The 144,179-nt window shown below is 44.3% G+C and overlaps 1 protein-coding gene across 2 annotated transcripts; it reads left to right on the forward strand.

Annotated features, from left to right (window-relative positions):
- Positions 1–1,427: 1,427 nt before the first annotated feature.
- Positions 1,428–83,751, forward strand: TRANK1 (tetratricopeptide repeat and ankyrin repeat containing 1). Of its 2 annotated transcripts, XM_028107037.2 has the most exons (23): positions 1,429–1,650; positions 6,100–6,226; positions 9,530–9,680; positions 12,383–12,501; positions 15,010–15,093; positions 15,333–15,471; positions 17,347–17,481; positions 28,894–29,064; positions 42,040–42,201; positions 44,018–44,272; positions 46,056–46,232; positions 46,662–49,562; positions 54,840–55,039; positions 55,348–55,485; positions 59,794–59,940; positions 62,276–62,432; positions 65,180–65,268; positions 68,608–68,711; positions 68,822–68,954; positions 73,922–74,067; positions 77,190–80,239; positions 81,100–81,195; positions 82,404–83,751. In XM_028107037.2, exons 1-23 carry the CDS (start codon positions 1,520–1,522, stop codon positions 82,502–82,504), a joined length of 8,913 nt encoding a protein of 2,970 aa, XP_027962838.2. In that variant the 5' UTR covers positions 1,429–1,519; the 3' UTR covers positions 82,505–83,751. The 2 variants fall into 2 exon arrangements, with proteins under 2 accessions (XP_087882896.1, XP_027962838.2); XM_088026770.1 differs by lacking the exon at positions 81,100–81,195 and having other exon boundaries at positions 1,428–1,650.
- The last annotated feature ends 60,428 nt before the right edge of the window (positions 83,752–144,179 follow it).

A 144,179-nucleotide genomic window follows, 5' to 3' on the forward strand; every position in this document is an offset into this window, starting at 1 on the left:
AGATAGCTGACAATACTCAGAAGAGAAACATGTTTATATCTGTAGTCAATCAACTCTTGAACATTTTTTCATGTTCAACTCAGTCATCTCTGTGTAAATTTGAGTCAGGGCATTGAGAGATTATTTAACGGAAAGTATAGGTGCAATTTTGTACTCTCACTTGTTTAGGAACCATGAGCCTCATTCAGATTCAGCTCTGGCTGAGGAATGCAGCGCTGTTCCAAAACCCCATCCTTGGTAAGCTCATATGGGTTTAAAATAGGCCACCACTTATATCTGCTTGGATCTGCTTCCCCTGTCCCAAAACCCCTCACCAAGATTTGAAATGATAAAAATAATATGACTCATTAGCTAAGATCAATAATACCCCCCCCATAGATTGTGTGACCCCCCCCCCCCCAGGTACATGGCCTATGCAAACACCTGAATTGTCCTCGCTTGTATTTCAGACTCCCCTTCCTACTGCCACCCTGAGAGGAGGAGATCCTAAGGGACATCTCTTCTGAGCCCCACCTTTTCTCTCTCCTTGGTGGCTGCTTCTCCAGGCTTCCCTAGACGCTCTCCTTTCTATTACCTTTGTACAGCAAACACTCCTGGGCTCCACCGGCAGGTAGGGCTCCAGTCACTTGTCTCCGACTCCCCAGGCCACCCCAGACAGAATCAGTAACAGGTAACCGTCTGGGTCCAGCCTTCACATCTGTTACACCACAAATATTTATGCACCGGTTATATGCTAGTCTGTGGGCTACAAAAAGAGTAAGACAAAAGTCGTGACCTGCAAGAAGTAATCTGAGGGACAAGTACTCTGAGGCTTACTTTAATAAGTGTTTTAGGCAGGGAGGAGGGCGGGAGAGGCGGTGGTTGTGGCCCTGTGACCTAGCCCCTTGTGTATGGAGGCCTTTGGAACTGCCCTTCCGCTCCCTTTTCCCCCTCCCAAGAGAATGAGAGGACTGCCCACTGAGTTTTGCTTGTACCGATAGGTGGTGTGGTGCAGTGGTCAAGAGCAGAAACTTGGACGTGATGTCAGAACCGGGAAATGCCATTAGCAGATGCTTGGGCAAAGTGACTTGAACCTCCGTGAGCCTCAGTTTCTTCATCTGAACAGTGGGGACAGTGCCTCCTTATGGGCCGTAGCGGTGGGTAAATGAGAAAGGAACACTAGTGCCCGTTTGGGGAATAGCTGCCACTTCACGGGCGCACGCTACCCGCGAGGTTGTGAGTTGTCTCGTGCTTGGCAGCAGCCTCCTCCCTCAGTGCTTGGCTGATCATTGCCACGGAGTACATGGAATCGCTCTGGCCGCTGCCGCCCAGGTCAGACGAGAACTGAGGAAGAAATGGGCTCAGCAGACGCCCCGTCTGGTCCCCGGGGCTTGAGGGGCGTGGTCAGGATGTGCTCTCTGCGGGTGGGCGGGGCCAGAATGAACAAAGTGCGTCTGCAGACTCCCAGCAATGCAGACGGGAAGGGAGACGGGTTTTGTGCGGGGCCGGGCGGCGAGCCCTAAGTTCGTCTCCTCACAGGATGGACCCCACAGCTTACGCCGAGGAGCTCAAAGAGGCTGGCAACCACGTCCTGAAGAACGGGAACTTCTCTCTGGCCATCAGAAAGTACGACGAAGCCATCCAGATCCTCCTGCAGTTATACCAGTGGGGGTAAGTGCTGGGGTTTACCCCGCACCTTTGGTTTTTGTTTTTGTTTTTTTCAGTAAATGGAAACTCCCTCTGTCACTTATGTTTTCTTCCCGTTTCTTACCACACCGCCTAGTTTCTGTTTTCTTTCTCCGCCCCCTTCCTAAGTATCCTCCCAGTACTGTGAGCTCAGAAACTGCACAGAGAATACTAAGTGATAGGGAAATGGAAAGTGAAACACAGGGGACTGTTGCACAACTTCCCCCTTCGTCTGGTGATGGGAATCAGAGTTCCTGGGATGATCCAAGGCCCCAACGTCTCCGCTGTCATTTATTTCGTTTTCCTGGTTCTCTGTGCCCTTTCCCGCCCTGGCTACAGTGCGTTCCCCGGGGAGCTCAGGCTCATCTCTTTCCCTGCCCCTTCAAGTCGACCTGTACCCAAGCATTTAAGTACCATGACATGCTTAACGATTATGGAGGACCCCTAAGAGCCTTTTGTTTATGTAAGCTGTAGCTATCACTATAGCCTGGATTCGAACTTAAAACTAAGATAAATTTAAAATATGTATTCATCACCTCCTTAAAATTTCAGTAATAAACTCATTCCATGTCAACCTCGGGAACATATTTTAATGAAAAATAAGTGTATTTTCCAAAACCAGAAGCTTCGTGAGAAGAGTGGCACATTTTTCATTTTTGCAGAGCTCTTTCTCAATAGAAGACATCTGACTTCTCATATCTGCTTCTACATTCAGTCCTTTGGGATATCACACATCATGTAGCCTGGAAGATTCCTCGAGTACATGTGAGAGAATGTGTGAAAAAGGCACATAATATCTTAGTTCCTTGTGACCACTGTAACCAATTGCCACAATTTAGTGGCTTAACACAATACATGTTTATTATCTTTCAGTTTTGGAGGTCAGAAATCTGAAATGTGAGTCTCACGAAGCTAAAATTGAGGTGTCGGTGGGGCTGATCTTTTGCGGAGGCGAATCCATTTCCTTGCCTTTTTCTGCTTTGAGTGGCTGCCTGCACACCTTGGCTTGTGGCCCCTTCCTTTGTCTTCAAAGTGCATCCTTCCAGTGTGCTGTTGCACTGTCTCACTGTCTCCTGTTCTGTATCACGTCTCCCCCGTCTCTCTCTCACAAGGACCCTTGTGATTGAATCCTAACCCAGGATAATCTCCCCCCAAGATCTAGAAATTGATCACATCTGCAAAGGTGGTTTTTTTTTTTGCCAATAAAAGGTAATATTATTTAGGGACCATTATTCAGCCTGCTACCATTGTGAAAATATTTGACCTTGTGGACCACCTGAAATGGTCTTAGGGACCCCAGAGGTTCCCGCACCATGCTTTGGGAACAGCTGCAATAGAGGTTGTCATTTGTGGGGTGCATGCAGCCTAAACTTGTGCTGGGAAATGCCACTGAATGAAATTACTGAACCATGCCTCCCACTTCCTACCTTCTAGCACCTTGGTGTCTACACTCTAGCTGGATGTGAGTTGAGTGTAATTGGTTTGGGTCTGTAATTCTGCCACTCCTGGCTCAGATCAGAACTGTGTCAAAGCTGGGCCTGGAGTGCAAGGCATCTTTCTTTCTTTCTTTTTCTTTCTTTCTCTCTTTCTTTTTCTTTCTTTCTTTCTTTCTTTCTTTCTTTCTTTCTTTCTTTCTTTCTTTCTTTCTTTTTCTTCTTTTTTAAAGATTTTATTTATTTATTTGACACGGAGAGAGAGAGCACAAGCAGGGGGAGCAGCAAGCAGAGGGAGAGGGAGAAACAGGCTCCCTGCTGAACAGGGAGCCCGATGCAGGGCTCGATCCCGGGACCCTGGGATCATGACCTGAGCCAAAGGCAGATGCCTAACCAACTGAGCCACTCAGGTGCCCACAGCATCTGACTTTCTTAAAGAGGAAGTGTTGTGTAGTGGTTATGACTGTAGACCGACCCCACACTGTGGGGCCACTAATGGGACTTCTGCCTGGACCCTCACATATTGTCTTTCATGGCTTTCCTGACACTGCTGCCCTTGCTCATCACCTGCAGCCTGCCTTCCGGCCACTGCCAGCTGACATAGGGATTTAGTGCTTGTGGTTTACTGAGCATATGTTCTCAGGAGGAGGGGGCCAAGGGAAGCAGGATGGGTCAGGGGAAGGTTCCAGGCAGGGATGGTGTGTCAACCAGAGGCAGCTTCAGCCTGACCCTCTGGGGGAGCTCCGGAGCATGAGCTCTACTGCAGAGCTGGTCCCACTTTGGGGCAAGGGAGCTGACCTTTTGATTCTCACTTCAGCCAGCCATCTATTGATGGCTGTCTGGCCCCTAGGAGTTGTCCTAAGGAGTGGGGTTGTACTAGTCAGCTTGGGCTGCCGTAACAAAATACCATTGACTGGGTGGAGTCAACAACAGGAACTTACTTCTCTCAGTTCTGGAGGCTGGTAAGTCCGAGATCAAGGTGCTGGCCAGTTGAGTTTCTGGTGAGAGCTCTCTTCCTGGCTTCCAGATGGCTACCTTCTCACGGTGTCCTCACAGGGTGGAGAGAGAAAGAGGAAGAGAGAGAAAGGAAGCTCTCTGGTGTCTCTTCATATCATGAGGGCTCCACCTCATGACCTCAGCTAAACCTAATTACCTCCCCAAAGGCCCCGTCTCCAAATACCATCACAGTGGTGGGCAGGCCTTCAACATATGGATGGAAGGGCACAATTTAGTTCACAGCAGGAGCATAACTTCCTGGGGAGAGGGCAGATCCCATTAGGCTGAGGGCAAATCTGGAGAACAGGGCACTGGGAGCCCCTAGCGGCAGCCAGTGTTCACTGCAGCTGGGGATGACTGCCCTGGCCAGGGTATCTGGGCTGGACACCTGCAGTAACAACTTCCTTGCCAGTCACCCCTTGGCTGTCCCACTGCCCCTTCTGTGCTTCTCGGGCCCTCGTCCCTTCACCTAGCGGGAACGATGGGCAGTGACAGAAGCCGGAAACATAAAGCACTGAGGATGGGGCAGTAGTAGAGATGCTTTTTACTTTGCTTTTTATTTGTGCTTATCTGCATCACCTAACTTTTCTATAATGATTTTGTAGTACTTTTGCAATTAAAATATTCAGTAAAAAAGAGGTATAAGCCTGGCTTTTTTTTTGCTCATGTGTTTTGAATCCAATGGCACCTGGGCTTTAACATATTGTGGTACACTTTGCATTTGTCTTCAAATTCTGTTGTGGTTTGGCACCAACCTGGTAGTGTTATGCCTAGACCCAGGCAAGAGGGACCCGCCCTGACATGCTTTAGAGGGCCCTCCTGTGGCTTCCCTCCAGCTGGGCCCACCACCCAGGCAGGAGTCTGTGGGGCCACAGGCTTTACCCACCCAGAGTCTTTTCCTCCCCTTTGGTTCATTCCATAGGTACCAAGACCCTGGAATTCTTGCCCATGGACTCTGCTTCCAGGGTCTTCACATACCTCCTACCCACAGCCCATTCTTCCCAGGGCTGACCAAGTTCAGGGGTGTGGACAGCACTTGGAATCGTTCCTCCTGCAGTGCAGGATGAAGGCTGAGGTGGAGGGAGTGGGCAGGGGTGCAGTCCTGGATCACTCTGCCCTGACACATTTCCTACCGTTCTAAATTTGAACCAGTTATTGTAAAGTAGGAAGATAGAACGTATTTTATGGAACACTTTGTGAACTTGATTTATGATCTTCAAATACTTAGGCTAGCACTGTCCAATAGGATTTTCTATGATGATGAAGATGTCCTATAATACAAAATGTGGGTATCGAGTACTTGAAATGTGGCTAATACATTTAAGGAACTGAATTTTAAATTTTATTTAAATTAAATAAAATATGAATAGTTACACATAGCCAGTGGCTACCATATTGGACAGTGCGGATTAGCCCCAGGGTATGTGAGCCCCATTTGCACTCTGGCCCTGGGTCCTGCAAATGTTAGGGCTGCCCTGTCTCTACACTACAACGGTGCTCATCCTGCACCTGTCATGGTAGTTCCGTGGGGATGTTGTGGTCACATGTTCTGAAAGGCCCTTCCTGTGATACGCTTGCATCCATCCAGCGTGGACATGCACGTGGAGGGGCTCACCCCACACTGCACCAGTCAGTGGTCTCTGCTGAGGCTCAGTGGGAACTCCCATCCTTCCTGTCCTTAGGACCGATCAGCACCTTCACAGCATCTTCACCAAGGTGGTCTCTAAAAAATGAAAAGATCCATGGAGATGAGTCAGAGGTAGAACTGAGGTGTTGAGAACATTTGTCATGAAAAGGAGGAGACGATTTGGGATTGAGGAGGGACAGACTTGTCCCGGGTTTTCTGGGGCAGTGGGGGCTGGAGGGCCAGACGTGATAGGTGTAACTGGGACGTTAACTGGTGATGGTGGCAGCCAGGCCCAGCATTGTGGCCTTCAAGGGTGGTTTCTGTATTTGCAGAAAGACAGCTCTACTGACCGCCGGTCCGGTCTGTTCTTTCTGACAGGGTCCCCCCCAGGGAGCTGGCTGTGTTGCTGTGCAACAAATCCAGTGCGTTTTATAGCCTTGGGAAATGGAATGAGGCCTTCGTGGCAGCCAAGGAATGTCTCCAGTGGGATCCAACCTACGTGAAGGTACGGTGACAGCCGGGGACCCTGCCTGTCTTTTCCTCACCTGCTGCCTCTCCTCCCTTTCTTTTTTTTTAAAAGATTTTATTTATTTATTTGCCAGAGAGAACACAAGTAGGCAGACAGGCAGAGGGAGAAGCAGGCTCCCTGCCGAGCAGGGAGCCCGATGCAGGGGTTCGATCCCCAGGACCCTGGGATCATGACCTGAGCCGAGGGCAGACGCCCCAGCGACTGAGCCACCCAGGCGACCCTCCTCCCTTCTTTTTAAAAATGGAAATATGAGGAGAGCTTTGCATTCAACTCTTTGCACTTCAGACAGATGCCCCTAGGGCATGCGAGCCCCTCGGGAGAAGACTAACGACAATGATGGTGGCTCAGTGTGGAAATGCCCGTGTGTGTGTGTGTGTGTGTGTGTGTGTGTGTGTGTGTGCGCGCGCGCGCGCGCGCGCGGGGAGCTCTTGTGTTCTGATGTAGTTACCTCCCCGCTGGGAGTCTAAAGTGTTCTTTGGTGCTTTCAAGTTTCATCGTAGCAAAGTTTCACTTCACATCATTGTTTCACTTGCTAGCTGCGGGGACACATGACACGGATTCTTCAGAAAGAACTTCTTACGTGGAGATCAGGGGAGGTTTGGGAGGCCAGTCAGCCAGCCGCTCTCTGGTGTTAGCCAAGGTCAATAAACGACCATTTGATTGTTTTTCTCAGCTGAAATGCTGTCAGTGCCCATTCTGCAAGGCACCTCAACGTTCTTCATGCCTGAGGCAAACAAACGGACAGGCAGACACCATCCCAGCTTTTGAGTAACTCACTATCGGTTTGGAGGAGGACGGAAAGCAGAATCAGAGACCATAATGGAGTTGCCATTCAGGAGCCACCTGAGGCACATACAGTGACGTGTCCCGTTAGTGATATAGACCACTGAGAGCGAGGCGCGGAGGTGGGAAAAGCGCAGGCCTTGTTGCGGACTGGTTTCAGCAGCCCGGAGGAGCGCCTTTTCCCTCCTTAAGCCTTCCTTTCCCCCCCGACTGTAGAGGGAGATGCTACCAGGATCCTAGAGTTGCTTCAAGGATTCAGAGACCTTAGTTCAAGTTGTTGGCACTCGGTAAACAGGAGTTTGCACGATTTCCTCAGGGGTCTGCATTTTGTGTATGACTGCTAGAAGTGGAACAGTGGGAAGTGGCCAGGGGCTTTGACCTACGGATTCTACATCCCTGAGGGAGCGATTTGTCTGTTTTACCTTAGGCCTCTTCTATTGGAGGATGGATACTTTAGGAATTATTGAATAGTTTTAAAAATGGGAAAGCACTCCTGAGGAAATCTCCTCAGAGGCATTTTAGGATTTTCCCCATCCCCCAACTGGATTGGGGGCGGGGAGGGAAGGAGTTGGGGGCATACGCACATTCCTCAGGCGGTGGCCGGACTTCCTTGAGGGGCCAGGCCTGCCTCAGTCTGTGGCAGCACAGCGACCAGGACCCGCCCGCATTCTTACTCCTGGGTGTCTTCCTCTTTCCCCATTCTTTCCCACCTCCGGTTCTCTCCCAAATGTCCTCTGTAGGGGAAGAAGAACGCTTTCTGTCTTCCTTCTTTTGGTTCAATGGCTGGGGCCCTGCAAATTTGACTGACAAGAGACAAATTAACAAGAGAAAAACATACAAATTTTATTTTGTGATAATTTTTACATGACACAGGGGCCTTCCTAGGAAAGACCCCAAGAAAATCAGATAGGCTTGAGAGCTCATATACATTTAGGCTTGAGAGCTCATATACATTCAAAAAAATATTTTATTTATTTTAGAGAGAGAGAGAGAGTAGGAGGAGCAGAGAGAGAGGGACAAGCAGACTTGGCACTGAGAGCAGATCCCTACGAGGGGCTTGATGCCGTGACCCTGAGATCATGATCTGAGCCAAAATCAAGAGTCAGAAGCTTAAAACCGACTGAGCCCCGCCCCTAGAGCTCATATACATTTTTAACAGAGAGCAATAAACTGTGGAGACAGGTCAGACAAAGGAAAGGGGTTTAGACATCTGGGGCCCTGGACTGTGGGAACACACGTACATGGGGGAAACTAATGGGAGGGAAAGCAAGGCTGTCTTAGCAATGCTTAGCAGTGTTGGTCCCACAGTGCCGATTTCTGTCTTCTTCATGGCCATAAGAATTCCCTGGGAGAGGGGATTTATGGCAGTCCTCGTTTTTTAGACTTTCTGCTTTTAGTCAGATAAGGGAAGCTCCAGGAAGGCTTCTTTCTACATCTGTTGAATCTCAAATGCCTTGGGCTCAAGATAACCCTTATGCCAAAGTGTCATATTTTGGGGTGGCATATTCTGATCCTCTTCATTCCCCTGCCAAAGTAAAAGATGAAAGAAACTTAAATCTGAGTAGGGCAAGGAAGTGGGGAATTCTGTATCCAGCTTACCGAGTTGGGGGAAAAAAAAAAACCCACCTTCTCCCACCCCTTTTTTCTGATTGTTATCTGAGGTTCTAGACTTTCAAATGAAGGTGAAAACAAATCGATAAATAACCAGAGATTTGGTGTCAAGTGGAATTTTTAAGTGCTTGCTTTTTTTTTTATTAAGCTGGTTGGTGAACACTTTTTATTTATTATCTTAGAATGCTGTCTTGGTAGGTCCTGGTGTGGATTCCCTTAGAGAATCAAAGAGGAGAAAAGCAGTATCATTTTGTTCCTACTCAACGTACGCAGTTTGTATATAGGCAAAACTAAACCATTTTCCTCTGTTACTCATTGTAATTTTCCTCTACAGAAAGAAAAAAAATTTTGCCTCTGGTGTACATGGCCCACAATGTGGAGCTCAATACATCTCAATGCTTATCATTACCATTTTCATTTTTTTTTTCCCTCGGCTACATACCCAGTGGAAATTGTGTTTACTTTGATTGAAAGGAACAGGGAACAACTTCTGTGTTTACATGACAATCTCATTCTTTTCTGGAACTCTGTCATCATAGGATTTTTTCATTCTCTTCTTGCCCGGGCTGTGACTGGAGGCATGAATAAATAAGCCACACATATAATTGGAACCAGTCCTGCTTCCTCGCTCCGTGTCATGTGTTAGATGCTGTATCAGTCATGGATTTGAAACTGATTATTTTCTTCGCGGTTAAAAAATGACAGGAAAAATGTGGCACACAACGTGATGTGGGAATGCTGTCTCCAGTGCTTGTTAGAAATCTGTGTTTTCATAGAAGTGAAACCTCTACGGTCCATTTCCCCAGCTCATCAATCTTGCCTTTCCTTTTAGCAGCTGGTTGGAAGAGATGGGCGAGTTACGGTTTTGCTTTTCTTCTGTCCCAGGGATACTACCAAGCTGGCTATTCCTTACTGCGGTTGCTCCAACCTTATGAAGCGGCTCGCATGTTTTTTGAGGGTCTGCGACTTCTGCAAGGCACTCCAGACCAGATCCAGGTTGCTGATTTCCTCGTGGGAGTCTTCACCACTATGGGCAGTAAGTTGGAAGGGGGAGGGGGAAGCCTTTGTTCATTCTTTCTTTCCTTTTTTTTTTTTTAAATCCTTGTTATTTTATTCGAACGGCTCCTGGGGAGATAATTTCAGGGTGTTTCTTTGTGGCTTATTTATGTCGTTAGACTGGAACTGATTTTCACATTAGAAAGCATTTTGGAAGGTTTGGTGGCTCATGTCCTTGTAAAAACAAGAAAATCCTTTCGCAGAAACCACTTAAAGCTCTGCCAATCAGACTTCAGTTTTCTCTGTTGCTACTTAGAGATCTTTCCCCCTCTATGCTACTGATTTTATGTGATTTGTGCTCTTTCCTGTGATGTTTGCATGTGTTTCTCCAATATGCCGAGAAATAGTCCTGTTTGCTATCAAAATACCCTGGCAGGGCTGATGGAGGTGTCTCAGGATTTCTCTGCCTTAAATGCCCGTGGTTCTTGGTCATGCCGCTTGGAAAAAAGAAGAGGTAGGTCAGACGAAGAGTGGTGGTCAGCAGAGCAAAGTCTACTGAGGGATAGTACAAAGCTCCCGGAGAGGGAGGGGGGCCCGAGTGGGTTGCCCCTGGAGTTTCTAAGTTTAGCGGTTTTTAATGAGTTCTTCTGTGGAACTATCTTAAGCAGCCAGGTTGTGCTGAGTTGTGCCAATCAGGGCTTTGGTCACATTATCTACCTATTAGGTTAATGTCAACATGCTGATGGTCTTTTTTGCTGACATCTGGGGGCTTATGTCTTAACTGCCCCTTGCCTGTGATAATGACAAGTGCTTTGTGGTTAATTGTCTTATTTTAGGACGTTTTGCAGAAGTCAATTCTGCAAAGGCTGCAAAGCAGAATGCTAGTGTGCTCCTGTCTAAGCTGTGAAACAGGATGTTAGTGCTGTTTTATCTTAGCTGTCCTGACTCCGTATTTTCTTGTTGGGGACCCTGGCCAGGACTACTTCACTGTCCAACTAACTGCTCACAGAGGGTGCTGTGGAAGCTGACGCGGTGCTCAGGGCCTCACTGGCTCTGCTCACTGCAGCGGAGGACCCAGCCACTCCGTGTAGGAGTGACGCATGGAGGACTTTTTGCATCACTGCCTTGAGTTATTACTCTAACGACCTGGCTGTGAGCTGGCTTTGTCAGTGGCCTGGATTAGGCAAAAACTGAAAACCATAAAACACGATGTAACATATCCTTGCCAGTGACAAAGGAGCTCTCTTGTGCTTATCTTGGCATGGACTAAAGTTCTGCCAATGACCAGGCCATTGTTTTCAAATATTGCGTTTGATCGCATTTAAGATTGTACCGACTTAAGATGTGCCGTTGGAAAATGTTTTGCCACTGAGAGTCAAAATCAGTTGTCACACATGTCCCGATTGTAGAGATGTTAGAATGTGAAAAATGGCACATGTCAGAATTGCGGGGAAAAAGGTCTTTGGCTTTCAGAGGTGGGGAAATTGATTCAACTGTTGCAGATCCACCTGTTCCCACTGCGATTGTGGGAGAGCAACTCTTGTGGTCTGTGGCCGACATTCTACAAATTTGGGCAAGTTTGGCAGATGGGGGAGTGGGGGGCGTGAGAGCCATATCAGGCAGGCAGTGGGAAGGGGTTGGAGGTCGGCACAGCCGAGTCCCTTGGACAGAGAGGTGGAAGATCCCCAGATAAATGCTGACGGGTCCCAGGTTTCCAGTCAGCCTTTTGCTGGCAGTGACCGAGCCTGTTTCCCTTTCCTCTGAGTGTGATGGCTTGGCGTGTTCCCTACCATCCCTCATGTCGTCTCTGCATCTTTGTGAAGTCACTGTTTATTTCTGGGGGACTGCTCCCTTAAGAAATCTGGATGGTTTCCCTTCTGCCACCATCCTGAGAGGGGGCACTTCTTAGAACTTCATAGGGCAATGCATCCCATACTTGTATACCAAAGTATTTCTATTTGTAGGGTGAATGTATGTCCACGGTCCAATTTCTAAAATTTGAAAAATGTATTTGTGGAAATTTTGTATCCTTTTGTGCAATACTGTTTATTTTGATATTTACTTATTTTTGGAAGTTGACAATCCTGAAGGAGGTGCCGTGTTATTCTGGCACCTGCCCTTGCTCCTTGGATGATCTCATCCATGAGTTTGAGAAATGTGGTTTGGAGGATCATGAGATGCAATGGACCACTAGGTTAGAAGAATGTGTATTGACTAAGAGAGTTGGTAGATCTGGGTCCCCGTCTTTGTTTTTGTTGTTAACTAGCTGCATGATATGCCGTGAAGCCTGACCTCATTTGTCATCATTTCTCATCAGTTGGGTGACAATAATATTTGTCAACATCTTTCTTAAAGGATGTGAGGTGCTATTTTTTAAATTTTTTTTTAACTTCTTTTGAGTTTCTATTTCCTCCTCTATAAGTGGAGATAATAGGGCAGTGCCTTATTGGTCTGTTTGAGGGGTTAAATATTAGCGCATATTGCGGGGCTTGGCATATGGAAGAGCTAAATCCCCCTGCCTAACTCTTGGGGCATTGAGTTTATAGATGAACCTAAAGTGTTTCCACTTCGTTCCATTATAGAGTACTTTTACTTTGAAAATGCCTTTGACTTTACTTTTACTTTGAAAATGCCTCTCTTTCTGATATCTTTAATTTTCCATTTGTCTATCTGTGGACCTTTTCCCAAATGTTCTAGACTCTGCCCGGGTTAAAATTTCTAAACTATGGAACTTTCTTTCAGGTGACCCCATTGTTTTGCAAAGTTTCTTGCCCTGTTTTGATCATATTTTTACTACCGGATTCTCAACAGAAGTGTGGCAATCTGTAATAGAAAAGTTGGCAAAAAAAGGATTATGGCATGTAAGTAAAAGAAGATGGCTCTCTTGTGGGGAAAGTACATTCTTGGCTAAATGGATTTTTTCTGCCTGCACTGGGGAAGGGATTGTAATTTATTATCTGTTTATTTTGATGCCAAAATAACTTTTTAACTGCACCATCATTAAAGATAGAAAGTCACTGAGAGTTATTAATTAGTCAGTTTCTGTTTTTTTTAAAGATAGGAAACATATTCAGAACACCTAATATTAGCTAATGTTTATCACCCTCAGATTATCACATTATATATACTATATATATTATATAATGTATTATATATCACATTATATATAATGTATTATCTCCCTTATTGCTCTGTGTCTTCATTGTCATCACAGAATTGTCAAGTTCAAGTGCTAATGATAATGTGGAATGAGGAAAATAAACGATTGCATGTTCATCTTCATCATCTTTTTTTTATTGCATTTGCTAGTGTGGGCTCAAAAGACCTGCCTGTGTTGCTCTGAGCAATTCTGTGCTGCTTTTTTTTTTAATTAAAAAATTTTTTTAAAAGATTTTATTTATTTATTTGAGAGAGGGTGCGTGTGTGCGAGAGCACGAGAGAGCAAGAGAGAGAGAGAGCGAGAGCGTGAACATGGGGGTTGGCGGGGGAGGAGCAGAAGGAGAAGCAGACTCCCGGCTGAGCAGGGAGCCTGGGATCATGACCTGAGCCAAAGGCAGGCGCTTAACTGACTGAGCCAGCCAGGCGCACTGCATCTGTGTAGCTTTAAGGGACTGCTGCCCACAGATCATAGTGAGGCTGCAGGAACCAAACCCAGGGCTGGGAATCCAGAGAATGGAGGAACAGAGTGGACTGTGAGCCTGGGCTTCAGTGTCACACAGATGCCTCCTCAAATCATAGTCTTCCACTTTCTATTTTGGGCTAATTACTTCCCCTCTGAGCCTCATTTCCTCATTTGTAAGATGCAGGATATAAACTTACTCTTCAGGGTTTTGGTGAGGATGAGAAATAAAGGACCAAGAACACCTACTAATAATATTAGCTAATGTTTATCACGGGCTTACAGTATGCCAAGCACCGAGCTAACAGAGCTTTATGATACCTGGCGTGCGCCGAATGCCCAGTGAATAGTAGTTGTCATTGATGGTGGGCTCTCAGTCAGCATGGAAAGGGCTGGTCAAGGCTGGCAGTTAGATCAGGAAGGGCCTGCTGGGCTTTCTAAAGCTGGGCAGTGCAGAAAAGTCACCAAAAGCAAGGACAACCCAAAAGCTCTCTAGAGCCAGGCAGGGCAAATGACTTTAGAATACAGAATTCTTCAATTTTTAAAAAGCTCATGGATTCCATTGGAAATCTAATGAAATCGATGGGGTTCTCTTTGCATACACACACAGTTATGGGTATAGTTTCAGGTGGTTCATGGGAAATCCCCTAAAGTCCAGCAATGAGTTCCCTGAAGCTCACTTCCATATTAAAAGTTCTTGAGAAAGCAGGCAGGCAAGGGAAGGCCCGAGAATGCAGCCCAGTGGTAGGTCTACTTGGTCCAATAGTCCAGCTGTGGGGCCCCAGTCATTTTTTTCACCTACTGGAAATAGAGACATCTTGTTAAAAAAAAAAAAAAAGGCCAGGTCAGCAATCAGGATTGGCAGAATCCTGAGCATGTCATTTGAGATTGGGGTCTGTTCAGGGCGAGCAGCAAAGAGTGGGCATCAGGCTGAAAACCCGGAAGCAAGATGTGGTCATTGGCTCAGTCCCTGGGGTCCCACGTCCACTAGCAGGTGCATACATGACAGAGGTTGAGGCTGAGCCTGGGTCTCCAGTTGTGGCCATGCCAGAGCCTGGAGCCCTTAGACCTGTTGGCACACCTGGATGATTTCAGTAGGGACCTCTTAGGACATGCTGTCTGTGTGACCTAGGAAAAATTGCTTAACCTTTCCAGGATTCAGTTTCTTCAGTGACTTTAGATGGCGTCAGTGGTTTAACAACTGGCTCTCTGAGAAAAAAAATGTTTGTCAATTTCTGTAGTGTCAATACTCTCACCATGGCCCAATCTGAATTCATTAATAGGGCTACAGGATGTGGCATTGGGAATTCTGAACTGCAGTTGGTGCTCATTAGCTGCCTCGACAGGGTCTAGCAGACCCCAAACACTTGGGGCTTATGAAACACTAAAGTGCTAAGGAATGAATTGGAAGGAGCTACTTGTAAAGGATTGGATTCTTCTGCTTGCTAAGTAAGCCTCAAAACTTTGCACAGAATCACTTTTTTACCCACTGGTGCTGCTATCCTCAGCAGGCTTTGAGGAAAGGTGGAGAGAGCTTAGCTCTCAGCAGGAACAGGACATTGGCTGGACAGAGGGACTTCGATTATAGCTCAGGCTGTAAAGGTTGGCAGGTAGCTTAAAAAGAGAGGGCTGGAGGGTATTTTGTTTTTTGTTTTTTTGCTTGTTTTAACCCTGAAGATAACTTTTGCTCTAATAATCTATGTGGAGAACTTGATTATTCCAGCTTTTTCTTTTTCTCCCTTCTCATCAGTCATTCCTACTTCTGTCGGCGAGAAAAGACCGGCTACCGAGAAATATCCATGTCCCAGGGTTAACACTGAAGAGTCTCTTTGAGGTAAGGTGGCTTCTTAAAACATACGGTTTCAAGTCAGGCCACTCAGGCTTATATTTGGGACCTCAGCTTGTATAAGGGGACTTCAGCTGTCTCACTGCAAATTTATTATTTATAATCATCTCAGGCTTGGGCCACAGCTATCCAGGTTTTACTGAACCCCAACGTTATGAATGAAGGAGTTTGAAGTTTCATATTGACGGAGTGACTTCCATGATTCTTCCTGTGTGTTTTTTCCCCAGCAATACGTCTTCATTGGACTTTATGAGAAGATGGAACAGGTGCCCAAATTAGTTCAGTGGCTCATCTGCCTTGGTGCAAGTATTGAGACTATAGGACCATACCCTCTTCATGCCCTCATGCAACTCTGTATCCGAGCAAGTGAGTGTTCTTCCAGTTACACGCTGTCCGAGCTGCCCTCCCAGCCCTGAGCTCCCACGTGCTCTGCTGAGCTCAAGAGAAACCAGAATTTAGCCACCTGAAGGTGGAATATTCAAATGATCTGAATATGCAAATAGTTTGATTATTCAAATGCATGCAGGCAGCGGGGTAAACAGCATTGTTTTTATTTCACCTGGGACCTGGTAGCTACGGGGCCCAAGTTGAAAGGATTCTGTGTTCCTAGACAGATGCTAGGGGTAGAGGAGTCCTGAGACCCATGCAGGGGACTTGGGACAGACAGCCTTTGCTGGGCAGAGCTCCCTGAGGCTGTGGAGTTTCTTCCAGCTGGCCAAGGCACAGGTGGTCTTTCCCCCTTGTTCAAGTTCATTTTCTCTCTAGCCAGAGGGCTGACTGCCATGGTGGTGGTGGTGCGGGGGGCTGATACCAAGGGAAACACTGGTTCTGGCTGAGACAGAATGCTTGTGGTTCATCTAAAGAACGCTGATGTTCGTAAAATTCTTTTTTTCTTTTTTTAAGTCTTCACCACTTGGCGATAGGATTTAAATTTTAAAATATTTAAATTTTTTCATTATCACATACACACGTTAGATAAAAAAGCTTGTTTTTCTTCTTTTCCAAGCGTGTATGGCATCAGCGTTCGACATGTACCCATACTGTTTTAGAGCCAGAAAGGGCCAAGAGAATTTTCTAGACAGTCTTCCTCTTCTAGGCTGGGTTGCCTTCCCAGGAATGAAGGAGTGAGGGGGTTGGCCAGGGGCTTCAAGACCTGGGCCGCTGCTTTGCTTTAGCCACATTTGCCTTGCTGTTATCCATTTCCTACTGGGGAGTCCATGAGATGTTTTATTCTCACACAGGAATTGGCGGATCAAAGGTTTAAAAGTAAAGTCTGATTAAAAGCAATCTGATCCAGTCCTACCAGTTTTCAAGTAGGAATCTGGAGCCCAGAGAAGTGTGTCTCTGGTTGTGAGAGTCACGATTCCCCACTGTGTCTGCTCTTTACGTTAGCTCCTGGGGGGACAGGCAGGAATCAGTAAGATCAGCTGTTTAACTTTATCCCTGATTTGTTTCTCAGAGGAAAACTCTGACATGGTGACAAATGGTGTTTGCAGAGTTGGCAGAAGCATGTGGCATTCCTTGAGCCCAGGAGCTACAAGGAAGGAGCCTGGGAAAATAATTTTTAAATATATGTCCTATCGATAGTAATGAGTAGGGTAGTCTTTTCAGATATTGACCTGATTCCTGACATGGGTGCTGTTGATGCCCTGCCTGGAGCCTCTTTACCACCAGGGCCCCCATCACACCCTGCCGGTTCACAGCTGCCTCCTTCCCCAGAGGCTGCTTTTTGCCAATATGCACCATGTCCTACAGAGGTTCTCCCTCAACCTCACCCCCTCCTTAGAGGTGTTTTGTAGCTCTTGACTAACTGACATGCGGTACAAAATGTTAGCCCCCGCCTCATGGTGGGTCAACACTGGTGCTGTTCATGCTCCAGAGCTCCCTGTGGGATCGGGCTGAGGCTGAATCAGCTGAGACCACATCTCTGCTTGCCTCCTTCCCCTGCCTTGTCCTGCTTCCCTCAGTCTCTTTCCTGAGCTCCTGTCAATAACTCACATGTACAGGAATCCTTGTCTCAGGCTCTGCTTCTAGGGAAACTGGCTGAGTTTATTATGAATAACATTCTAGAATTCATCCTTTTAATTTACAGACTCTGTGTCTCCCGGGCCTATTTGTGTTGAGTGTCAAATGTGTGTGGGATTCCCCATTTGGTTCCCTCATGGCGCTACACACTGATGTGCATTATTGATTTTCTGTCTGTAGAAAATAACATCAGTCACTCATTTTAATTCCCTTCAGAGGAAAACCATCTTTTCAGGTGGTTAATGGACCACAAGCCCGAGTGGAAAGGCCGCATCAACCAGAAGGACGAGGATGGCTGCACTGTCCTCCACGTCGTCGCCGCGGCCCCCTACCCAGGATACCTCATCAAGCGTAAGTAGGCTGGAGGGTGCGCTATGGGCTGGAGGGTGCGCTATGGGCTGGATGACCTCAGGCATTAGAGAGCCCACACAACCGACCGCACGTATTTCCCATCCATCCTGGGACAGGCTCAGGACTAAACCTCACCTTGAATTAAGCATGACGGGGAGGGCAGGCTGTACGCAGAAAAGACGGGTGGGGGGGTGGCGAGAGAAGGAAGAATGGCGGGGTTCCACGTGCTCTTTCCGCTTCAGTGGCTTCCGTGGGATTGAATGTCTCAAGGACAGGGGCTTCTGGCTGCACTTGTTCTCTCCCTCATCACGCGGTACTAAGTGCTTTATTTCATGTCAAATCTGCACTTGTTACCAGAGATACGCTGTGAACCAGACCACAGACATGGTCCTGCTTCTTGGCCACTGTAGAATCTAACACAGGGATTTCATCCACCATACTCACCAGGGCCAGACAGACTACGACGAAGAGTGAGGCTGATGCATGCAAGGATAAGCTGCTTCTTTTGATGCAGACATACCTTGTTAGCCTGTGAAACAGGAAGGCTCTCTGATGCCTCTCGCCTTTCTGGAAACCCATGGAGACAGCACATTTTGTTCTATAATAATGTTACAGCTGTGATGATGAATGGTAATGGACTCCTAGCCCCCGTGGAAGGGAGGTGACAGGGAGGGCTGGGGAGTTTGGCTCGGTGTGGCCACAGCCTCCTGCCGATCATGGGAACTAGGCCATCTTCTGATGGCAGGAGACGTTGGAAAGATGTTTTTTTTTTTTAAAAATAAGACAACTCATGATTATAAAATGTCTGCTCAAAATTAAACATGCCTATGGACTAGACAGAGCCCAGAGGCGTCCGGTTGGGGACCCCTAGCCTGCTGGGTCCTCCTGGGAACTTAGAGTTTTGTGTCTTCAGCGTGTCCTGGAGGAGCACAGTGAGGGGTATTTCTCTAATGTTATTCCCCACTGGACTGTGTCCCAGGAACCCACATCTGGGCAAATGGAGAAAGGGTGAGCTGTAGATACTGTTTTGAGCTTTATTGAAATATAATCCATATACCATATAATTCACCTGTTTAAAGCATCCACATCCATGTTTTTAGTACATTCACAGTTATGCAACCATTACCACAATCAACCTTTAAAACGTTTTCATCATTTTCAAAAGAAACCTCGTCTCCATTAACAGTCACTCCCCATTTCCCCCTCCCTCTCCAGCCCTAAGCAACCACTAATCTACCTTCTGTGTCCGGGGACTTGCCTATTCTGGGTATTTCATAGAAATGGAATCATACAGTCTTGTGACTGGCTTCCTTCACCGAGCATGCTTTCAAACCAAATAATATCCCATTGTATAGATGAAGCACATCTTATTTGTCCATTCATCAGCAGATGGACATTTGTTCAGCTCTTATGAATAATGCTGCTGTGAATTTTTATATATATGTCTTTGCTTTTGGAATATATTTTCATTTTTCTCAGGTAGATACCTAGGAATGGTATTGCTGGATCACTTGGTAACTCTATATTTAATCTCTTGAAGAACTGCCAGACCAGTTTCCAAAGTGGCTGAACCATTTTATGCTCCCACCAGCAATGCACAAAGATTCTAATTTTTCTAAGTCTTTGCCAGCTCTTGGTACTGTCTGTCTTTTTGGTGTCCTTTGAATTTTAGTACCCTCTGAGAGACCATGGTTTTCTGGCAAATGTTTGACAACTGGGTCTTCAAAAAGAAAAGCCCTGAATTGTGGTGTTTGCCAATTTCCTTGGTATAAATACTCCCACCATGGTTGATTTCAAGCTATTAATGTGATGTCTTTGAACATGGGGCTGGGACATGTGCAGTAGCATACCATCATACTGTATTTTTACCACACAGATCAATTTTTTAAAGATTTTATTTATTTATTTGACAGAGAGAGACACAGTGAGAGAGGGAACACAAGCAGGGGGAGTGGCAGAGGGGGAGGCAGTCTCCCTGCTGAGCAGGGAGCCCGATGCGGGGCTCTATCCCAGGACCCTGGGATCATGACCTGAGCCGAAGGCAGCCGCTTAACAACTGAGCCACCCAGGTGCCCCCACACAGATCCATGTTAAGATAGATGTAAAGAAACCTCATCATAGACAATAGCAAAGCATAGTAAAATAATTGGGAAGTGATGAGTTTTGTTTTTAATATAATTTATTTATTGTAAGTTTAAATAAGTTAGTTGTTAATAATGGCCATGTTTACCAACCATCTTGTAGCATTTCTAGATATTCGACAGTTGGCGCTTGTGGACTGGTGTGAGCTGGTTCCAGCACACCTCTGTGCTAAAGCTCTCGTTAGCCTGGTAATTTACGGTTAAAATCTGTGCCTCCAATCACTGTGCTCTCCTTACACTTCCCCAGCCAGAAAATGCCCAAGAAAAAGGATTTCCAGACAAGACTCTTTGGTTTGCAAAGAAACACAACTCCAAGTCTCCTGAAATCCAGGTGGTTTGAGCAGTGTTTGGGTAGTTTATATGCATGCAGAGCCTTAGATTCCTACTGTATGCATCGATAACTTGGCAAGCATTCCATTTCCTGGGACTTAAACGAGTGCTTTCCAGTACAAGCATAATGAGAGCCACATACAAAATTCTAGAAATTTCTGGTAGTCTTATGAAAAAGTAAAGCAAAATAGGTGAAATTAATTTTAGTGATATATTTTATTTTATTTTTAATATTTTATTTATTTATTTGAGAGAGAGAGAGAGAGAGAGAGAGAGAGCATGAGAGGAGAGAGGGCCAGAGGGAGAAGCAGACTCCCCGCTGAGCGGGGAGCCCGATGTGGGACTCAATCCTGGGGACTCCAGGATCATGACCCGAGCCGAAGGCAGTCGCTTAACCAACTGAGCCACCCAGGTGCCCTGGTGATATATTTTAACCCATCTATCCAACCCATCTATCCAACATATGTGTAATTAGTATAAAAAGTATGGAGACATTTTACATTCTGTGTTTCAGTTTTGTGCTAAGTCTTTGAAATCCAGCATATATTTTGCTCTGCTAGCCCATCTCCTTGTTGGCTAGCCACAGGTGCTCAGTAGCCACCTCTGTGCCTCGTGGCTGCCATATTGGACAGCACAACTTAATACTATTTCTTACAAATGCTGAAACCTTCCTGACTTTCTGAAACATGGGAGAATAAACATAAGAAGTCAAGAGATGGCCCTTTCTTCATGCAGGTGTAACATGGCCTGCCCCCCCGGCCGCTACCGAATGAGCCTTCACGACTCTTAATAGGCTGCTTCTCCTCTTAATTCTACCTCTCTCTCACTACCCACGTCCCCTTTCTCTCTTTCGGGAGAGCTCACCTTTTTTTTTTTTTAAATCTTCAATTTGAACTAATTTTAGACATACAGAGAAGATGCAAAAATAGTTCCAAGAGTTTCTGTATATCCTCACCCAGCTTCCCTTAATCTTAGCATGTTATATGTCAGGGTTTAGTTATCAAAATCAAGAAGTTAACATTGACAGAGTGCTGTCAACTAATACACAGATCTCGTGCGAATTTCACCCTTTTTTCACTAATGTCCTTTGTCCATTTGGAGACCCACACTGCATTTACTTGTCAGGGCTCCTTAGTCTCCTCCAGTCTTTGACAGTTCCTCAGTTTTCCATGCCCTTGACCCTTTTGAAGAAGATTGGTCAGTTGTTTGGTAGATGGTCTATCAATTTGAGTTTGTTTGATGTTTTTCTCATGATTGGAATAAAGTTATGCATTTTTGCTAAGAATACAACAGAAATGAGTTTGTGGTCTTCTCCGTATTATATTACGGAGTTCATCATGCCAATATGTCTTGTGATGTTAACCTCGATTAGTTGGTTGAGGTGGGATCCATGGGATTTCTCCCTTGTAAAGTTACCATCTTTCCCTTTGTAGTTGTTAAATATCTCGGAGGAGATACTTTGAGGCTATGCAAATACGCTGCTTCTCTTTAAATTTTTGCACACTAATTTTATTTTCGTTGGTGGATCTTGTCAGCATCAGTTATCACTGTGATCTTCAATTAATGTTGATTTTTTATTTTCTTCTTTCCTTCTACATTTATTACTTGGAATTCTGTTGCAATGAAGAGCTGTCCCTTCTCTGTATGTATGTATGTATGTATGTATGTATGGACTCATGGATATTTATTCTATGGGATAAAATCCATAGTTGCTCAAATTGTTCCAGCTTTGGCCATTAGGCACTCCTTTCTCCTGGTTGGCTCCCGTGTTCCTTTGACAAGGCCCATCCTTTTCTGAGCACTTCCTTACTTTCAGATACCACAAGTTGCTTCAGGCTCACCTTGAATTTTCTGTGTCTCCCATTCCTCCAAGGATCCCCAGTTCCTTTTGTTAAAGAATGGTGTAGAAAACAAGGTCTGCTACTTGGTGTGATCATTGCTACTGAAGTGTCATTATTTCTAGGCCTTCTCAGCAGACAGAGGGAGGAAGCATATGGTCATGTACTAACCCATGAATACACACATCTGTATTACTGTGTCTCTGTATTAAAAACCATGAGTTTATGCTGATACCTCTGATTCTGGTCCAACACCATGGTCATTTAGCTTTTTAAAATTTGTAACATCTCTCATCTATAATATATTTATTTTTTCAGTTTTAGGAGTTTCAGACTTGCTAACCCATGTCCCTTTGAGAAACACATCTAAATAGATGTATGTTTGTTTTATGTTCATTTTATGTTTGTGTTCAGTTCTTTTTGTCTTCAGTTTTATAGCATCTAGTCAAGATACTAAGTTATTTTCCTCCCCACCCTATTTACTATGGTTATTTTGCTCATTTGTAGTACACTTAGGTATATTTTTCAGTGTTTGCATTCTGTTTTAGGGTTCTCCTCACATCCTGATTGGTTTTGTTTATATTTTGGTATGTGGAAGGCACATATGTGAAAAGTTACTATGGTTCTAGATGTCTGAACTTCGCAGAAAGATATACTCAGAGAAGTGTCACTTCTTCCTCGTCCCTTGACCCCCCCTAAGTTTCCACTTACCCCCTTTTTCTGCCCCTTTCCCATTCACCCCCTGTAGGTGATCAGTTTCTTTTTCTTTCCTTCTTTCTTTTTTTTTTTTTTTTTAGGCTCATTCTTTCTGGATTCCTTTTGCAGTAATGAGCAGACATATGTGTATTTTCTTACACCTCCTTTTTTACATGGAGGGCCCCATTCTATAGATTCTGCCTGGCACCTGGCTTTTTTTTCATTAACAGTATGTCCTGAAAATCACTCCATATTCGTTCATATGCATGAATGCATATGTAGGTCTGTTAGATATTGTCAAATCTCCATTCGGAAGGATGGTACCAATTTGCACAACCACCCGTAATGGAGGAGAATGCCTCTTTCCCCACAGTCTCACCAACAGAATTTTGTTGTTATATTTCTAAGTTTTTTCTGGTCTTGAGAGGTGTGAATTGGTATCTCAAGTTTGTTTTAATTTGCATTTCTTTGTTTATGTGTGGGTTTGGATTTTTTAAAATACAGTTGAGAACCATTTTTTAATCTTTTTTTGCCAAGTTATATGTTCATGTCTGTTTCCCATTTTTCTACAGAGATTTTGGTCCTTTGTCCTCAATTTTTAAGAATTCTTTGTTCATTAGCTCTTTGTCTGTGGTATAAGTTATGAATTCCCCCCCTCCCAGTTTGTCACTTGTCTTCTGACTTTGGGCTTTTTTGTCATGGAGATGTTTTCTTTTTATGTAGTCAAATTTATCAATCTATTGATTTATTGTTCTTGTATTTGGAGTCAGAGTTAAAAAAACCTTCTGAACATCCAAGTTAAAGAGTTATTATTTTTTTCTGGTGCCTCTATGGTTTCCTTTTTAATTAGATCCCTGATCCATTGGAGTTTCATGTAAGGATCTAGTTTTACCATTTTCCAGGTGGCTACCTATTTGTCTCAGCATCATTTGTTTATAAGTGTTCTCATGACCTCAGGAATTTGAGATGCCACTAATTCTGGACTTTCTGTTCTATTCTACTGGTCTCATTGTTCATATAGACTTCTCTTTTTTAAAGATTTTATTTACTTGACAGAGAGAGAGAGAAGGAGCACAAGCAGGGGGAGTGGGAGAGGGAGAAGCAGGCTTCCCGCTGAGCAGGGAGCCGAACGCGGGGCTCGATCCCAGGACCCTGGGATCATGACCTGAGCCAAAGGCAGACGCTTAACCAACTGAGTTACCCAGGCACCCCTTCATATAGGCTTCTTTGAATCACCTTTCAAAAACTAGTTTAAAAATCAGAAGTAGACTCCACACCAAGATGGCTGAAATAAAAAAAGGTGGACAGCAACAAGTACTGACAAGGATGTGGAAAATTTGGGACCCATTGCTAGTGGGAATGAAAAATTGTGTATCTGCTTTGGAAAAAAGTCTGGCACTTACTCAAATAGTTACCATATGATTCAGCAACGTTACTCCTAGGTATTTGCCTCACAGAAATGAAAACATATTCAAACATTTGTACATGAATGCTCATAGCAGTATTACTCATAACAACCAAAATCATGCAGACAACCCAAATCTCCAACTGCTGAATGGACAAACAAAATGCGGTACATCCAGACAATGCAATATTATTCAGCCATAAAAAAGAACAAAATACTGATACACGCTATAATAAGGATGCACCTTAAAATGTTATGCTGAAGGAAAGAAACCAGACACAAAAGGTCACATATTGCATGATCTCTTTTATATGAAATGTCCAGAATAAGGAAATCCCTAGAGACAGAATCAGATTACTGGTTGCCCTGGGGGTGGGGCAGGAGGAAATGTGGAGTGACTGCTAATGCATATAAGGTTTCTTTTTGGGGTGATGAAATGTTCTGGAATTGGATAGTGGTGATTACACAACTTCCTAAATATACTGAAACCCACTAAATTGTATACTTTCAAAGGATGAATTTTATTCAATCAAAAAAAATTTAAAAGTAAAAAAATAAAAAGAAATTGAAAGGCACGCTCTTGGTAAAAAAAAAAGAATTCAAACACGTTAAAAAGATATGTGATAAAAAGTAAATTCTCTTTCACAAAGTCTACCAAGCATTTTTTTGGTGAGTCTTGCCAATTTTTCTTTTCCTCTTTTAAATATGAATGTGCACATACTCTACATTCTGTTCAGCAACTTGCTTTTTCCCTGAACAATAATCTTGGCCATCTGTCCCTAACTGTACCTGCATAACTATTTCATTTCTTTTTAACAGCTCACAGTGTTCTCTGACATGACTATACTGTGCTGATGGATGATTAAATGGTTTTCAAGTTATTTTGCTACCAGAAACAATGCTCAGAGAATATTTTCCTATATATATCTTTGTGAACTGGTGGGAATATATCTGTAGGATTATTTCCTAGTTGAGAGATTGCTTGTTCAAAGAACTGTACATTTTATTTATTTGGATAAACTCACTTTATTTAAATTTTAAATAGATTACATTCACAAATCAAAAGATACAAAAAGTATACATTGAGAGTTTCTGTCCTTTAACCTGAGAAACCAATGTTAGCAATATCTTATGATTTTTCCCCACAAATATTCTTTTTATTTATTTATTTGAGAGAGAGAGAGAGAGAAAGTGAATGAGAAGGGGTAGGGTCAGAGGGAGAAGCAGGCTCCCTACTGAGCAGGGAGCCTGAAGCGGGACTTGATCCCGGGACTCCAGGATCATGACCTGAGCCGAAGGCAGTTGCTTAACCAGCTGAGCCACTCAGGCGCCCCCCACAAATATTCTATAGTGTATAAGTAAAAACATATGTGCAGTTTGAGGATGTTGTTAGCATGGTGGGATGTATTTGGCTTTTGAAAACTATTGTTAACTTGAACCCTGGAAAGGTTGCCCCAAAAGTGTATGAGATTATCTCCATCTTTTTTTTTTTTTTTAATTTTATTTATTTATTTGACAGAGAGAGAGATAGCAAGAGCAGGAACACAAGCAGGGGGAGTGGGTGAGGGAGAAGCAGGCTCCCTGCGGAGCAGGGAGCCCGATGCGGAACTCGATCCCAGGACCCCGGGATCATGACCTGAGCTGAAGGCAGACGCTTAACGACTGAGTCACCCAGGCGCCCCAGAGATTATCTCCATCTTAAATACTTTTCTGATACATGGAGAGTCAGGAACTTTCCAGATACTTTAATGTGGCCCAAATTCCAAATTCACCGCTTAAAATAATTGTAGCATCACAGAGCCTCTGAAATCATCAGTTCTGTTGGCATTTTGGTGGGTGGACGTTGTTATGATGGTCCTCCTGGCTCCTGATCCATGTGGTTTGGGAGGCCCAGGGGTTCAGGCTCAGGGAATTACCAGGACCTAAAGCTTAGAAATGATCACCTTCTGGAACTGCCATGAGGCCAGATCAGTAGTTGTGTCTGACTTGGTTATAGGTTACAGACACTCAAACTGGTTTAGGCAAGAAAGGGAATTTATTGGCTCAGGGGACTCAGTCGTCCAGAGTTTGCTCCAGGTGCTCCAGAGACATCTTCAAGAATCTGCCCTGTCTCCCAGCTCTGCTTTCTTCTGCGTTAGGGTTATTCTTAGGCAGGCTCTCTTTCCGTTGAAGCCACCTGATAATAGGTTTATATTATGCCTATTTGTCAGTCTCAGCCAAAGAGGTTATTTCTACTCGGTATTTCAGTTAAAGTCCTAGGAATGCGCCTCCGTGACTTGACTTTGGTCACATGCCTCCAGGAACCAATCAGTAGAGCCAGAAGGATGGAATGATCTGATTGGCTAGATCCTGATCAGGTGTTCACCCCTGGATCTGGGGCTGGGGGCAGAGCCAGAGAATGGAATGATCTGGTTGGTCAGATTCTGATCAAATGTTTATCCCCCCCCCCCCCGCCCCCCGAGCTTGGGCTGGGGCAGTGGTTGAGTATGTCGTCGTGACTGAATGTGTTTACTCGCGTCAGATCAGGTAGGCTAAAAATGGGGGGGAAAGGTGCTTTTCCAAAGGAAAACTGAGGTGGTGTTATCAGGAAAAGGGCTAATGGATGCAGTCAATTAAAAAAAAAAGTCTAGTATGTTTTCAAATTTTGCTTCCTTATCCTCAAGAATTTTGAAAACCTATGTACCTCTTTACATGTTTTTATATTGATGCGTAGACTTTTTTGTCTGTGAGTCAAAAATATGTAAGAAAAGGTAATTTTCAGAATTGTGTACACAGATATTTTAAAATAAGACTATTATCTCACTCCTTTAGTTGCATATAATAGAATATAAATACTACAGCAACTTTATACCCTCAAACATGTATTTAAAAAATTGTGGACCAGCTCTTTAATAGTCAAAAATATCAAATTGTACCTTCCTTTTTTTGGGATCATATCTCTAGTTTACTTTTCAGAAAGAAGTTTACCCTCATATAGTTTATGCTTGAAAATCTTATTAGTCATCCAGTGATCTTCTTCTGGAATAGAAGTACTTGTATAGCTTTAAATTAGAAAAAAATTTCTGTGATTTAAGACTCTAGGGGTTAATTTTTTTTCTAGATTTAATTATTACAAAATTATTACTACAGATATCAAAGCAACAGAAATACATTAAAATCTTCTGTAATTAATTATTAAAGAAGAAAATAATAATTTTGGAGGGCAGTAAGAGGAGGGTAGATTATAGTACCTTTTATTTTTTTATTTCATTAATTTTTTAGAGCTTTACTTAGAGAGAGAAAGAGGGAGAGCACTAGAGCAGGGGGAAGGGCGAAGGGAGAGGGGGAGAGGGAGAGAATCTCAGACTCCCTGCTGAGCATGGAGCCTAATTTCAGGGCCTGATCCATGACCAGAGCCTAAATCAAGAGTCAGATGCTTAACCGACTGAGCCACCCAGGTGCCCTGTAGCGCCTTTTAAAAGGGGCTTGGCAGGCACCTAATTTTCCCTCCAGTGGACACTCTGGAAGTCAGGAATTTTCACTGCCTTTGGGGCAATACATTAATTAGTAACTAGTTCTCTGTAACAAATCACCATAAACTTGGTGGCTCAAAATCATTACCAGCTCACAGTTCTGTAGGTCAGTAGTCTGAAATGATGTGACTGAGTTTTCTGCTCAGTGTCTCCCGAGGCTGAAATCAAGGTACTGACAGAGGCTGTGTTCTCATCTGGAATTGTGGGCTTTCTTTCATGGTCACATGGTTGTGGCAGAATCTAGTTCCCTCTGGTTGTAGGAATGAGGTCCTTGTTCCCTCGTTGGCTGTCAGCCGGAGGCTGCTCTCAGCTTCTGCAGGCCACACACAGTCCTTGTCATGTAGCCCCCTCTCTCTTCAAAGCCAGCAGGGGAGAATTTTTTATGCAGTCACTTCCCTCTCATATTTTATTTATTTTTTATTTTTTTTATTCCCTCTCATGTTTTAAATCTTTGCCCTCTTTCTGACCTCTGGACCTTTGACCTTTATGGCTCATGTGATTAGATCAGGGTAATCTCCCTATCTTAAGGTCAGCTGCTTTGGGGCCTTGATTACATTTGCAAAGTCTCATCACGTTTAGATTCATATTTGATTGAGTAACTGGGGGAGAAGGTGTGTGTGCACCAGGGGTTGGGAATCCTGGGGACTGTCTTCGAATTCTGCCTGCCTCAGTGAGATACTCCGAGGGTAAAACGTTTGACTTTTTAATTTTGTCTCATTTTTGTAAATGCGAGAAGGGCAGTTGTGACTGGGGTGATGGAAAAGGAGAGCGCCCTGAACAGGACGATACCTGGAGTACAGGTGCCTTGTCCAGGCAGTGGATTTTAGGAAAGCATGGGGATCAGGCATTGATTTGCTGAACTCTTTGTGCCCCTGTCAGTCTTTGTACCCCCAGGGATACACCCGTTCCATTCAGAAAACTGTTGCATCTGTGATCATGGAGACACCTTGATGCTTGGCAAATAGATATGTCAAAGCAGCAAATGGAGCTGGCAGCCAGAGGGTTGGGGCTGGGAGGGTGGAAACGGTGACAACAAAAAGACCCCGATGCAAAGGCAATTGCCACTTTCTTTTCCAATCCCCAGACAGGCTTTTTTTTTTTTTTTTCTGGAAGAATATTCTGTTTCCTCTCTAGGGAATAAAGAAATCTGAAGTCACGGCTTGCTGTTATCCTTACAGCTGTAACTGTTGCCTAGTAACCAGATTCCCCCTCTCCTTGCTCGTTGCCAGGGAGAGGGCAGAAAGGTAGAGAGGAGCGCACTTCTGAACCTCTTCAGAGCTATTGTCCTGCTCACTCCACACAGGACTCCTTGCTTCGGGGAGTTGGGTGGATTGCCCAAGGCCAGCAGTTTAGATTCTATGAGCAGAGTGACACTGGTCCCCTTGCCCCAGGCTGCTTGGGCAGGGAACTGGGAGGAAGAGCACTCATGGGGACGTCTCCTTATGGAAGGGACCATGACAGCCCCCCTTTCTCCTTTTGGCCCGGTCTAGGGCAAACAGAGGATGTGCAGATGCTCCTGAGCTTTGGGGCAGACCCTACCCTGCTGGATCGACAGTCCCGTTCTGCCATGGATGTCCTGAAGAGGAATAAGAACTTCAAAGCCATTGAGAAAATCAACAGTCACTTGGCAAAGCTGGCTGCATGTTCTAAGGACCTATCAGGTACAGCTTCTAGTGAAATAACTTTTTGGGAGATGGGTGGTAAAACGGGTCCTGTGACATTAGATACAAATCAGTTTATACTTTCTTAGTATATGAAGATGGAAGTGAGACCCCCAGTCTTGGAAAACTTGTTTGCTTTTTTTTGAAAGACAGAGACAACTCTTTTTTTTTTTTTAAAGATTTTATTTATTTATTTGACAGAGAGAGACACAGTGAGAGAGGGAACACAAGCAGGGGGAGTGGGAGAGGGAGAAGCAGGCTTCCCGCCGAGCAGGGAGCCCGATGCGGGGCTCAATTCCAGGACCTGGAATCATGACCTGAGCAGATGCTTAACGACTGAGCCACCCAGGCACCCCTGTGAGACAACTCTTATTTAGAGAGTGTCTGTGACATCCTGATCACTTTGCCAGGTCCACCTTTGGGTAGTTTGGGTGATTTTTTTTTTTTCCCCATGCATGCACACAGTATAAAAAGGAAAAAAAGTCATACAGAAGAGGGGCTAACAAAAAATCAAGCCTACTCCTCAGAAGCAACTACAACCAACAATTTAAAATATGTTCATATCTCTGAAATAGATATGGTTTATCAGTTTGGGACAGCATTTATTGACTGGCTGCTGTATAGGATGAAATGTAACAAGTTCGTTCCAACTGATGAATTTTGCCCAGTAATGTCATTTGTGTCATTTACATTCTGTTCCTTAGCTCTTGGGTTTTCTGGGCTTCATCCATAGATGAACTGTAGAAATGAAAAACCAGTAAATGGCATTTACATGGTGGTAGTATGATTATGTAAATGGTTATGTAAACTACGTTCTACAACTGGTAGCATAACAGAACCCATAGAAAAGAACCACCAAACGTCCTGAAAACTTCGCTCTTTCAATGTGATACCATTGAAGCATCCCAGTTTAATGAACCCTATGTGTATACACGTATGTACGTATATATACTGTTTGGACCTTATTTAGACTTTTTATTTAGACTTCAGCCCCAGTGTGTGTGTGTGTGTGTGTGTGTGTGTGTGTGTGTGTGTGTATAAATGCTTCCTTTAGTTCTTGCACTCATATATGACTTTGTGGCTCATGTTGTCTGTTTAGATTTCTCTCTTGATTTGTTAGTATACCTGCTCAAGTTTCTTCTGGAGGAGGCATGGACTTACGGAATTTTTGAAAATGTCTTTATGTTGTCTTTATATTGGTTGAATATGGGCATCGTGTTTTCGAATATAGGCATTGTATTTCATCGATTCTAAATTGCAATTTATCTCCACATCTTTAAAATTGGAATGTTTCACCATCAGTGATGGGTCAGTTTGATGCAGCTGTTGCTGCTGTGTAGGACAATGCACAGGATCTTAGGTTTATGAAATATGCTGTAAAACCTCATTCCTCCCAACTTTGAGGAAATTGTGTCATTGTATTCTAACCTCCATTTGCTACTGATTAGAAGTCTGATGTCAGTCTCATTTATTTTCCCTTCTAGGATTTTCTCTGTCCTTCGAGTTTTGAAATGTCCCTGGGAAGTTTCTTGGTGTGGGTCCTTATACATTCTTCTCACTTGGCTCTTGTTGACCCCTCTCAATCTAACTTTTTTAGCTCAGGGAAATTTATCTTCTATCATTTTATTCCCTTCTGATGTCTCTTTGCTGCAAGTATTAAATGGCTGAGCTTCCTGAATTTATAACAAGTCTCTCTACTTTTCCCTACTGTTTTCTAGGTATTTTTTCTTCCCAGACCTTTAACTTGGTCTACAGCTTTCCCTTTTATAACTCAGCTTGCCCATTGCATTTGTCTTAATTTGGAAACTCAGTTTTAATTTCTAAGAACTCTTGCTCTCTGATTTTTTCTAATCTATGGCAGCTTTTGCTTGTTTTATATGTGCCGCCTCTTCTTGAGTGGCATTTAAGAATATTGAATTTTTTTTTTCCTAAAAGAACATCTTCCTCTTCTCTGAATTATTTGTTTCTTTTGGGGTGAGTAGATTCACTTTCTTGTTTCTCTTTTGTGCTATTGCTTTTCTTTAATTATCTTCTGCCCTTTGGATGGTCTGTGTGCATGAATGAAGGACTGGACTGATTAATACTTAATAGATGGTTAGTGTGTTTACTGAAGTTATGTGGATGTGTTTCCCTAGAAACACTCCCCCACCCCTGCAGTGGGTAAGTAGGTGGCAAGTTGAAGGCAGCCCGTTGGGGTGTATGTGTTGGAGTGGGATGCAGTTGGACAGGTGGGGGTCATCGCAATTGCCAGGGTCAGGAAATTTTCACATGGGGGAGAAGCTGTTTTTCATTTAACGTCCCTGCCCCACATTGCCCCATCTATGTTTTCATTTTCATTTACTTATTTAAAATATCGTTTGTTGTTTCTGTGACATCACAGGAATGAGGGGAAAGAAGTGTATTTGCAGAGTTCTCTATTTTTCGTGGATTTTTTTAAAAAGTGACATATATTTATGTTTTAAAAGACCCCCGTGTTAAGGACTTGTGATTTCTTCTGTGAAGTAGTATAATTAATAAGTCACTGTGAAATGCTTTCTGAGAGTTTATGCCTGTAATCTCAACTCCAGGATGGGTTCTACTGTTTGAGAAATTGAAACTAACCGAACAGATTTCTTTACCAGCAAATTTCCAGTTTTAGTGTAACAACAAAAAAGGACCGCCAGTTAATGGTAGAAAATGGCTGATTTGTTTGCAGATTTTTTGCTTGCATTTAATTTTTTTGTTTGCAATTATTTCTAACCTTAATTCTTAGAATACTGTATATGTGTATGTGTATGCTATATCTAGTGGTATGGGCTTTAGCATAAGCCATGATATTCTGTTTAGTTTTTTTTTTTTTTAAGGATCACTTCCTTTTTTTTTTTAAAGGTTTTATTTATTTATTTGAGAGAGAGAATGAAAGACAGAAAGCACGAGAGGGAAGAGGGTCAGAGGGAGAAGCAGACTGCCTGCTGAGCAGGGAACCCGATGTGGGACTCGATCCCGGGACTCCAGGATCATGACCTGAGCCGAAGGCAGTCGCTTAACCAACTGAGCCACCCAGGCGCCCTTCTGTTTAGTTTTTAAAGTTTTGATTTTTTTCAGTTTTTTTTTGGTGGGGAAGAGCATAATAGAGAATATCTGCTAATCCTAAAAACAGTTCAGTTTCTGAGATAGGGTCTAACCCTCCTTTCCTCTCTCTTTACCTTCACCAACTAGATTTGTGGCCCAGATTTGGAATCAGAAGAGACTCAGTAGAAAAGCAGCTGGTTCCCTTCCCTTTTTACTTATTAGAATTCAGTTATGCTCGCTTGGGAAGAAAAACACATTCAAGAGGAATGTGCCTCCTTCCAAGCCTGCCTTTTGGCTCACTGGGTAGTTTGTGATGACAGTGGATACAGCGAAGCCTACAGCCCCCGATACTCCTTGGTAAACTTATTGGATGTTTGGTTACTTTAAAATATTCTAGACCATCCACCATAAATTTTTCCTTGCCATGCTAGAAGAATATTGAAAGACTATAGGGAAACATGGAATCAAGAAAAGCAAAAGAAACTGATAAAAATCGGACAAGTGGAGGATGACCAGTTAGGAGGCAGGGCTAGTGAGTTGGAGTCTTCCGGGTAGCATACTTCCCAAAGACCCCTAGCGGTGGAACCCTTGTAGACGTCGGTATTGGAATCTGACGTCTGTACTGAGTAGCAGGTTACTTTGTGCATCCATACAGCTGTATAGAGTTGTATGCACACATTTTGTTTCAAAGATTTTGCCAGTGGCATAAACTTTAAAACCTGAGTGGGGCTGGGGAATCTTTGTAGATGAGGACCATGCAATATAACTTTTGGTACTGATGTAAATGTTCTATATCTGCTCTGTCTCATAGGATAGCCTTTGGCCACATATGGCTTTTGAGCACTTGAAATCTACATGACTCACGCAACAGAAGAATTGAAATTCTAATTTTATTTTAAATACAGTGCCACTGTAGTGGATAGTGTAGTTTTAGACTTTAGTCCCAGCATGGTCTTTTATTTATTTATTTTTTTAAAATAAATTTTTATTGTTATGTTAATCACCATACATTACATCATTAGTTTTTGATGTAGTGTTCCATGATTCATTGTTTGTGCATAACACCCAGTGCTCCATGCAGAATGTGCCCTCTTTAATACCCATCACCAGGCAAACCCATCCCCCCACCCCCCTCCCTTCTAGAACCCTCAGTTTGTTTTTCAGAGTCCATCGTCCCTCATGGTTCGTTTCCCCCTCCGACTTACTCCCCTTCATTCTTCCCCTCCTGCTATCTTCTTCTTTTTTTTTTCTTAACATATATTGCATTATTTGTTTCAGAGATACAGATCTGTGATTCAACAGTCTTGCAAAATTCACAGCACTCACCATAGCACATACGCTCCCCAATGTCTATCACCCAGCCACCCCATCCCTCCCACCCCCCACCACTCCAGCACCCTCAGTTTGTTTCCTGAGATTAAGAATTCCTCATATCAGTGAGGTCATATGATACATGTCTTTCTCTGATTGACTTATTTCACTCAGCATAACACCCTCCAGTTCCATCCACATCATTGCAAATGGCAAGATCTCATTCCTTTTGACGGCTGCATAATATTCCATAGTGTATATATCCCACATCTTTATCCATTCATCTGTCGATGGACATCTTGGCTCTTTCCACAGTTTGGCTATTGTGGACATTGCTGCTATAAACATTGGGGTGCACGTACCCCTTCGGGTCCCTACATTTGTATCTTTGGGGTAAATATGCAGTAGTGCAATTGCTGGATCGAATAGTAGCTCTAATTTCAACTGTTTGAGGAACCTCCATACTGTTTTCCAGAGGGGTTGCACCAGCTTGCATTCCCACCAACAGTGTAGGAGGGTTCCCCTTTCTCCACATCCCCGCCAACATCTGTCGTTCCCTGACTTGTTAATTTTAGCCATTCTGACGGGTGTGAGGTGGTATCTCATTGAGGTTTTGATTTGGATTTCCCTGATGCCGAGCGATGTTGAGCACTTTTTCATGTGTCTGTTGGCCATTTGGATGTCTTCTTTGGAAAAATGTCTGTTCATGTCTTCTGCCCATTTCTTGATTGGATTATTTGTTCTTTGGGTGTTGAGTTTGATAAGTTCTTTATAGATTTTGGATACTAGCCCTTTATCTGATATGTCATTTGCAAATATTTTCTCCCATTCTGTCGGTTGTCTTTTGGTTTTGTGGACTGTTTCTTTTGCTGTGCAAAAGCTTTTTATCTTGATGAAATCCCAATAGTTCATTTTTGCCCTGGCTTCCCTTGTCTTTGGCAATGTTTCTAGGAAGAAGTTGCTGCAGCTGAGGTGGAAGAGGTTGCTGCCTGTTCTCCTTTAGGATTTTGATGGACTCCTGTCTCACGTTTAGGTCTTTCAACCTTTTGGAGTCTATTTTTGTGTGTGGTGTAAGGAAATGGTCCAGTTTCATTCTTCTGCATGTGGCTGTCCAATTTTCCCAACACCGTTTGTTGAAGAGACTGTCTTTTTTCCATTGGACATTCTTTCCTGCTTTGTCAAAGATGAGTTGACCACAGAGTTGAGGGTCCATTTCTGGGCTCTCGATTCTGTTCCATTATCTATGTGTCTGTTTTTGTGCCAGTACCATACTGTCTTGATGATGACAGCTTTGTAATAGAGCTGGAAGTCCGGAATTGTGATGCCGCCAGCTTTGCTTTTCTTTTTCAAGATTCCTCTGGCTATTCAGGGTTTCTTCTGGTTCCATACAAATTTTAGGATTATTTGTTCCATTTCTTTGAAAAAGGTGGATGGTATTTTGATGGGGATTGCATTAGCACTGACATCTTCACAATGTTTGTTCTTCCAATCTGTGAGCATGGAACGTTTTTCCATTTCTTTGTGTCTTCTTCAATTTCTTTCATGAGTATTTTATAGTTTTCTGAGTACAGATCCTTTGCCTCTTTGGTTAAATTTATTCCTAGGTATCTTATGGTTTTGGGTGCAATTGTAAATGGGATCGACTCCTTGATTTGTCTCTCTTCTGTCTTGTTGTTGGTGTATAGGAATGCCACCGATTTGTGTGCATTGATTTTATATCCTGCTACTTTACTGAATTCCTATATGAGTTCTAGCAGTTTTGGGGTGGAGTCTTTTGGGTTTTCCACATACAGTATCATATCATCTGCAAAGAGTGAGAGTTTGACTTCCTCTTTGCCGATTTGGATGCCTTTGATTTCTTTTTGTTGTCTGATTGCTGTGGCTAGGACTTCTAATACTATGTTGAATAGCAGTGGTGAAAGTGGACATCCCTGACGCATTCCTGACCTTAGGGGAAAAGCTCTCAGTTTTTCCCCATTGAGAATGATATTTGCTGTAGGTTTTTCATAGATGGCTTTTATGATATTGAGGTATGTACCCTCTATCCCTATACTCTGAAGAGTTTTGATCAAGAAAGGATGCTGTACTTTGTCAAATGCTTTTTCTGCATCTGTTGAGAGGATCCTATGATTCTTGTTCTTTCTTTTGTTAATGTATTGTATCACGTTGATTGATTTGCGAATGTTGAACCAGCCTTGCAGCCCAGGGATAAATCCCACTTGGTCATGGTGAATAATCCTTTTAATGTACTGTTGGATCCTATTGGCTATTATTTTGGTGAGAATTTTTGCATCCATGTTCATCAAGGATATTGGTGTGTAATTCTCCTTTTTGATGGGGTCCTTGTCTGGTGTGGGGATCAAGGTAATGGTGGCCTCATAAAATGAGTTTGGAAGTTTTCCTTCCATTTCTATTTTTTGGAACAGTTTCAGGAGAATAGTTATTAATTCTTCTTTAAATGTCTGATAGAATTCCCCTGGGAAGCCATCTGGCCCTGGGCTTTTGTTTGTTGGGAGATTTTTGATGACTGCTTCAATTTCCTTAGTGGTTATAGGTCTGTTCAGGTTTTCTATTTCTTCCTGCTTCAATTTTGGTAGTTGATACATCTCTAGGAATGCACCCATTTCTTCCAGGTTATCTAATTTGCTGGCATAGAGTTGCTCATAATATGTTCTTATCATTGTTTGTATTTCTTTGGTGTTGGTTGTGATCTCTCCTCTTTCATTCATGATTTTGTTGATTTGGGTCATTTCTCTTTTCTTTTTGATAAGTCTGGCCAGGGGTTTATCAATTTTGTTAATTCTTTCAAAGAACTAGCTCCTAGTTTCGTTGATCTGTTCTACTGTTCTTTTGGTTTCTAGTTCATTGATTTCTGCTCTGATCTTTATTATTTCTCTTCTCCTGCTGGGTTTAGGCTTTATTTGCTGTTCTTTCTCCAGCTCCTTTAGGTGTCGGGTTAGGTTGTGTATTTGAGACCTTTCTTGTTTCTTGAGAAAGGCTTGTATTGCTATATACTTTCCTCTCAGGACTGCCTTTGCTGTATCCCAAAGATTTTGAACAGTTGTGTTTTCATTTTCATTGGTTTCCATGAATTTTTTTAATTCTTCTTTAACTTCTTGGTTGACCCATTCATTCTTTAGTAGGATGCTCTTTAGCCTCCATGTATTTGAGTTCTTTCTGACTTTCCTCTTGTGATTGAGTTCTAGTTTCAAAGCATTGTGGTCTGAAAATCTGCAGGAAATAATCCCAATCTTTTGGTACCAGTTGAGACCTGATTTGTGACCTAGGATGTGATCAATTCTGGAGAATGTTCCATGGCACTAGAGAGGAATGTGTATTCTGTTGCTTTGGGATGGAATGTTCTGAATATGTCTGTGAAGTCCATTTGTTCCACTGTGTCATTTAAAGTCTTTATTTCCTTGTTGATCTTTTGCTTAGATGATCTGTCCATTTCAGTGAGGGGGGTGTTAAAGTCCCCCACTCTTATTGTATTGTTGTCGATGTGTTTCTTTGCTTTTGTTTTTAATTGCCTTATATAATTGGTTGCTCCCACGTTAGGGGCATAGATATTTACAATTGTTAGATCTTCTTGTTGGATAGACCCTTTAAGTAGGATGTAGTGTCCTTCTTCATCTCTTATTACACTCTTTGTTTTTAAATCTAATTTGTCTGATATAAGGATTGCCACCTCAGCTTTCTTTTGGTGTCCATTAGCATGGTAAATGGTTTTCCACCCCCTCACTTTCCATGTGGGGGTGTCTTTGGGTCTAAAATGAGTCTCTTGCAGACAGCATATGGATGGGTCTTGTTTTTTAATCCAATCTGATAGCCTGTGTCCTTTGACTTGGGGCATTGAGCCCATTTACATTCAGGGTAACTATTGAAAGGTATGAATTTAGTGCCATTGTATTGCCTGTAAGGTGACTGTTACTGTATATTGTCTGTGCTCCTTTCTGATCTATGCTGCTTTTAGGCTCTCTTTGTGCTTAGTGGACCTCTTTCAATATTTCTTGTAGGGCTGGTTTGTGTTTGCAAATTCCTTTAGTTTTTGTTTGTCCTGGAAGTTTTTTATCTCTCCTTCTATTTTCAATGACAGCCTAGCTGGATATAGTATTCTTGGCTGCATATTTTTCTCATTTAGTGCTCTGAAGATGTCACCGGCATGGTCTTTTAAACCAGAGTAGTAGTTGAGAAGACAGGCAAAGGGAGGGCCTGGGGCCATGGGCATAAATGTAGATCTCCAGTCATAAAAATGAAGATATTATGGACTTTAATCCCTCCCCATCCTCACACATTAATAGGCTTGATGGACACCCACTGTCTTTGGGAAGAGCTTCTGCTGGGGAGTTGGGTACCCTGGTTCCTGACCTGAGTCCACGGACTTAATGATTTTTGTTTTTTTTACATCTGTGGCCCCAAGTAAAGCACCATCAAGGATGCTAGCCTTTTGTACCCAGACGAACAGCATTCTAACTTAGAGACTAGGATAAAAGATGTTCTCACCCTTTCCTTATCCTGAGCATTGCTGTACAACATTTTGATGATTATGGTGATGATGACTTTGGAGAGGGTGGCTTTTGCATCGAGGTGAGACATGAAGGGTCTTGCTGATGATTTCTGCTGTTCTCTAAACCAGAGCTTCCCATTGTTAACAGGAACCATTTGGGAGCCTGTTAAAATGCAGATTTTGATTTAGCAGATTCAGGGCAGGACCTGAGATTCTGTAGTTCTTGCAAAGTACCAGGGGAAGCCAGAGCCCACTTGTAGGAACAAGCCTTTACCTCTTAAGTAGTCAGGACTATATACCGCAGTCCCCCTTTATCTGCAGAGGATACTTCCAAGCCTCGCAGTGGATGCCTGAAACTGTGGATAGTACTGAACCTTGTATGTACTGTTTTTTCTTATACATACATCACATCAGGTTCGATTTATAAATTATGCCCAGTGGGAGATTAACAACTCATAATAAAATAGAACAATTATAACAATCTACAGTAATAAAAGTTACGTGAATGTTGTCTCTCTCTCTCTCTCTCTCAAAATACCTGACTATAGTACTCACCCTTCTTGTGATAATATGGGATGATAAAATGCCTGCCTGGTCAGGTGAAATGAGAATGATGCAGGCACTGTGACAGAGCATTAGGCTACTACTGACCTTTTCTTTTTTTTTCAGGTTTATTTATTTATTATTTGAGAGAGAGAGAGAGAGAGAGAGAGAGAGAGAGAGAGAATGGGGGGAGGGGCAGAGAGAGAAGGAGAGAGAGAATCTCAAGCAGATTCTGTGTTGAGTGCAGAGCCCGGCACAGGGCTCGATCCCACAACCTTGAGATCATGACCTGAGCCGAAACCAAGAGTCAGATGCTTAACCGACTGAGCCACTTTGGCCCCTGTACTACTGACCTTCTGACGATTTGATATAAGGAGGATCATCTGCTTCTGGACTGTGGTTGACTGGGTGACCTCGGTGGAAAGTGAAAACTAACTGCTTTTACCTGCCTCTCACGGCCACCACTAGGTGGCAGCACATCTACCTCTCTGGCCGCTGTCGATTCTCTTTTCTCAGGACCAAGAACAGGATTGGAACCTTCCTTCTCAGGGTTTGTAATCTGTGATTCACTTAGAGAACCATTCCAGGTGTCTGAGGCCTTCTCTCTGCTGCTCCAGTGGGAGCCGGCTGCTTTCTGCTCTGTGCTCATGCAGGCACCTCAGACACAGCGCTCAGAGGACCCTGGAACTTTCTCTCTCTGTTGGTTTTCCCCACTGACGGGGCCTGGGACTCAGAGGCCCTGGTTCGTCATCTTACCATCCCTCAGCACCAAAGACGGTGCCCTGTTTTCAGCAAATGCAGGCATCTGGAATCGACCTAAAGGATGCTCAGGATACTTTCTCCTTACTATAAATGCAATGTTTTCTTTAAAAAAATTACAAAATATAGAAAAGGAAAACAAGAAAATATGAATTCTCCATAAACTCACCTGCCCCCCCAAATTAATATATTTGTGATTTGGTCATTTAGTCTTATTCCATGCTTTCATAATTATACATTTTTCTTTTCTTTTATAAAAAATGAAATAGGGACATAAATTTGAATTGATAAAATGTGTGTACTAAAACTTAATCAGTTTTGCCTTTTTTAGCTTGAAAGAAAAATTTCAGGCTAGGGCAAAATCTCTTTTTGAAATGATTTATTTCTATTTTCTAAACTTCTGAGCACTATTGCAATTTCAGAAGATCTCTTTTTGTTTTAATTTTTAATTTCAAATCTTATATGTCTACTAAATATCACTGTAGAAAATTTGTAAAAACATAGTTTTATGTAAAAAGAAAAATTTATTGTGATTATACTTTGGCATAGTTTATCCAGCCTTTTTGTTGGTGTTGTTCAGCACTTATGTAATCATCTTTTAAAAAGCAATCTGTGACTATAATATATAAGCGACTTTATATTCTGATGTTTCTTTTGTCTCTAACTAAGCTTATAGAAAACTTAGAAAAAAACTAGACAAATTCAGAGTAATAAATAAGCCACCCACGTCTACCCAGGGGTACCATTGCCAGCACCTTTCCTTTTATGTGTCTTTACATTGTTAATATCATTCTCTGGTTTCTTTCCTGACACGTGGAACTTTCTCTGACCCATTGTTTACCTATTTTGAACCACACAACCATGCGTTTATTATACAACTGCATCTAATTGTACTGGCCATCTTAATCTATTTCTGTTCAGTGTCAAGTAACTTTTATACTAATTTCCCTAGTGGAAGAATGATGTTCTAGAAAAGATTTTAATGGCATGAGGCTGGGGGACAAGTAACACATGATAGTGAAGGAAGTTGCTCCTTTTCCAAGGATCCTATTTCTCTGTAATGTGAGCTTTTCACCATTTCTGTGTGTTCATAGGTATTTTAGAATGAAGGTGGGAGAGACGAGTCACTGTTGCAGCACATAGATGTTTTCTGGGCTTCCAGCTGAGGTGATGTAGGTCTTCCTTCGCTAAGTGGTTTCCATTTCTTTTTCTCTGGAGGATGGTGCTAAAGCGGGTCTTGCTTCTCTCTGGCACCTGAAGGTCTCTTGAGTAGAGGGCAATGAACCCTTGAAGTCAGTGTGTGTGTGTTTCTTGTGTTCTGACTTCATTTGTTGAAAGGTGACCCAGGTGTGCATCAGAAGGCACAGCAGGTAATGTTGGAGCTCTGCTTGGATCCCCTGGACCCCTTTCACCATTGTTATGTGCCCCTCGACATGGGGGTGCCTTCACTTTGGGAAGCCAGCATCTAAGGCTTCCTCTCAAGGAGAACAGTGTATGGAGCCAGTTTTGCTGGGGCTCCTTCAAACTAGAAGTGCCTGAGAACTTACATCCTCCCAGGGCAGCCTATAGCCAGTGATAGATCGAGGTGAGAATTTGAAAGCCTGTCTTCCTGGCCTTGGATGGGGATAGCTGTGAGGGGTACTCTCACTCCAGAACTCCCCTGTGGGATCAGGCAAGGCCACCTGGCTTCCTTCTGACCCCTAATCTGCTTCCCACCTGTCACCTCCTTTGTGAATTACTTGCACACAAATCCTTGACCCAGGGCCTACTGCTGGGAAACCTGATGAAGGTAGGATGTTTTTCATTTTTTTCTCATTTTCAAATAGTCCATCTCTTTTAAAGTGTTCCTACTTTGTTAGAACACGACATTGAATATTTGCTCATCTCTGCACAATGTGACAGCACCTAATGCTGTGGGCCAGGCCCTTTTCATTGGGTGTGAAAACACGTCCAGTTTTGCTCCCTTATGTGCTCAGTAATATTCTATTTTAAGCGAGAGTGCTTTTTGAGTGTATCATCTGATAGCAAATAAAACATTTGTGCATTTCAACATTCTGTCAGGGGGGGTTTTCTAATCCTGACTACTTTCTCAAATAAACTGAACCAAGGAGATACTGTCTTCCCTTCTTTGGCCAGAGAGGTGGCTCCTGCCTCTTGGGTTTTTCTGCTGGCCAGTGAGATGCATGGGCGGCTGGCATGTGGTGCTAAGCCCTCCTGTTGCTGTCACTTCCCTCAACTCTTATGTCAGTTATCTATTGCTGTGTAACACACTGCTCCCAAAATTTAGTCGCTTTAAACAACAAGCATTTATTTCATCCGTGACCCTGCAGGCCAGCAGTTTAGGCTGGGTTGTTCTCATAGCTTTAACTGAATTCCTCCAGGAGGCTGTGGTCTTGCTGATCTTGGCCAGGCTCTTTCACATCTATGGACCCCCAGTTTGGACATCTGGACTGATTACTCTTTGTTCTATGCTGTCTCCTGTCCCCCCGAAGTTGAGACTGGACCTGTTCACTTGGCAGAGGCCAGGGTCTCAAAAGAGTGAATAGAACTAAGCCAGGCCTCTTGAGGCCCCACCTCAGAACCAGGACAAAAATCACACTGCCTTCTATTGGTCATACCAAGTCCAGAAGCCAGGCTGGAATCCAGGGTGGGGAAGAGAATAGGCTCCACCTCTTGATGGAAGGAGACCCGAAGTCATGGGGCAAAGAAGGGGCTCCGTGGAGGGGTGGCAAACTGCGGTAACTTTTGCAATCTCCCACAGCTGTGATCTCTGTATTCGGAGGCATCATGTGCTTGTTTTGCAGGACTGAACAATGGTGACGGACCTGTTAGTGAGACTGACATTTTCAGGAACGCCTCTGAGCAGCTGGTGAAGTACATGAACTCAGGAAACCGGCTACTGCATAAAAACTTTCTGAAGCAAGAAGTCGTTCAGAGGTTCTTGCGCCTTCTTTCTTCTCTGCAAGGTAACTTTCCTGACAACATTCAGTTGTGCCAAAGATGATTTATGCCCATTAGAACTCTTTTCTGACATCTGTAAAACAATTAATTAAAAACATGAAAGTGATGAGCTATGTGTGAAACATTCAAATAGCACAGAACATTATTCAGCAGAAAGTTCGTATCATCCACCCTGAACATTAGTACCTAAGTCCCATCCCCAGCGTCAGTCTCTGTGTCTGGTTTTTCATGTATCCTGCTAGAAGTACTTTTGCCTATATGATCCCTTTTTATTTTATTTTATTTATTTATTTATTTATTTATTTATTTATTTATTTATTTATTTATAAGATTTTGTTTATTTGACAGAGAGACACAGCGAGAGAGGGAACACAAGCAGGGGGAGTGGGAGAGGGAGAAGCAGGCTTCCTGCGGAATGGGGAGCCCGACGCGGGGCTCGATCCCAGGACCCTGGGATCATGACCTGAGCTGAAGGCAGACACTTAATGACTGAGCCACCCAGGTGCCCCTATACGATCCCTTTTTAAATATCCCGAGGGTGACTGGGTGGCTCAGTCGTTAAGTGTCTGCCTTCAGCTCAGGTCATGATCCCAGGGTCCTGGGATCGAGCCCCGCGTCGGGCTCCCCATTCCGCAGGAAGCCTGCTTCTCCCTCTCCCACTCCCCCTGCTTGTGTTCCCTCTCTCGCTGTGTCTCTCTCTATCAAATAAATAAATAAAAATTAAAAAAAAATAGATACTGGCTAATGTTGGTATATAAGGTTATTGTGGAATTGAATGTTAATTTTTTTTCATTGGGAAATCAGGAAAGTTCTAGAAAAGAACTTTAGATGACACATTTTAGATACTAATTAGGGAAGATTCTAGAAACCCTAAGTGGGTGAAATTTAGTATTTTTTAGATTGGCAGTCAGCATGGACTGTAACACATTCATTCACATTCAAAGGGTTGAGATTTCTTAATTTTCTAGAGAATGTGGGAAGGGGTGGCCAGCGGAACAAAAGTGCTCTTCAGGGGATGCAGCAGATCTTAGTGTTTAAGGCTTGGAGTTTTACATTTTCATCTTAATTCTACCACTTAGCAGATCTGTGACCTCGGGCCAATTATTTAACTTCTTAAGCGTCAGTTCCTTCACTCCTCCATTAACCAGGGTACTAATCTGCTGAGATGATGGATGTCGAGCACTTGGTCCAGGGTCCTGCACACAGAATTGTTTTTCTTGTTTTCAAATTAAATATTAAATATTAAAATGAATATTCGTGTTAGAAATCCTGGAGAATGGTGGGAAGCAAAAACTAGCAAATGCAAATTAAATTGCTCTTATTTAGGTTAACTCTTGATTTCTTTCCTTCTCTTTCTTCCTGCTTTCTTACTGGTAGGGTTGCCAGACAAATTATAGAATGCTCTTAACTCTTAACTTTTTAATTATTCTACAGTGTCTCCCTGTATTTCAGTGCTCCTTAAGCAGAACACTCTTAATATTATGCAAAACTTAAGCTGGGCTCTTGCCCTTCTGATCTCAGTAGACTGCCCCGACTCACGTATTCTCCAAGACAGTCAGTTCTGCTCTCCTCCTGGCCCAGACTCTACTCCCCTTAAAATATTTCTGACCTTCCCAAGAAGGTCACACCTCCGGTGCTTATACCAACATTTACGAGTGGTTCAGTAGCTGCCCAAAGTAATTACTTGCTTATATTTTCCCCAGAGGTTAAAAATACCTACGGATAATTCTTGTTAATTATGCCTAAATGTGTTGGGTGGTATCTGGGGGCGGGAGTCACGTGAACCTTTTTGGGAGTGTGGTGTGTTCTTATTTTTGAAAGAAATTCCTCCTGACCTGGTCTGTGACATTAACCGTGACTGCGCCAACACCTTCATCAAGTTTTTACTGGAGAAACAGAAATGGCTGGAAGTGCTTCTGTTGCTGACCCGCAAAGTGAGTGGGGAGCCACCGCTGGGAGACTGTCTCATCAAGGACTGCAACTTCTCAGACCTTGACCTCTGTGCTGTCATCCCCCGCCTCAGCACCTGGGACACTCGGAGGATGCAGCTCCTGGGCTGCCTCATCGACAGTGGAGGTGAGAATGCTCATGATGGACACTGGGGACTTGTCCCTTGGGACGCCACTGGTCCCGGGTCTTTCACTTGACTTTGGAGACTCCTTTAAATTCTGGCCCATTCTCTTCCTCCGTAGCTTCTCATTTTGCAACAGTGACTGGGTTAATGCCCTGTTAGTGGGTTCTGGCCTTGTAGGAACCCTGCATCTTTGTGAATCCTAGTCACCTCTTGTCTTTTCTTCTGCCTTGTGTGAGAGACCTCAGGTGCGTGCAGGGGGCCCTTGGCCCCGGGTGTGGCACACAGGGTCCTTTCCTCCTGACTGCCGGCCGGACTTTTCCCTGCACTCAGTATGCTGTGTGAGTCCCTGTCAACTCTCCAGCATTCGTTTCTAATCGGCGGATTAGGATTTAAGGTGCTTCTTTGTAAAGAAACAGTCGAATAGCTGGTGGGTGGATACATCTACCGCTATACTCAGTGCAGTCACACTTGGCTGGGTGTACGTCTGGAGAGAGCCAGCGTCTTGCTGGATTGCGGGTTTTTTTTTTTTTTAATTTATTTTGTAAAGATTTAATTTATTTATTTGAGAGAGACAGAGAGAGAGCACGAGTGGAGGGAAGGGCAGAGGGAGAGGGAGAAGCAGACTCCAGCAGGGGAACCCAGTGTGGGACTCAGTCCCAGGATCATGAGATCATGGCCTGAGCCAAAGGCAGATGCCTAACTGACTGAGCCACCCAGGTGCTCTGGACTGGGTTTTATTTTAAAACTGATTGGAAACACCAGCCTACTCCTGCCCCCAATCCCCACCCCCCCCTACTACTGCCACTACTAGTTGTGTGGCCTTGGGCATGCTATATCTGCCTCCATCTCCTTGTTTATAAAATAGGAATGATAACAGTCCTCTTTCTCAGGGCTGTTTTGAATGTTAAATGAGCTCACGCATGCAGGTTCTTGGAAGAGCACTGCGGTCGTGTGGTTTTCTGCTTGCTCAGCTGTTTAAGAGGGAATGTCCTTTATTTGTCCTTCGCTCTCAAAGTGCCATACAAAGCCTTTGGGCATTGGCTGTCCCCACAGTTTCCAAAAGGTCGATGGCATGCCTCCTATAGTTTATTTCTTCAAAACCATTCCTCGAGTGGAATGTCACTACCTTTGCCTAGAAACTGCGGCGGTCATGGGCTTCCTGTTTTATTCCTGAGTCAGCCAGCGTTTATGAAGCGCCTCCCTGGAATTGGGTGCTGGGGACCAGGGACAAAGTGAAAGCGTGGCTGCTGCGTGGGGGTGTGCAGATCGCAGGGGTGCAGGTCACGGAGACTGCGGTGCAGAGGGGAGGCGTGGACCAAGCTAAAGGGAAGCTGATGTTGGGGGTGGAGAGGTGTCAGGGAAGATGCCATTTGAGGGTAGATGGGCATCCTCAGGAAGAAGCGTCATAGAAGCAATGGACGTAGGAAGTCATGCTCATATCCCCATCACTGACTGTGTATCAGGTAGGGTATTAGGCAGGCACTGGGGTTTCCGTTGTTCCCGGGTCCCGTCCACACTACCGGGCAGGGCTGAAGACGGGACCCTGGGACACGAAGGGGAGCAGGAGAGTGGGGAGAGGCACGGCCCATGAATGGGACACCAGAAGGAGTTGGGCTTTAACTCTGAGGGCTCTGGGAAGCCTTCGCCTCAGAAGTCAGGTCAGCATCAGCTCTTCCCTTGGAGTATAAGGCAGAAGCGGTCCCCTCCTCTTCAGGTGAGCCAGGCGGTCACTTGTCACAGGGTACATCCTTCATGGGGATGTGCCTTTCTCCTCTGCCTCCTCAGCCTTGCCCGAGGGTCTCCATGACAGCCAGGAGACGCCGCTTGTCATGTGCCTGAAACATGAGGACTTTGAGCTGGCGTTTCTTCTCTTGACCAAGGGTGCAGACCCCCGCGGTATCTCCCTCACGGAAGGTGATACTCCTTTGCATGCAGCACTCCACATCTTTTTAGACATCAAAGGTAGGCCTTTATTTTTTAAGCAGTCTTTTCTTTGAAGAGGAAGCTGGATATTAGAACTGATGCTATGCTTTTTCATCTTTCCTATTGGGAAAACCAATGATCTGAAAAAGGACTGTTTCTTGGTCAGGCCCACCCATTATCTCCTGGCCCCTCACCCATAGCTGGATGAGAAGGAGCAACCATCATGGTGAATGGTCAGGGTGGGTTGATTGAGGAGGATTCTTAAGTTTCAAAGTTGGCTGTCCTCCAGACGTGGCCAGATATCCCTTGGGAGCAAATTGTTCCTGGTTTTCAACCACTGGGTTATCAAGTGCTTGGGGAGGTGTGGCGTTCTGAGATGCCTCTGGCTGGCATCTCTCCAGATCCAGGGGTCTCTGTTCCCTGGGAAGGGCGGCTCAGCACTCAAAGCGTTTTGTTTATGTCTTTCAGCTGACACCGGTTTTAACTTCCTCAGCTACCTGTTGGATCTCTTCTGGTCCAAACCCACTGAATTTTTCTACCTCAACCCCAACAGCCAGGATAGCAATGGGAACACGCTGATGCACATCATCTTCCAGAAGGGCATGCTGAAGCGCATGAAGAAGCTGATAGACCTGCTGGTGAAGTTTGACATCAACTTGAACTTGAAGAACAAAGAAGGCAAAGACGCGAGGCACCGGATTAAGAAGAACGATGCTCTGCTCTTGGCCTGGAACAAAGCTCTGATGGAGAGCAAGCGGAGGAGCCGGCAGGACTCTACTGCCCACCCGGGGAAGCTCCTGAGGCCCACTGCCTCTGGTCACACGTCTCAGCTCAAGTCCCAGGGTTCATCCAAGTCACTGCCGTGCAGCGTTCCTGCCAGGACCCTGCCCGAAGGAACCATGGTCCCCGACAGCTGGGAGACTCTTCCGGATGCCCAGGCGATGAGGCAGGAGCCTGGAGCTGTCAGGCCCTGCTCTCTGAGAGACCGCCTCGTGCAGGACATCATGGGTTTAATTCAGCAGGTTGAATTGGATACGTCCCTCCCCGAGGACTGTCCTCAGGACTCTGAGCCTCTGGAGATAGGCGTTGGTACAGAAGCAAAGAAGGACGAGCTCCAGCGAGCCCTGGGGCCTCAAGGCTCTGACTCTAGTGGGAACAACCACAGCGTCCTTGAGGCAGGGGGTGGATGTGCTCAGGCAGGCCTCGGGGCCTCGCAGCTCATGCCTGCTGGCCACAGAGGGAGTGAGGGCAGCGATTATCCAGGCAGCCAGAACACGCAGGAGATCGAAGTCTGCCTCCAGGACTTCGAGAACATGACGTGGGAGATCGAGTGCACTTCGGAAATGCTGAAAAAGCTGTCCAGTAAGGTCATGACGAAGGTCATGAAGAAGAAAATCATCCTAGCTATCCAGCAGCTGGGGAATGGTGAGTGGACGCAGGGCCTGCAGAAACGGCTGAAGCACCTGCAGGGAAGCATCCGGCTCTTCGAGGCCAAGCTGGACAAGGGGTCTCGAATGCTGTGGGAGCTGGCCATTGACTTCTCCCCTCGATGCAGTGAGAACCCGGAGAAGATCATCGCTGCCACAGAGCGGAACCTGCACAGCCCGGAGAAGTCGGGTCGGGTCTACACAGAAATCATCCGGATCTGGGACATCGTCTTGGACCACTGCAAGCTGTCGGACTCCATCAGGGCCATCTGTAGCGCCTACAACCGGGGCCGGTCCTGTGTCCTGCGGAAGAAGCTGAAGGGCATCCACCAAGGCCAGGTGTCAGCCAACGTGAAAGTCCAAAAGCGCATACCCCGCTGCTACGTGGAGGACACGGAGGCCGAGAAGAGCCAGGAGCATGTGAACCCCGAGTATTTCCCGCCGGCCAGCGCTGTGGAGACGGAGTATAACATCATGAAGTTCCACAGCTTTAGCAACAGCATGGCCTCCAACATCCTCAATGACACAACAGCGACAGTGGAGTACCCCTTCAGGGTGGGTGAGCTGGAGTATGCCGTGATTGACCTCAACCCCAGGCCACTGGAGCCCATCATCCTCATTGGGCGGAGCGGCACTGGGAAGACAACTTGCTGCTTGTACAGGCTGTGGAAGAAATTCCACATTTACTGGGAGAAGGCTGAGCAGGCAGGAAGCCCGCTACTGACCAAGCAGTTGTGGGTGAAGAGAAGGTTGGAAGTGGAACCCGGAAAGGAAGGTCCCCGGACGGACGAAGAGGACAAGGAGGAGGACCAGGAAGGTTCCATGGAAGCGGAAACAGCGGACGGCATGGACGAGGAGCGGGATAGCGAAGCCTGTGCAGCGGGACCCAGCGGGGCGCCGGGCGAGCCTGGCCAGGTGGTGGAAGTGTGCGCCACAGAGCATCCCCACCAGCTGGAGCATTTACATCAGATCTTCGTGACCAAGAACCATGTCCTGTGCCAGGAGGTGCAGAGGAATTTCATTGAGCTTTCCAAGTCTACCAAGGCCACCAGTCACTACAAACCACTGGAATCCAGTGTCCACAAACTTCAGGACTTAAGGGACGAGAACTTTCCTCTCTTTGTCACTTCCAAGCAGCTGCTCCTCCTGCTTGATGCTTCCCTGCCCAAACCATTTTTTCTGAGAAATGAAGACGGCAGCTTGAAAAGAGCCATCGTGGGATGGTCCACCCAGGAAGAGCTGACCATCCCCAACTGGCAGGAGGATGAGGAGGAGGCTGAGGCAGATGGGGACAATGGCGAGGAGGATAAAGCTGCAGAAACACGTACGTGTGACAGTGACCCCCGGGTGTTTGTGACATTTGAGGTGTTCACCAATGAAATATGGCCCAAAATGATCAAAGGGAAAACCTCCTACAACCCCGCATTGATTTGGAAAGAAATAAAATCTTTTCTGAAGGGGTCTTTTGAAGCCCTCAGCTGCCCCCAGGGGAGGCTCACAGAAGAAATGTATAAGAAATTAGGGAGGAAGCGGTCCCCCAATTTCAAGGAAGATCGGAGCGAGATCTACAGTCTCTTCTGCCTGTACCAGCAGATCAGGTCTCAGAAAGGTTATTTTGACGAAGAAGATGTTCTGTATAACCTCTCCCGGAGGCTGTCGAAACTCAAGGTGCTCCCATGGTCCATCCATGAGCTCTATGGCGATGAGATTCAGGACTTCACCCAAGCCGAGCTGACACTGCTGATGAAATGCATCAATGACCCCAACGCCATGTTCCTCACGGGGGACACGGCCCAGAGCATCATGAAGGGCGTGGCCTTCCGCTTCAGTGACCTTCGCTCTCTGTTCCACTACGCCAGTAGAAACACCGTGGACAAGCAGTGTGCTGTCCGGAAGCCCAAGAAGATCCACCAGCTGTACCAGAATTACAGGTCCCATTCGGGTATGTCTGGGCTTTGTGCTTGCCTGCAGGGGAGGTGCTTGGGTATCATCTTGCGCTGCCTTGGTTAGGCTTTTGTAGCTGAAGTAAGGACAGTATCTTGGAGTTTGTTGGGAAATGCACCCATGAACAAGAAGTCTTATGGTTTCTGCCGCTCGTCATTTGTAGGTTGATAATTCAAGCTGTGGTGGAGTGGAAATTACATTTTAGGGACCTTGCCATGACATGAAAACATTACAGGGGAACATTTAAACTGCTTTTGTTAAAGCACTTTGGAAGCACATTCTTGTGCTAGTTATAAGTCATTGATTCCCAAAGCGGCTTTTCTCCCAAGAAGCCAAAAAAGAGGCCTATGGGGTGATGGGAGATAGCACACACTCAGATGCTTTTAACTCAAACCTCAGTTGTGCCCCTTCTCTGTGCCAGGCGTGATGCTAGGCAGCTGATGTAGACCACCTCTACTTCATCCTCACAACGACCCTGCCAGGTAGGCAGCCTTCCCATTTTACAAAGGACACCGAGGCATGCAGGGTTTGAAAAACACACCATCCATGTCAGAATCCTTCCTTTAGGTTTATAAAATGCTCACACAATTCACCTCCTGTGTCCTGCATGTCCATGAGCAATATAGAGTATCATTTTACTTTATTTAATGGGATCGTGCCAGACATATCTTCCTGCCACTTTGTATTTTTGCTTCATGTTACATTTTGGGATTCTGCATATTGATGATGCGAAGCTCTAGACCCTGCATTTCTAACTAGTTTTAGCATTCCATTTTAGGGCTGTACCACAGTTTGTTACTCATTTTCCAGTAATGAACATTAGGCTCCTGGCAGTTTTTCACTGTGACATACAATCCTGGAGCGAACCTTCCTGAGCAAATCTCTCTGGATCTATGTTATGTCCTCTTTCTTGCTTTACTCTTGGAATGGGTGTAAAAGGATATCTGGTATAGTTTGAATTTCCATTTTCTTGAGACGTGGCGTCTTTTTGTGTGTTTCCCGGCGATTCTGTATTCTGTGAATTGCCTGTTCTCCTTTGCCTATCCTTTTAATGAGTTGTTTTTCTTACTGATTTGTTAAGAATTCTCTATGAATTTTTGCCTTTGCATCCTTTGTTGATTATAAAAATTGCAGGGCTTATCTTTTTAACTTTGTTACAGTAAAGGGGCATATGAGTGATGGTGTTCTTTAGTAGGAAGATACTTTAAAATTACGAATGTTTTCTTTTACGATTTGCTTTTTGGTGTCTTAAGAAATTTTTCTGGTCTGGAGTTAGTAAGATATTCTCCTGTATAATTTTCTCATGGTTTTAAATTTTGCTTTTTATATGTAGGCAGGTATTTAAATTTGGGTAAATTTAAGTAACTAAATTTAGTCTATCTAAAATGTATGTGTGGTGTGACATTGTCTTTATTGAACTAACCCTTCTCTGATCCAATTTTACTTTTTTCCATATGGAGATTCTGTGTTGATGCCATTCACTGCGTGGTGCATCCTTGCCTCTGATTTGTAAGGCTGCTTTTCTTATGTATCTGGGACTCTGTTTCTGGGCTCACTGTTTTCTTTGATTTGTCTCATTTGTCTGTTCTTGTACTGTTAGCATGATATCACATTTGTCATAGTTATCAGATTCTCTGACTCTTTGTAATGTTGACTGGAATTTCACCGAATTTATGGCTCTCTGGGAAGAATTCACATCTTTACATCATTGGGATTTCTGAACCATGACCTTGGCATTTTTCTCTATTCAGGTCTTTTAGTGCCGAAATAATATTTTATAATTTTCCCCAGACATTTTACACAGCTGTTAGATTTATCCTAGGGATCTTATATCTTTTGTTACTATCATGGCTGCGTCTTTTTCTTTTTTTTTACATTTTCTATCAGTTATTACTGGTATAGAGGAATGCTGTCGGTTTTTATATGTTGATCCGGTCAATCTAACAATCATGCTGAACATTCTAACTTTTAGATTTTGTCATTTTACTGCAGGTAAGGGCAGTCTTTATCTTCTTTTCTATATTTATCATTTGTTTTTTCCTGCTATATTTCATTGGCTAGGGCCTTAAGCAGAAGCTTTAACAGGCATCTGTGTGTTATTTCTGAAGTTAATGGGAATATTTTTTTATTATGTTAATCACCATACATTACATCATTAGTTTTTGATGTAGTGTTCCATGATTCATTGTTTGCGTATAACACCCAGTGCTCCATGCAGAACGTGCCCTCTTTAATACCCATCACTGGGCTAACCCATCCCCCCACCCCCCTCCCCTCTAGAACCCTCAGTTTGTTTCTCAGAGTCCATAGTCTCTCATGGTTCATCTCCCCCTCCGATTTCCCCTGTTTCTTTTTCCCTTCCTACTATCTTTTTCTTTTCTTTCTTTTTTTTTTTTAAACATATACTGCATTATTTGTTTCAGAGGTACAGATCTGTGATTCAACAGTCTTGCACAATTCACAGTGCTCACCATAGCACATACCCTCCCCAATGTCTATCATCCAGCACCCCCATCCCTCCCACCCCACCCCCACTCCAGCAACCCGCCGTTTGTTTCCTGAGATTAAGAATTCCTCATACCAATGAGGTCATATGATACATGTCTTTCTCCGATTGACTTATTTCGCTCAGCATAATACCCTCCAGTTCCAACTATGTCGTTGCCAAATGGCAAGATCTCATTCCTTTTGATGGCTGCATAATGGGAATATTTTTAATATTTTACCATTTAAGTCTGATGTTTATTGTAGGGTTTGATAGATGCTCTTCCTCTAGATGCAGCTCAGGTAGGCTGTGGCTCGGTGGAAAGAGAAGATGCATACCACACACACACACACATTGTAAAATGAGATTAAAATTCTGATTTGTTTAGCCAAGAAGTCAGAAGGTTATTAGAAGGCAGGTGGCCTCCTAGAGTGCAGCTGCACCACACAAACTCAGCCCAGCTTACCAGGGCTCTGGAAGTCCTCCCTGAGGTCGCATTTGAAAAAAAAATCACAGGAGCTGGCTGGGTCTGGGCAGTTCAACACTTTGTTCTTCCGTGGTCTTATAACCTGGGACTCAGATTGTGTAGTAATTTAGTCTCTTAATAGGAAATGGAGCCCTGGCCCTCACGCCTCTGTTCAGGGAGACGTTTACTGAGTTCCTCCTCTGCCTGGCACTGTGTGCTGCACAGAACTCACTCTTTCTGTCCTCAGGAAGTGGCTCCAGTTTTCTGTGGTTGGACCCAGTAGAAGGATCTGGCATGAGTGGTTGAATGAGCCCCTCATTCTGATTGACCCTCTGGTTCAGTGCCACTGGTCTGGGGCCAACAACCTTTCTGATTGGCAAAACAGAGCATGGCAGAGGCGCTGTTCCTGGGAGCGATTTTGATGTTTTTGCTAAGTAACCTGTTAGGACAATGACTACATAAACCCCATCTTGGAATGGAGGGAAGAGTGTGTATATGTTTCTGTGTATAGAGGCAGAAAAAGCCCAAATCATATGTACTAGATTTTAAGGACTTTATAAAACACCTAAAATGTTAAAAAAAAATTACAAGCAACCTGTAAGGCCACTCACTGCAAACATTTTGTTTCATTTCCTTTTGATCTTTTTTCTTTATAGACATTAAATGTGTGTGTCACACACACTGTAATTATTGATCATGTAGTGGATATATACTCCGTTTAGTGAATATTTTCCCTTATGTTTTTTTTTTAATTGAGATTCACATACCATAACATTCACCCCTTAAAATATACAGTTTAGTGGTTTTAATTTACCCACAAGGCTGTGCGGCCATTACCACTATCTAATTCCAGAACATTTTCATCACCCCAAAAAGAAACCCTATACCATTAGCAGTCACTCCTCATCCCCCCTCCCCCCCTCCCCTCTGGGAATCACCAATCTACTTTCTGTCTCTATGGATTTGCCTATTCTGGACATTTCATGGAAGAGGAATCATACAATATGTGGCCTTTTGTGTCTGGCTAAGTTATTAGCATAATGTTTTCAAGGTTCCTCCATGGTGTAGGATGTGTCAGAGTTTCATTCCTTTTTATGGTGGAACCATCTTTTATTCTTTGGGTAGGCTCATTTAAAAATTATTTATCTAGTTTCTCTAGAAGGGCATTTCAGTGGATTCCCATTTGTCACTGCATTCAAAACTTCTGTGCCCTTTTCTAATTCTCCCATTAATGTACATCTCTGGCCTTTGCTAGCTTTTAAAGAGGAGGGAACCCCAGTAGCAGCTGATTTGCTTAGATTTGGCAGTTTCCACTTGTGCTCCCGACTGTATGCATCTAATAATATTACTACTGGGAAGTAAAGTTTCTCCTTATTATTTGGTAATAGCAGTGGGGACATGTATGCCTATTTCATGGTGTTCTACCAAGAACACGGTATTCTACCTGCTATCAGGCAGAGGGCACATGGCACAAAGTGAACCATGGAGAAGACCCAGGATGATCTGTGTTCAGTTCAGCTTCAAATCCTGTCACGTGGAGGTTTTACTAACTTCTTAGACCTTGGAGTCTTTGCTTGTAAGGGTGGGATTGTCTGGTCTATGTCACTGGGCAGTCTTAATGATTAAATGGGATATTTTTATAAAGGTGCCTGTCTTGTGGTAGTGTTCATTCATCATGACTGGCAACGTTACTCAGAGCTTAGATAAGCAAGGGGACCCAGGGAGAAAGCTCTTCACAAAATCCTTTCTCCAGTTCTACCTTTTTTCTTAGGATAGTCCTCTTGGCTGGGTATAAACCTGATGGGGAGGTGATGGAGGCCTTGGTTGCTGCCCCCACCTAACATTCAGCCCTGCTGTTACCATGACAACGTCTCTACGGCTCCAAGCTCCAATGAGAGGGTCCGAATAATTTTTGTTCCCTTACCATCCATGCCAGCTGCTTATATTAGCTTTCTAACAGCTCTAATTGTTTATATTTCTGTCTTGATTTTTCTTTATGAGGTAATTTTTTCTAATATGAGTATAGGTCAGGAACGAGAGCCAACAGAACCTTCTTAGCAACGCATCTCTGCCTTCGTCCCCTGTACTGGGAGTAATATCACGCAGGGGCAGAGTGATAATCTAATGGGAACTAGAAGCTGACTTGCAATTATCCATACTATCAGGACCAATATTGCTTCTCAAGAAAAAAAGCCAAAGCCCAAATTAAAAAACCAAACAAAGCACAAAAGCACAAAAAACAAAAACAAAAACAAAAAGAAACCCACAGCCATGTTATTGTCGTGTTGCTCCATATCTGACATGTGTTTTCTGTTCTACCTCAGGGATCCTCAATCTGGCATCTGGGGTAGTGGATTTACTTCAGTTCTATTTCCCGGAATCTTTTGATCGCCTCCCCAGGGATTCTGGCCTCTTTGATGGTCCCAAACCAACTGTCTTGGAGTCTTGTAGTGTGAGCGACTTGGCAATTTTGCTACGAGGGAACAAAAGGAAAACCCAGCCTATTGAATTCGGAGCCCACCAGGTGAGCTTTTTGGGATTTCATGTTGTGACATCAAAGGCAGTTTGCAGTTGGAAAAAGGTTTGGGAGAACGAATTATTCCACAGCATAGAGTGCAATAGCTCCTCTGCCAGAATGGGTCAATTTCAGATCTGGGTGAGGGAGCAATTGTTAATATTTCAGCTAGCCTGGTTTACCAAATCCAGGCAGGCCACTTCTTTTTAAAGATGTTACCTGCCTCCCACAGAAATGGACTGAGCTTTGCAAGATCCCTTTTTGTAGAATTTGATGTTTTCTCTTTCCTATCTCCTTCTTCTTTCCTTCTCCCCCAGGTAATCCTTGTAGCTAATGAAATGGCAAAGGAGAAAATTCCGGAAGAGCTGGGGTTAGCCCTTGTGCTAACCGTGTATGAAGCGAAAGGTTTAGAATTTGATGATGTCCTCCTTTACAACTTTTTTACTGACTCTGAGGTATGTTATGCCAAATGCTTTTCACGCTGTGCATGCATATATATATGTATGAGCTACACTTCCTCTCTGGGAAAGAGAACGTGGAGCTGAGTAGAAGTGAGTTTCTCACAGGTACCTCTTTCTGTTCTGGAGCATCATCCATTCAGTGTGGGCTTTGTGTGCTTGGATATGGGTTTTGTCAGTGGCTGTGCGTGGTTTCCCAGTATGTCATGGGCTGGTTCTCCCGTGCCCTGCCCTGCTCTCTCTTTCTTCTGAATGCCTGGTACCCGAGTGCCAGCTTCCAGTGTTCACTAGCTCTGTTATCCTTGACTCCCAAGGATGCTCCAGTTGGAGTGAGCTCTAAGGAGAGCCTTACAAATGAAGGCAAGGTTAGCAGTGTCCACCCTATGAGGACAGAACTGGGCAAGTTCAGTTCATAGAAAGAGAAAACTCCGGGAAGACAAATGAAGCCTGGTTCCTGGCCACTGGATCAGGTAATGTGGGGGTTGAGGAGAGCTGCCCTGCCTGGGAGCTCCCTTCTGGCATGGCTTCCCCACTGCTTGTGGCCCATGCAGACCATGGCAGTGAGAGAGTCTCTGGATCGACCCGCAGGACCTCCGTGCCAGCCCACCGCTTTGACTTGGCTCCCGAGTCCAAGAGCTTGGGATGGTCTTTCTTGCCGAGCTCAGTACATTATGGGTAGAGTCACCAACTCGAGCCACTGATTTCTTTTTCACCACTGTCTTTCGGTGGGTGCTCAGGCTGGCTGCTGACTGTGCTGGGGGCTCTGCTCTGGGCACGTAGCTGGCTGTGTCCTGGTCCCTGTTGCAGACTTCCCACTGCACATCGTGCATGCTTGAAGGGGCTGTTGTACTGTTAGCTTTGACACCTTAAATCTGCCCCAGAACTGACTGTTTTAAATGGAGTCCTGATTTTTTTTTTCCTGATCTTTTAAAAAATAGGATTGCCTTGATGATAGCTCTGACTACTATTGCTATGGGTACTTCGCGGTTTATAAAGCCCTTTTTCAATGCTTTGTTTCCCTTCATCCTCCACTAACCCTCTGAGGTTGTATGTCTTCTCATTACCCTCATTCTACAGATAAAGCTGAGGGTCATGGAAATTAAGTAAATTGCCCATAGTCACGGTGTAGGTGCCAGAGCCTGGAGACCAACTCAGATGCTTTGAGTTCTCAGTTTTGCAATCTTTCCTCTGTACTCCTTTCCTTTTAAAGCCCCGCATGCAAATTGGCTTCCAGAACCTTCCACGATGAGTATATCATTGCCATACCTTAAGTGCATTCCTTTTCTATTGACTTTTGTTAATGAAATCAGATGCACTCTCATTAACCCTGGAACCATTTTTAATCTCTGAGAACTAACTCTTTTTTCTCATAATACATCCATTGGTCATGGTTGGACCGAGGCTGTGCTGAAAGAGGAAGGGGTAAGACTTTGTTGTTCCTGTCCTATAACTGCCAGTTGTATGCTTGTGCCAGTAAGAAGCCCAAGGAGCTCTGGACTTATGGATCTGTAACTTGTGGTCACTTCTGTTTGCGAAAGAAAAATCCAGTTATTCTGTCTCACCCTGATCCTGGAAATGGCGAAGGCCCAGATGTCTTGACCCTGTGCTCCCAACCAATGGCTCAGTTTGTTGCATAAAATTAAAATAATCACAAATGGAATTTTTTGGTAACATCCACTTCATCCCATGTGCACAATAAGACTTCTAAAAAGACTCCAGATGTGGTGCTCCTTCTCAGTTCCTGAGGAATGTCATTATGCATTCCCCCGGCACAAAGCACACCCTCCATTTATCATCGACAGAGTTAAGACCAAAAAACATCTCATTTCTAAATGAGAGGAAATGCTCTAATCAAAGCAGAGGAAAGACAGGGATCACCTAAGTCTTCAATCACCTGGCTCCTCATGTGGGGTTTCCTTCGGGGTGACTGGCTGCAGGCTGCTGCATAGTAATTGTATTTGACACGGGGGACAGTGGAGAGCTCCTCTCTCCACCCCTGGCCTCTTCTTCCACCCCTGGTTTATGTTTCTGGCAAACACACTCTTTGTGCATGTGTGTGTGGGGGGGTGTTATTGTTGTCCTGGTGTGCGATTCTTCTCTTTAGAGGATTTGTTGCTCCCTGTTCAACCACATAGTTGCCAGGGCCATCTTCTGAGATGGGGAAGGGACCAAGGAATGGTTACGCCAAATCCTTCTCTTCTAGGATTTGGCCTCATTTCGGGGAGCAGCAGTCTTTCTCCCAGTCACCCCCAAACTCTCCTCCTGTGGGGACTTAGAAGGGTGCTTGGCATTTACACTCAGCCCCAATGTAAGGACTCCCGGGGGAGTCCTTTCCTTCATCCTCCTGTGTGAATAGGACAGGAGGGACTTTGAAAACCACAGCTTTTATGGTTTTCACTTAGAGAACAGGCCCCACCAAGGTGACCTTCACAATGATCAGTCCCAATAGAAGAAGCTGGAAGACTTACATGCTGCTTCTTTTATTGTCAGAGGTGCTGTAGGCCTGTATTCTTGCCACAAATACACGTACTCCTCAGAGGCTCAATCTTGAAAGTAAAGTATGTTTTATTCCTGGAAACAGGTTAGTCCTGCACCATACGAGTGGCTTCTCCTTCTCATTCAGCAGTTTTAAAATATGTTGTGCTTCACTAGCCCTTCCAAGATCGGCTGGTCTGCACCTCACGCTGTCTGCCAGGAGAGCCTCACAAATGTCAAAACGCTTGTGTCTTTTGCCTGCCTTCCTTGGCCAGCAATTCAGAGTGTGAATGGCTCTACAAAGAGGACAGTCATAAATGTGTCCTGAGGCTTTTTTTTTTTTAACTCCCAACTACTTCAATGATTACATAATTCACATCTCTTTTCAGAATATGGTGATTAATTCCATAATTGGTTAGTGCATAACCATCCTTACTTAATAGACAGTGTTTATTTTTTAATATCAAAATAATTTTAATGTAATAATAATTTGATTAATATTAAATAAATTAGACTGCTTAAAGCATTTAACCTGATACTTATTAGTTTAAGTTATGGGGTGACTTAAAGAAGGTCGTGAACTGTATCCACTCCATGTTTTCATTATTCTTGAGAAAATACATAGGTGGCAAGGAGCACCATTTTATACATGGAAAAGTAAAGGCTGAGGGGAGTTAACTAGCTACTCACAAGATTCAGTAAAGTATGAAATCTGAAATGTCATAGGAATTCTGCCCTCTAAATACTGCATGTATTCTGGGCACTTTAGCTTTACCAGGGTCTGTCGACCATGGTCCCCAGGGCCAAATCCAGCCCACTGTCTACTTTTGTATGGCCCGTGGGCTAACAGTGGTTTTTACATTTTTAAAAATGGTTAAAAAAATCAAAGGAAAATAATGTTACATGACACATGAAAATTATATTCAGTTTTAGTGTTGAAAAATAACGTTTTATTGGAACACACAAGCCCATTCATCTACATAATTGACAATGGCTGCTTTTGCATCACAATAACAGACTTGAGTGGTTGTGAGAGAGGTCACATGGCCCACAAAACCTGAAATTTTTATCCTCTGACCCTTCAGAGAAAAAAACTGGCCAACTTCTGATCTGTATAGTCACTATGGTTTTGTGGTTTGAGTTTGGATAAAGGGACACATGGCTAAAATCTCAACTATTTGTCAAGCATTGTGTTAGACACTCGACATTGATTATCTCCTTTTATTTCCCAATAAACTTGGGTAGTTCTGTCATCCCCATTTTACAGAGCAGGAAAAGGAGACATGGAGGAAATAAACAATTTTTCTGAGGTCACGTAGCTAATGAGTGAAAAAACTGAGATACAGATGTGTTGTCTGATCTCAGTGTCCTGTGCACACTTTACTTCACAGCTCCTGAATTTTGTTCCATCCTTAGGTGAATAATTTAGTTAGAGAATTTTGTCATATATGTCTTAACAGCTGACACTAAGTGGCATCTCTCACACATTGTGAAAAGGGCTGAAGGACACTGGGTTCCTCCCTCCATACTGCTTGTGGAAATTCTTTAAGCAAGAAACTTCCTGGATGCTTAGCATTCCTCTTGGAAGTGGGTATGTGTGCCTGGCTTCTCGGCCATCTTGGCCAAGTGTCTGGGGGAGTTTTCATGGTAGCTTCCCCTTTCCCTGCCTGTGCCACCTGAGGTCCCCCCAGCTGAGGCCATAGGATAGCCCCCTCCTTGCAGCTGGGCTGAGGGCCCCAAGCTAGGAAAAGGGGGTTTAATTCATCATGAGGCTGTGTGTACAGTTCAAGGGTATATTCTGTTGGTTTTTAATTTGTCATTGTTGTTCAGGCTTACAAGGAATGGAAGATCATTTCTTCATTTACGTCTTCATCATCTGACTCCAGAGAGGAAAACCAACCACTGATTGAAGTGCCCCTGGAGAAACCCAGCTCCTCCCAGGGTCGGTCTCTCATGGTGAATCCAGAAATGTACAAGGTGATTTTCTGCCATTTGTCCACATGCTTATTTGACACGGGGAGGGCAGTAAACAAGGTTTGAATGAGAAGATGAGGTTAAAAATAGAGCCCGGTACTTGACTGGTTTTCTTGTGCATCAGCACTGGGGAGTGGAGGATGGGAGTGGGCATGGCAGGGATCTCAGTGTTGGCAGACTCTCTTTTCTCAGCAGAGAGTGGGGCTTGATGGGTGGGGCACTGTCTGAAAGTGAAAGGGGGAGGGTTGTACCTTCTAGTCACCTCTGGAATTCAGCTCTCTTCAGAAATTTTGAAGTTGCTGACAGGGAACTCAGACGTGAAGTCCAGGACAATAATTCATGGATACTTGTATACCAGGCCTGACTATTGTTGGGGAGGAAAAAATGTTTCTCTGCCTTTTAAGATTCCTCTAGCTGGTCTAAAAATTAAATTGACATGAAACAGATTAACAGAAGAAAATAAAATTTAGGGGCACCTGGTTGGCTGAGTTGGTGAAGCCTCTGCCTTTGGCTCAGGTTATGATCCCAGGATCTTGGGATCAAGCCCTGCATCTAGCTCCCTGCTCGGCAGGGAGTCTGCTTCTCTCTGTCCCTCTGCTGCACCCACTGTTTCTGCTCTCTCGCTCGTACTCTCTCTCTCAAATACATACATAAAATCTTTAAAAAAATGTTAAGAAAATAAAATTTAGTTATGTATGTACAGGGAATCAACATAAACATGAGATTCCAAAAGTAGGCAAAATGAGGTGTATCTGTCCCAAGGAGAAAGGTGTAGGGTTCTAGAACTTCAAAGGGAAAGAAAGCAATTCACAAGAATATGAAAAACGTGAATGTTTGGTAAGCAGATGTTTGTTGGGCCATCCAGATCAATGGGACACAGAGGAGTTCACACAAACAGGCTTTGCTATGGAGCTCCCTGTTTAGCACCCCTAGTTCATATATACTACAGTTATCTATGGTGATTGCTCCCTTCCTGGAGCAGGTTCTCTGTCTAAATTCTTTTAGGAAGTCAGGGGGAAGGTCAAAGGTTCTTTGTGAACCTTTTGTTTCTTAAAAATAATCTGCCTAGGGCGCCTGGGTGGCTCAGATGGTTAAGCGTTTGCCTTCGGCTCAGGTCATGATCCCAGGGTCCTGGAATAGAGTCCCGCATTGGGTTCCCTGCTCCTTGGGAGCCTGCTTCTCCCTCTGCTTTTCTCTCTCTCTCTCTCCCTCTGTCTCTCATGAATAAATAAGTAAAATCTTAAAAAAAAAAAGTAAAAATAATCAGCCTAAAATAATCCACATGCCAAAGAGATGGAAGTACACATTTTGGGGTGGCAAATTTTTCTCCACTACGCCCTGAAGGGACCCAGCTTCCTTTTCCCTTCACATCGCAGCTGCCTCACTGAGAAGGAGGCTAAAGCTGAGCAGTTCTGCAGAGTTCTTGACTGAGGGAGGTTGATGGAGCCTCGGGAGAGTGAAAATTGAACGAGTAAAATGAAAAACTTTGGGGAGAAACTACCGCCCTAGTTTTATGTCTTGTACAAAGTATAAAACAAACAGAATAGCAATTATCAGGTTATTTCAGTAAATGCCTAGAAAGCTCTTCAGAAATAAAAGTTAAGGGGTGCCTGGGTGGCTCAGTTGTTAAGCGTTTGCCTTCGGCTCAGGTCGTGATCCTGGGGTGCTGGGATCGAGCCCCGCATCGGGCTCTCTGCTTGGTGGGAAGCCTGCTTCTCCTTCTCCCATTCCCCCTGCTTGCGTTCCCTCTCTCGCTGTGTCTCTCTCTTTCAAATAAATAAATAAAATCTTAAAAAAAAAAAGAAATAAAAGTTAAATCACTGCCAAGCTATGCAAACCTCTAGGTAGCCACAAATCCACTCTTGTTTGGAACTGTGCATTATTTAATCAAGTAGGCCCTCCCTGTGTTCAAGTCATAACCCCCTTATATCTGCGGCCCTCAATCATGGCATAGGTCATGAGTAATTTTGTACTAATGATAGTGGTCATAGAAGTGTAGGACTGGCTTAATTTGTAAAAATAAGGTATAGTACCTGTGTAAGATGTAGCCGTTGGGATAAATTGAGTGAAATGTACATGGGACCTCTCTGTTACTATCTTCGTGCCTTCCTATGAACCTATGATTATTTCAAAATATAAAATTACAGCCGATAAGGGCAGGCCTGTGCTAATGTTTCTCCCTTGCTACAGCTTCACTTATCTGTGCTGAGGCCACAGTGAGCCTCCTGTCCTGCTCACGCTTCTGCTATACTGAAATTTGTTTTTGTATTTCAACAAATTGAAGTGTATCACGTTGAAGCTCTAGACAAAAAGTTCTCCGTTTTTGTCCTCAATTTAGCTCCTCAATGGAGAGCTGAAGCAACTATATACTGCCATTACACGGGCCCGGGTGAACCTCTGGATCTTTGATGAAACCCCAGAGAAGCGGGCTCCTGCTTTCAGATATTTCATGACAAGAAGGTTTGTCCAAGTTGTGAAGACAGACGAAAATAAAGGTAAGATCTCATTAAGATATTCTGGCTGTTGGATACAAAACAAAACATGTTACTCTCATTTAAATAATAATTCCCCCCAAAACAAAACAAAACAGAACGTTACTCTCAACTTCTTCTTATGGTCAGGTATAAAGGATTTAGATTTTGGAAAGCACTTTCTTTCCTTTCCACATTCTTCTGAGAAATGAGAGTTCGTATTTACTGCTAAGGTGTGTGGGAAAGTGTGGTTGTAATGGGATGGGGGGAGGTTAATACCTTCAGGGAAGATTTATTATTGGTCCTTTAAAAGTGAGGGTCATGGCGGGGCCCTGGCTGGCTCAGTCAGTAGTGCGTCTGACTCTTGATCTCAGGGTCATGAGTTCAAGCCCCATGTTGTGTGTGGAGCCTCCTTAAAAAAAAAAAAAGTGAGGGTCCTGGGCGAGGTTGAGAAGAAATAAGCTTTGTTGAGGGAACACAAATTGCTATGGTCTTTGGACAGCTGACTGGCAATATCTATCAAAATAAAAAATGTGCTGGGTTAAAAGTGACCCAGCAATTCCTGTTCCAGGAACCTATCCTAGAGATGTTCTTGTAATAAAATCTCAAAGATACATGCACAAGAGTGTTCCTCACAGCCCCATTTGTAATTATAAGAAACGAAACGACCCAAGTGTCCACCAGTGAGAAACTGTTCTTGGGGGCTTCTCTCGTCCTAGGACTTGTGCAACTTGTTGAGGAGAAAGGGACACCTTTCACTTTTCCCCTTCTGTGCTGTTTGCAGTGCTTAAAAAGCCAAACCAATATTGTGTATTGTTTTGATCACTTACTGGCTAATTAAAAAAATGGAGTGCAGATCTCCTGATAGGATAACTCGCAGGAGAAGTCATCAGCCCTTCATGAAGGAGAAAATTGTTGTCCTTCGTATGGGTTAGCCATTGAGTCGGCTCCTCCAGGCCACAGTTAATTTCTCTACGGATGGGGGAAAATGCAGGGCTCAGCTGCTTTCCTGAGCATTTTCTGGCCAGTTTTATGGAGACTATTTCTGGTGGCAGCCAATGGCTCAGTTGGGGACCAGCGTTAGCTGTTCTGTTTCTGGGCCCTGGCTGTTGGGTGTTATGGGGAAAGTTGAAGTCTTGGAATGAAAAAACCCTAGCTTCTCATCAAAACTTTCTACCTGTGCAGCCACATGACCTTGTCCAGACCCACTTTCTCACCCTGGGCCTTCACTTTTTCAACGAAAAGGGAGGGGGCAGGCTGGCCTGCTGTGGTCATTCTTAATCTCCCTCGTGGCGCCTATTCCTTTCATTCCCAGAGTAGATTCTGGCACCTGTTATAAGAGATCATCAAGATAGGCAGTTTTCTTTCATTTAAAGATTCCGAATGAAACAAGATCACAATTTATTTTCTGTCTTGATAGCGTTAAGAATACACGAAAAAGGACATTCTTAAGTGTGTTGTAAGTTGCACATGGTAACGTGCATGGGCTCTCTGCTCGGTGGTACATCTGTTCTCGGTGAGAACATCTGTTCCCGCTGTGCAGGGGGAGCTGGGGATGAGCGGACTGACTGTGTAATTTGGGTGTCTTTATCATCGTGCTGGCAGCATTCGCCTGCCCTAGGTGGAGCTACCGGGGAGCTCCCTGTGAGGATGAAATGTCACCGGAGCACGGATAGCACGCACGGAGTCAGGACAAGACGCTGCAAAGTCATCTTTGCACACGGCACTGCAGGGCATGGCAGAGGGCCAACGAGAGGGAGTTTGTGCCTTCTAAAGGAAGCTGGCATGTCTGCCTGGCTGTCCCCCGTTGCTATCCATGGGCCGGGGCATCCTGGACCCCTTCGGCCCAGATTTGGCTCTCAACCTTGTGTTGGTCATCAGTCTTCCACATACTTCTTGCAGCTGAGGCTCAGAACCTGCAGAGAGGGGTTGCCTACGGCTGTTGATGCTCGGGGGGCTGCAGGAGGGGTGGCTGATCTGGTCGCCAGCAGGCTAGTGTGACAACAGAAGGGCCTGACAGCGGGTGGTTGTGACAGTCCATGTCCACCGATGGGGACGTGTCACATTGCTTACTCTGAGGGCAAAGTCTGCACGTTTGAAAATACTGTAAAACCCTGTCACCTTGTCCCCTGTGTGGGAGTTTGCCAAGAGCCACATGGCTTTGGATTTTCAAGGAGGAATTAGAATATTCTGTCTTCTAATCCATCGCCGTAGGAGAGGAAGGTAGACTGAAGACTGAAAACTGGGCAACATCCTTTCTTCCCTCTGCCTCCTCCTTCCAAAACACACAACAACCTGGCTTGGTAAGCTAAAACCCATCTTAAAATGAATCCTGGAAAGACAGCACAGGTGTATTCGTTTGCCCGGGCAGCTGTAATAAAGCGCCACAAACCGTATTGTCTTACAGTACTGGAGGCACGATGTCCAAGATCAAGGTGTCAGCAGGTTTGGTTTCTTCTGAGGCCCCTCTCCTTGGCTTGTAGATGGCTTCTCCTCCATGTGAGCCCCTGGTGTTCCTTTCTGTGTGTGTTAATCTCCTTTTCTTGTAAGGACATAGAATGGACTAGGATTCACCTGAATGGCTTTGTTATAATTTCATCACAACTTTAAAGACCCTGCCTCCAAATATAGTCCACATTCTGAGGCATTGAGGTTTAGGGCTTCAACATATGCATTTTTGCGGTGGGGGAAGGGGGCAGACTTCAGCCCATAAGGACAAGTTTAAGGGGATGGACGCCCAGAGTAGCAAACCCACTTTTTTTTCATTTTAGACTTTGATGACAGTATGTTTGTTAAGACCTCAACGCCTGAGGAGTGGATCGCACAAGGAGAATATTATGCTAAACACCAGTGCTGGAAGGTAAGGAGCCGGGCTGGGAGCCAGTGGGGGAGGTCTTTGTGACTGGTGACCTCATCAGACCTCACAGGCAGGTTTTCCACCATCATGCTTGCCAGCAGGATAGGGCAAAGGCTGTGGTGCTTGTGCTTCTTCTTCGGAAACATCAGGCTACCCTGTGATGAGGAGAGCTCCCCGCCCAGCTCCTTCTCCAGGGCAAGCATGACAACCCTCCACCGTGGCCAAGTGTCGGCATGACTTGCCAGGAAAATGGAGAGTCATGACCTCTGCCCTGCTGACAAACCCCTCTGCTTACTTTCTTTCCCTCTTGTGCTCTGTGTTTAAACATTTTTGCTGTCATCCCACCGCATTTTAGAATAGTCACAGACTGGTCATTTGTTTTTCATGTTTTTCAAATTTGATCCGACATAGACTTGACTGCCAAGCTGAGTCTGGTGAGCAGGGGTTAAGCTTCATCACTAGACTCAGTTGACCAATTCTGGGCCACAAGCCATTCTAGTGAGCTTTAGCAGTCTTCTTCCAGCCAGTGTTATCTCTGCCAGTCCTCTGGAAATAGTGAAACCAGCGTGAAGAGCCCCATCCCTCTCCCGACGGTCAGCATCCCTACACATCACACAGTTTCCGGTGGGGCACCGTGGCGTGTGTGTTTCCCAGGATGCAATGGTGATGATGTCTCCCCTTGCAAGGCACAGACACCTTAAGCTCAACAAACTCATCATGGGCCCTGTCTCATTCCATTTCCTCCTTGTGTCATCTGAGGCTTGTCAGAAGCACAATGACTGCAGCAGGCCATGCAGCCCATTCCCCTCAGCAGCATCGCAAGCAGGGCTGGAGGGCGGACGCCTTTCTTCTCGGGGGTCTCTTTCTTTATCGTGAAGTTCCCCGTAGACTTCTCCTTACATCTCACTGCTCGGTACTAGGTCACATGCCCATGCCTGTTGCCAGGGAGTCTGGGAGAGCAGTCCCATCCTGCAGTTTCAGCCCTTCGTGGCAGGCAGGTTCTGCCATCACGCAAGGGAGGGAGAGGGGTATCCTGTGGGCCGGTAACCAACAGCCGAATTTAGCGGAGTGGCTCCTGTAATCTCAGCCAGGTGACCCACGTCTGAACTCAGCAACCAGTCCACAAGCAGGTCTGCTTCTGGGGCTTGGTTGGCTCTTGGCTCGGATGATGGGGGTGATGGGGTTCCTGAATCACGTGCACTTCATCCTCCAGCAGGTGAGCCTGGGCTCGTTCACCTGGTGCCTCAGCAGCGTTCAAAGAGCAGAGGAGCATAGGGGGCCCCCTGACGCCTGGCCTCGGAGCTGGCCCTGTGTCGCTTCTGGTACATTCTGTTGGCCAGAGCAGGTCATGGCCCAGATCTGAAGGGAGGGGTCATAGGCAGCATGTCTATGCATGGGTGGGAGAAGCTGCAGAATTACACGGTAAAGGGGCATGGGCGGACTGTTGCCACCTTGCAGTCAGCGCTAAAGGGTGAGAGAACAGAATGCGCGCTGTTGTGTGTTTGGGCGTGTCTGCCAAGCGTTTGCACAAATCTGTAGTATTTAGCGGCTGGAGGTTGACAGAGCTCTGAAACTTTATTCACTGCCCATCCTTGTTAAAACTTGGCTGCTGCTGTAAAACCAAGATCCTTTTTCGGGGGAGGAGCAGGGAGGGAAGGGCGGGATAATATGGCCAGCAGGTATGGATATGAAATTGGAAAACTGGATAGCCTTTCCCTTTATTCCCTTCAGAACACTGTTGGTGTTACTCCATATGTGTTGCCTATGGATTTCCAATTCTTTATCCCTTTACAAGAGCCTTTTGAACATTTGAATCTAAAATCCTTTTTTATGGGAATAGACACAGATGAGAATGTTATAAAAAGCCTTCTCCTCACCTGATTTTATTTTGATTCTGCTAAAGGACTTCAGGACTCAGGTGGTTTATTGAGCTTTTGGCTGCATGTCAGTGAACGTTCCAGAACCACCATACAAATGGCAATCACTTGAGATTGATTCATTCAACAAATTCCTGTTGAGCTGTGGGCCAAACATCATGTTTAGGTTGCAGGGATGTGATGGTGAGCGGGACAGGCACTCAGAAGAGTGTCCAGCTCCAGCTGTTACAGATATCATGGCGGAGAGACCTGTTGCTCCTAGAACCACCCGTCCTGGACAGGGAGGCCAGGGAAGGCTGCTCTAAGTAGGAGCCTTGAGCTAAGGCCTATAAGATGAATGAAGTTAAGTGGACAGAGAAGGGGTGGAAGAGCATTTCAATCAGAAGGAATAGCATGTGCAAAAGTCCTGTGGTGAGAAAGAGTGTGGCACAGGTCATGGGAATGCAAGGAGGCCCATGAGGCTGGGGAAGCTGAGGCAAAGAGCCTGAGGGAACAAGATGTCATCTTGTCTACTTAATCCTTTCCTCGCCCACACTGAGACCTAATCTTTACATGCTGGACCAGACGTGACTTTCTGCCCTATAGCCTGTGCTTTGAGACATGGTGTCAGCATTCCTGCTTTAGAAAGGCAGCTTTCTGCTGGCAGGAATGGGGGTCCAGGCAACATTCCTGTGATGCTCGTCTGCCCACTTTCTACCTGCTAACACAGACCTGCATGACCCAGGGCTCTAGCCAGTTATCTTTTGGAATGTGTGGTGACACCATCTCCATCCCCATCCCTACCCCCATTTCTGTGCTGCGGCTGTTTCACCAAGACTATTGGTTAGCCATACCATCTAGAGAGAACCTGTGTGGGGCCCAGAAGAGCCACTGGGTGACTTTGGGCCCATGGCTCTGTGTTTTTGTTACTATATACAATGAGAAGGATGAAACTTCTCACACATGGCTATTGGAAGATTAAGTGAGGGTGTTAATTATGGCAGCTTATAAAAATATATCCTGTATAACTTTTCCATGGATTCCGGGCACTTTCAAGATTTTATTTATTTGAGAGAGAGAGTGAGACGGTGTGTGCACGAGCAGGGGTGGAGGAACAGAGGGAGAGGGAGAAGCAGGCTCCCTGCTGAGCAGGGAGCCCCATGTGGGGCTCGATGCCAGGACCCTGGGATCATGACCTGAGCCGAAGGCAGACGCTTAACCGACTGAGCCACCCAGGCACCTCTCTGGGCACTTCAAAAGGAACCTTTGAGTGGGAAGTGTTCGCGGGTAACATTACTGGGCTTTGTCCTGTGAGGCCTTTTTTTTTTTTTTAGCTCATCAGCACGTTCCTGCTCCTCCCCCACAGGCTGGGCTGGGATGAGACTCACTGCCTTGTCAGTGCAAACATGGCACGTGTGCTTTAACCCTTGTTTTGTATGTCACCTCCATTCCCTTGCTGGGAATCAAGACATTTTGCCTGTTTTAGGTTGCCGCCAAGTGTTACCAGAAAGGAGGTGCATTTGAGAAGGAGAAGTTGGCGCTGGCCCACAACACTGCTCTGAACATGAAATCCAAGAAAGTCAGCCCCAAGTAAGAGTCTCGGGGGTGATCTCAGGGCCGCTCTGGTGAGATCAGCTGGTGGGATCTGTTGGGGCTAGGTCACCATTCCATGGGTACTCTGTTTTCTTTCCCTTCTCCAGGGAGAAGCAGGTGGAGTACTTGGAACTGGCCAAGACCTATTTGGAGTGCAAGGAGCCAAAGCTGTCCCTTAAGTGCCTGAGCTATGCCAAGGAGTTCCAGCTGTCCGCCCAGCTGTGCGAGAGGCTGGGGAAGGTACGGGCCTAGCCTGCATTCCGCTGGGAGAACTGGGCTTCCTCAGCCCCTGCTTGAGTCAGGGAGGGGCTCTGGGCCTCCAAAGAGGGAGAGGTCGGCTCTGAAGACTATAGGGCAGCCACCTTTTCTCCACTTGCACGAGTGTTTACGTGGCTCCAAAGACGTGTGTGTGCGCATGCGTGTCCACATCTGTGTGAATGTTTGCGACCTGATGTTAATCACAGGAAGGTCAATTGTTCAAATCAAAGATTTTATTTATCTGACAGAGACACAGCAAGAGAGGGAACACAAGCCAGGGGAGAGGGAGAGGGAGAAGCAGGCTTTCCGCTGAGCAGGGAGCCCGATGTGGGGCTCGATCCCAGAGTCTTGGGATCAAGACCTGAGCCGAAGGCAGATGCTTAACCACTAATCCACGCAGGCGCCCCCAATTGTTCAAATCAAAGGGGAGGTGGGTTTTGGATCCTCCCTTCCTGTCTTCCATGTTCGGTCTGGAGTCTGCCTGTGTGAATGGCCTGGCATTGACATAGTGGTTTTTCTGTGTTCTCAGTAATTGTTCTAGATCTGCACCAACCAATCTGGCAGCCACCAGCTACATGTGGCTATTTAATTTATAATTTAATGAAAATTAATAAAATTACAAATACGGTTCCTCAGTCTCACTAGCCACACTTGAAGTGCTCATTGTTCCAGAATATTTCCATCATCACAGAAAGCGCTGTTGGATAGAGCCGCTGATTAGAACTTAGCTACTCACAGAGTGGTCGGCAGGCTGGTGGTGGGCCACAGATTTTTATTTGTCTGCAACAAGATTAACACAGAAGATGAAAGTAACCAGTGAGAGACTGTCACAGCACTTTGGCATTGCCGTAACCTCCAACCGGTGATGATTTTTTTAGTGATTCCTTTGTCTTTTTCATTGAGATATAATTGGCATGTAAAATGATATCAGTTAGAGGTATACAGCTAATGATCTGATACATGCATGTATTGTGAGATGATCACTACAGTAAGTTTCATTAACGTCCATCACTATACAGAGTTACAAAATTTTTTTTCTTGTGATGAGCTCTTTTAAGATCTATTCTCTTAGTAACTTTCAAATATACAATACAGTGGTAACTATAGCCACCATGCCGTACCTTACACGATTCAGCCGGGGCTGCTGCATCCCCCCTCCTCCCGGGGGTAGGGGCTTTATGCCCCTCCAAGAGGGGGGTGGGTTTCCACATGTCTTTGTGAAATGTAGTAGCTCCTGGATCCTCAGAGCACCCTGGGCATTGGGTGGGGTGGGGGTGGCACCTACCGGGGACTTTCAAGTGTGGCCCCAAGTCCGTGTAAAGATCGTAAGGCCCTCCTGGTGCTGCCTGCCCTGCCCCCTGTTTATTAGGGGATGTGACTTGTTAGGGTGAGGGAGATGGGGATAGGATAAGGATTTCAGGGCGGGTGGGAGTTTGGGTCCTAAGGTCCTAGGAACTAGGGTAGCTTCCAACTTTACCGTGTTCCTTAGTAGCCAGCCCTTCAGGCTCCCATGCCGCCACCTGGACCCTAAGTGGTGACGGCTACAGGGAACCAGCCTAAGCCTTTGTGTCCCCTTTTTGTGTACCAGTGTCTGCCACGACAGAGTCAGAGATCTCCTCCTTACTCACGTTGCCCACCCAACTCCCCCCAGCCTGGCAAGCTCTTCCTCGGAAAATAGGAGGCCCGGGGACCAGGAGGCCATTAGTACAGCCTATGTTCCTTCCTCGGGACTTCAGTGTCTTCAAAATGTGGAGGCCGCTCTGCTCCTAGAAACACAGCCTTCCCTGTTTCCTTCCCCTTCCACAGGCTTGACCTCTGGTAGCAGCCTCTTCCACTTCCTCTCCCCTGTATGTTCTAGCAGCTCCAAGCCCCACCCAGGGAAGGGGCTGATCTCTTTCTTTGCTCAGGCTCCTCCCTGGAAGGGGGTCCAACTTGAGCCAGCCTCAGACCTCATGTGGTCCTCCCACCAAACCAACCAGCACGATTCAAGTTGATCAGCTTGGCAGCAGTGTTTGTCAACATCCTTAGACCAAATTGCCTCCATGTTCCCAGCCCCCAGATGTGTGCTACCCCCGCAAATAAATGTTTGTGAGGCGGCCCTGGGGGTATAAGACTTTTTTTTGCAGGGATTCCTCTGCTTCACCTGCTTCTTGCCTGAGAGAGACATTGGTTTCCTTGGAAACCTCTCAAGGCCCTTGCTCTGGATGGCAGGTGGGGACCCTTCCCCTCAGGGAGCAGACAGGCAGAGCAGGGGGCTGCCGCTTAGAGTCAGCCCTCTGTTCTCTCTCTGGTTGGGCACAAGCTTGGCACCTAAGAGGACGGACGTGCTTTCCCACTTGGGGGTTTTCCTTCTGAGTAATCAGCATTGTCAGGAGAGGACAAGAGATGGGGTGGTAGGTGCTCGGGTTATGGGGTTGTATTCATGTGGCTGAGATGGGTCTAGATGTTCCCTGCTCTGTAAGGTCTCTGGACATAGAAGAACCTTGTACCTGGATCTTCTTTGTATTTTGGTGCTTGGTGTAGATTGTCTAGAGAAATAAAAGCCAGCTCAGATTTATTAGAGGGCCTGGCATATGTGTTTTGTCTTGTTTCACTTTGATTTTGTTTTCTCTTTGGACCTCAGGTGCCGCGAGTAGAATTTTGAAACGAAATATTCAACGTGAAGAGATGGGCCCTTACTGGGTGCCAGGCACTCTGGGTGCTTAGTGGCCAGCAGGTGGCAACGCAGGAGCCTCTGCCTTCCTAGTGTGGGAGAGGGATGACAGACTAGCCGGAAGCGTAAGAGATGCCTGTGCTGATGAGGCCAGGCAATCAGGGGAGAGAGGTGTCAGGCGCCGCTGTTTTAGGCAGGGGGTGGGCAGGGAGCTACCTTTTTTGTTTGTTCTTTTTTTAAAATTTAAATTCTAGTTAGTTGACATACAGTTCAATATTGGTTTCAGGAGAAGAGTGGTTCAGTGGTTCATCATTTACGTATAACACTGGGTGCCTGTCATCACTAGTGCCCTCCTTAATCCCTATCCCCCACCCACCTCCAACCCTCAGTTTGTTCTCTATAGTTAAGGGAACTGCCTTTTGAGCAGAGACTGCAAGCAGTGCTGCAGGGCATCGCAGGCCAAGCATCCTTGCAGGCAAGAGCCCTCCAAGGTGGGAGCATGTCAGGGAGCTTGAGGAACAGCAAGAGAGCTGGTTGGGCCAGAGCAGAGTGAGTGGGTGGAAGTGGTAAAATGAGCAAGAGAGGGTGGCAGGAGCGAATCAGGTAGGGCCTCAAAGTCCATGGTCGGGACTGGATTTTGTCCAGAGCTGACAGGGAACCGGTGGAAGGTTCTGACTGCAGGAGTGACATGGAGTTCATTGTTTGGATGCTCCGGGAGGAGGTGTGTAGGCAGCAAAAGTAGAAGCAGGCCAGTGGGGAGGAGGCCGAGGGTGGATGGTGTGGCTTGGATTGCCATGAGGGTGCTGGAGGTGGTGGGAAGGGAATTTGGGCAAACGTTGGGAGGGCCAAGCATGAAGGATTACCCGAAGGGCTGGCTGGAAGTGTGGGAGGAAGAGTGGGGTAGAATTTTGTGTCCATGGCAAACCCACTGGTGGTTTTCGTCTGTTCGTCCTCTTGCTCTTCATGGTTGCTGTCCGTTCCCATTGTCTCCTCACCGGCAGCCATTCCAGTGCATTTAATGTGGAGCCCCCATTTGCATGCATAAGTGAAGAGTAAATAGTAATATTTTCTATACATATATATTTTAAGCTTATTTAAATGGCCTATTTTTCTGGTTTTTTTTTTTTTTTTAACTTTTTCCGCGCCCTGCTATAGTGTTAAGGTCTGGCCAGGTTTCTGACCCCTGACAGTAATCCAGAACGGGCATCCCTGCCTTTGACTTATCCATTTCGCTAGCGGTGAACGTCCAAGTTACCTGCTGCCGCATACAGGACTGTGGCGTTAGCGTGTCTCCTTCCAGTCCTGGGTGCTGCCAAAAGTGAGCTTGCTGGCCCTAGGGTATGCATGTACTTAATTTCACCAGGTGAAAGTGGAAGCTACTTTTCTTTCTAGAACACCGGTGCCAGTTTTTGCATTAAGGGTTCCATGTGCCCCACCTTCTTGACCACATTCAATGGGTTCTGATTTTCTAATTTTTGTAAACTTCATGGATGTGTCTCAATGTGGTTTTAATTCACAATTCTTTATTAGTGAGGTTGAGCATCTTTACTGATTTGTTAGTCATTCAAGTTTCCCTCCACTGTGACCTGCCACTTTATATCCTTTACCTAGTTTTCTGCTGGGTTTCCAGGAGTTTTTTTCTTATGGTTGTGGGAATCCATTTAGTGTTCTAGACCTGTCCAGTCTAATACAGTAGCCATTAACCACAGGTGGAAAGTAAGGTTAAAACTGATGAAAATGAAATGAAATAAAAAATTTGGTTCCTCCTTTACACTACCCACATTTCATGCACTTACTCTTCACATGTGGCTAGTGGCTACCATATTGGCTAGCATAGTTATAGAACATTTCCATCTTCACAGCAAGATCTATTTGACAGTGCTGGTCTAGATGTTAATGTTTGTCTTCTCTCTGTTAACTTTATTTCACATGCCCTTTGTTCAACAGTTGTGATATAATCGAATCCATCAGTTTTTCCCCGGATGTTTGAGTGTTTTGGGTTTTGTTGAGGACTTTCTTTACCTCAGGGTCACAAAGATATTGTCATACATTTTCTTCCAGTAGCTTTCACATTTAGATCTTTGACCTATCTAAAGGTTAAATTTGTGTATGGTGTGAGGTTGGGATTTAACTTTGTTTTTCTCCCTATAAAGAATTTGTTTTCCTAATATTACCTATGTCTTAGTGTTTTTCACTGGATCCTAACAGCAGACAATACTATTCATGGTGTTGGGTTATTTTTAAGATAAAAGGTTATGCTATGAATACTCTAAGAGTATGTTTTACTCTGTCCTAGATAAAAGATGCTGCCTGTTACTATAAGCGAAGCCAGTGCTACAAAGATGCTTTCAGATGCTTTGAGCAGATTCAGGAATTCGATCTAGCACTCAAAATGTACTGCCAGGAGGGGCTTTTTGAAGAAGCTGCTATTGCAGTGGAAAAGTAGGTGGTTTTATTCTCTCCCTTCCTCCACCCTGTTCCCTCCCTCCCACTGCTCTCTGGGGACATCCTACCCTGGATGGTGTTATCCTGCTCTTCTGAAGTGGCTTGCCCATGTCACCCTCCTTCCACTTGAGTCGTGGCGTCGGTGCTGGGTCAGGAGCTCCTTGAAGGCAAGAGCCAAGCCTAAAGGATTACCCGAGGAGCTGGATGGGAAGTGTGGGAGGAAAAAGAGTGGAATATAATCTTCTCTTCACAGCAAACCCACCATTGGTTTTAGTTTGTTCATTCTCTTCCTCTTCATGGCCAGTCTTCATTCCTGTTCTCTCCCCATTGACAGCCATTGCAGTGCTTTTAGGATACGCACTCTTAGTATACGTATATTTTATATGCTCTACTCTCTTTATAAGCTTTGACACCGTGTCATGAGGAGAAAGGGGTAGAAGAAGATGAAGGGTTTGTTACAAGTGTGTACATAACACACATGGCAATTTTGTGCTCAATGATGGTTCTGTCCTCTTCCGCCTTTACCTGCTGAGTTGACAGTTTTGCTAAACGGATGGATAAAGGTAAGAGCACTAGGGGGCCATCAGGATTTTGCTTCACCGCAGTCTACTGGCAGACCCTCAGCCATGCACTCGTACATATGTGTATGAACACATACCCTCATAAGTTTCATACTTGACCACTGGAGGCCTTCTTGAACCTTTAGCCTAGTTCATGTTCCAAAGGTGAAATGGAGATGGTGGGGTTAATGCTTGACAAGGAATATAGAAATAGCATGTTGTTGATGCCCCTAGGAGATCTTCCTGGTGGTATGGGACAGCTAGAATCAGAGTCTGCTATTCTGTGTTTCTGCTGAGCAGGAGTTGAGTCCACTCTCAGCTCCTGGAAAAGTAGGGTGTGGGTTGGTTCTACATTTCTTTTGCTTTCTACCAAATTATACCTATGACAAAATGAACATAACTGACCCAGATGTTCAAACTTCAGATTTTTATTTTTTAAATCAGCTTTTATTTAAGTATATATTCAAAAAGGTACACATAATTCTCACAAAATTAATATACTTGTGTAACCAGTACCTCAATAAAGATACTCAATACTTTGAGTTTTATTTTTGGAAAAGGAAAAGTAGGTGTTCAGGGCCATGGCTGGTAAATGAGCATATTCTTTTATCCGGGTCTTTGGTACTATTATATATGTGATATATGCAATGGGTGTGTATTAGTCAGCTCAGGCTACCATAACAAAATGCCATAGATTGGGTGGCTTAAATGACAAAAATGTATTTTCTCCTAGTTTTAGAGGCTAGAAGTCCAAGATCAAGGCTCTGGCCAGTTGGGCTGCTGCTCAGAGCTCTTTCCCTGGCTTGCAGATGGCTGCCTTCTCCCTGTGTCCTCATGCGGCCTTTCCTTGACACTTGAGGAGAGAGAGTACACAAGAGCGCTCACTTGTCGTCTTCTTTTTTTAAAAAAAATTAATTAATTTATTTTAGAGAGATAGTGTGTGTGCACGAGTGAGGGGAGGGGCAGAGGGAGAGGGAGAGAGAATCCTCAGGCAGGCCCCCTGCTGAGCACAGAGCCCGATGTGGGGCTGGATCCCATGACGCTGAGTTCATGACCCAAGCCAAAACCAAGAGTCAGATACCCAACCGACTTAGCTACCCAGGTGCCCCCTTCTGGTGTCTTCTTATAAGGACACTAGTTCTCTTGGATCGGGGTACCACTCTTGTGACCTCATTTAACCTTAGCTACTTCCTTAGAGATCCCATCTCCAAATACAACCACACTGGGAGTTGGGGCTTGACTGTATGAATTTTAGGGGACACAAACTATCAGTCCATAACAGGACACCAGCTGAGATATGTATTGGGTACCCCGTTATCAGGGTGCTATGCAGTGGTGGTGGGAGTAATTGACCAGGCCAATTCCCTTGTGAGTTCGTAGACAAAACCGACTGAGAGTTTTTTTTTTTTTAAACTTTTAATTCGTTATTTAAACTTTAGTCCTCAGTTTTCCAGTAGAGCCTTGAATAGTCAGTCATAGATTTTCCCCAGAAACATCTTTCTTTCGTTATTTTTTTTCAGCTTTATTGAGGTATACAACTGAGAGTTTCTAATGATGTGTTGAGTTGAGATCTAAGTGTAATCTGAGTATTAACTGGAGCCTCACACTAGATCTATTTGAGTGTCCTTTGAACACCATGCATACTGGGTGTAGAATTCATCTGCTGACTGGCTTGACTCACAGTGTATTGAGGACTTTTTAAATTTGAAAAGAAAATACCTGGGTAGTTCTTTATACTTGCTAAAACTACTCCTTACTCCATCAGCCGATGCTCACATGTAAAGTATACTCCCTTTCTTCATCTTTATTTACACCCCTCATGGGAAGCCTGTTCTGCTAGGAAATCTGATATTTGTAGCATAACTCTGGGGCATCATAAGGCACCTGGGCACTTTTCTGGTTGTGATGAAATGGATTTTATCCCATGAGAGTTCAAAAGCAAGCATGTTTTTTGGATTGTTCCAGTGCCTCGAAAACTGTGGGACTGTGGTAGGGGATATACTGACTTTGATCAGCAGAGTAAAGGGGAGCATTCAAAGCCTCATTAATCTCACTCTAACTCAACCACATGCATACCTGGCAGAAGAAAAAAAATCACAGTTTGGGTAATAAGAGGAAGGTTACTGTCCTGCTGGTGTGTGTGCAGTCTCTGTCTTCACCCTTTCTCATTAGTCCCATCTCAGACTCAGTGGAGCTGTAGACCCAAAATGATTATCATGCTTTTATGAAAGTTTAAGGGTTTTTTTTCAGGGATAATTTTGATTATGCGTAATTGTTGCCCCTCAAATTGACTTTCAAACCTAACTTCCATTTGCTTAGGTTGCAACTCCATTATGTTTCTTTAATTAAATACACTGATGCTGGTTCTTCTGGAGAATAAAGAATTAATTTTATCCATGTGAAATGAAGCATTTGTAAAGATGCTGGATAGGTTTAGGTCCTATTTTGTTATTTATATCTACATGTGGGAATTGTAGTTAACGGGCTCTATGCTGTATTTTGGAGAACATTTTCTTTTGGGTGGTAATGAGTTGACATTTGTGTTGTCTGTCGATGCAGGTACGAAGAAATGCTAAGGGCCAAGACCCTTCCCATATCCAAGCTGTCTTATTCTGCCAGTCAGCTTTACCTGGAAGTGGCAGCAAAGTACCTGAGTGCAAATAAGATCAAGGAGATGATGACTGTCCTCTCGAAGCTAGACATAGAAGACCAGCTGGTGTTCCTGAAGTCTCGCGGACGGCTTGCAGAAGCTGCAGAACTGCTGAACAGGGAAGGTCGGCGAGAAGAGGCTGCCTTGCTGATGAAGCAACATGGCTGCCTGTTGGAGGCTGCCAGGCTCACTGCCGACAAGGACTTCCAGGCCTCGTGTCTGCTGGGGGCTGCCCGCCTCAATGTGGCCAGGGATTCAGATGTAGAGCACACCAAGGCCATTCTGAAAGAAACTCTTGACCTCTGTTATCAAACCAATCAGTTGTCTGGCATCGCTGAGGCCCATTTCCTCCAGGGGGTGATCCTGAGAGACTTTCAAAAGCTCAAGGATGCCTTCTTCAAGTTTGACACACTCAATCACTCAGCTGGAGTGGTGGAGGCGCTCTACGAAGCTGCCAGCCATTGTGAGGCCGAGCCTGAGAAGGTCCTGGCCCTGGCTCCGGGGGGTCTGGAAGTCCTCCTCAATCTGGTCAGGGCCCTCAAAAGAGTGACCAACAATGCGGAGAAGGAGATGGTCAAGTCTTGCTTTGAGTTTTTTGGAATTTCCCAGGTGGATGCCAAGTATTGCCAGATAGCTCAGAATGACCCTGGACCCATATTAAAAATAATTTTTGACCTGGATTTGAACTTGAAAGAGAAGAAAACAAAAGACTATTTCTTGATAATGACTGACCAAGTGAAATTAGCCCTCAACAAACACCTTTTGAGTAGGCTGTGTCAGATCACACAGAGCCTGCTTGGGAAGACCTACCCAGGCGTCTGCATGAGGTTTATTGTAGGCTTGAAATGTGAGGATGAAAACTGTAAAGATTTCCACAGGCCTTTGCGGCGTTGCGAGGCCAAGTGTTTGGTTCAGTCAAAAATGCACTTGGTGGCCATCAGTGGGTTGCTTTTGGAAGCCAAAAAGGTATTCCCTAAAATCTTGGCAGAAGAACTTGAAGAAATTGATTATATTTTGCCTACAGATACGTATGGCCTTTGCAAATCCTTCCTGAATGTCCTCTTCCCTAAGCATTTCCATCAGAGAGTGTTGTCAGAAAACCCCATGGCGTGCAAAGAAATCCTCAAAACAAACTACAAATCCTTTCGGTCCTGCAGGTCTGCTCTGAAAGAGTACATCCATTTTCTGTTTCAAAACGAAAGGGCACGAAGCCGCCGGGAGTCTACGGACCTGTGGCTGAGCGCCATGCAGGCTTTCCTTGTCTCCTCCAACTATCCGGAGGAGTTTGAAAAGCTACTCCACCAGGAGGAGGACAGCTACAACAGGGAACTCAAAGCTCTAGAGGCTGAAAAAGAGGAAAGGGGCAGGGGGAGAGGCAGCAGGATGAAGGGAATAGAAGGAAAATTCGGCATGTTGGCACCCAACAAGGATGACGACAATACCGAGAAGACCCACCTTTGCTTCATCCGGCTGCTGGAGAATTGCATTGACCAGTTCTATGTATACAGGAACCCAGAAGACTACAAGAGGCTCTTTTTCCGCTTTATGAATGTCCTGGTCAAGAGGTGCAAAGAACCGCTCATCCCCAGCATCGGGAACACCGTGGCCCTGTTGGAGTTCCAGTTTGTCCACTGTGCGGTGGTTCTGGCCCGCCTCTTGAAGAATGCCATCCTCTGCCTCCCCAAGAGCTATATTGCGCTCTTGCACTACTGGGAGTTCCTGTTCAGCAAGAAAGACAGGGAGCTCGGGGACGTGTTCTGCATCATTCAGGAATACAAACCCAAGGACGTGACAAGGGCCATTCAGGATTTCCGGTTCCACCTCTCCTACCTCGTCAAGGTGCTCTGCGGCTGTGAGAACATGAACTTCAATGTCCTGCTCGATGCCTTCGCTGAGATAGAGTACGTGGTGTCTGGTGAGGCAGAGCGGACCCTGGTGCTGTGCCTGGTGATGCTGGTGAATGCCAAGGAGCTCCTGCAGCCGTGCTGCAAACCTCTTCTGCACCGCCACTTCCAGGAGATCCAGAAGAGGCTGCAGCAGATGAGCATGGACTGCCCGGCCCAGGTTCCTGAGAGGCTCCTGAAAGTGGTCAAGCGGGTGTTGACGGCAGTCACCGTGAAGTCTGTGGCTGAGGCGCTGCAGGACCTGCTCTCTGAACGGGACGAAGAGTACCTGATGGACTGCCACTGGCGGTGGGACAGCGTGCACACCAAGGGGCCCGTGGTGCGCGGTCTCTACCACGAGGAAGTGAAACTAAGCCGCCTGCTCTGTGTGGACTCCGTGGACTACCTTGCTGAGCCAGAGTGCGAGTTTGGTCAGGACGAGACAGATGAGTTGGCCTCAGACGACCGGGACCGCCTCCTGGCTGCTATCCTTTCCCAGAAGCAGTGGAAGGCTTCCATCCAGCGGAAGCTGAGAAGGGCCTGCCTGGTGGTGTCCCTGTGCATCAGCTGGAGGAGAAGGGTGAGTGCGCAGACAGAGTGCTTCCGGGAGGAGACCAGGGAGCCCGGGGTCGGGAACTTCAAGAAGGCCGATGTCGACAGGACCCAGTGCGACCTGTGTGGGGTGAAGTTCACCGGAGGTCCTGACAACTATTTCAGCCCCGGGAAAGCATTTGAGGGAGAGGCTTCAGAGGCGGTGGCCATTTCCAGGGCCGAGCTGGGAGACACGGAGGGTCGGGAGAGGAATAGCGAGTCTTACGAGCAGCACATCCTCCTAGAAGGTCATCAGAGGCAGCAGGTGGCCTATCAGAAGTACTCGGAATTTTTCCGCGAGAACGTGGACCCGGCCATTGATGAAGGCAAGTTGGTGGTACAGGACATTGAGCAGAGCATGTGGGTCTGCAGTCACCCGGGCTCCAAAGAGCACAGCCACATGCTGCAGAGGAAGGTCCAGGAGAACATAAAGAAGGTTTCGGATACGGTGGAGGACCTCTACAGGCGCAAGGCCTGGGCTGGCGGTAAGGGGTCCTTAGAAATTGGGGCCCAGATGGTGTTAGAACCCAGGCTTTGAGAACACGTGTCAGAGTCAAGTCCTTTTGTGGTGAGGTCTGTCCTGGAGATGACAGAACTTGGCGTTGGCCGAGAAATACAAGCGAGGAACGTGTGTTCTCAAAGTACAGCAAAACCCCATTCTTTGAACCACCCCGCCCCCCGTTAAAACATTGTGATTATCTTGGGTCAGGATGATTTCCCCTGGCACTACAGACAAGAAAAGGGCTTGCTAACTAGTTCTGTGGCAAGGATATAGGGAAAGCGTTTAGTCTTGAGGAGAGCTTCCGATCTGTTCGTCAGTGATCATTTCTTGAACACCTACTCTGTACTGAACCCTTGACTAAGATCCGGAGGTGTGTAACTGGTGTCTTCCTTTTAGGAGGGTTCTTAAACCATACCAACTGTGAGACTTCAACAATAAGAGTTCCTACGTGGTGTTTGAATCAGATTTCCTCTAACTTCCTTATTAGCTATTTCTTAGCAACACTGCGTGGAAGTCACGTTATGTATAAAATTAGTGAAACTAGGTATTTAAAACTTATTCTATAATCCGGACCCTCTAGTTTAAGGTTTAGTGAAATGTTGAACAAAGCTTCCTTGAGAGGTTTGCTATCGGCACTCTCTATAGACATGCCATGATGGTATTTAATTGTAATTTGTAACGTTTGTGGTGGCAGAAGGTGGCTGTGGGTCCTTATCCCATTTCCTCCTCAGGGGAAGCACAGAGACAGGGTCTCGGGAGGTGGGGACCTGGGCTCTAGTACTGAGTGGTCTGGTCTCTGCAGCAGCCCCCTCACTCAGAGACCTTGTTCTTTGGTCCCTGTAGCAGAGGAAGTGATGGTTCGGTTGGTCAGCATTCTGATCCGGTCAGTCAGGGATGCGCAGGAGTGGCTGAAGACACAACTCCACTTAAAGGAGGAAGGTAAGGAGCCCTTTATCCCAGGGTAATGCTCTGGGTCTCGTGATTCTTGGTTCTGCTGACTCCCAGGTCAATGTGAAGTGGGGTTGCCTATGGTGTCAACAGTGGCCACTCACTGTCTGGGTGCATTGCCCCAGTCAGTCAGATTATCAGCGACATAGTATCCAAGTTTCCCCAGCTGACTGGGAGGGCTCACTTTAGTTGCTTTTTCGACAACCTCTTTGGCCTCTCATGAGCTGTTATCGATGACATCTAATCACTACTCAGCCTCAATACAGTGACTCCCAAGGACAGACAAAGTATTGAAAAGCCTCCTCTTGGTAAATATGCTCACCTGTGTGAACCATTCATGTAAGTCAGTGGATATTTATTGAATGTCTAGTATGTATCAACATTGTTTTGGGCTTGGGGATATAAGACAAACACATTTGTGAGCAAAGCAAACAAAATCATGGGAAACTTGCATGCACCTTCCCATAGAGGGTTAAGGGCTTATATGGAGTGAGTCAAGTTTCTCATGACAGTCAGAGTGATCTTGTCAAATTCTTTATCATCTGGGAAGTCTTCCCTCTTGCCATTTTAATTGTTGCCCGCTTTTGGCTGTGTCTTATTTCTTCTTCAAATATTTCATGTGCCCCAGAATGTTCTGTGGGTCCTCCTAATCAATCCAGATACTACTGGAAAATCCAGACCCCAGAGCTGGGAAAAACTAGAAGGGACTTGGCACACATACTTTTGGCAGTAAAAAATCTTTAGAATATAGTGCCTGCTGGGACTATAATTTTTATGATTGTTTCAAAAGGAAGATAACTGGTATACCAACTCAAGTTTGTGGTTGAGCTTAGGTTTTGTTTGATTTCTTTGCCATTTGAAAGGTCTCTGAAATAAGAGCAGAGGAACCATCCTTGTATAAGAACTTAATTCTAGAGAAGGGTGTTCAGTTGGGCTCTGATTCAGGCTTTTTTTCCGCCTTTAATTTAAAACGATTACAGAGACATCAGGTTTTACTAGCATGTTATATTTAATAGTGGAGTGAAAAAAGAAATCACCATTCTGTACTTTGTTTCTGGTTTTTTGTTTGTTTGTTTTTATGATGTTCAGTTAGCCAGCATAAAGTACATCATTAGTTTTTGATGTGGTGTTCAACGATTCATTAGTTGTGTATAACCCCCGGGGCTCATCATAGCACATGTTTTTTGCTTTTGAAACAGGTATCGTTCAGGAAGATGATTACGAAAATGAAGTGGAAGACTTTGGTGAGCTCCGTCCTCGAAGACGTCTGCGGAAATGTGGAAAGCAGAGAAAATACTAACGTCCACACAGCTGCTGCCTCCTGAGCCTTCAGAACATTCCATCCTGACTTAGAATTCTGAGTGCTGGAGCAGAAGAGAAAAGGAATGTAAATTAGCTTAAAAAAGTAGGGGAGTCTAGCAACACCTTTGATTTTTGTTCTTGTTATTTTTCTCACCGGTGGCTTTGACCTGATTACTCTGTCACCTTGAAGTCTAGCAGTGGTAGTTCTCTCTAGAACTTGTTCACATGAGAGGAGTCATAGCTGAAATAACCTGGGGATGCCTCACCCCAAAGCTCTGACGTTCTCTGGCACATCCCCATTGTGACATGAGTCATCAGCAAGGGACACCCTTCACCTCAGAGGTGGTGCTGCTCCCGGCCGGGAAATCCCTCCACGGATTCCCTCATCTCCTTTTCACGCGGCTGCAGCATCAGGAACCCAGTGTGCGCCCGGGGTCCCTGTGGGCCCACCACTGGCCACTTGTGACCCCAGGCCACACCCTCTGGTCATCTCTGAACCTACTTGTAGCAAGGTCCCTTCTGTTATGTACAGTAGCTTCTTCTGTCTGTGCATCTTTTCTGCCCTCCTCCTCCCCATTTTTTGGGGGGATGATTTTCAGCTCCCTGTGCAAGTCACGGTTAGACTACCTCAGAATGTAGTCCAGAAATCCCCCCTCCTCCTCCCCCCGTGCCATGTCCTGTGGGCGGAAGCCTCAGGACTTTTGCCCTAGGAGGCAAGCCTGGGGGATGTTGTGGGGGGTTCCCAGCCTGCCTCTCCAAGATGGTCCTAACTCTGCCTTCGCTATGGTGCAGACATTCCAAAAAGTGTTTGTATGTGGCCCTGTGTGTCTCGTTTTCTTGATTGAAGGATGCTATTGCTTCACACCCAAGCCCCACTGAGCCAGCGGCCATCAGTGTGGTCCCATTCTGGAGGCCTCCATGCTGCTCATGGCTCCTGTCCACCCTCTCCCCTGCCCCTCAGCTCAGCCTGCTGTGAAAGCTTGGGTTATGTGGGCCCTTCATCGCTCTGTCCACACAGCAGAGACCGCTTGCTCCCTGTGTTCTGCTGCTTTTGCTGCTTATTGTTTTCTCCTTATCGTCTTTCTAAATGACTGTTTCCTTGTTTCTAATTTTTATTAGGTTGTGTTTCTAATTTTTATTCCAGGTGTTTTTTTGTAAACTTTACTTGCCGGAACAAAAGGGAAAAAAACCCAATCAAATCTTACTGTATTATCACATTTTTATAAAGTTAAATCATTTCTCTTACCTGGAGCCGCCCATTTATTTGTTTCAAGTCTCCACTCAGAGAGTAAACGGTAAATCCTGGCACTGGTTCTCTCTGACCAGCTGGTTGATGCTGACCCTGGCAGAAGCTTGCTGTGCCTTCTGAAATGAAGACATCCGGGGACTCAGGGCTGGTTGCAGTGTCTCCTGAGGCCTTGCCTGGGCCTCCTGAGCATTCGGGGTGTGGACTGTACGGAGTTTTGTCAGTGCTGCCTCTGGGACTGCAGCCAACAAGAACATAGCCCTGGGAGACAGGAGACCTGGATTCGAATCCTCTCCCGCCCTTACGGAGCGGTATAACCTGGGGTGCGTCAGATCACTGAGTGCCTAGATGCAGCACCCCTTTGGGGGCTCAGAGTCTGCTGTGATGGGGAGGTGGAGACGTGGGAAAGAAGCCGTGATAGAAATGCATATCGCACGGGGTGGCAGCTGCATTTATGTAGTCCAGTGGGGCCTCAGTTTCCCCTTTGGGGGAATCGAATGGTCCAAGAGCCCTTTGTGCTCTGATGCCCAGTGGTTCTGTAGGTTGTTGCCATGGGTTTGAACACCCTCTGGTCTTGGTTGTGTGATCTCAGGGTTTGCTTATGTTGGGTGAGCAGGAGAGCTGAGTCTCAGGAAACAAAGTGTCCTCTGATCCTATGCTTCGAGGTCCAGGAGGCTCATAACTGGGCCAGATGAGCCTGCTGTCTTCTATATCAACACTGTCTGATAGAAACTCCTAGAGAGAACCACTCTCAGGAATCCACCTTCTCAATTGTAGGGGGGCTTAGAGTGTGCGTGAGGAGGTTGGGAGTGAGGAATGGGATTCAGCGACAGGGTCAGTAATTCCCACCAATGACCTCAATCCACAGGCCCTCCCAGTAGCAGGGGCTTTGGTGTCCCAGGCCTTGCCCAGAAATCCAGGACGGGGGCTGTGTGTCAGAGATCCCCAAGACTACTCTCAGGTTTGGTAATTCACTAGAGGGCTCGTAAGACTCAGCATGTAGTTGTAGTCATAGCTCCGATTTATTATAGCCAAAGCATACCAAGCACCATCCGCGCGCAAAGGGAGAAGGCACATGGGCTGAGTCTGGGGTGGGGGTGGGGAGGGATACCAGGTGCAGGCTTCTGAGGGTCCTCTCCCAGTGGACTCACACAGGACACGCTTAGTTCCCCCACCGACGAGTGTGACAACACATATGAATTGTTGCCAATCAAAATTTATTAGAGACTCAGTGCTCAGAGTTTTTAATGGGGCCTGGTCATGTGGGTATCTTCTGCCTAGAACCTAGCAAAGTCACAGCGTCTCAGAAGGAAAGCAGGCATTCAGCATAAACTACATTGTACAAATAGTTTGAGCACTTTGAGCCACGGTTATCAGTTCTGGAGATGGCAGGAACCCTCCAGAAATTCAAGTTACCAGACACCAGCCAAGGGGAAACCTTGTAAGCAGGTTTCTTTCAAAAGAGAGCAGTCAGACCTGCTGTGTTAACTCTTTCCTGGGGTTCCGCGAGGCTGGAGCTCTGTCATGATCAGCCCCCTAGCTTGCCTTGTGGTCCCTCCCCCCGCCCCCATGTACCCAGCTGCTGGACAAGCATGTACATAGCTAATGTCTATCTCTCCTGTAAAGAGGGTGAATTCTCAGGGACAGTTCATCTTCCAAAATCCCATCATGAAGAATCAGCTATTTTCCTAACTGCCTCAGACATTAATTCCACTTCTTTGCAGGCAGCATTAATTGTTTGGAGTGGTGTTTAGGGCCCCTGAAGCCTGCTGAGGGAAGGGAAAGGGCTGGGTGGCTCCTACCAACATGCACATGCTTTGGCCTGACTGTTCTTAGCCGAGAGCCCTTGTTCTCCTCAAATTCTCTCTGGGGAAACGGGTTCAGTCTTCCAATGACTGGAGGAAGGAAGGACACTGATGTGGGAGCCGACAGCTCTGTGCTGACACCTCAGTATTTCACCTCATCACTAGTGGGGGAAACGGGTCCAGGTGATGCATTTTACCTTGGGTCACAGAGCCATTCTGAGGCAAGGCTGAGACCTGGACTGGGTTTTCGGAGGCTAGCCAGCACTCTCCACGGAGGACTCAGGCACTGAGGTCAACAGCAAATGTCAGCAATTCTTTCTGGAGCCCATCGCCCCAGCCCAGTATCAGGACATAGAGTGCACTGACTGGCCCCTGGGCGCTGACACAGCTCAGTCACTTCAACTTCTCACCTGCTTTCTGGCACTGGGGTCTTCCTATAGGAAATTAATGTGTCTTCTCCTGCCACCCACTCAGAACAGGACAAAGCAGCTGCCCAGAGTCATCCCCAGTGGATGACAAAGCTCAGCACTGCTCCCCAAGCTGCCGGCTTTACTCTCTCCTGAGTGCACCCACCCTTTACCCCGAATACTGAAGTTCGCATACTGAATCCTATTTCATCCCCTACCTCCAAACCCAGGGCTGTAGATATGTTCACTTTTCCCTTGCTGGCCTGCCTCAGTTTCCCCAGAGTGGTCACTTGTCGTGCAAAATGAGCCCCAGGTTTGCTGAGCATCCTGGCCAACAATGACCATGGCAAGAGCCCCTGCTCATGGAGCTCAGTGTAATTTACAGCTTATGTCACACCTGTTCTCTGCACAGAAGGCAGGCATAGTAGTGCTTCCAGGTCCTGGCTGTCCCTAAGGTCTCCTCCTAGCTGGAGTGCGTCAGCTATTCATTTCTCTAGTGTCATGACATGGGCTCTTCTGGGCTCGTCCCAGGGGGCTGATCCAGTGTTGCAGGATGGGCACATGGCTTGTGGGGATGTGAGAGGGATGAAGCCAAGAGATGGATGAGGCTTGTACTCTGCCCTCTGTCTGGAGCTCACAGGATTCTCCAGGCTCGGATGGGGAGATCACTCCCAGGGCCCAGGAAAATGATTAAGGCTATAAACACTCCATGTTAAAATCCCAGCAACTTCCAGGTTTTACCCAGTAGGTGTATGAGGTATTTCATTTGAATTTTTGAATGTGAATGACATTGAATGTGAGTTTCCTGTGTTTCCATCTGATTTTAGTATGGCTTTGGTAATACTGGGATTTCATGATCTAACAATAGGACAGTACACATGAATTTCAGTTGTACAAGGAATGTTACATTTTATTTAAATTAATTAAAATCCTACTCTGAGCCCTCTTTGTTGGGAAATTCAACCCAAGTCATTTTGGGGGACCTTTTGTTTCCTTTAGGTCTCTAATCTTGGGAGGTCTACATAGCACAGGTAAAAGGAGGAAGGCCCTCTCTCCTTCAGTTCGTGGTGGCCACCACTGACACATTCTTTCCAAGCTAGCGGGGGGTCTGAGTTGATGGGTGACTTTTCTCCTTCCAAGCTGAGCTTGGTGAGGCTAGGAGCCCTGGGACATCTGGTCCAGCATCTGTAGATGAACCACTCAACCATCATCCTTTAAGTTTTCCCACCTCCCCATTGCATTGCGATGAATGTGAATGCAGGTCCCTATTGGTCAGGGCATCCCCTGGCCCCTGCATCACTCCTGAACTGAGGAGTCCTAGCTACTACCTTGGAAAAGGGGGTGGAACATACGGAGAGAACAGTCACAAATTCACAGCTGAATAAGGGTTGAGGGCTCTGGTAGGTAGATTTCAAAGACTGCTACTGTCTATTTCTTCCTGTCCTTGCATGTGTGTGTCATCCTGCCCATCAAGAGGTGGAGTCAGTTTTCCTTCCCCTTATGACTTGCTTTGGCCAATAGATTGCAGCAGAAGTGACATTGTCTAATCTGGGTCTTGCCTTTAAGAAGTCTGGCAGCTTCTGTTTTTCTTTGGGATAATCCAGCTGCTATGTAAGAATTCAGTTGTGCCAAGGCCACCATGCTGTGAGGAAGCCCAAGCTAGCCAGGCAGAGAGGCCACATGTAGGAGCTGCACGTAGGAGCCCAGGGGCACCATTCATGTGAACAGAGCCTTCTTGGACATTTCAGCCTAGGGCCTGCTCAGTGAGGCCAATGCAGTGACCCTAGCACCCATCGCACCAGCTGAGGCTTGCCCAAATTAACTGAGAATTAACAAAGCATTATGGCTTTAAGCTGTTAAGTCTTGGGATTGTTTGTTACCCAGCAATAGATAACTGAAACCAGGCCCTACTACGTGTTAGGTACTATTAGGCATGCATTAGCTCCAGATCTTACAGCGCTCCAAAATATAGTGATTATCACAAATATGTGTAAAGTGAAGGAGGGGTTTGCCTGAGGTCAGGCAAATAGGAACTCCCTATTGGAGCCCATGCTATTCTATAGTTTGCCCTTGGAAGGAATGGGTTTCATCCATCTGTCTGCCTGGCCTGGTGGGGATCCTAGAACCCTAGCACCCGGAGGAATCCTAGAACCTATCCCTGGAACCAAGCATTTGTCATCTTAGCCACCTCCCCTCTGGACCTTGACATCTGGCAGGCCATGCAGGTTTCACCAGCCGCTAAGACTTGGTTGCCAGGGCAACCTGCAGGGGGAGTTACTATGACCAACGTTACAGAGTTCTCGTCACTCAGCTCCTGGGTTCTGGTTCCCCCGAGACACTGGCAGCCAATTGTGCTGGCTATCACAGAAGGGCAGGTCTGCCCCTAACATTTGTGGGATGTGGGGTAAGAATACAAAGACCTCTCCCCCATCCTTTTTCTTTGCACCCTTTGCTTCAGCCGACACCACAAAGGGTCTCCTGGCGTGAGTATGGGCATTCCAACCATACGTGAAAGCTCATCACATAGCTTCATCCTCACTTCCCTGAACAGCCACTCTTGGCTTCCCCTTGGATCCAGCACATCGGTGGGGAAGAGACTCAGGGAGATTTGAGCAGGGGGCTCCTCACTATGGGAATAAAATCTGGAGAAAGCTGTGGATACATACTCTTTTTCCAGGTCTGGGGCAGAGTATATAGCTAAGAACACAGCTTCGTGCTACTTCTCTTGGTCATTTCTCCTCATGCATCTGCTCCTTCAGTGTCCTTGCAGGATAGGAATCCAGGATTCATAGATGCTCCTGCCATAATAACCATCTTAATCGTCTCAATGCCTAACATCTCAGTCTCTGTCTTTCTGTCTGTCTGTCGCTCTCTCTCTCTCTCACACACACACACATACAATTATCCCTGGCCTTCTCCAGCAGGCTGATCTGGGGTCTGGGATGCCTTGAAAGCCCTCCTGGATCAATACCGTGTAATGGCCAGACATCTATGTCGTGGGGATCATCCTTAAGTTTATGATCCAGAGGATGTGTAAGCCAATGCAACAGGTATCTGCTCTTCCTTCTGCCACAAATATCTTTCCTAAGAAACTGAGGCTGGCTTTGTCTGATCTTGTCATTCTAAATATGCTTCGAAGATCCTGACTGGAGAGCGCAAGGTCAAGTGGGCAGCCAGAGGCCATCTCCCCACCTGGCAACCACGATAACAGCACAGAGGTTAGGAGCTCATGGGAAGCTTCCCCGTTTAACCTGATAAACTTCCAGCCCTTACCACAGCAAAGAAACCAGGTCTGCCAACAAAAGTAGACAGCTGATCCTCACTCCCACCCACCACCCAGGAAAATGTGTCTCCCCACTTGCTAAGGGGGAGGGAGAAGCCATCAGCAAGGTACCGGGCGTTCTTTAGGTGGGCTGTTGTCTAGAAACGTCTCCTGGTGCTGCGGAATTCTAGCCCTATTCAGAATTCTCTGTTGTCTGCCTAAGACACATCACATGGCCCTCCTCAGTGGTGATGGGACCTGAATACCTGATAGGACCTTTGAGGGGGGATGGGTTACACTAGGGAAGCAGGGTATTGTCACCGCAGTATCTTTGAAGTGAGATGTAAGATTGAAATTTGGCTTCCTTCACTGGTTGTGGGAATTCAGACATGTTATTTAAAGTCTCAGCCCATTTGGGCATTTATAAAATGGAAATAAGGACATGAGCTTGTAGCTTGTTTATAATTGCATTATCCTCCCTTGTTCCCTGTTTTTCTTCCATAGATGGACCAAGAATGGGAAAAGATTTCAGGCAGGGACCTCTTTCCAGGGCAAGAAGGGGTGGTCACGAGTAGAGACCAGCTCTGGGGACAGAGCTGGGTTAGCTTTTGTATGCCCTTTACGGAGGTGGGGACATTTCTAAGCAGGCTTTGTTTCCGGGGACTCAACCTTCTTTTAGAGACTGAGGCTATTTTTAATCCAAGTTTTAGTGATTCTGCGGGACAGCTGTTTCAGGGAAATATGTAGGCCAGTCCGTGATATTTGGAGTCATGATTTTAAGGTTAGGGAGTGGGATGGGATGGGGAAGAACTAGAATAACTCTGGAGTTTCCAGAGGCATCCAAAGAGATCTACACCTACCCTGGAGAACGCTGCAACCCAAATTCACTTGGTGGCCCCTCAAGTGTCGAGATGGGCTGAACAGAAGAACTTTCTTTTGTTACACTTCAGGGGGAGTGCGAGCTTCTGCCCTCTTTCTGTCCCCATCTGCCATTACCAAATCATGATGGAGAACAGACTGGCAATGCCCGTGTCGGAGAGGCTGTGGGAGAAGGGGTCCCTCTCACGCTGCAGTGGAAATAAGACTGGTACGGCCCTTCTGGAGGCACTTCGCCAATATCTATTAAAATTAAAACTGGAATCACCTTTGAACTTGGCATTCCCACTTTTTGTGTTTTGGGATTTAAGAAATGATTTATTATTAGTATTTTAATTGTGGTTACGGTATACCTTAAGGTTAAGGTATACCTAACATACAATTTCCAATCTTAAACCTTTGTGTGTACAGCTCAGTCACACAACGTGAAAGTAACTTTCACGTTGTGTGACCAATCTCCAGAAATTTAACTGAAACTCTCTAACCCATGGAACCATACCTCCCTATTTCCCCTCTTCTCAGCCTCTGGCAACCACCATTCCACTTTCTGTCTCTACGATTTTGACTACTCTAGGTGATGCATATAAGTGGATTCATGCAGCATTTGTCTTTTTGCAACTGGCTTACTTCACTTAGAATAATGTCCTCAAGCTTCATCCATGTCGTAGCATGTGTCCGATTTTCCTTCCTTTTTACGGCTGAATCATGTTCAATTATATGTTTATTACCAGCACTCCTACTAACATCAGGAACATCTGGGACAGTGCAAAATTGGAGCCAACTCCAGTATTCAGCAAGGGTATGGCTAAACACCATGAATATGGCTCAGTTTTTAAAAAGAGCTAAATGTGCTGGCATGGAAATATGGCAAAAATCAATTGCTCACTGAAAAATCAAGCTAAAAAGGCTCTATGGTTCAAGTAAATATCAATAAAAATTTAATTCCAAATTGGAGGTGGTGGTGGTGGTGACTCTGGGTACTCTGTAAGGGCCAGATTTTTAAAAAATTGTTTGGATTATATTTGTGGTCACAGAAAACAGTAAGGATATTTTTAGAAATCAAAATGGAGAGGTACAGTAGGCAAATATTTTTTGCTCAAAGAGGTGGTCAGAGAAGAACATGCTTCCCCCACTCAGGTGTTTAGAAAGCAAGACTGTCATATGTCCCATGGTGATGACAATCCAGTAGGAAAAGAGGCTCCCCTAGACACCCCAGGGGTCCCACACAGGTCTAGCCCGGCCATGTGCTTCTCATCCTAGCTGACCTCCATTCCACTGGAGTGCATCTGCAGCCAGATGTGAATAAGAGAGACCCTTTAAGGTCATTCCCGACAACTTGAACTTTATTAGCTGGTCCTTGGATGTCCTACTGGTAGTACTTCTGGCTCTAGAACTTCTTACCCCCTGGCAACATCCTTGCTCTTAAGTATCCCGACTGATGATATCCTCTTGCTATATTCCGGGGCATCTTTCTTGAGCTATGAAGACACGCCCACCAAGGTGTGGGGCTTGAGACCAGCAAAAAGCAATGATAATCACAACAGATATCATTTAATGAATAAGTACTTCAGTCCTGGCTCACACAGGTCCTACCTTGGTGAGTACCCACAACTGCCCCCATCATACCCGTGGCGACTAAAGTGCTGAAAGCTCTATGTAGCCCTGTCCCTCAGGACTACCTGCTCCAGACTTAGTCCGTGGGGATCACAGAGAAGTTAGTCTATAGAGACAGAAAGGGTGGAAATTTTCTTGAGAATAAAAACCCTGTTCTTCCATCTTCAATTTCTTCTTCTGTTCAGTTTTCCTTCAAGCCGTTGTCAGCGTATTTCCAATTCTCTGGAGTCCTTTGGCTTTTTTGGCTGCTGACCTTCCAGGTGCTAATTTGGCATTCGGAAGGAGGTGGCAGTGTCTGGTTTCTGTCACTGTTCACAAAGTCTACTGTCTTGGTGAGAGCTATGATGGTGAGCCCTGAGTCAGGGATTCTTTCCGCCACGTTGCTCATCTTGGAGTGGGACCCCTCGGACAATACAGGGCTCCGGCACTTCCAAGGAAGGGGAAGAGTCCCTCACATGGAATGCTCCTGACTTCACAAGGGAGGAAACAGAACTACGGATCAGGTTGGTGACTTTTTCAACTTTTTAAAAGCTTTTTCAGAGCTTCTGGATCAGAGCGAGGGGAAAAGCACTTTAGCCCTTCTGCTAGGGCTCTGAGATGTCAGAAGAGCCGCACGAAAGGCAGTTGGTCATCCTGGACTTTGTGTGCCTGATGCCACACCCGAGTCCTCAGGATTGCTGACTGTAGGATTGCTGACCTTCATACCAGTTCCTGTAGCTCATCAAAACTCAGCTCTTAAGAACCCAGATTGGCTTAGAGTTTTCAGGGAGATCTGGGTTTGTATCTGAGGTGCCTTCCTGGAAGAACACTAATCTTCCTCCTATCAAGGGTTTTCAAATAAAAATGTTAAAGAAACAGAAATCCTGTTAGAACTAAAGTAGACTCCGGAGATCCTGGGCTGTCAGGCTGTCTATGCCGAGGAGCGGGACTGTGGCCTGGGCCCCAAGGACACAGCTTTTCGGTAGGCAGGACACTGGCTAGGAGAAAAGAATAGCATCTCTGCCTGTGTGCTTGCATGTGCGTGTCCGTGTGCGCACGTGCGTGCGTGTGTGTGTGTGTGTGTGTGTGTGGAGGGGGACTGGGGCATAAAGGAAGAAGGCACATGTGGTTGAATTTCTCATCCCGTCTGTTCCTTTGCAACTAATTTAAAGGGAAAAAAAGTGCACAGGCTGCCCGGGGGTGTCCAGGTGGAATCAAGCCACGGCTGTTTAGTTCAAGTGAACTGCGATCCACAAATATATCTGAGAAGGAGTCTTTGCCAAGGGAAAAACACTGTTTTGTCTACCCTTTCTACAGGAGACAGTTAAAAAAATGAAGTGGGAGCCTGCACTCTGAAGGGTCTATGGATCCCTTTCTCATCTTGCAGGCATAGGAGCAGGTGTGTGTGGGGGCGGGGTGAGTGGGGAGGCAGCGGGGGCGGGGCGGGTGGTGGTGAAGGGGTACCTGCTCTGCGCAGCCGGAGGGAGCTGTCTGACAGGAGACAAGAGGGCCCGCACCCTGCTGATGATAACCGCGGGGATTAACTGTCCGGGGCCACCGTAAAAAAGTGCCACAGATTAGGGGGTTTAAAACAACAGAAATGTATTTTCTCACAGTTCTGGAGGCTGCAAGTCCGAGATCAAGGTGCCAGCCATTTGATTTTTCTGGAGGCCTCTCTCCATGGCTTGGAAATGGCTGTCTTTTCTGCGTGTCTTCACGTGGTCTTCCCTCTTTGCATGTCTGCGTCCACATTTCCTCTTTTCATAAGGACGCTGGTCATACTGGATGAGAGCCCACCCTAATAAACTCATTTAGCTTAATTACCTCATTTAAAAAGGCCCTATCTTACCTTCTCAGGTAGCGGATATTAGGACCTTGACCTATGAACTTTAGGGGACACAACTTGGCCTGGAGGAGCAGGTAAAAGCTCAGCTTTTCTGAGCAATACTTGAGGCAGAATGCCTTTGGTTGGATCTATGATATCCGGTTGCCCAATTGCAGAGAGCAGAGCCTGTGATGGGGAAGTGTGGGCTGAGCAGAGGGGACCGAGGGTTGATGTCATCTGGTTGACCATAATGCTGAGGGTGAGGTGTGGACGACTGGCTGGCTGAAGGGGGCCTAAAGGCTGTCCTTTGAGCATTGTCTTCTGCTTCCCTTTTGTCTTGTCTGATCCTATTGCCTGGACATCTCCATCACTCCTGCAGCCTCAGTTTCCCTGGCTTGCTCATGGCTTCATAGCAAGTCTTCCCGCCCCAACACCTCTTCCAAGGACGTGCTGACCTTTTCCAACTTGATGTCTCACTGGCACACCAAACTCCAGTGCCCCAAACAAAATGCTCTGTCCCCTTGGGTCACCCTTTGGTCCTGATTTCTCAATTTCCATTAACAGCCATCTTCCCCTTCAGTCGTGAGTCCCGGAAGAAGCTGGTTGCATCCTTCAACACGACTGTGATCTCCCTGAGGGCAGGACTTGGGCTGTTTCACTGTTGCACCCCCCGTGCTTCTGTGTACAGCCTTTAGTGGGCACACAGTAGCTATCTGGAGACTGATGGAATGAATCTCTAACCCTGCTTTATCCCCAAAACTAATTTATAATCAATCACCCAGCTTGAGAGTTTGCTCAGTCTCATCCATCTTTCTGCAAACATTTATTGGATGTCTACTATGTGCTTTGACAGTCCATTAGAAAAAAAATTTTTTTATTTATTTGAGAGAGACAGCAGAGTGAGTGAGAGAGAACATGAGTTGGGGGGAGAGGCAGAGGGAGAGGGAGAAGCAGACTCCCCGCTGAGCAGGGAACCTTACATGAGGCTCCATCCCAGGACCCTGAGCCAAAGGCAGACGCTTAACCAACTGAGCCCCCAGACGCCTCTTGACAGTCCATTTTATGGACTGAAATGTAGCTGGGTGTTAGGGAGGCAGGACAAAGTAGGAGGCGCTAGGAGTGTCATCCAAGGACAAGTTCACATTTCCCCACCCCCCAGCTGTCTTCTGTCCTAACTCAGGCCTTTGTTCCCCCTCATTTGGACCATGGTACCCTCTTGGAGGAGGTCATAGAGAGGATGACCTGAGCCCCTTTAAGGCCTCTATATAAGCTTCTAAGATTCTGGTGGCAGGTGTGGGACCTACTTATCTTGCAGCCGCCAAGACAAGCCTGTAAGTAAGTTGCCTTGCTTATGAAAACTGCCACCTGCCAATCTGGAGTGGCCCGCCTCTTTCTTCAGTCTCTCGGTGCCTGCCTCGGGTACTGGCGCCGGTTTGTGAACCAACCCCCCCCAAGGGCCTCTCAGCTTTCCCCTCATTTGTATCTTAGCCATACTGTCTGCTTCCTAAAGCGCATGATGACCACATCGTTCTGTTGCTCTGAGGCACCCAAACACTAGCCTGCCAATCAGGCTCTCACTAGCCTGCTTGTCCAGCCTCCTTTGCCCCCAAGGAACTAACTATTCCGTGTTTATACTGCACTTCCCAGCACCTGCACTTTTGCCCAATGCTGGTTTCTCCTGCAAGTCCCTTTCCCAGCCAGACTCACCTGTTGAAATTTTTTCCCTCCCTTAGTCCTCTTCTCCCAGGCTGCCACCTCCAGGAAGACTTCCGTAATGCCCACGTGGAAATTCACCTATTTTTTCAGGTAGTCTCTGCACCTCCACTGCGGCATTTTAGCAGAGGTTGAATAGGGCTTTTGTGCACATGCCCGCCTCATTTTAGTCTGCACTGTCCAATAGAGCAGTCACTAACCACATATGGTGATTTAAACTAAAATTAGCGAAAATTCAATATAACTGAACATTCCATTCCTCGGTCACAGCAGCCACCTTTCAAGTGCTCTGTAGCCACATGTGGCTGGTGGTTCTGTAGTGGACAGCACAGGTTTAAAACATTGCCATTGCCACAGAATGTTCTACAGGACAGCGCAGCTCTAGATCCAGAGCATCTAGATGCCTGTCCTGGCGGTAAGTACGTGCTTGACCCATAGCAAGTGCTCCATAAATGTTTGTTGAATTAAGTTAGACATATGCTTTAGAGGAAGTAAAAGAATCAGAAGGCCATTAAAAAAAAAAAAAGAAAGAATCTTTGGTGTCCTCGAACCAGCTTTGCAGTGTTCCAGAGTGAACTGAGAGTTGCCTCGCAGGGAGAAGGATGGGGAGAACAGAAAGGAAGGCCCGGGAGCTGAGCACCTACTATCTGCCAGACCTAATGTACAGCCCCAAAATTTGGTGGGGCTGGTGGTGGTGGTGGTGGTATGTGTGCGTGTGTGTGTATGTGTGTGTGTGGTGGTGGTGGGTGGGTGGGTGCAGACAATTGCTATTCTAGATACATTTTCCCATCTGGATAAGACACATTTTTGGCTCACAGCTTAAGACAGATTAAGGGCCAAGGGTGTGCGTTCGAGCGTATGTGTCTGTGACTGTCAGAATTTTTGAGTGCTGCCTCCTTTGTTTCCTGTCCCACTGTGCTGTCTTGCCCTGCCCTGCCCAGCCAGCTGGGCAGCCTCGCAGAGTAGCCAGAACATCCTGAGCCTAGCCTCTGAGTAGGGACATGGGACAGTAGAGAGGATGCAGGGAGGCCCATGCAGAAGGGGAAGAGCAAGGCTCCTGGATTTCTTCCAGCCTGAATCTGGGGCTGTGTGTCAGTCTTACCTTCCAACAGAGGCACTTCCCTACAGCCACAGTGGGCTGGTTTCTCTGGGAAACCCAGGCTGCAGGCCCTCCGGCTGTGAGTGGGAGGCTCTTGAGCTCTGTCAGGTGCAAATCAAGAAGTGGGCCATCTCCCCTATCAAACTCGGTTGCCTTCTCCCTAAATGTTCCCAGGCATTAATAGCATAAGATCATTTTGCCACCTGGGAATCAATCTATTCCTGGTCAAGGAATTGACAATTCATTCCTTTTCCCTCAAGAAAGTTCATGAGCAATCCAAGCAGGGCAGCTGTGGCCTCTGTGCAGAGCACCCAGTGACTGGCAAGTGTCTCACGGCTGTCATTGTGCTTAATCTTCCTAGTGACCTTGAAAAGTAGACAGTGTCCACCCTGCAGATGTAGAAACAGAGGTGTGAGGAGGTGAGGCTGCATGTGGTGCTTTTCCTTCACCCACCCACCGAGCACGGCTCCACACCTGGCTAGCACAGTATAAACATGAGGGTGTTATGGGCTGCCCCTTCCATGTCCTTGGCAGCAATCAGATTTGCCTCTCCAGCCAGCCGGCCTGAGCCATGTGCCCCATTCAGGACCTGATCAAGCATCAGGTAACTCTGACTCCCTCAACTGTTAAACCACCAGGACATGAAAGCTCCTAGTTGCCCTACCATGTCTCTCACTCTTGCTTCCACCATGGGTGGGTACTGATTACTCCCTTCCACTCTTGGGCTCTTTGCAGCTGAGCTTCCTCATGCCCCTCCTCACGTTTCCACCTAAGAAACACCCCCACCTCATCTCTCCTGTGCTTCTCTATCATCTTCAACTTGTCTCTCTCCACCCACCCCCATGGCAGATTATGTTTTCCAAAAACTGGCACAGAAGTATTTCCAGTCCCCGTGCTCTACCAGCACTTTGATACTCCTCGCCAAGAGATGGTTCATTTCCCCTCCCCTTGAACTGGTGGGACTTCATTACTACCTTAAGGAAAAGAATATAGTAGAAGAAAACTATGACTTCCAAGTCTAAGTCATAAGAAGTGATATGGCTTCCTCCCGGCTCTCTCTCCCACAACCCAGCCACCATGCTGTAAGGAAGCTTAAGCAGCCATATGGAGTGGCCATTTGTGGGTGATCCAACCAACAGCCCAGGCTTAGGTCTCAGCTGACATGAGACACCCCATCACTAGACACATGGGTGAGCAAGCCTTCCAATGATTCCAGCTCCCAACCTTTGAGCTGCCCTACATGATGATGCCTAATGGAGTAGACAAGCTATCTCACTGAACCCTACATAAACTGCAGATCTGTAAGCAAAATAAATTTTGTTTTAAGCCACTATGCTTTGGGGTAGTTCTGCAGCCATAGTAACTGGAATACCTCCAATGGACTTTCCATCCCAATAATTAATAATAATTGATGCAGCCTTTTTATGATTTTTCCCCCCCTTTGGGATTCCTGCTTCTGAGTGCTTCTTAGCACATATCCTGTATGATAAAGTCCTTAAGATCACAGGGACTTTGACCCTGAGTATTGTAGTTTTTAAAAAATACTTCCCTGATCCAGTTTTGAGGTCCTAGCTAGAGGCTGGTGAGTTCTCCTTCCTGATTAGCTAAATCCTTCCCCACCCTATCAGGTTTTTACACCCGGACCACCACACACATGGGCTACCACACAGCTGCCCAGTCGCCCAGGGCCAGGTACCAAACTACCAAGGACAGCCTCTATGCCTCAGACATTATTCACATTGGCCAATCATAAACATGCTCATCCCGCCTGCCCATCCCTTCCCTCGGAAGCCATGTCAAAGGTGTTTGCCTACAGTTTCCCTTTCTTTTCTGCCTCCTGACCAACCCTCGTGCTTCCCTGAGTGGCCCTGCGTGGTGGGCTGTCCTCTCCCAGGGAAACAATGAGTAACAATATTGTAAAAGTCTTTCAACTTTCTCTCTCTTAATTTGCTTCTGGTCTCACCATACATCACCCAGGGTAATATTTAAACTGCCTCAACACCAGCCCTATTGGTTAGAAATTGTTGTGTAACAAACCACCGTAATTTAGAATATTTAGAACATTTAGAACAGCAGTCATTCATTATTAGAGCTCGCAGGTCATGAGGCTGGGCTTGGCTGATCTTAGCTAGGCTTGCTCATGTGTCTGTGGGTCATCTGGGGGCTCTGCACCAAGCTGACCTTTAAGCAGTCTTAGCTGGAATAGATCTGCTCCATCTGTCTTTCATTCCCCTCCTGGGACCAGTGGGTAAGCCTGGGCATGTCCTTTTCATGAAGAGAGCAGAAGCACAAGGAACAAACTGAAACAGAGAGTATCTTGAAGCCCAAGCTTGGAGCTTACACCCATTCCTTCACTGTCATAGTATTGGTCAAAGCAAGTCACATGGATGTCAGGAGTGGGAAATTATGTCCCACCCACAGTGAAAGATCCCTGAATAAGTTACCTACGAAAGACGAAGGGCATGGATATAAGGAGGAGTGAAGAATTGGGGTCATTAAGGAAAATCTACCATTTCCCCAAATAGCGCTACGTCTGGAGAGTTGGATTGGTTCTCATAAAACTATCTTTTATTACTTATCATTAAACCGAAAAAACTATTTTGGATAATATATTTTGAAATTAGTTAATATCGACTGAATTTTTACCTATAAACACAACAATTATGCACAAGGTAAAATATTAAAACTACCCAAGAATATACTATGAATATTGTCTTCTTTCCTCCTGACCTTTTAGTTTTTCTTTGAACATAATACCCTTTCTCTTTTTCACTTAATAACATACTTTATATATATTAGTACATAATAACATGTCTCTCTCTCTCTCCTTTTTTTTATTATTGTTATGTTAATCACCATACATTACAACTTTAGTTTTGATGTAGTGTTCCATGATTCATTGTTTGCATATAACACCAAGTGCTCCATGCAGAATGTGCCCTCTTTAATACCCATCACCAGGCTAACCCATCGCCCCACATCCCTCCCCTCTAGAACCCTCAGTTTGTTTCTCAGAGTCCATAGTCTTTCACGGATAGTCTCCCCCTCCGATTTCCCCCCCTTCATTCTTCCCCTCCTGGTATCTTCTTCTTCTTCTTCTCCTTCTTCTTCTTCTTCTTCTTCTTCTTCTTCTTCTTCTTCTTCTTCTTCTTCTTCTTCTTTTTCTTTAAACATATAATGTATTATTTGTTTCAGGTACAGGTCTGTGATTCAGCAGTCTTACACAATTCACAGCGCTCACCATAGCACATACCCTCCCCAAGGTCTATCACCCAGCCACCCCATCCCTCCCACCCCCCACCACTCCAGCAACCCTCAGTTTGTTTCCTGAGATTAAGAATTCCTCATATCAATGAGGTCATATGATACATGTCTTTCTCTGAATGACTTATTTCGCTCAGCATAATACCCTCCAGTTCCATCCACATCGTGGCAAATGGCAAGATCTCATTCCTTTTGATGGCTGCATAATATTCCATTGTGTATATATACCACTTCTTCTTTATCCATTCATCTGTCGATGGACATCTTAGCTCTTTCCACATTTTGGCTATTATAGACATTGCTGCTATAAATATACCCCTTCAGATCCCTACATTTGTATCTTTGGGGTAAATACCCAGTAGTGCAATTGCTGGATCATAGGGTAGCTCTATTTTCAACTGTTTGAGGAACCTCCATACTGTTTTCCAGAGTGGCTGCACCAGCTTGTGTTCCCACCAACAGTGTAGGAGGGTTCCCCTTTCTCCGCATCCCCGTCAACATCTGTCATTTCCTGACTTGTTAATTTTAGCCATTCTGACTGGTATGAGGTGGTATCTCACTGAGGTTTTGATTTGGATTTCCCTGGTGCCAAGTGATGTTGAGCACTTTTTCACGTGTCTGTTGGCCATTTGGATGTCTTCTTTGGAAAAATGTCTGTTCATGTCTTCTGCCCATTTCTTGATTGTATCATTTGCTCTTTGGGTGTTGAATTTAATAAGTTCTTTATAGATTTTGGATACTAGCCCTTTATCTGATATGTCATTTGCAAATATCTTCTCCCATTCTTTCGGTTGTCTTTTGGTTTTGTTGACTGTTTCCTTTGCTGTGCAAAAGCTTTTTATCTTGATGAAATCTCAATAGTTCATTTTTGCCCTGGCTTCCCTTGCCTTTGGCAATGTTTCTAGGAAGAAGTTGCTGAGGCTGAGGTCGAAGAGGTTGCTGCCTGTGTTCTCTTTTAGGATTTTGATGGACTCCTGTCTCACGTTTAGGTCTTTCAACCATTTGGAGTCTATTTTTGTGTGTGGTGTAAGGAAATGGTTCAGTTTCATTCTTCTGCATGCAGCTGTCCAATTTTCCCAACACCATTTGTTGAAGATCTCTTTTTTGTTTTTTAAATGAGGCTCCATGCCAAGTGTGGAGCCCAATGTGGGCTTGAACTCATGACCCTGAGATCAAAACGTGGGCTGAGATCAAGGGTCAGATGCTTAACTGACTGAGTCAACCAAGCGACCCCCCCCTTTTTTTTTTTTTACAATTACAACATATATAACTTAACAAGTCTCAAATCGATGGATGTTTAGATTGTTTCCAATCTCTTACCATGATAAACAATGATGTAGTTGTCCATTCATCTCTGCATACATATGAGAGTGTGTAGGATAGATTCTTAGGAATGGAATTGGTGGGTTAAAGTGTGCATGCATTTGAGATTTTGACAAATTGCCATAAACGGTTCATTTATTCTTCAATTTACAATGTCTGAGAAGTGTATTTTCCTATAACTTTACCAATGTGTTCCTATACTTTTGACCTTTGTCAATGGAGTAGTTATATCCAGTAATCTGAGTTTAAAATTCATTCCTCATATTATTAGTGAGTTTATGAGAATTTTTTGAGACATTTAAAATCCATTTGTGTTTACTTTTCAGTGAAGTGTCTATTCATACTGTAGTAACTTTGTATGGTGACATAGGGTAACTATACTTATTGTGGTGAACATTGTAATGTATACAATTGTTAAATCATCATGTTGTACACCTGAAACTAGTATAACATTATGTGTCAACTATATTTCAATTAAAAAAAAATGAAGTAAGAGGGACTGGATTTACCTTTCTGCTTTAACAACAACAACAAATGGACAAAAACAATTATTTCTTAACAAAAATAATACAATTTATCTTACACTAGCAAAAGTAAAAAGATCTGTGGTATGAATTTAATAAAGCATGTACCTGATTAATATGCTGAAAATTATAAAATGCTGATGAAATAAATCAAAGACAAAAAAATAAATGACACAATGGTACTTAAGACTCTGGCCATCAGGAAAGTGATCCTTGAGAGATGGGAAACAAATGGGGTGAGCCTTATAATGGCCACAGCTTACTTCCTGGAGGATGTTTCCAGGCCATGATGCATGGAGAGGGAACATAGGCAGAGAGCAGTAGTCTCCCCAAGCAGGGATGGAGCTGGGAGTCTGGTGAAGCCAAAATGGCAAGAAGTCTCAGGGTACAGTGCCAGAGAGAAGTGAATTGCACAAAGAGAGAACTCTGGAGATCTGCAGAGGGTGCTGATCAAGTATTCAGCCTAGTACTGTATGTGAGGAAACTACCAGGAGCTAGAGGAAGAACCATTCAAAAGGATTAGAGGGGATGGTGCATGAAGCTCACTCAGGGCTTGGAATAGTACCTGTTCTCAAAAACTGGAGTAGAATACCTCCTAATTCATAAGGCATCCTAAAAGCAGTGAGAAAAATTAATCCTAGACTAGATGAATCTCCAGTCCCACCTAACAAAGCTTAAAAGCAAGCCATGAAAGGATCAAACCATTTCCAGGTTACTTAACTATGTCCCCAAACAGTGCGTGAGAGTATTTGTAAGAATGCAAAATATCCAACAAGTTCAATTCATAATATGTAGCATTCAATAAAAAATTATCAAGATGGCAAAGAAGGAAAACGCAGCCCATATGGCAGAAAAGTCAATTATTCCTGACCCGGGTATGCCACAGATGACAGATGTAGTGGATGAGGACATTAAACAGTGGTCATGACTATTCTCCATACATTCAGGAAGCTAGAGGAAAGACTGAATATATTAAATAGAGACACAGGAGATATATTTAAAAAGATCTGAATTGAACTTCTAGAGATGAAAACTATATTGTGTGAGACGAAAAATGCACCAGATAGGATTAACAGCAGATTAGACATTGCAGAAGAAAAGATTAGTGAACCTGAAGTTATAACTATCAAAACAATTCAAAATCAAATGCATAGAGGGAAAAAAGAATACCAAAAAACAAAGAAGAGAACACCAGTGAGCCCACTAGGGGCACAAATTCAAGTAGTCAAATGTAAATCTACCTATCTATCATCATCTATCATCTATCCAGAGCTAACAGCTGATAGATTTTCCAAGTTGATGAAAATGATAAACCCACAAATCCAAGATGCTCAATGCAGCCCAAGTAAGCATACACACATACACCCCCTCCCAAAATCAAACGAAATCAAACCAAAAACTGGCTGCAGCAACAAAACACACACACACAAAAAACCACACCAAGGCACATTATCATGAAATTTCTTAAAATCAGTGATAAAGAGAAACTCTTAAGCATAACCAGAGGGAAAAAAAGACACTTTGTGAACAAAGAAACAAAGATAAGAATGACAGCATATTTCTTGTTGGAAACAATGCAAGCTAGAAGACACATCTCTAGTGTACTGGAAGAAAAAATATATCAGGCTGGAATTCTACATGTTGCAAAAATATCTGTCGAAAATATGGTGAGGATGTCAGCAAAATAGTGGAGTAAGGAACTCCAAATTCCATCCTTTTATAAAAGCAACACAAAATGGGCAAAATCTGTGAGAATCAACTTTTTTGAAACTCTGGAAATTAACCAAAGCTTATAGCCACTCAGAGAATAGCTATTCAAGAAAAACAGCTGATTCTTGGTAATAATAATGAACTTTTTGGTGTTTTAACTTATCCAAGTCCCATTCTTCTTTACTCCCCATTTCAGTAGTACCTATTCTTGGTACCAGAGGGAACAGAATCGACTTCATTTACGAAGAATTGTAATTCATTATTTGTTCTGATTGTATGCTGGTTTCCTGGAAGACTGACTCAAAAGCTTGTTTTTATTTTGCCTTACTTGGACCTGGCCCAGTGCTAAATTTGCTTCCTGAGGGTCATTTGTTGAAAACCTTTACAGGCTAACAGGCTAACATCTCAGTTGTTGCTGCTTGAGGTGATAGGTAACAGTTGGAGCCAACAATGGACTAGCCTAAAAGCTCAGGAGGAAAGGCTGAGTAATGAGATATCTATAAAGATTGTGAAAAGCTGTGACATTTTTGGAAGGATGGAAGTCCACATGCATGCTTAGGTGTGTGCACATGCTATTAGGAACGACTCAAGAGGGTCCTGAGGATTCACCTTCTCCTGACCTCAAGGCTCTGAAGAAGCAGGAAGTGAAGGTTAAGGCAGGGTTGTAAAGTGTATGGTTGAGTTTTAAACAAATGTCTCAACATACACACACAACTTCTCAGCAAAGACTAGAGACTTTGTGGTTCTGGGAATTTAAGGAAATCTGTCTCATCATTAGGTAACCACTAATGGACTATTGGGATGGAGAACTCAGACCACATATGACAAATACTACAGACTATAAAATTAATTCATTAAATAAACAACTATAATAAACAGCAATAACAAAAAATACTGGGGAGGGGAGAGGATCAGATTTCCAGAGTTTCCAATTATAATATTAAAAATGTACGGTTTTCCACAAAAATTAAAAGACATGAAAAGAAGCTAGTAAATAGGGTTTATTCATAGGAAAAGAGAAATTAATAGAAATTATCCCCAAAGAAACCCTGATATTGGAATTACCAGGCAAGGAATTTAAACCAACTGTCTTAAATATGCCTAAAGAGCTAAAAGAAACCATGGACAAAGATCTAAAGACAATTAGGAGAAGAAACTTTCATGATATAGGGAACATTGATAAAGAGACAGAACTTACAAAAAAGGAAACAAATAGGAATTTTGGAGTTGCAAAGCACAACTGAAAATGAAAAATACACACTTAGAAATGTCATATTTAAACTGTCCAAAGTCAAAAGCCAAAGAGAGAATCTTGAAAGCAGCAACAGAGAACTGGTCACATGCAAGAGATCCTCAATAAGATTTAAGAGTAGATTTCTCATCACAAGGGGTGGATTGATCATCAGTAGGAAGAGATTCTCTGAGTAGTATGTTTGCACATTACTCCACTGGGGCTAAAGAAATGTACTTAATGCTCTTTGTTGGGGTGATGTCAGAATAGGGGCAGGAGGGGCATCCCTCCTGCTCAAGACAGATGTCCACACCTCAAGAGCCCTTTGGCCATCCAGGGACAGCCCCTGCTTCTAGGTGTCTCTCCTACTGAGTGTCGGTTTGCCAGATGTATGGTGCGGCCAGGCAGTGCAGCACAAGGGCAATCAGCTGAAAGGGGGAGAGGTGTAATCAAAAGAGACAGGGAATGATCTTTTTGGCCAAGATTTACTTAGTCTACTGCTAGGCATTGTTGCTGTTGACATTGTTCTTTTTGAAAAGATGTTTCAATCTTCCCTCTTCCATGGACCAAGAGTTAGGACCTCTGACTCTGCCCCCTCAAAATTGCTTCTCTTCCTCTCTCTCTTTCAAGGATCCATAGGGCAAGGCCGCCCAGATACCAAGATGCTCTGGGTGAGAGCTTTCTCGCTTAGGAGAAGTTGACTTTGCTTACCTGGGTTCCAAACTCACGGCCAAGTTTGCCTGTGGCATGGCTGGGTTGCCTGGCAACAGGGCTCAGATCTGCTGAAGTGACAGAGGGATCCACCCGCACACCGCCCCCATTCCCCTAAGGTGCTTCTCTTCTTCCCTTGAGGATGAGGACTGAAGCCTTCAGCTGGCACCAGCATACTAGTCCAGAAGCCACTGAGAGGCCCACCTTCCCTCAGTCATGGCTTTCTGCTTTGCTCATCTTATAGAATTTACCACAATTAGAATTTATCTTGTTATTTTCCTTGAAAGTTGGAATTATCCGCCTTATTCACTTTTGCCTCTTCAGCACCATAGGGCCCTAATACATATTTCTTGAACAGATGAATGATTGAAGGTGCAGAGGTGGGGTGATGGGCCTCCTGGAGCCTGTCTAGGCTTCCCTCCCTCCTTTCCCAAGGGTGGGGAGAGGCTGGGTTGTCAAGGCTTCAGAATGAGAAAGGAGGGGAGGGGGCAGGGCTGAGGAGTGCATCCCAGATCGGCCAAGGGGTCTGGATTGGCCGGGATGTGAGGACAATGAGGCACAAGGGTTACAATCGTGGCAGTTGACATTCACAGCAAATAATTCTGTGTCAGCTGCTCAAAGAGCTTAGTTTTCTAAAATCCCCAGTTATACTTGGTCCCCTCCTGCTTCTTCTGATTGTTTTCCATGGGAATAGATTGAGCACAGACCCCCAGGAACACACACATCTCTACATTTTTCCTGAACAAGTTCCCACGGAGAATTTAGTACTTATAATTGGCATGCTGACCCTCCAATCCCACTGGACTGGAACCCTTCAGACGAGTCTAAAGGCATTTAGAGCAGTAGGTCTATCACAGCTAACTTGGGTGTGGTCCTACATTTTAGCATGATTTCTCATGATCTCAACTAGGCACTCCCTGGCTTTGTAGCTGTATTACACTTGAAGTGTGGGCAAGGTTCTTCTTCAACAGCCTTGTAGGCAGGCAGCCCACTCAATTCCTCACATTTGGGAGAGAAAGGAGGAACATCTTTCCTCCAACCTACAGGGACTCAAGGTTCTTTTACAAGCTCTGCTCCTCTGAGGGGCTGGGGTAGATACTGCTTGACCAGTCCCGCCAATATACAGTATATAGTTCCACCAGTATAAATTGCTTCTATGTTGGCCCCAGTTGGTCCAGCCCAATGCTGTAACTAACAAGAAAACTCAGATAGCTTTGCTGCTATAGAAAAATTGATTCACCCCTATCTTCTTCCACCAACCAAGAGTCAGGACTCAGTGCCTTCATGCAAAATGAGGCCAAGGACCTGTAACCTGGGCGGCAAGATTGCTCTAGGCATGCTCCAACAGAGTATGGCAATTTCAAAAGTAGGTAGGACATCTCAAAATCTTGAGTTTATGTTGATTATTGCACAATTAACTCCCCAGATTCACTAAACCTGAACTTGTTATTTTAATACAAAAGCTTATTACTTTATATTATTATTATTTTTTAGATTTTATTTATTTATTTGACAGAGAGAGACACAGTGAGAGAGGAAACACAAGCAGGGGGAGTGGGAGAGGGAGAAGCAGACTTCCCGCTGAGCAGGAGCCTGATGTGGGGCTCGATCCCAGAACCCTGGGATCATGACCTGAGCCGAAGGCAGACACTCAACGACTGAGCCACCCAGGCATCCCTCACTTTATATTATTAGTCTCTTTCCCAAATAGCCCTGGTTATTCCTTTTTGAGTTCTTTCACATTCCATACATCGAGTCTCTGTAACATCATTTCAGCACAGAACGCCCTAAATGTCCAGTAAAGCACAGACTCCATGAGAGCAACATTTAGGGGAGCATGAGCATCAGTAAGCAGGTCAGTGAAAGCTAGTTGAGAGGCATACATTAGGTAACTGCTTTGTTTGGTTGTTGTCACAGCAACCATTTATAAGGCATTGCAGATAAATCCCCAGAGCTCCCGGGATGCCTTGCTTTGTCACTTTTGGAAGATGGTTTTTGGTTTAATACCTATACCCATCTCCATGGGATGGGGGGGAAGAGTGAGTCTGCTTTATTGAGAGTTGAACAGTACCTGGAGAGACATCTCCAAAGGAACATCGTTGCTCTGCTCAAATGCTTGCCACATCAGAGTGTTGATTCCAGGAGGGGCTGAGATTTTAGCATTAACTATCCCTTGGGTCAGATAACATATGAAACATATTTTAATATATACTTGCAAACACTTCAAATCACCTCCCTTTCTGGCTTTTTGCTCAGTCTCTCCTTGGATCTTACTCCCTTTGGGAATACCACATCATCTCCAAAGTCTGGGTTTGAGCACTTGTTGTATGTGCCCGTAAATATGTTGCTATTGCCTTTTTACTTGTCTATAACCCCAGCTAGCTCACTGACTTCCATAGATGGGGGATCGTGCCTATTTTGCTCACTCTTGTATCCCCAGGGCATAACGTTGAAATGGAATCTATTCAGACATAGTGAATATTTACTGTATGAATGAATTAGTGTAATTTAAGTGGATGTCCATTTTAGCCAAACCAGTGAACACAGAGGTGGCCCTGAGAGCAGGTCTTGTTCCCCCTTTACTCTTTTGTAAATCAGCATGCTGAGATTTTTTTCCCTTAGCCTTCCCCACTCTGGCTTTATTTATATTTTTTATTTTTTTTAATTTTTTATTTTTATGTTAATCACCATACATTACATCATTAGTTTTTGATGTAGTGTTCCATGATTCATGTTTGTGCATAACACCCAGTGCTCCACGCAGAATGTGCCCTCTTTAATACCCATCACCAGGCTAACCCATCCCCTCACCCCCCTCCCCTCTAGAACCCTCAGTTTGTTTTTCAGAGTCCATTGTCTATCATGGTTCGTCTCCCCCTCTGACTTACTCCCCTTCATTCTTCCCCTCCTGCTATCTTCTTCTTTTTCTTTTCTCTTAACATATGTTCCATGATTTGTTTCAGAAGTACAGATCTGTGATTCAACAGTCTTGCACAATTCACAGCGCTCATCATAGCACATACCCTACCCAGTGTCTATCACCCAGCCACCCCATCCCTCCCACCCCCCACCACTCCAGCAATACTCGGTTTGTTTCCTGAGATTAAGAATTCCTCATATCAGTGAAGTCATATGATACATGTCTTTCTCTGATTGACTTATTTCACTCAGCATAACACCCTCAGTTCCATCCACGTCGTTGCAAATGGCAAGATCTCATTCCTTTTGATGGCTGCATAATATTCCATTGTGTATATATACCACTTCTTCTTTATCCATTCATCTGTCGATGGACATCTTGGCTCTTTCCACAGTTTGGCTATTGTGGACATTGCTGCTATAAACATCGGGGTGCACATACCCCTTCGGATCCCTACATTTGTATCTTTGGGGTAAATACCCAGTAGTGCAATTGCTGGATCGTATGGTAGCTCTAATTTCAACTGTTTGAGGAACCTCCATACTGTTTTCCAGAGTGGTTGCACCAGCTTGCATTCCCAACAACAGTGTAGGAGGGTTCCCCTTTCTCCACATCCCCGCCAACATCTGTCATTTCCTGACTTGTTAATTTTAGCCATTCTAACGGGTGTGAGGTGGTATCTCATTGAGGTCTTGATTTGGATTTCCCTCATGTTGAGCGATGTTGAGCACTTTTTCATGTGTCTGTTGGCCATTTGGATGTCTTTGGAAAAATGTCTGTTCATGTCTTCTGCCCATTTCTTGATTGGATTATTTGTTCTTTGTGTGTTGAGTTTGATACGTTCTTTATAGATTTTGGATACTAGCCCTTTATCTGATATGTCATTTGCAAATATCTTCTCCCATTCTGTCGGTTGTCTTTTGGTTTTGTGGACTGTTTCTTTTGTTGTGCAAAAGCTTTTTATCTTGATGAAATCCCAATAGTTCATTTTTGCCCTGGCTTCCCTTGCTTTGGCGATGTTTCTAGGAAGAAGTTGCTGCGGCTGAGGTCGAAGAGGTTGCTGCCTGTGTTCTCTTTTAGGATTTTGATGGACTCCTATCTCACGTTTAGGTCTTTCAACCATTTGGAGTCTATTTTTGTGTGTGGTGTAAGGAAATGGTCCAGTTTCATTCTGCATGTGGCTGTCCAGTTTTCCCAACACCATTTGTTGAAGAGACTGTCTTTTTTCCATTGGACATTCTTTCTTGCTTTGTCAAAGATGAGTTGACCACAGAGCTGAGGGTCCATTTCTGGGCTCTCGATTCTGTTCCATTGATCTCTGTGTCTGTTTTTGTGCCAGTACCATACCGTCTTGATGATGACAGCTTTGTAATAGAGCTGGAAGTCCGGAATTGTGATACCGCCAGCTTTGCTTTTCTTTTTCAAGATTCCTCTGGCTATTCGGGGTCTCTTCTGGTTCCTTACAAATTTTAGGATTATCTGTTCCATTTCTTTGAAAAAAGTGGATGGTATTTTGATGGGGATTGCATTGAATATGTAGATTGCTCTAGGTAGCATTGACATCTTCACAGTGTTTGTTCTTCCAATCCATGAGCATGGAACGTTTTTCCATTTCTTTGTGTCTTCTTCAATTTCTTTCATGAGTATTTTATAGTTTTCTGAGTACAGATCCTTTGCCTCTTTGGTTAAATTTATTCCTAGGTATCTTATGGTTTTGGGTGCAGTTGTAAATGGGATCGACTCCTTGATTTGTCTCTCTTCTGTCTTGTTGTTGGTGTATAGGAATGCCACCGATTTGTGTGCATTGATTTTATATCCTGCTACTTTACTGAATTCCTGTATGAGTTCTAGCAGTTTTGGGGTGGAGTCTTTTGGGTTTTCCACATACAGTATCATATCATCTGCAAAGAGTGAGAGTTTGACTTCCTCCTTGCCGATTTGGATGCCTTTGATTTCTTTTTGTTGTCTGATTCCTGTGGCTAGGACTTCTAACACTATGTTGAATAGCAGTGGTGATAGTGGACATCCCTGCCGTGTTCCTGACCTTAGGGGAAAAGCTCTCAGCTTTTCCCCATTGAGAATGATATTTGCTGTAGGTTTTTCATAGATGGCTTTTATGATATTGAGGTATGTACCCTCTATCCCTATACTCTGAAGAGTTTTGATCAAGAAAGGATGTTGTACTTTGTCAAATGCTTTTTCTGCATCTATTGAGAAGATCCTATGATTCTTGTTCTTTCTTTTGTTAATGTATTGTATCACGTTGATTGATTTGCGGATGTTGAACCAACCTTGCAGCCCAAGGATAAATCCCACTTGGTCATGGTGAATAATCCTTTTAACGTACTGTTGGATCCTATTGGCTATTATTTTGGTGAGAATTTTTGCGTCCATGTTCATCAAGGATATTGGTCTGTAATTCTCCTTTTTGATGGGGTCCTTGTCTGGTGTGGGGATCAAGGTAATGGTGGCTTCATAAAATGAGCTTGGAAGTTTTCCTTCCATTTCTATTTTTTGGAACAGTTTCAGGAGAATAGGGATTAGTTCTTCTTTAAATGTTTGATAGAATTCCCCTGGGAAGCCGTCTGGCCCTGGGCTTTTGTTTGTTGGGAGATTTTTGATGACTGCTTCAATTTCCTTAGTGGTTATAGGTCTGTTCAGGTTTTCTATTTCTTTCTGCTTCAATTTTGGTAGTTGATACATCTCTAGGAATGCACCCATTTCTTCCAGGTTCTCTAATTTGCTGGCATAGAGTTGCTCATAATATGTTCTTATAATTGTTTGTATGTCTTTGGTGTTGGTTGTGATCTCTCCTCTTTCATTCATGATTCTGTTGATTTGGGTCATTTCTCTTTTCTTTTTGATAAGTCTGGCCAGGGGTTTATCAATCTTGTGAATTCTTTCAAAGAACCAGCTCCTAGTTTCGTTGATCTGTTCTACTGTTCTTTTGGTTTCTAGTTCATTGATTTCTGCTCTGATCTTTATTATTTCTCTTCTCCTGCTGGGTTTAGGCTTTATTTGCTGTTCTTTCTCCAGCTCCTTTAGGTGTAGGGTTAGGTTGTGTATTTGAGACCTTTCTTGTTTCTTGAGAAAGGCTTGTATTGCTATGTACTTTCCTCTTAGGACTGCCTTTGCTGTATCCCAAAGATTTTGAATAGTTGTGTTTTCATTTTCATTGGTTTCCATGAATTTTTTAAATTCTTCTTTAATTTCTTGGTTGACCCATTCATTCTTTAGTAGGATGCTCTTTAGCCTCCATATATTTGAGTTCTTTCTGATTTTCCTCTTGTGATTGAGTTCTAGTTTCAAAGCATTGTGGTCTGAAAATCTGCAGGGAATAATCCCAATCTTTTGGTACTGGTTGAGACCTGAATTGTGACCTAGGATGTGATCAATTCTGGAGAATGTTCCATGGGCACTAGAGAAGAATGTGTATTCTGTTGCTTTGGGATGGAATGTTCTGAATATGTCTGTGAAGTCCATTTGGTCCAGTGTGTCATTTAAAGTCTTTATTTCCTGGTTGATCTTTTGCTTAGATGATCTGTCCATTTCAGTCAGGGGGATGTTAAAGTCCCCCACTATTATTGTATTGTTGTCGATGTGTTTCTTTGCTTTTGTTATTCATTGCCTTATATAATTGGCTGCTCCCATGTTAGGGGCGTAGGTATTTACAATTGTTAGATCTTCTTGTTGGATAGACCCTTTAAGTAGGATATAGTGTCCTTCTTCATCTCTTATTACAGTCTTTGTTTTAAAATCAATTTGTCTGATATAAGGATTGCCACCCCAGCTTTCTTTTGGTGTTCATTAGCATGGTAAATGGTTTCCACCCCCTCACTTTCAATCTGGGGGTGTCTTTGGGTCTAAAATGAGTCTCTTGCAGACAGCATATGGATGGGTCTTATTTTTTAATCCAATCTGATAGCCTGTGTCTTTTGATTGGGGCATTGAGCCCCTTTACATTCAGGGTAACTATTGAAAGGTATGAATTTAGTGCCATTGTATTGCCTGTAAGGTGACTGTTACTGTATGTTGTCTGTGTTCCTTTCTGATCTTTGCTGCTTTTAGACTCTCTCTTTGCTTAGAAGACCCCTTTCAATATTTCTTGGAGGGCTGGTTTCGTGTTTGCCAATTCTTTTAGTTTTTGTTTGTCCTGGAAGCTTTTTATCTCTCCTTCTATTTTCAATGACAGCCTAGCTGGATATAGTATTCTTGGCTGCATATTTTTCTCGTTTAGTGCTCTGAATATATCATGCCAGTCCTTTCTGGCCTGCCAGGTCTCTGTGGATAGGTCTGTTGCCAATCTAATATTTCTACCATTGTAGGTTACATATCTCTTCTCCCGGGCTGCTTTCAGGATTTTCTCTTTGTCTCTGAGACACATAAGTTTTACTATTAGATGTCGGGGTGTTGACCTATTTTTATTGATTATGAGAGGGGTTCTCTGTGCCTCCTGGATTTTGATGCCTGTTTCCTTCCTCACATTAGGGAAGTTATCTGCTATTATTTGCTCCAATATACCTTCTGCCCCTCTCTCTCCTTCTTCTTCTGGGATCCCAATTATTCTAATGTTGTTTCGTCTTATCGCTTATCTCTCGAATTCTGCCCTCGTGATCCTGTAGTTGTTTCTCTCTCTTTTTCTCAGCCTTTTTATTTTCCATCATTTGGTCTTCTCTATCGCTGATTCTCTCTTCTGCCTCATTTATCCTAGTAGTTAATGCCCTCATTTTTGATTGCACCTCATTAATAGCCTTTTTGATTTCGACTTGGTTAGATTTTAGTTCTTTTATTTCTCCAGAAAGGGTTTCTCTAATAACTTCCACAGATTTTTCAAGCCCAGCTAGTATCTTTAAAGTCATGATTCTGAACTCTAGGTCCGACATCATACTAATGTCTGTATTGAGTAGGTCCCTGGCTGACGGTACTATCTCTTGTTCTTTTTGCTGAGGTGATTTTTTTTCGTCTTGTCATTTTGTCCAGAGGAGAATAGATGAATGAGAGAACAAAATGCTAACAGGTTAACAACGTCCCCAGCAAACATACTCCATACAAATCAGAAAAGACCTGAAACCAGGGGAAAAGAAAGGGAAAGAAAGAAAAAAGAAAGAGAAAAATAAAACAAAGAAAAAGATAAAAACAAAAACAGAACAATACAAAAAAACCAGAATATGATCAAATATGATCAGGCTAGTGCATAGATCAGTGTCACACACTAGATTTTGGGCGTATTTTGGTCTGTTAGAGAAAAGTGCCTCCTAAAATTTTAAAGGAAGAAAGACTTATATATGTAGAAAATAAGGGTTGATAAAATGAAGGGATGGAGGATGACTGTAAAGGTGAAAATTATAAAAGATTTTATAAAGGGAATTGATAAGATAAGAAGTTGTTTGATAAAAGAAAGAAGAAGATTTAAAAAAAAAAGAAAAAAAAAGGGAGAAAATGTGATCAGGCAGGAGACTAGAACAAAGCCATACCCTAGTGATTTAGGGTATATTTTGATCTGTTAGAAGAAACTGTATCTCAAAATTTTAAAGAGAGAACAACTTATATATATATATGCCAAAAATAAGGGTAACTACTATGAAGGGATAAAATATGACTCTAAAAATGAAAACTAAAAAATGTTTTTTTAAAAAAGGGATTGATAAGATGTTGGTTGAAAAAGGGAAAAAGAAAAATAAAAAAAACAGTTAAAAAAATTAACTTTGAAAAACTAATGAATCATGGTAAAAAAAGCCATGAATTCTATGTGCAGTATTCCCGTAGCGCTGGAGTTCTCCCGTTCTCCTTGATCGGTAAACTTGGTCTTGGCTTGCTGGCTGTTCGTGCTGATCTTCTGGGGGAGGGGCCTGTTGTGGTGGTTCCCAAATGTCTTTGCCGGAGGTGGAATTGCCCCGCCCTTGTCGTCCGGGCTAAGCAAGCTGCTTGGGTTTGCTCTCAGGAGTTTTGTTCCCCGCAAGCTCTCGGCACAGCTTTGGAGGACCAGGGTGAAAATGGTGGCCTCCCAATCTCCACCCGGAGGAGCTGAGAACTTGGGGCCCCGCTCCTCAGTGCGCCCCCAGAGAAAAGCAGTCACTCCCATCTCCCCGGTCTCTGGCCGCACTCTGTGCTCACCTGGCCTGTGACCTAGCGTTTCTATCTCTGGCACCTGACCCCGTGTGGAGTCTCCAAACCCAGCAGATCCCTGTGGTGTGCTCCCGCGCCGCTCCTCCTGGGAGAGGAAGGGGAGTCTCCCTGGGTCTGCCACTTGTTGGGTCCCTGCTGGAGGAGCAGTGGCCCGACTGGGCCGCGGATCACAGTTTATGGCCACCCCGAGCTGAGAGCCCGCGCCTCGGCTCCGTCTCTGCAGCCAGCTTCCCCACTCCGATACCTGGGAGCTCTGCCGCACTCAGGCACCCCCGGTCTTTCTGTGACCCTGAGGGTCCTGAGACCACACTGTCCCGCGAGGGTTCCACCCCCTGCTTAGCCACTGGAGCGACGTCCCTCAGCGGAACCGACTTCTAAAAGTTCCGATTTAGTGCTCCGCGTCTCTATCACTTGCCAGAAGCGGCCGACGGAGGCCCCCTCCCCCGCCGTCTATCCTCCCGAATATTGCCTCGGATTCACTTCTCCGCACGTCCTACCTTCCAGAAAGTGGTCGCTTCTCTGTTCTGAGAGTTGTTGCTACTCTCTTCTTCGATCTCCTGTTGAGTTCGTAGGTGTTCAGAATAGTTTGATCCCTATTCAGCTGAATTCCTGGCACCAGACCAAATCCAGGTCTCCTACTCCTCCGCCATCTTGCTCCAAAGGGCTCTGGCTTTATTTTTTAACATTTTTTTTTTTAAACAATGTCAAACTTATAGAACAGCTGTAATGGGGCCCAGGTCAGTCCCCCCAAAATAGTCACAGTGGCATATTATTTTTACTTACAATTACTTAAACAGCTGGTGCAGGAAGGACAATAGACCCTCTTTTGTCTCCCTGAAAGCAGGAGATAAATCTCCATGTGGAACAAAGGAGACGCCCTTATTGCCAGAGATGGGGAATTCAAGGCCAAGAAGGCATAAAACACAACTTGTTACCTCTTTACTAATTTACTACCCCAAGCCCAAACTTCTTTGTCTTGTCAATTCTTCATAAATTTATTGTGTCTTTGTCTAAAAAGTATAAAAGCTACCTACTTTGGTCACTTCTTTGCTTCAGACACATATGAGACATCTGTCTGAATGTATTTAAATTTTTTTTCTCCTGTTAATCTGTCTCGGTAAATTTAATTATTAGACCAGCCCAAAGAATCAGGAAGGGTAGGGAGAAATTTCCCTTCCCTGACAGTTTGGGCGCAGCTGGCAGGATCAGATACTGCTTGCTCTCAGTGCAGACAAAGAGATCCTGGAAACTCTGACACGAAGCTGGCAGAAGGTAAGAATTCTTGCTACATCAGCCTCCTGGATCTCTGTCTGCAGGGTTTGATGGCACCAAAAGTGAAAGAGTCCTTTTTCTCTTTTTCTAAATTTAGATCAGCAGGAGAAAATATTTGTGGAACTAGATCCTTGGGTATGGGGACTCTGCTGAAGATCTGGTGTGAGTACTCTTGGTTTTTATTGGTCCTTTTCCTCCTAGGGTTGGTTGCTGTTTTTCTTTGTCTTTTTCTGTTGTGTCATTTGTCATAAGGAGAAAAAAAAAAAACCCAAAGGGTAGGACACAGGCATAGGACCCATTGGCTTGCTTTTCAAGACAGTCTACCAGACTAGTGAGTTCACGGTTCTCATCAGAGGACATCTGTTTAGGCAAACTTTGGTGGGTCCCCCGCATAAAAATTGGATGGGGTTTGTCTTGTTCTGTGTCCTGAGAGCTCAGCTTTGTGACCAATGAGAATATTCTCTCTGGCCTCTGCCATTAAGAAGACACATCTACAGTTGGCCTGTCGCATAGACAGGGACTCTGAGATACTCAGTTACAAACAGCATTCTCTCTGTGTGGCTGTGCCAGCTCTCAGGGGAATTTGTCATAACAGGTCTCAGCCCATAAGGGACCCTTGTCACTTCAACCTTTGTGATCTTGTTAGTGCTGGAAATTCGCATTCTAGTAGCGCTTGCCTGGTGTCACAGATTAGCGGGTCTGTGACTGAAGACGTCTTATGCTCCCATGAGAGACAGGAGACATAGTTTTCTCTACACAGTTCTTACCACCTATGACAATGAAGGCCTTTGTTTTGTTAGGTTGACTCTGCATCTTTTGCACCCTCTTTTGGTTCACCTCTTATGTCCATGGTTCAGCCATAAAAAGGTCTGAGGCACGGTGGAAGTTTGTAAGATGTAGGAAACCCATCGTTTTGTGGGAAGGGTTAAGTTACTTAAATAAGGTAGTGTTTGAGGTTGCTGAATTGAGACACTTGTTGAGAATAATGAATATGGAAAAGTGGAGACCCAAAAGGAAAAAAGATGAGTGAAGAAACTGGATGCATCCACAGGGACCATGCCTCCGGAAAAGGCCAAAAACCCTTTCAAAACCCTGTGGGAGCTTCCCAGGTGAAATCTGAGGGCAGGGGGCAGGGGGAGATGGAAGAAAGAGGCAGGCCATTCCAGGTTGTCAGGTGGCAGGTTTAATAAGGAAGAGAACTTATATATAAGGCTTATCTTGGGCAGCTCAAGACAAGTATACCCCTGCACCTGCTGCCAAAATCTTAGAAGTTCATAAAGAGTCCCTAACTGGGCTCAGTCACAGATACTGAGCAGGTATTCTCAGTACCACATAACTATCTCAAGGCTGTGTCCTTGGAGCAGCCTCTGGGAGTAAAGGCAAAGGGAACCTGCATTCCAAGGATGAGGAGGGGGTAAGGAATCTCTCTGAGTGCCTGGGTCCAGCTCATGGGTCAACAGGTGGCCACATCTTTTTGATGACCTTTCCCAATACCCTGCTCTGTTTCTCCTTTAAGTTTCCACTACTCTGAGATTGTCCCAACCATTTGGTAAAGAAACTTATATGTGTATGTTGTGATGCTGTGGTTTGGTCTAGGTAGGGGCTAGCAATTCAGGTTGGCTCAAGGATGGATGGATAAAATTCACCCTAATTATATTATGGGGATCTGGATGCAATGGGACCAGAAGAGCAAGGCTCCCCCACCTCCTTCCCCCAGCCACATACAAACTCTCATACAGCTGTGAGGATTTCAAGGGGAGTTGCCAGTAATTATTGGGGACAGTGGATGGAACCAGGAGTGGGTTGTGTTAGCAGGGAGACACCCGTGCGTGAGACAGTAAGTCGGAACTTCTTGACTGCCTCCATAAAGGTGAGGGACACTGGTGAGGGTGCTCTGGAATCATGGGTATGGTACAGGGCACAGGTACAATCAATAGCCTATCTATGTAAAACTGGGAATGGTCACAGGGTATGTTGTGCATGGAAGTTGTCAGTCTTAGGGTAAGGGGGGAAACTGAAAATTGTTGGTTTATGTTAAGAATACAGTTTACTAGGCTAAGAGGGATTGAAATTTATGGCTCTAAACCCAGTTGGACCAATAAGAGGGGAATCTAGAGATTGGGGTGGGACTGTAAAAATCAGCATCAAAACTGGAAAAGAACTGTAGAGGCTCACTGCTCCCTCCTCTATTCCTCTACACACACACACACACACACACACACACACACACACACACACACACTACGGCAGAGGAAGGGAGGTCAGAAAAGGAAGAGCTGAGCCAGAACTAGAGAGCTAGACACCAGTTGTGGTATTTTGTATCATTCCCAACTGTTAGCTCCTGCTCTTCACCAAGTTTATCATTTGGGTGCCCTTCCTTGTGGGTGCTCCTGCATGTGGTTGGATTACATTCCACCAACGACATCAGAGTTGGCCATTTTGACTTGTTTTGGCCAATGTACTGTGCCATTTACCACATGTAAACATAAGCTTTACAGGCATCAGAGTTCCACCATTGTCTTTTTCTCTGCCATGAGAGTGGTATGTCACAGGGAGGGACAGTCATTTCAGCCTGGATCACAGAATGAAAGAGGTATTGCAGCAGATCTGTAGCTGACATGGTACACATGTAATATGAACAAACAATAATCCTTTGCTGCTGTAAACCATGGAGATCTTCAGGTGGTTGTTGTTGGTGTTTTCCACAGCATAAATTAACCAAAGTTGACTGGTACAGGCATGATATATTATGTATTTAGGGGGTGATCAGATCAAGAGGAATCACCTAGGAATCTGATGTAGAGACTATCCCGAATTAGCTTTTGTTACATAACAAACTACCTCCAAATTTTATGGCTGAAAACAATAATCCTTTATTTATTTTAAGTAGGCTCCATGCCCAGTATGGAGCCTGGTGTGGAGCTTGAACTCATGACCCTGAGATCCAGATCTGAGCTGAGATCCAGAGTTGGACACTTAACCAACTGAGCCACCCAGGCACCCCAATAATCCTTAGTTTAACTCATAGTTGTTTGGGTACACAGTTTGGGTTGTGCTCAGCTGAGTGTTTGCATTCAGCTGTAGGTTAGTTGAGGACTGACTGGTCAAAGATAGCCTCACTCACATGCCTGGTGTTTGGCTGGTTGCTAGATAAGGCAGGAAAAAATGGGTTATTTATCTCTCACCATCTAGTAAACAAGCATAGGCTCATTCACATGGTGGTCTCAAGGTTCTAATCCAAGTGCAGTAACAAGGCAAGCCCCACCTTGAAGCCTCTGCCTGTGTTGTCATGTTTGCTAATGTCCCATTGGCCAAAGCAAGTCCCATGGCCAAGCTCAGATTCAGTGGGTGAAGAGATAAACTTGCCCTTTAATGGGAGCATCTGTGGATCTGCAATATCCCTTTGCAAGCCTGAAGAGGCAAGGAGGGGCAGTTTTTAAATTTGCAATAATGAGATACTGGACTTTGAGTCTGGTGCTGTGATTGGAATGGGTTTCTGGCATATTTGCTTTGTTTTTGTTTGTTTTTGGGTTTTTGGTTTTTTAAAGTAATGTGTATGTGTATATATATATATATATATATTTAAGTTTTATTTAAGTAATGTCTAAATCCAGCGTGGGGCTTGAACTCATAACCCCAAGACCAAAAGTCGCATGCTCTTGCAACTGAGCCAGCCAGGCACTCCTGGCATGTTTGTTTTAGATGAATGATGACTGGATTCAGATTGTCTAAAGCACGGAAGAGAATATTTGTGACCAAGAGGGAAAACTGCCATGGAATGTATTATCGATCCCAATTATTTGTTGTCCTTCCTTATAAGAGCACATTTATCTTTAAGGGTCGCCATGTGACTTGCAGTCTCCTCTCTGTAGGAAGAAAAGATTCTCTGACCCCAATGACATCAGGCTTGACTAAATATGACTTAGTTTGGCCAAGGAAATGTAAATGGAACCAGTGAGTGCTGCTTGCTGTAGAAACTCTGGAGCCATTGTGCTGTCTTGACATTTCTCTCTTTTATCTGCCCTGATAAGGTTTGCTTTTTCAGCCATGGATCCTATTATGAAAAGGACAAAGAGAAGTTAAAGCTGAGCTGCAGAAGAAATGTCAGATGTGGGATAAATAAACCACTGATATAAGCCACCAGGATTTTGTTTGTTACCACAGTGTATCCTAGTAAAAACTGACTGATCTACTAGGAACTTCTGATCCCCAGCCTAGGTTCCTCAGGAATTATTGCTGACAGGAGCCTGGAAGCTCCCTGAATTAGCATATTGGAGAAAGTGGTATAGATGGAACTCCATTTGGGCCATATGCAAGGATTCTGACCTAACATCTTAGAGGGTCTAGCAGAGGAACCCAGCCACTCTTAACACCCTTGAGCAAAGAACAGTCTTCTACTGGGGAAGGCTGTCTTCTTTGATCCAGTGTGCAGCTTTGGGAGGAACGAATGTGGAGTGGTGAGGAAGGAAGGGGACATTCACCTAGCCAGCCAGATCAGCCAAATCAACTCTGGTGAGCAATGGGTTTGACAGATGTTGCAGCTACACTGACTTCACATCCGTGACATGGCATCTTGGAAGGATCTTGATAACACATCTAAGCTCTACTCAGATTTAGAACCAGGTCTGAGAGAGTTGGGGATAAGCAGAATGGATTTCAAAAGGCTTCAGCCAGAAAAGGATAAACCTAGGAAAACAATTAGAACTGAAGAGTCTAAGACAGCCAGTTTGCTGAGCACAGATCATTTTGAGTGTGGCAGTTAACCAACCCATTTTGGTTTTGGCATATAGGATCAAGTGTAAGTCTGTGGCCACTGGATGCCTCTAGGCTTTCATGCTTGTAGCAAAACACAAAAGATCTGTCTTCGATCAAGTCCAGAACATAGCCGTCTTTAGCTCTACATGGCTAAATTAAGTTTTTAGAATTCCCCTTCTAAAGAGAACTTTATATGGAACAGGCTGAAAGCTGGCTTCATCTGGGATCCAGCAGACCCACAGCTGAAAGGGCTGTTGAGGACTGTGGATAAAGCACTATCTTTGACAATTTTTCACTGAAATGCTCCCGTAGCTTGTCTACAACTACCAACACCTCACAGCACGCCCTTCTCCTAAACAACAGCTCAGCTCTCAGCAATAAACACCTACTGCCCACTGGACTCCCTATCTTGGTAGTTTATAGCCACTTCAGACTTAACACCTCCAAATTCAGGTATATTTCCTGGCCCCATGTGGCCTTCCCTCATCCTCCAGACCCAGATTTGGTTGCTGGGATCACCATCTGCCCAGGCTGAAAGTTCAGCTCCTACTGTGCTTTTCCTTGGGAGAACTGAGACTACTTTCATCCATACAGCTTAACAATCAGGACAGAGAATTAGATCACCTGCAGATCCACTCCAGAAAATTCCTGCCTGGGAATTAAGGCTTTGAACCAATAAATAGCTTCCTTATTTGCTTCAGGGAATTCCAATGACCCGATTTGCTCAGTTTGCAAAGAGCTCCCTTCTCAGAACCATATCTTATTCACCAGGACAAACACTCACTTCACAAGCTACTGTTTACTTATCAAAATACTTTAAGACCCTCATCATGCTGTGCGCACTGAGGGTAGCCGAATATGCCACCCCAAAGTATGCCACATCGGCATAAGGCTTTCGTCACTTGCCCTTGTTGAAATGTTACCCTAATTTGCTAAACTGACTTTGAAAGGATTCTTGTTAAGACCAGGATAGGTTGACCAAAGACAGGATCAAGGTCAATTTTGAGGCCTAGTTGAAAAGAGGGCTCAGACGAGCCTGACTAAAGTTTGGTTAAGGGCAAAGTCTTTGTCATTCTATAACATAATGGCAAAAAAGACAGCATAGACACTGTCATTGCAGACATTGCTAATCAACTGTGGCACTTTTCCTCCTGAGCCCAGACATGATTTCAGAATCCTTCTTAGTGAATTACATATTAATCAGTGTTTCAAATATGATTGAAACTATTTGTTAAGGGCATGGACTCTGAGGTCAGACTGCATGAGTTCCCATTCAGACTTTACCACTAACCAGCTGTGTGAGTTTAGGCAGGTTACTTAGCTTCTCTGTGTTTCTGGTTTCACATTTATAAAATGAGGATGGTACTAGTACCTACTTCCTAGTGTTGTTGTGAAAATTAAGTGAGCTAATGTGGTCAGGGTGCAAGAATTTCTGTCCCCTTCAAGGTCCTTCTGGCTAGATTAAGAATCAAATTGCCATAAGACAGATTAACGGGAGAAAATCAAATTTAATAGTGTACGTACAGGGAATCCACACAGACATGGAAATTCCAAAGAAAGTCAGGCAAAATAAGGTATATATGTCATTCTGAACTAAGGAGAAAGGGGTACAGGTCCAGATCTTTAAAGGGAAGGAATGCAATCCTCAGAAAGAATGAAAAAGAGTACATCTTTGGTAAGCAAATGTTTGCTGGGCCATTCAGAAACAGTGGGACAAAAAGAAATGTTGATCAAACAGGCCTTGCTAGGTTCCTCCTTGTCTACCATACCTAGTTCATATCATAATGTAGTTATCTATGGCAATAGCTCTCTTCCTGGAGGAGCTCCTCTATCTAAATTCTTTTAGGCAGTTCTGGGGGTAAAGAACTTTCCCTAAATCTGCCGGGTCTTGATTGCTTTTAACTCAAAATAATCTTTATGCCAAAGTGGCTCATCTTGGAACAGCCTGTTCTTGGCCCCTACAATATATACAAAAATTCTTAGAATACTGCCTGGTACAGAATAAGGGCTAGATGATGTGATGATGATGGTGGGCATGGTGTTGATGATGGTGATAATGATGGTGATGATGATGATGTTGATGTGATGATGATGATGATGGTGATGATGATGATGATGGTGATGATGTTGATGTGATGATGATGATGATGATGGTGATGATAATACATTAGAGAAGAAGAAACTGAGACCAAGCCATTGGCAGAACCTGGCCCAGGTGAATTGGGGCTCTCTCCCATGCCTCCCTATTCATCTTGTGAGCAAGGAGTGTTGGGCAAAGCCCAGGCAGTGAGGGAGAGGTAGTCCTCATGCTATGGAATGTCACAGCTGAGGACAGTTCATATGGTCAGGGAATATGACATGTAGGCCTAAACACAGTGAAATAAAATCATTAAACCAGGTCAGGAAGAGATACTTAGAAAGGATCTTGCAGTTTCCTTAGTCTCAACCTCTACCCCTTCCAGGAGCCATCTTTTCAGACTGAAGTCTCCTGATCCACTGTCACTATCTGTCATTTAATAATACAAGTACATCCTCATTTCCTCATTCTCTGGTCTTGTGTACTCCCCAGGCCCTGTATTAGTCTCTGGACACCTGTTTTGCAGGCCTGCTCTGCCCCTTGGCTGCTCAGGCTGAGTCTGCCTGTTACTCCCCTGCTGGTGAGCTCACCAAAGGCATCCACAGCATAAGGGAATGACTCTTGGACAGCATGGCATGAGTCCTTTCCAAGGGAGAAGCAGAATCCCCTTGTGATCCAGGTGATAAAACAGTGCAAGTGATGGAGGAACTGAGTCTGTAGGCATGCTCTTCTGTAAACTTTCCAGGCTCTGATTTGGAAACTATTGTCTGGGTCTGTGTGGGAGCCATCTCTGTCCCTGGGGAGGGGTGAGGTGATGGCATTTGCTCTTACTTTTCTTTCTTTAACTCTGCTCTTTTAGGAGTGGTAAATGTGGAAAGGTAAAAATAGGGGGGGAAACTAATGGAAGATAAGGATTATTTAGTAAGATGTGTTATGCAGATTCAAGTCTTCACTTTTTCTACTGATAAGAGTTGGTGATTAAGAATCTAAGGCTATCCTCCTCTTCCTAGTAGGGGAGGAGACACCTGTACAGAGAGAGATTTATGTTACTTTGACAAAGGAAAATTGATACCCTGCTTTTAGGCAGATGGGGGGAAGGTAGAGAGCTTCCTTTGAGTCTGTTCCTTCTCAAATGCTTTCAACTCAAAATAATCCTTATGCCAAAGTGGAATATTTTAGGATGGTATATTCTGATCCCCTTCAATATTATTTTATTTCCTACAAGATTATCTAATTGGTTTTGCTTGTGTAAAGAAATAGGATTATCTATTTTAAATATGCCATACAGAGGGCACCTGGGTGGCTCAGTCATTAAGTGTCTGCCTTCGGTTCAGGTCATGATCTTGGGGTTCTGGGATTGAGCCCCGCATCGGGCTCCCTGCTCGACGGACAGCCTGTTTCTCCCTCTCCCACTCTCCCTACTTGTGTTCCTTCTCTCGCTGTGTCTCTCTCTCTGTCAAATAAATAAATAAAATCTTTAAAAATATATCTATATATACACCATACAGAGAGATGAATATATCATAAGAGGACAACTCAATGACCTTCCACCGACTGAGCACGTCCATGTAACCAGTGCCCAGATCGAGAATCTGAACATGACCAACAACCCCACCTGTGCCTCTTTAGAGTCACAATTCCCTCTGTGATAACCACTATTGCCTTGACTTTTAACTTTCTATATTAGTTTTGCCAGTTTTTTTTAACCTCATATAAATGGAATCAGACAATGTGTGTCTGACTTCTTTTGTTCAGTTTTGTGTTTGTGAGATTCATACATATTGTTGCTTGTGGCTGTAAATCATTCATTTTCATTGATTGTAGGGTACTTCAGGATATGGATATATCACCATCTATTTAGTCTATTCTATTATTAATGGGCATCTGCATAGTTTGTAGTTTGTGGGCTATTGTGAATAACACTGCTTACAGATAGTTTTGCACATATCTTTTGGTGAACATATGTACATATTTCTGTAAAGTATACACCTAAGAGCTGAGTGCTCCATCATTGGGTTTGCATATGTTCATTTTTAGTAGATACTCAACCAAAATGATTGAATTACTATTTTTTTTCAACTTTAAAAATTGTGGTAAAATATAGATAGCATAAAGTTGACCTTAGCCATTTTAAGTGTACAGCTCAGTGGTACTAAACATATTCATAATGTTCAACCATCACTACCCTCCATCTCCAGAACTCTTCATCTTGTAAAACTGAAATTCTATACCCATTAAATAATATCTCCTTATTCTGCCTCTCCTATAACTGGCTTTTATGTATTAGCTGTTTCTGAAAACCATGATGAACTCTGTTATTTATTTGAATAGTTGATTCTGTTATATTTTTGTGCATGGAAACTTCCCCTTCATCGAAAAGTTGTTAGATCAGAGAACAAGAACATTTTTGCATTCCTGTACAATTTGGTGTGTTCGTTATATGATTTGAAGAATTACCTCATTTTTTAGAGTTGCCCACCAGTCTTTTAATTATGTCTAAATGAATCAGACTTCAGATTTGTGTGAGAAAATAAACCACGCTAGGGATATCTTTGCCTTATCAGTCTCAAATGTTGTATTTCCTTCAGGTTCTCTACCATTTTCCGATTTTTTGTTTTCTTTTCTGATTCCCATAAGTGCTGCTATTTACTAGGTAGTTGATTAAAGAGGCTCATGGAGCGGGGGGAGCCTGGCATTTATTAAATGTCAACTAAATATGAGGCACTATACGAGGCACATTATCAATGTAACTGGTATACAAAACCAGCTTAGTTCACATTTTTTATTGCTAATGTAGTTATGCAGCAGGGCTTGTTCTTCCCTCTATTGGTCCCTTACAGGTCAAGGAAAGTCTGAAGTCCAGTGTCACCAGTTACATAATAATAAACAAAACACTCCTTGTAAGAAAACTGCTATTTGGTCCTTTTTTTTAAAATAGGTTTATTGAAATATCATTTGGATACGGTAAAATTCCCCCTTCTAGGTGTACAGTTCTACGAGTTTTGACAAATGTTTTCAATTGTATAACCACCACCACCACCACCACCACCACCACCACCAGTGTCAAGATACAGAATGGTTCCAGCATCCTGAAAAGTTCTCTCATACCCATTTGGAGCCAATCCGTCCTCCATTTCCATCCTTTATGGGATTTTTGCTCCTACAGTTTTGCCTTTTCCAGAATGTCATGGAAATGAAATCATACACTTGAAGTTTTTGTGTCTGACTTCTTTCATTTAGCAAATGTGTTTGAGAATCATCCATGTGGCACCATTCCATTGTAGTAGTGGTCCATTAGATGGATGGGCCGCAGTTAATTTCTCTAACCACCAGTTGATGGGTTGGGATGATGATGAGGAGAAGTGTAGTAAACATTCAAGTACAGGTCTTTGTAGCTTTCATTTCTCTTGGGTAAATACCTAAGAGTGGGAGGCCAGCTCATAGAAGATGTGTATGTTTAACTTCATAGGAAATTGTCAAGCTCTTTCCCAAACCATTTTGCACTCACCAGCACAGTATGAAAGTTCTAGCTGTTCCCCATCCTTACCAGCATCTGATATTATCAGGTTTGTTTTTGCCTTTTTTTTTTTCTTAATTCATGCTCATAGGTGTATGAGCATTTCTGCTCATATTCCTACTGCTCCCCCTGCTTGGTAATATTGGTTTCTGGTCCTTCCAGGGTAGAATAGGGGAAGAAAGGACAGAGAGGAACTAGGGCTATAATAAGATGTCTCTGCAGCTCTGGATGTGACAGGCATAAGACACGGAATCCTTTTCTTGCAGGGTGCTTTCTGGATAAAGCCCCATCCCTGGGCAAACCCGCAGTTCTCTCTAGCCAGGTCAAGTCTTCTTCTTCTTCTTCTTTTTTTTAATATTTTATTTATTTATTGGAGAGAGAGAGATTGAGAGTGTGTGAGCAGCAGGAAGGGGGGTAGGAGCAGAGGGAGGGTGTCAAGCAGACTCCACGCTGAGCAAGGAGTCAGACGCAGGGCTTGATCCCATGATCCTGAGATCATGACCTGAGCAGAAATCAAGAGTAGGATGCCCAACTGCCCAACCGACTGAGCTATCCAGACTCTTCCTTTACAATTCTTTATTGTAGCTCTTAACTCTTGGTTTCTCAAGGTCAGCTAAGATAATGCAGGTCACATGATTAGACCCTCAGGCAGTATCCTCAGCTTCTCCAGAGCTAAATTCCATTTTTCTTTCTAGGTTGCCCTCCTAGACAATACCTAAGGCAACTCACAGACTAGCTTTTCCTTATGAATTCTCCAAATCCAGCCTGTGGGAAATACTCTCACATTCTCTACCTAGACATGCTTAAGGAGTACAGGATAATTCCACTGCAGTGCATTCTGTCCTCTGTCCATTTCATCCAGCCTATTTCTTGCCCTGTTGATTCCCTCATGGGAATCAGGTAAGGGCCCCTGTAGCTCCATAACTGTAGGGCAGTCAGCTTTCTGAACCCCTCTTTCCTGTCTCAAAGCAAAGTGAAAAGTACCACTCACCCTTACCTCCAGAATTGAAGCATGAATCTCAAAACAACTCTCTTTTAAGATGTATTCTGCAATCATATTGTTAAGAAACTGGCGTGTGAGGAATTCTAAGGGTCCTGCTGTCCATTTTGGGATAGCTACTTTGCAAGTCCTGTAGGGGGCTCTGGCCTTCAATTCAATTTAATATCTGATATCTATAACCTTGGGATCTCATTCCCAACCTCCATGTTAACATTCTTTCATGTAATATAATTTCCATTAATTCTAAAAGCAAACTTACAATGAAGGTATTATCAGCTCCATTTCTTTTTTTTTAAGATTTTTTATTTATTTATTTGACAAAGAGAGACACTGCGAGAGAGGGAACACAAGCAGGAGGAGTGGGAGAGGGAGAAGCAGCCTTCCCGCTGAGCAAGGAGCCCGATGTGGGGCTCAATCCCAGGAGCCTGGGATCATGACCTGAGCCGAAGGCAGACACTTAACGACTGAGTCACCCAGGTGCCCCTATCAGCTCCATTTCATGAGGAGGGTAGAACTTTAAGTTACTCTCTTAAGCTCCCCAGCCAGTGTGTACCAGTGGTAGGATTCAGGCCTAGGTTTGTCTGATTCCAAATTCTGTGTTCACTCCATAATACCACATAAATAAATGTTGTAGGTTGGGTTCACTGGAAGGAGATGCTGAGACAGAGTGTGGGGTTCAAGATGTTTATAGGAATCAAAATCTGGGAAGGGAAGGGGGTCAAACAAGATTGGGCAGAGAGAGAATGCTGGCCCACCAAGGCCTTGGCCATCCTGGCAGGGTATCCTGGAGTGAGTATCCTGAGGTGGCCTGAAATGCCTGGACCCTAAAGTCCCTACCTCATTCAGTCACCGATGTGGACTGCCCCAGGAAGGGCCTGACCTCAGCTGAGACAGCTTTCTGCAGCTGATCCCGAAGGAAATGATGATGTAGGCAACATGTTCTCTCTTGGTGGGTGCCCTGGGTGGCTCGTGTCTACATCTGAACCACAAAGAAGACCCAGAGCCCCTCCTGGAGGGAACTTGGTCCCCTTTCCAGTGAGAGGCATAACTTGTTCTGGGTTAAGACAGAGGGCAAGATATCATGGGAGCTACTTCTGTGAATGTCATCTGCTGGGAGAGGTGTCCAGAAAAGGCCCATTCTGAGGAGCCATGAGGAACTGTGGTGTCTGAAGAATGGGCAGCCTCTGCTTCAGGGAAAGTGAAAGTAGGACTCAAGGGTGAGTGTGGGCCAGATCATGGAGAGGCTCAAAGTTGGAAGGGAGTGGGACCTCAGGGACCCAAACTGGATGAGGAATTTCCAGCACTGGTTTGTGCTAAACCCAGTAAGGGGGCGGCCTCTCTTATGACTCATCTTTAAGCGGACATGTGAAGAGGAGCAAACGTTCTCTAGATGAGAAGCTGGTAAAGAGCATTTGAGGCAGAGGGTAGAGGATAGGCAAGGACCCCGAGGTATAGAACTTGGCTGAGTCTTGGAATGAGGCCAAAGTTCAGATCAGATCAAAATGAGCAAGTGGAGGGGAAAAGGCCAGAGAGGTACACATGGGCCAAATCATAGGCTGTGAGGAACTTCACATTTTACTTTGAGAGCAAGGGAAGCCATTTGAGGACCTGAAATAAGAGGGAGCCATAGAAGAAAGATCCAGAAATACGTAAAATACAGACCTAGGCTTCTATGAATAAAGAATGTGTGTTGGATTCTGAAAGGTGATCAGGAGTTAGACAGATGAAGGTAGAGTGGGCATGTAAGAATGTTCAGGACCAGGGATCACCAAGTTTTTCTATAGCAGACGAGGTGGTAAATATTTTCAATTTTGTGGGTCATACAATCTCTACTGTTGTTGTACTACCAAACAACTATAGACAATGTGTAAATGAACAGGCATGGTTAGCTGCCTTCCAATAAAACTTTATTTACAAAAACAAGCAGCAGGCAGGGTTAGCCTGTGGGGCAGCCACAGTTTGCCAAAACCACTTATTCTAGGCCAAGAGAACAGCAGGTGCAACTGAGGTTGGAAGAAATGAGGTACAATCAAGGAACTGATTCCAGGTCAGTGTGACTGGAGTTAGTAAGCCAGGGGTGAGTGGTTTACAAGAAGGGTGGATGTGTGGGGCAGGTACTAGATGATTTGTGGTCTTGTAGGCCACGCTAAGGAATTTTTTTCTTAATAGGAAGTGATTGAATAATCTACATAATTTTTATTTAACCATAAACACATATGGAAAGTGCACATAAGCACACAGCTTGCTGAATTTTTCACAAATGGAATATCCGTATAATCAGCATCCAGATCAGAAAATAGAACATTACCAGAAACCAAGGAGGACTTCCCTTACAGCTGCTTCCAGTCCTCACTCCTTCCAAGAGGAAGCACTATCTGGACTTTTAACAACATATACTGTATTTGTTTGCCTGTTTTTGTGCATTGTATAAATAGAATTATACAATATGTTCTCTGGTATCTGGCTTCTTTCACTCAAAATAGTATCTATGAGACTGATCTGTTATTTTCATAGTTATAGATTGGTCATTGTCATTGCATGAACATACCACACTCGGTTAATCTATTCTAATGTGGATGAGCATTTGGGAAGTTTCTAGTTTTTTGGCTGTTACAAATTATGCTGTGCGGAACTTGTGTGACTATAATGAATAAATACATATTTGTGTTGGATATATATACTTAATGATATAATTGCAGGGTTACAGCATGGATATATGTTCAGTTTTAGTAGGTAAATTGTTTTCCAAAGTAGTGGCATCATTTTACGTTCTCATCAGCAAGTATGAGAGTTCCAGTCTCTCAGTATATTCTGTATACTTGGTATTTTGCCCCTTTTTCATTTTAGCTCTTCCGGTTGTTTTGTAGTGGTATCTCACCATGTTTTTAATTTGCATTTTCCTAATGAGTAAACAGGGGAGCAACTTTTCAAATGTTAATTGGCCATTGGAGACTTTCATGCAGGAGCATGGCCCAATCATATTTGCATTCTAAGAAATCCTCTCTAGCTTCTGGTGTGGAATAGGTGGGTGAAGAACAAGAATCTAAGCAGGGATAGGAATTAGGAGATTATGGTGGTGGTTGAGGCAGGTTGTAATGACAGATTGGATGAGGGTGGTGGTAGTTGAGATGGAGACGGGTCATTTGAAGGCCACTTCGGAGGTAAGTTGACAGGACTTGTGATGCACTAGATGCTGGAGCTGAGAGAGAGGGAGGTATAAAAATTGTGGCTAGAAAATTTCTGGTGAAGCCACCAGCCCTTCCTATTCTATATTTAGGTTGCTTTCATTACATATATTTTCTTTAAGACTTTTTTTTTTTGGTTACTTTCCAAAGACTAAAGAAGAAAGTTTTAATTAGAAAAAAGAAACAATACAGTAATTGAATATGACCTTTTTATTATTCATTTTTATAGGATACTTCTTTCCTATTATCCAGGGTCTCTAAATTTTAAAGTTTCAGATGAAACAATGCAAGGACCTGGATAAATATGTTGGTTGTGTGAGAATTCTCGTAAGCACAGGGACCTTTAGAGACCGTGGGTCTGGCTGGTGGGTGAAGCGTTTCAGGTGATTTTTTTATGACCTGTTCTTTCTGTGGCTTGTCTTCATGCAGATTTTGGGAAGGATGCGACTCCTGTGGGAATCCAAAGGATCACCTGGGATCTTAAGTGAACCTACGCTGAGAAAGCCCTCCTCCAAAGCTGGCGGGGCTGAGAGGGCTTCCAGAAGCCTGAGAAGCAGTGAGAGAAATGTGGCAAAGTAGGGAGGGGAGGGCAGCACCCTTATTTCTGGCAAAAGCTCAAACAGGCTATGGTCACGAGTGGCCATCACTTTCTTTCATATTTTTCATTCTTTTAGAAAAGCCAAAAATTACTGCTTCCTTCCAAGGTATAAAGCCTGATCTTAACCAGGACAACAAACTTTATCCCTGGCTTTCAACAAGGCAAGTGCACACCTGAGTGATCTTTAGCCTCCATCCCAAGATGAGCATGACAGACAGACAGCAACTATTGCTCATGGGGCTCTTGTCCACAAAGTCCGTATTGGAATGGAAGATGTGGCATGGCAACCCCATCTATGAATTCTTCCCTTGAGTCCCTTTCTTTGGGGGAGTGTCTTCTTCCCCTGACCTGACTACTCAGAGCACTCCAGCCTCATGGGCCTCATCCTCATGTAAGCTGAGCAGAAAGAAAGGGCTTTGGGAGTCTTATTAGCTATTCCCTAGAATGTCCCTGAGTCATGTCAGATGTTCCATGCTTTAGGTCTCAAGAGAGTTGTTGATGACTATTAACAGCAGCATTATTTTTATGTCTCCAAAACACATTTTTTCCAGTAAGTGGATTTCTTGTGGGCAATTCCCACGACACACTGACATCTGTCTCTATGCCCTTGAAGATGGACTTTTCATTGAGAATTGAAAATTTAATGATGAGCGCCAATGCTTGCATGCTTGGGTTTCTCTCAGAACTTCCTTTCAATCCAGATGTTTTCCTCTAGCAATTTCCCAAAGGTGAAAAGAGCAAAATTTCATCTGATGACATTTATTTGGAATCTAATCAGTATCCTCCAGCTGAGGGCTTCAGTTGTGTCTCTTGAAACCTCAAATTCCCACTCAGCTTGTCATAGACATTGTGACTCTGGTAAGAGGGAAGGGAGATGAGGGGGGTTACCAAGAAGTGTGAGGGATGATGGTTCTTCTGAGCACAAGTGCTTGATAATCAAGACATTTCAAAGACACAGAATTGTAGTCTTCGGCGTTAGTTCAGGCTGGACGGGAATGTCTGTGTGATGTTAGATAAGTTACTTAGACGTTGTATAAAATGGAATCAATAGTATCTAAAACTAATGGTTTTTTCAGGGTCCCAAACCCCCAGCAAAACGTCTCACAGAGTAGGCATGGGGTAAATATTAGTTTCTTTCATCTTTCTGTATCTAAGATTATTTCTCCAGCACAGAGTCTTAGAAAGGAAACTTCTGAGGAAAAGAATGCAAGTATTTTTTTTTTTACAGAGTCTTGAAACCAATTATATTTTGACGACCGTACCACTATCAAAGCAATGGTTGTGAGCATTCATCTTTCCACGTTTGTCAGCATTGAGTACAATGGGCAAAAAGGGGTTCTGTCTGTTGTTATGTTGTTTTATTTCCTCACTGCATTATGTTGCTTTGAGAGCAAATGCAGTTGAACATTTTCCCACAAATTTTTTTTAAAGATTTTTAAATTTTTTATTAGAGAGAGAGTACAAGCAGGGGGAGCGGCAGCAGAGGGAGCCCGATGCGGGGCTCGATCCCAGGACCCCGGGATCATGACCTGAGCTGAAGGCAGACGGCTAACCATCTGAGCCACCCAAGCGTCCTTCCCACAAATTTTTAACACTCCACAGACTTCTGGGTTACCCTCTGTATACTCGGACACCTTGCCTTCTGCATCCCGGGACTTACATAATACCTTATCTTCCATAAGCTCTCATTTCAAAATTTTGTGTTCTCAAAACAGTCTCATCATTTAACTTTACATCATTAACATACTCATCATTTAACTTTACCATGAGTATGTTATAAATTTGACTATATAAAATGAATCTTTACCAAGATAATTCTGTTGTTGTGTGTCTTATACATTAAGATTTCCTATAAGGTTTCAGTTGAAAAAAAGTTTTCTGCTTTAAAAAAAAATGTTTGAAAATTGCTGTCATATCTACTATTATGGTACAACATTAAAAATATAACTTTCAATAATTAATAGATTAACCAATAAAAAATCACTAAAGATAATGTAAAATTTGGAAACATAGTTAATAAGAATAATCTAGAAGACATGTATAGAGCATTGTATTCAGGAGTGGATGAATGCCCGTTCTTTTTAAGAACATGTTGAATATGTAAAAAGTTGACCACATGTGAGTCCATAAAGCTATCCTCAGCAATTTTTAAAAGATTGGCATTATGTCCATATACAATTAAGTTAGAAAATGATAATAAATATATAACTAGAAAAATTATATGTTTGGAAATTAAAAAAAAATTCCCATTTTTTTTTTTTTTAATTTTAAGTAGGCTCTGTGCCCAATGTGGGGCTTGAATTCATGACCCTGAGATAGAGAGTTGCATGCTCTACCGACTGAGCCAGCCAGGCACCCCTAAAGACTCCCATTTTTAAAACAATTCCTGGGTCAAAAAAGAAATCATAATGGAAATTAGAAAATACTTAGAATGGAACAAAACTTGTGAGTAGTTCTTAGAAGAAAATGTGGAGCCTTCAAATGCTTATCTTAGAGAGGAAGAAAGCCTCCAAATTAATGAACTAAGCATTTAACTCTAAAAGACAGAAAAAGAGGGAGGCCTGGGTGGCTCAGTGGTTAAGTGTCTGCCTTCAGCTCAGGTCATGATCCTGCGGTCCTGGAATTGAGCCCTGTGTCAGACTCCCTGCTCAGCGGGGAGCCTGTTTCTCCCTCTTCCTCCACCCTTCCCCAACCTCATGTTTGCTCTCTTTCTTCAAATAAATAAATAAAATTTAAAAAAATTAAAAAAAATAAAAGACAGGAAAAGAAAGACAGGATAAACCCCAAAAGTAAAAGAGAGTAGAGAAAAAGGTAAGTGCAAAAATTAATGAAATATGAAACAAGCATAGAATAGATGTTGATCAAGCTTAAAGTATCTTTTTAATGAATAAAATATGCAAAAAGAGGGAGGGCTTAAATAAATAATATTCAAAAGAATAACATAATGACAGTGCTGCAGAGATTACACAGAAATTGAGAGTGTGGGACATCTGGGTGGTGCAGTCAGCTGAGTGTCTGGCTCTTGATTCTGGCTCAGGTTGTGATCTCAGGGTCATGGGATCCAGCTCCATGTTGGGCTCCATGCTTAGTGTGGAGTCTGCTTAAGATTCTCTCTCCCTCTCCTACTGCCCTTCCCCCGACTCGTGCGCTCTCTCTCTCTCTCTCTTTAAAATAAATAAATAAATCTTTAAAAAAAGAAATTGAGAGCGTGTTATGAATTAATTTATACCAATAAATTTTAAAAATTAGATTAATGGATGAATTTTTAGATAAACAGAACTTATGAAAAACAATTCTCGAAGCAGCAGAGAATCTACGTAGTCCTATAGCCATATGATGACTTGAATCAAGCATTCAAAATCTTTCCACAAAGAAAATACTTGACCTGTCTGACTTTGCAGGCAAATTTTATGAAATATAAAAATAAAAGCTAACTCCATTTTTATATTTACTGCTCTAGACAATCTAAAAAATGGAATACTTCTGTTCATTTTAAGATGCAGTCTAGCACAACATTGCTAACAAACACTTACAAGGAAAGAATGAGGTAAGATAAGTTATATATCAATCTTATTCATAAATATCAATGCAAACAACCTAAAGAAAATATTATCTAACTAAATTCAGTGACATATGAAAAAAGTCAATACATTATTATTTAGTTGGGTTACTCTAAGAATACAAAATTGTCTTAAAAAAAGATTGTCCTAAGTCTAGGAAATTATGTAAATTAACATATGAAATAATAAAAACCATATGATTATTCTAGTAGACACAGAAAAAATTTCACTAAAATTCAATATGCTTTTATTATGAAAAGCTTTTAGTAAATTAGGAATAGACAGGAATTTCTTTAACCTAATAAATGCCATCAGTTAAGACTATAGCAAATATCATACTTAATGATGTAATAGGGAAAGCATTCCCTTTAAGGTCAGGAATGAGTAGAGTAACTTTATAACTTATCACACAAACAGTACACTTTACTTTTTAATAAAACTATAAGTTTATTTGGACTTCGTCAGTTTTCTACCAACATCTTTCTTCTGTTTCAGGATCCATTTCACAAACCTATGTCACTTTTAGTTGTCATAGCTCCTTGATTTGCTCTGCCAATCTGTAATTGTTCCTCAGTCTTTCCTTATCTCTCATGACCTGGACACTTCTGAAGAGCACTTCAAGTATTTTGAAGAATATTCTTCAATTTGGGTTCCTCTGATGCTTTCTCGTGGCTAGAGAAAGGCTGTGGATTTCTGGGAGCAAAATCACAGAGGTGGTGCACATTGTGGCTTTGTAGCTCCTCTCTTCAAGAAGTGAAGTTTATGTTTCCTCTCTTGAATCTGAGCTGGCATTGTGACTTGCTGTGGACAATAGAATGTGATGGAAATGATGTGATGTGTCTAGGTCTCAAAAAAGTCTCACACACGTCCGCTTGTTTCTTGGGACACTGAGCAGCTCCTATGTGTACAGGCCTGAGCTAACCTGTTGTATGATTATAGACCCCATGGAACAGAGATAAGCAATGCCAGCCAAGGCCACCCTGGACCAGATAGCCTCCAGCTAACTTATCTGCTGACTACAGGTTCATGAGCGAGCCCAGCTAAGACAAGAGGAACTGCCCATCTGAACCCAGTCTAAACCATTAACTCACAAATCATGACCTGAAAAAATAGGTGTGATTTTAGGTCACTAAGTTTTGGGGTTATTTGTTACACAGCAAAACTAACTAATACACTCATTTCCCAGCCTGCAACGGTGTGGTATAGTAAGCAAACATAGACTTTGGTGTCAGACAGACCTGGGTTGAAATCCTGTTTTTGTTGCTTATTAGCTGTGTGGTCTTGGACAGTCACTTCATCTGATTCATTTTTGAAATGGGAATAACAATTTCCACAAATAGTTTGTTGTAAGGAGTAAATAGAACAATTCATATAAAGCTAGCAACACAGAACTTAGTACATAATAGATGCACTATAACTGAGGTTCTGTCCAAGAACCAAGGTTATACCTTCTTAAAATTCAAGGTGTAGGAGGTGCCATCTTTCTGGGAACCAAGTCTTCTGTCACTAATTGTGTGTCATTTGCTTTCGTTTTTCAGAGAAAACATTCTTTAAACCGTATCTTCACTGTTTTCATTACCATTAATTTCCATTTGCACTTTTCAACTTCTCTTTTCCTAAAGACTGAAATACAGTGGCTGTTTCTGCAAGACATTTCCTTGGTGATAACCTTATTCAGCACCAGAGATCTCTGGAGATCTGAGGCACAAAGTTCTGTAGACACGAAGGAATAAAACGAATCCCACCCATTCCTTTAAACGAAAGTTATCATGCTGCCAAGTGCTGTGGAATTATATAATTATAAGTTTTGCTTTGTTAGGTAATTGTGCTTTTTAAATGCTTTCCTGAAAATAGCTTTAAAGAAATCTACATTATTCTACCTTCTCTGAAACTTAGGGATTCTGTGAGGGGGTTTTGTCCAATTTTCTTGGTGCTAAATGCTGCAAGAAACAATATTATTAAAAGTGAACGAAAACAAAGTTAGGACATTTTTTTTTCATCCTTAGTCTTTTCAGTGACACAGAAAAGGCTGTTTCATTTCCCTGGGTCTCATGTTCTCCACCCACTCTGACTGCAAGTGGGATGGTCTAAAGATTCATGGAAGACTTGCAGCATTCTTGAAATTTCAAACCGGGAAGGTTCTATGCAACTGTAAAGACAAATTCAAGGACTACATACAAAAGACAATGGATATCCAGACCCAGCCACGACTGCCTAACTTTCATATTGCAAACATAACTGTGTTGCAGTTGTATTTTTATTTTTAACATGCTTATTTGGGAACTTATTCTGTTTTTTACTTTAGACCATTCATGGGGATTTGGATCACGCAACTTACCAACTTTAGGTTAAAAAAAATCATCACAATTTTCAAATATGACAAAGCATGACATTAAAAAAGTCAAGATGAACAGCAGTAGTTTCAGATCACCTAGGAGAAGAGTATTTTTTTTTTCTCACAAGGGTATCTACATCTGCCAGCATGAACAGTAGGTCAGGCTCACTCTCTCTCTAGCTGTTTTCTTTCCTAACTCCTTATTTCTACTACATCACAATTGCAAGCCCTTAGGAAACCAGCAGGTGTTTGATAGCTCTATTAGTTTGTTTGGATATTGGAATTGGACTATCACTCAGAAATCGCATGCTGAAGACTACATTCAAAGTCTGTTAAGTTGACAGTGACATTGCACTCTGCGCCCTGGAGGGTGAATATTTGAACTTGGAAGAGCTTCCTTCCTGCATTCCAGTTCTGCTCTTGCTTGACTTGGCCCGGGAAAGATTTTTCTTCATGGTCTGGTGCAGTGTTTGAATGTGGCCTTTAAACATGCTCAGTAATATGATAATGACTTTTCTCTGATGAATAAAGAAAAGAAAATGTTGGGTAAATATCCTACTCAGTGATGGACTCATCTGTGCCAGAACTCAACCTCCCTCTGGAATTCTGCTATCTCATCTTTGATATTTCCAATTGTGATATATTTATTAGCTTTGAGGTTATAAGTTCAGCCTCTCTAAGATACTGTCTATGTCATCGACACTTGCTACTTGGAATCACAGAAGAGGTCCTTTTTTATGTTATCAATGACACGAAAATACCACTTTTACAATCTCATCTTCATCTCTGTAATTCTCTGTAACACTTCTTGAGCGGTCATCCTTGAGGGTAGGAAAAGCAGAATTGTTCTCAGTGCTCATTCCTTCTCACAGCATGCTGAGAAAGCAAACACTGAATCGCTGTACTTTGATCATGTTCATGATTTTTGCTGGCTCCTTCGACGTGATACCAGGACGAGCAGGCATGCTGTTGACCTCTGACTATCCTCTGCTGATAAGGCTGTGTGTGGATTGGCCCTGAATCTTCCTTTATGCTTCCCATGTGGCTGAGGCTCTAATCAGTCCTGACCCCAACCCTTGTTTTCCAGTTTACAGCACAGCTGCCAAAGCAATCTCTTCTCCCAGACCGTGAGAGTCACTGAGGACTTTGCCCTCATGTTTGGGTCAAGAGCGGGATTACATTTTGCAGTGTTTCATCCAAATCCAGGCTAAAGTAACTTCTATCACGCACACACATAGTGCAGACTGCCCTTTCCTCTTGTATCCCACTGATTTTATGTGACTCCCCATGTTGTCATTTGATAAGGGACTTTTGCCAGTATCCCTCTCTGCTTTCTCTCCAGGCATAATTCTGTCTTGATTGTTGCTGCTGATTTTACAAGATATTCACTCCTGTTTTCACTGTAAGGAATACAGCATGGACTCACACACCTGCAGCCTTGCTCTTTCTTTCAGCCAATAATGAACAATTTGTCAGTTTCACACTGGGGCATGGAACGTTCTGGGGAGAGTGGAGAGAAACTGGCTAACTATAACTGTGGCTCTGTCACTGTACTTCGTTTGAAAATGATGAAAAGCGTAGATGACTTCCTACCGTTTTTTCAACAGGGATTCAAGATAGATTGTTTTCGAGCATTAGGGTTCAGTAGATGATCTAATGATGGTCAGATTTTACGTCTTCACTGTTGAACCTCCTACTTGCTTCTAAACTAAATTAGCAAAAAACCCCACCTGTGTGTGTGAAACCACATGCCAGTCACTTGTCACATCACATCACTTGTCACATCATTCACTTGTCACATCATTCACTCATCACAACACAGACAGCAAGTTTGATGCTTCTACTGGAGTCTTCACTATTTACATTTAAAACATTACTTAAAAAAAAAAACCATCATTTAGAGTGGCGATGTTTACGATACTATTTTCTTTACCACTTTTAGGCTTTGATGAAAGGCTTCATACAGCTATGAAGAGTCAGTGGAAAGAAATAAATAGAATTAAGATGCTCTGTCAAGATTGTAGAAGAAACTTCCAATATTTTAAGCTCTAGACAAGAAAAATTGCCCAAGACCATACTGGAAGAATAATGACACCCCAGTTAGGGAGCATAGCACAATGATTGTGTCTGACTTATTACAGTCTAGTGGGTTCCGTGCCAACAGGACAATGGAATTATGTCTGCAGTGGTGGCTAATAGAAATTCAAAAAGGTAAACTAGCTAAAAGAAAAACTGAGTTGTCTTGAGAAATTGCTTCAGATTTCATGAGCTCCTTCTCTGACATCATGCCAACAGTCAATACATGATGGATAGACTTCAGGGTTATGACCTAATTACTCAACACTACATCTTTTAGAAAAAGAAATCGTGGAACTATCACAAGGATATACTTATTCTTAATTTTTTTTAATTTAGATTGTGGATTGAGGGAGATTCTGAGGTGGGAGGGTCACAGCAATCTTATTTGGAATGTATCTTATTGTGGGATCAGTCACTCTTCATTGTTTTTGAGGATCTTTGTGTCCTCATTGCCCAGCATGGTGACATAGTGACTGAACATAGTGCCCGGTAATTATTTACTGGATGAATAAGTGGATAAATTCATCAGGCAGCGAGGCATGGTGGAAGGAGCATGGGCACTGGAGTCAGACAGACCTGGATTCTGATTTTACCTCTGCAACTGATGAGGCTGCTATGTGACTTTGTGTGAATTTCTTAACCTTTCCAATTCTCAGCTTCACTAAGTGTTTAAAAACAGAGGGGACAGCTTCAGAAAAATGGTAAGATGACCCTATCTTACAGAGTTATGAGGTTTACAAGAGATGTCCCTTTGTGGAAGCTCTTGATAGTTCAGAAATGCTTGTCTACCCTCTTGCATTTGATTTCTCTCCTTGGTAGAGATTTTGAGAATGTTCAGAGAGGGTATAAATCTACTGAGTGGTTGGACACTAAACGATTAGATTAAACTAGAATGACTGTCAAACCTGAGAATGAGGAGCTTGAAATTTTTTTTTCCAGAAAAGTTTTCACCATTATTAAACATACAACAAATAAGTACACTTTGGTGGCTTCTCCATTCCATCCAAAGACAGACCACAGAAATGTGTTGACAATACAGCCGGGCTCTGCAAACTTTTTCTGTAAAGAACGAGGTAATAAATATTTTTAGCATTGTGGAATACACAGTCTCTGTCACAGCTCTTCAAAAGCAGCATAGACAATATGTAAAGGAACAGGTATGGCTGTATTCCAATAAAACTTTATTTACACACACTAGCAATGGGCCAGATTTGACGGTGTGTTCCACACAGTATATGCAGATCCTTGCCTTAGAGCAGCAACCCTTCAGCTAAATATAAGAACCAGGAGGGGTGTTTGGGTGGCTCAGTTGGCCTTCCACACAGGTCATGTATCTGGGGTCCTGGGATAGAGCCCTGCATCAGGCTCCCTGCTCAGCCGGAGTCTGCTTCTCCCCTCTCCCTTTGCCCCACCCCCTGCTAGTGCTCTCTCTCAAATAAATTAATAAAATCTTAAAAAAAAAAAAGAAAAAAGAACCAGGAAAGGTCTGTCCACTTTCTCTCTGTTTACCTTTGAGGAGAGCACCCATATCCGCGGTAACCTATCCTTTGTATTTGACATCTAGATGAACAGGAACAATTCATCTAAAGCCAACCTAGTCACTGATAAATTTATTTTAAAGTTTTATATAAAAGGATCTGAGCCCCTAATTTAGGAATTCCTTTATAGGGTTCCCAGTTTCAGTGTGTCCCATACATAGGCATGAACCATATGTATGTATACATTTTGCAAATGTGCATAGGCCAATGTATGTTTTTAACTTAGCCTGCATGTCTTATTCTGGAATATTAGGATTGGAAATCATTTATTTAATATCTCTTCTTTTTTTGAGGGCAAGTGTGGTAATTCAGTAAGAGATTACACATACTTTTGTATTAAAGTCTAGCTTTCTCAGACTTAGGCCCTGTTTAGTTTTCTAGTTATTGTATCTAATTATAGGCCCAGTGTTTTGAGAGATGCTGCTTGTTTCAAAAGTAACATAGTATCCTATGATACTTGAAATCTTGCCCTGAATCTACTGCTCTACTGTAAGGACTTGAGAATGTTTTCAACTTTCCATTTATTACTATTCCACATTTGAAAATTGATTAGTAGTTTTGCAAATGGGTTTGTTTTTATTGCTAGAGTAAAGAAACAATGATCTGCGTCTGAGTGCAATATTCTTGGGCATCAGGAGGGCCCAAATGGCAATTTTAACAGGATCTTGTACCCAGAAAAAGTGGTAACATTTTAGATATATTCCTTCAATCATGTCTACACACAGCTGACACAAAGTTATCTGAACCAGAATGAGAAAAGTGATTATATGCATGAAGGACATCCGCAGGAAACCCTGTATTTTATCTTAGGCAGTAGTTTTGACTTCTTCCCTTTTAAAACCTTTCACTGGTGTTGACTCAGGCTAAACCTGACGAGTCTTTCAAGCCAGACGAAGGCATCTGGGCTGACTTCAGGGAGATAAGAATCTCTGGCTGGATGGAATGTGCCAGTGACTGGGTCAGTTGTCAGCACTGGGGAGAGATCAGATTGGCCATGCTGTAGTCACTTCAAACACCCTACTTTCTTATCTTCCTGCTGGTGGTGAGTAGGGACTAGTTAGGGCTTGAATCATGGCTTGGCAGTTTACTTACTGGGGGGAGGTGATGTGGGAGTAAGGGCTGCTCAGGGGAGATGGAGCAGTGTATGGGAAAACATGGCAGCCAAGACAAAGCACGGAATGTGCACGAGCTGGAGCCCAGAGGGTCCATGGGGGAGTGGCAGGAGATGACAGTTCATAGGTAGACAAGACTAGAGGTTGAAGAGCCTTGAAGACCATTCTAAGGGGTTTAGAATTTAACTCTCAGGACAGATTTTTATTATTTTCATTGGCAGATTTTTAGTGGAGAATTAATTATGTAACATATAGAGCAATATTGGCAAAGATTTCCTTGAGTCCAGTAAGGCTGATGATCTGGGTGTAAGTATGGAAAGGATGTAGCTGTGTAAGGGAGGAGATGCTTGGTGTAGTCTGGATGGGATGTAATCAGAGTGTGAACAAGGCGATGGCAGGTTGGCAAGGAGAGGAGTGGGGGAGAGTAGAGGGTTTGGTGACTGGGAGTGAAGCTGACATTCATTGCTGGGTTTATGGCTTGGACATCTGAATTAAATGAGACCAAGAATCCAGTAGGAGGAACAGAATCTGGGGGGATGGATTGATGAGTTTTGTTTTGGATATGCTGTGAGAGGTGCCTAAGAGAGGCCTCTGAGGAGCTGTCTAGTAGGCCACTGAGCTGATCTTGAGAGAGGGGAGATGAAATTGGTCTGAAGTTGGTACTAAGGCATTGGATAAGGTCAGCCAGGTCAGTGAGTCTACCAAAGCTAAGAGCAAAGCCCTAAGACAGAGTAATTTAAGTCCTAAAAAGAGGAAGAGGGACCTACAAAGCAGTAAAAATGTTTTCTTTGAGAAAGTGGGGTAGAATAAAAAGCGACTGGTATCATCGAAGCCAGGAGAGGAGAGAATTTCAAGACTGATCACATGCTGCAGTACGATGAAATAAAACAAGGACTGTATCACGCGGCGCTCACCGAGTCTGACAGATAAGATCGTTAGCAGTGCAGTTAAAGCAGCAATGCAGAAAGATAGGAACAAGTCTCATCCCAGCACGTCTGAGGAGCTGGGCAGAAGGGAGGGTGTGGAGATGAGGAAGGTGCAGTAATCTCTCAAGAGGCTGATCTAGGGAGGGAAGGAGAGACATCGTGACAGCTGGGGGTGGGGAGGTGCCTAGAAATGCCCTATCCATATGGTAGGGAGACATGTAAAGTGTCACTGGAGAGAGCACATTGCAGATTTGTTGGAATAGTGGTCTGTGTTAAGATGCTGAATTTCTCTCCTTTTCCTCCATCTCAATCTGGAGTCATCCTGGGCAATGCTGGGAAGCAGAGCAATTTCTCTTAGAGGCTTCATTATCCCTTTATCTAGGTCTTTCCTGCAAGTTTCTCTGGCAGTGGTATCCCACCTGGGATTGACCTCCTGAAAATTTTCTAGCTCTTTCCTCAACAAAGCCTACCTGGTGTCCTGGATATGTCAGTCAATTTCCCTGCCATTAGCAATTTCCCCTCCAGGCTTAGAATATCCCAGGCGCAGCCTCTGAAAGGCCCTCCTCCCCCTACCCGGGCCCCCCCAGGCTTGACTTCCATTCCAATCCCTCTAGCTGCTTTCCCACAGAGCCATGGGTTATTTGGACCAGGGATGGACTCCTACCCCAAAGCAGCTGATCCAGTATAAGTGGCCTGGTCAGAATAAATAAGCTGGGCTGAGTATGTTCCTTACTGGAGAAACTGGTGTCTCAGATGGATCAATTGCAGGAGACATTTGAGAGTCAGGTCATGAGGTGGTAGCCAATCTGCTTTTGGATATTTGTGAGATTTCTTCAGATATCCTTAAATCCTTAAATCCTATCCTGTGCTCCCTGCCACTTTGAGCTAAGGGGTGAATTTTGATCACTTGCAACCAGAGTAGCTCTGACACCCTGACTAGACCAACAGGAGTATTATTCCATTCGCTTCAGCTATGCTCAATGAGTTGCTAGTTAAGTGGTTCACTGTAAGCAAGATGGTTCTTTTCTGTCTTCTATTTGACATAAATGATTGCAAGTGTACGTGATCAGTGTTTCTCCTAATATGAAAATAAAGTGATTTCATTTTTGAGTGAATTGATACCAATCATCACTTAGGAGCTAATAACAATGGACTCTGACTATGGTGACTTAAACATACAAGGATTCACTCTCTCTTAAAAGGAAAGTCCAAAGTTGATAGTTGAGGGGTGGAATGGTAGCTCCAGGATGTAAGGGACTCAGGCTTCTATTTTTTCTGCTCTGCAATTCTTAGGGCTTGGCTTCCATCTTCAAGGTGACTGACCACATGACCCAAGATGGCTGCTGAAGCTCCAGCCATCATCAACCATCATGTGTGCTAGCTTTTGCCATAATGCTGAGAAACAAACCAGCCCCAAACTCAGTAGCTTACAATAATTGGCATTTCTTTGTCTCACTCCTAGGTCTGTAAGTCTGGTGGGGTAGCTCTGCTTTAGTCTGCAGGTTGGCTGAATTCAGCAACAGGTCCAAGTTTAGGTCTGCTACATGTTTCTTGACATTTTGCTTCAACCAGCTGTTGGCAGGAGCATGTAATGGTTAAAGCAAATCACAGGAATACATTCCAAGCCTCTATTCCCATTATGTCTGATGACATCCCATGGGTCGAAGTCAGGAAAATGGTCAAGTCTAAAATCAAGGTTTGGGAAGTACATTCCATGTACCTTAAAGGGTGGGTTGTCTAATTCTATTAAGGGATGGGGTGAAGAGTTGAAAATAATAATTGAACCAACCACACATTATGTATGAAATCCTGGACAAAAGAAGGAGGTTGAAAGGGACAAAGGAACATAGCTATTAACCACATCTGTTTTTAAGGAGCCCATTCGAAACCCCCACACAACCCATCCTATTCTATTTCATTGGCCAGAAACTTTCCATGAGACCATCCCTGATTGCAAGGGAGAGCAGGTAATGTATTCTTTATTCCAGGCTGCAGGGTGCTCAGCTAAACACTGGGGTCTCTTTCAAGGTCAGAAAGAGGGAAGAAGTATTCAGGCAACTAGTGATGTCTTTCACAGTGTTCAA

Source organism: Eumetopias jubatus, unplaced genomic scaffold, assembly GCF_037043125.1.
Source record: "Eumetopias jubatus isolate StellerSeaLion01/CBP00866 unplaced genomic scaffold, mEumJub1_p1.0 scaffold_1, whole genome shotgun sequence".
In the NCBI taxonomy this organism is placed as follows: domain Eukaryota; kingdom Metazoa; phylum Chordata; class Mammalia; order Carnivora; family Otariidae; genus Eumetopias; species Eumetopias jubatus.

Coding starts and splice junctions, on each gene's coding strand:
- TRANK1 (XM_028107037.2), top strand. CDS start 1,520: ATGGACCCCACAGCTTACGCCGAGGAGCTCAAAGAGGCTGGCAACCAC. Junction 44,273..46,055: donor CTGCCTCATCGACAGTGGAG/GTGAGAATGCTC, acceptor CTGCCTCCTCAG/CCTTGCCCGAGGGTCTCCAT. Junction 74,068..77,189: donor GCTGCTATTGCAGTGGAAAA/GTAGGTGGTTTT, acceptor CTGTCGATGCAG/GTACGAAGAAATGCTAAGGG.